Consider the following 122873-nt stretch of genomic DNA (forward strand, 5'->3'; position numbering starts at 1 on the left):
AGAAAGGAAGAAAAAAAAAGGTGTGGACAAAACCTGATGTGAGGCTTAAGGCGTCTCCTACCTCCTGTCTCACCTTGAGCAAGTCACTTCACTTCTGCCTCAGTTTCCCCTCTGGGGCGAGTTCACACCAGGCGCTTCCCACCTGCCGGTTGAACTGGGGACCGGAGAGCTCTTCATCTGCTGCCGCCGGCAGCGCTGCCTGGGGTCACAGCACCCAGCAGAGTGCCTGGGGGTGGGCAGCCCAGTGGCTGTGAACCCGTGGTGGGACGCTGAGGGGTGAGTCTGGAGCACAGAGCAAATCTTGCACCCTTGCCTGCAGCATACCCCTCCCGGGCAGGAGGAAAGGCTGGTGGATGCCCCTCGTTTTTTTCCCGAGGCAATTCTTCCCTGCGCAGCACCGGGGAGGCTGTGGAGTGCTGGCAGCTCTCTGCCTGTTAATGCACCTGCGGTGAAAATTGCCTGCCAGACGCCCAGGCAGGGGGCACAGAAATGTACTGGAGAGCAGCCTGGGGAGATGGAAATGGAGCGTTGTTTTAACCCTGCTGCCTTTTGCAGAAGGCCCCTTTCAAACGGGAACGCCAGCTCCTCTGTGCCGGCGTCCGTCAGTCTCAGCCTGACAAACGCCCTGCTCCCCAGGGAGGTGATGGGGTGCTGGCGCCAGCCGAGGCAGGGGAGGAGGAAGCTGCCGGCACTGCACAGCCAGCAGCACTGTGCACCCTCTGCCCCACGGGGCGAGACTGCTGCCGGTTTTGCTGTGAGGAAAAGCACTAATAAGGCTCCCCGGTGTCTGAGCACAAGTCGGGTTTCTGGCTCTGGAGAGCTCAGTAACATGATGCTAGCACTGGCCATCATCCGGTGCTCCAGAGGAGGTTTTGGGCACCCCAGAGCAGCTGATGGGGAAAATCTGCATCCAGCCTTAGCTCTCCTCTTGAGCTATGAGCAGCATAGGAATCAGTTACTAGAGGACAAGCACAAACACAACTCCAAATGGCAACCCCATTGGCAGGGAAAGCAGAGGGAGTAAGAACAACACTTGGCTTTTAAGAACAATTAAAACTTTCAAACACTTTAATGAACGCCACCTCATTAATCCAACCCTCTCAACAAGCAATTATATTCACTGTGATTTTGTGCACCGCCTTCAACATTGCAAAATTACCCCATTTGACTGCAAAATGAACATCTCGGTCTTCTAGTGTTTTACTCAGTTTCTGATTTAGGATAGAGTTCAACCAAAAAAGGCAAACCAAATCTGGTCCTTCCTTCCTTCCCCTTCATCGTCCTGCAGCTGGCATCAGCAGCACCCAGCACTGAGCACACCTCTCAAAACAGAGCGGCGCAGGTGTGTTTTGCAGAGCTGAAATGGCCCCTTTGCAGAGCGTTGCCACCCTGTGCCCTACAGGGTCACTGCCCCCTGTGTGGGACCACCGGCCTCACCCTGCAGAGAGGACAGCCCCTGGGGGGCATTTGCTGACCTGGGGTTAGGATAAAAGTTTCCCTGCGCATTGATTATTGTTCTTAGTGCACCCTGAATTGTCCAGCCCTCATATGGGGGGTTCCCTTCGATGTCGAGAGAGGTACCTGTTTCCTCCTGAGTTTGGGAGCCCCAAGGATGTAAAACGCATCAATTCCAGGCCGTTGGTTGTTGATTTTGACATTGGAGCTGTTTCTGCGCACAAGACACACTCTTCTTCCACAGCTTAATGGAGGCAATTAGCAAGCAAACTGTGATCTGTTATTTAGATTGATGGGATACTGTCAAAAGGAGTTAGTCTTCCATCTTGACCTGCTTGACTGCTTTGATCAGCTGTCTCCTTTTGGAGTGCAGCTGCGCGGGGCTCTTGGTGGCACCGGCTCAGCTCCTAGTGGCCTTGCGCAGGAGCGGTGGTTTATCACTGTGTCACCTCTCAAAGCCAGGGCTGGGTGAAGTGGCTTTGGTTGTGAACGTAGATGAAACTCCAGGCAAGCGAGAAGCAAGAGCCATGCTTTCAGGATTGTGCTGCTGAAATGGAGAACGCAACTTCACCTTGAGGATTCTTCCTTAGAAAAAGCCACTCCAGCACTTGGGGTCTGGAACTTCTGAGGTGACTGAAAATTACAGGCTTAGAACTGAGGAGAGGAATAAAAAAGTCCCCAGACTGCTCAGTTCAAAATAACTCATGTTTCCGAGGGCCTGGACACTGTCTTGGGAACCCTTGAAAGCTAGAAGCACTGCAAGCAGCCTTGTCCGGCCGTGAAAGCGGGTAGTTTTGCCAGAACTGGCTGAAGGCTCAGCCTGAGCTCGGGTGAACAGAAACACGCTCTCCTCGGGGTGCTGGGAGATCAGCCTCACCTTTAGCTCAGCCAGCCCTGGTGGGTGGTAGTTGCTGGGGTGCCCTGGCTGGGACCAGCCTGGCTGGCTGCCGGAGGACTTCGCTCAGGATGTCACTGAAAGCCGCCCGGGACTGGGAGGTGCCGTAACTTCCAAAACATCAGCTGGGTCCACACCACCAAAATCCCCAGGCTGCTGTGGAAGCTCCAGCAGCTGCCTGAGCTTGTTGGGCTGTGTCTGGGATGACATGGGGGAGACTGCTGGCCCTGGGTGGTGCTGCGAATACTTCCCCACCGTGCTGTAGCTGGGGAGCCCTGAAAGCCAACCCAAGTGAGGGCACCTGGGTACAAGGAGGGCATGCTCCTCCTGCAGTGAAACTGGGGTTAAGGCACTGCCACGTGCATGCTTGGAGCTGCACAGCCCCAAAGCTGTGCAGCACACCTCCGGCGAGAGGCAGCTGGAAGAGCAACAGCCCAGTAAACTCTGTAAGGATGTTAAAAACATGAATGTATGCTATGGTTCCTTGCTCTCTGGTGTCACAGCTGAACCCAAACCGTCACGCCCCGGGCAATAGGAGTGTGGGATCTCCCCAGTGCTGGGCTGGGAGCAACTACAGTGTGGTGGCCCTTGTCTGCGCAGGAGGGACCTTGACAGGGTGCAGGGCTCTGCAGGGAAGGATCATGCTAAATCGTCCCAAAGAGGTGGGAGGAGTTGAGCACCCCTGCCCTCCTTCCCTGACGGAGTTGGGAACAGCTGGCAGTCACTGCGTTGCTTTATTCATCATTCCATCCCTGTATTATCTAGCTGGTAACTCAGTGACAGAGGAAGAAATCAAGGTGCTTCTACCAAACCCCTGAGCACCACAGCCTTGCAGACAGTTCGCAGGAGATGAGGAATGACCTATGTTTGTACCAGCACCATTGCAAAGCATGCACAGCCTCTTGCTGTGCCTCACTTTCCCTGTGTGTAAAATAGATCGCTGTGTTGCTGCTCTGTTGTTGGTATACATTGCCATTGTGCTCAGGGATGGTGGGTACGCAGATCTCATTTACATGTAATGATTAATACTCCTGTATTAGCAGAAGTGAGATCAAAACAGGCCAAAGTTCCCTGGTTTTCTCATCAGTATTCCCGTTAATGACTGCAGTTAACCCCCTTTGCCCTCACTTAAGACGGATCTGGCTTTTGGATGTTCTTTTATAGGCCTTAATTACCTATACATTTCCTCTTCCCCCAGCCTGGAGGTCTGGCACATCTGAGCAGGCTTGACTCTCTCTTGTTTTTCTTCACTTCCATCCACACTGTCTGTGCTGTGTCAGCCAGAGCATCTGTCAGCTCACCTCCCTGCCAAGGGCCAGGGTTGCTCCCTAAGCCTCTCCCTGAAGCACAGAGCAGTTCCCCAGGGCCGACCTCTGCTTCAGCCTGGCGGTCCCTGCACTTCAGTGCACAGGCGGGCAACTGAGCCCCTTTCCCTCCTTGGTAGCCCTTGCCCCTGTTTCTCAGCTGACCTGCCTTTCTGAGAACAAAACCCCCTCCCTTCCACACACCCAGCTGCACTTGTGATTCGATTCAACACTTTCGCTGTTTTAATTCAACACAAGGTGCTTATATGACGTATCTGAGCTGGGCTCCCTGCACACCCCTTGAACCTTACTGGGGTGTTTTGGGGGCATTTTCAATCCAGACACATGGGCCATGGAGCAGGAAGATAAAAAGAAAACATTTTCAGAGCTGCTCAGCTGATGGCAGCCTAAAACCTTGCAACGAGCCTTTAGAAACCCTGCTGTCACTTGCACGCATGCAGAGGAGCAGTCGGAGCGGCATGTCGCAGGGAGGCTCCTCTGCCGCAGGAGTAGCGCTGCTGGAAAGATCTTCTGCATGTGTTCACAACATGGCTGAGCTGTGGGCTGTGCTGGCCACGGGACGTGTGTGCATCCCTCCGGGGGAGGCTGAAGTTGGGATCCTGCATACCACAGCTGCGTATCAGCAGAGCTGAAGGAACGGAGTCTGCAGCTGAAAACACCACCAGAGGAGTACGGTCTTTTCCCATATCGCAGAGAATCTGACAGCCCTTCCTTTATGCATCTGGTGTTGTTAAACAAATTACTTAGCAAAGACCCACAGAACTGCTGAGGTTGGAAGGCAATGCTGGAAGCGTCTCATTCAACTCCCTGATCAAAGCATGGTCAAGGGGAGCAGGTTGGTCAGGACCATGTCCAGCTGGGCTTTGTGCAGCTCCAGTGATGCAGACTCTACAACCTTTTTGGGCAACCTACTCCTGTGTTCAACCATCCTCACAGTAAAACAGCTTTTTCTTATGTTTAAGTAGAATTTTCTGTATTTCAGCTTGTGTCTGTTGCCTTTTGTCCTGGCACGGGGGTCCACTAGAAAGAGCCTGGCTCCTCTTTGTGCACTCAACTTCAGTTATTTATTTACGTTAATAAGATCCCTCACAAGCCTTCTCTTATCCAGGCTGAACAGCCCCAGCTCTCTCAGCCTTTCCTCATAGGAGAGATGCTCTAGTCCCTTTATCTCCTTCATGGCTGCTTGTGTACCTGTAGAAGCCTTTCCTGTTGCTCTTCGTGCCCCTTACCAGCCTCAACTCTAGGTGGACTTTGGCTTTCCTGGCCCCATCCCAGCACACCTGGACAGTGCCTTTGCGTTCCCCCGGCATTGTCCTCCCTGCTTCCACCTCTTACACACATCTTATTTATGCCTAGGTCTTGTCGGGAGTGCCTTCTTCAAGCCTCCTGTTGCCTTTGCTTGATTCCCTGCTTGTCAGGGTGGACAGGAGGAGCTGATCCTTAAAAATGAATCATGTTTCCTGGACACCTTTTCTTTCCAGGACCGCATCCTGTGGGACTCTTCCAAGCAGATCCCTCAAGAGGCCAAAATCTGCTCTCCTGACTCCAGGCTTGTGATCCTGCTTTTTGCTCCGCTCCCTTCTCTCAGGACTCTGAACTCCATTGTCTCATGCTCTCTGCAGCCAAGACTGCCCTCATCCTTCACACCCCTGAACAGTTCTTCTGTGTTTACAGGTATCAGACCCATCAGAGTGTCTTCCCTCCTTGGCTCTGTGATCACCTGTGTTAGGAAGTTGTTGCCAGAGCACCCCAGAAACCTCTTAGATTGCTTGTGCCCTGCTGTGCTGTCCCTCCAGCAGATATCGCAGGGGTGAAAGTCTCCCATGAGGACCATGGCCTGCAAACAGGAGACTTCTTCCAGTTGTTCTTCCTGATCAGGCAGTCTGTAGCAGAAACCTGCAACCACGTCACCCACACCGGTTTGCCTTCCTACCCAGGTGCTCTTGACTGGCTCGTTCTCCATCCCAGGGCAGAGCTCCATGCATTCCTGCTGCTCCCTCACACAAAGGGCAACTCCCTCTCCTTACTTTCTTCTTGGGGAGGAGACACCAGGAGAGTCCTCCTCATCCATGGGATGAGGCAGAGATTTATAGGAAAAAAGTTCCCGAGTATCACTAAAATTGTGGCAAAGTGCCAAGGGAGCAAAAGGACACCACTGACCTTCAGCCTGGTACTTCCCAGCTCCAGCACTGGCCCTTGCTACCTTACTGATAGTCTCCATTTGGGCATGCAATTGCATTTCGCACTGCAAAGGAATCAACTATGACAGCTGACATCTGGCTCTCAGTTTCTCTTGCATCTCCCTCTGCTTTCTCTCTTTCTCTGGACTCTCATTCATGTCTTATATTTAATTCTTCCCTTGTTTTCTGACAGTTTTGATAGCTGCTCAAATATGGCGGTATTCCAAATATCATGCCTGCTCATGTAGTGCCTGTATTTTCCTGCCAGCTTTTGCCTTCTCTAAGTAGGATGCAGCTTTATGCAGAGGATGCTGCGCTGCTCTGCTTCCAGTGTCACAGCTGGGGACGCGACCATTGCCCAGGCCGGCCTTCCTCAGGCAGGTACAGCACCTCTTTGGGTAACTGCCCTAGGAAGAGAAAGGGCCATATGTTTTTTTCCCCTTCAGGATATGGCCCATGAACATGCAATGGTTACACTGCTCAGACGAGCTGTTTTCCATTGGTATTTTAAAAGGAAGGCAGAGTTATGTGTCCTGTTTTCTTTTACTGGTGGAGAGACCAAGGTACAGCCTGGGGAAGCGATTTGGCTAAGCCACCCACCAGGTCAGTGCCTTCCAGCCCCAAGCAGACCCCATTCTAGCCTTATTTTCACAATGAGTAGATGCTACAGCATTAAGACTCTTGGCTGTAATAAAATGACCTTCATGCAGCCAGATTCTTCAGAGTGGCTGGGGATCTAAGAACAAATGTAATAAATGTGGTGTGGGGACAGCTGCTTCTAGCTGGAGACCATTTCTCTCTCATCCACCCAGACACAGCTGGTGCGGGGACCTGCACCTCCCACTCCGCCCAGCTCTCCCAAGGGTTCTGCTTCATATCAGCTTTCCTTGGCCAGATTGTGTGTTTTGCTGTTTCCCTCGTGCCATCTGCACTGCTGTCTCTTCCCTTGCTCTAACTGTGGCACAACGCTATGGTGAATGAGTGGACGGGGCAGGCTCCTGGATTTTCAGAAAAGGAGGGACAGCCAGTCAGGTACGCAGGGGCCCCTTGGCTCCTTGGCACATGTTTCCCTACAGCGTGAGCAGAAATGCAATCCTATCGGTATGGTGGGTTTGCATACCTCTTGACAGCAATGGAAGGGAGAAGAAATCATGCCGAGGTACCTTGGGCTGCACAGTGGTGTTTAGAAAGGCACCCAGGCAGGTACCCCTGTTGCATCTGGGACTCAGGAGCAGCCAAATCCTGCCTGTGTGCTGTAAGAACAGAGGTTCTAGGAAATGCTCATGTATTTATTTGCCAAGGACTCTGCAGCCCTGTGGGCATTTATAAACTTACTAACCACAACAAAGCAGGGAGTAATGCCCACCCCTGTTGCTCCGAGTGGCCGTATGAGCTGGGGCTTCTCACCAGGGCTTTGGGAAGGGTTGGAAGGTAGCAGCCAGGTTCCTAAAATTATAAACGTGATGTAGTAGCTATTTAAAGGGCATAGACTAAGTCACACCTTTGAAATGCTGTGCAGAGCAGCAGGCATCTGGAATACACGAGGCACAGTCACACAGTCCAGGTGCTTGGTCTAGAGCTCAGGAGCCAGGACCTGTCCCTGGCTGCGCTGCTGATGTGTGAGGAGATCCTGGGTTTCCTGTTTGGGATCCCTCTGTCAGATCCCAGCTGTGATGTCCCAGTTGTGATGTCATGACCATGCACTGATCAGACTTGTAGGGTCTGCTGGGCTGCATATGAGAAATAAAAATTACAGGCTGGTGTTTCCTGCAAGTTATTACAAGCTCTCATTCTGCTGGCAGTGTGAGGGGCCGATGGGGAGTGCAGGGTGGTCAGCGGGGCTGTGGCCCCTCTCCATCCTTGCCATTAGCTAAGGGCAGTGGGCTCTGAAAAGTTTCTTGCATTGAGCTGACAGCTTAAGGTGAGAAATTCAGCCCTGGAGATACAACCAGAATCTCCTTCTGCTATGGGCTGTGAAGGAGAAAACTGGAACCAGACTCAAGGCGGGGAGAGAGTGAGCCATGCTGAGGCCAGCCTGGGCTCCCAGGATCTGCACATTGGGCTATCCCTCATGACAAAGGTCACCTTGTCAAACTGAAGGACTATGGCCATCTTGTCCCTACTAATGAGCATCCTCTAGGGACAAGGGCGTGTTCAAGATGATTCACCTACCGGTGCTGTGCTGCTGCAGCACGCCAGGGACCACAGAGCAGAGTCTCTGAGTGATGTGCCACCCACTCTGCGCACTGGGCAGCCCACAAGCCTGGGCTCCCGTGGGCTGCCTGACTCACTGAGTGACTGCTGGTGCACCCTTGCCTCTCTCCCTGACCACTAGCAATATCTCCCCAGCTCACAGGAGATGAATACAGCTTTAATGAGTGCTAATGAAGTGCTTCGCAGTGCCTGGGTGGCACCTCCTCTGCGTGTGGGGCTGGTGACCCAAACTGGGCACCACTGAGCCACTGCTGAAACTGGGGGTGCTCACAGCCTGCAGCTCCCATCGCTCGGTGAAGGGGCCCTGGGACACTGCCTGGGGTTTCAGATGGCCCCTCTTCAGTCCTTCCTCCCCTGCCTGCCCTCAGCACCGATGAGCAATAGAGCATCATGGTGGCAGAGCTCCGAGGTTTCTACACGAGCTGTGATTTTCCTTAGCCCCACAGAGATGTCTCACTCCTTTAGTTGCTGTCTTTCTCCTGTCTCAGCCCAGTGCTGAGGGTGGAGTTCCATCCAAGGCACAGCAGTGCAAGGTCCAACCCAAAAGGAGGAAGAGCTGTGTTTCCCATGAAATTTGACGGGGGATGTCAAGATGAGCTGGTTTTGGGTGTTCCTCATCTGTCGCCATTCCAATACTTTTCTTGCTCTTTCTTACTGGTCAGGGTATCTCAAACAAGTTCTTGAGCATCCCAGAGAAACCACACCTTGCCGAACCTGCCTCAGATCCGGTAGGTACTTAGCCCAGCTTTTGCTGGAAGTCACAAAAGTCTGCTGCACATTTCTACCCTCACATACCATGACCTCTGTGACTCGGGAAAGCTTTAATTTCCTAAAAGCAGGCTCCACTAGTGCTGCTGCAGGGACCAGGAAAGAAAAGAAGGTGACAGTGAGAAGGCGGTGGTTCCTTCTTGCACAGGAGGAACTGTGGAGAGAAGCTCCTGCACCTGGGTCTGGAAAGAGTCCTGGGGGAGGGAATGGGACACACAGAGTGGGAATCAGAGGGCTCTCAGGGCGCCGGTATTTCCGAAAATCTGCAGTTCCCAGTCACTGTGGGCCAGAAAGGGCTCGTGGCTGCAGGTTGTCGGTCTTGCAGTGCCCGCGGGTGCTGAGCTCAGCCCCTGCAGCTGAGGTTCGGAGGGCCTGGTGGCGTTCGCTGGTTGCAGCGGTGGGAGCAGGAGCCAGCGGCGGGCAGGGGGACCTTGGTGCCTGTGGCTCTGGAAGGACAACAAGAGCTGGCAATTCCTGGGGGCATTGCAGCAAGGAGGAAGGATCCAGCTTTCTATGGAAATTGCCTTTGTTTGCTCTCAGTTTTAGGAAAACATGCTTTGGTTCAAGAACAAGGCTGTTATTTAGCATTTTTTCTCTGCCTTCAGCTATCAGCTCAGGCCAAAACTGGTGATATGAAAACCAGAAAACCACGGAGGAGAAGGGGTGAGGAGGAGACTGAGGCAGGCAATGAGGAGAGAGATGCTGGAGGATGGTAAAGAAGGAAAGCAGAATAGGAACTGAGCATTGAGGCCTCCAGCCAAGCTACCCAGCACTTCTCTCAGCCTGTCTTTCATGTATCGCAGTGTTTGGGTTTCTCTAAACCTAGAAAATTCCCACATAAAGAATTTTTTATCTTATCACCAAGACTGCGAAGTACAACCCAAACTAAGAGACACTACATAAGAACAAATGCTTAAACATTAAACCCACAGAAATCACAAGCAAATGCTGCATTTGTTATTTCTGTATCAGCCCCAGGAGCTCCGGTGACGATTGGAGGTAGCAGTGGGAAAGGAACCAGCAGAAATCAAGAAGAACCTGGTACACTTGGGAGGAAGCCAGGAAGGTACACCGCGTGGGTACAGGACTCACGAGAAAAGCAGATTCAGGTTCCTATAAGCAGAATCCTACATCACTAGAGAAACATGGACTTGCCAACTCTCACATAACCTGAATTCTGACTCTGCATCCCATTCACTGATTTTATTTCAATCTAGTAATAGCCTTCTTGTTTTTCTAGCCTAAAAAGTTCAGCGCTGTTTCGTCATTTGTTGTGTGCTAAGTAGAATCCCCAGTATTTACTGCTTTACTCCACTACAAGCTCTGCATTTCCTCATGAATTGCAGTTAGATACATGCAAAATCTGTTTTTATATGATGGATTTATTTTGCCAAGTGGGGAAGCATTGCTATTTTAAAGATATCTGGGCAACTGTCATCCTGAAGGTTAGAAACCTGTCTGACAGGCACAGGCGCCGGCTCCTGGGCTGGGCTTTGCAGGGGCTGTAAGCTGCCACTGGCTTTGCAGTCCCAGCCCGGTGGGAGCGGTACATTCTGGAAAATCTGGCCTCTGTTATAGGCACGGAAGCCTTGGCCATGACCTTTTTGAAAGTTTGACCCAAGATGTCTCAGTCTGAGCATTTGAACTTTGCAGCAGACAATCTTTTGGCCAGATTCTGCCATCTTTACCCATTTTTATAACACTGCTCAGCCCAGAAGCTGGCACAGCTCTTTGGCAAGGCTCTGCTGTGGCATATCTCCTGTTCCAGATCCTGCTGAGCCAGATGTGATGCACAGCAGATGATGGATCACCAGCCTGACCAGGCAGTCACATCTACCCATGGGAGCTCTCTTGGCTGGGAGGGGGCTGCAGTGTCAGTGTGGGGACACAGCCTCTGCATCCCTGGAGCTGGCGGCAAACTGGGAAGGTGAAGGGTGACAGATGACAGCAATGGGGTGAGCTGGGAAGGTCGGACATGCCTCCTAATATCTCTCATCCTGGCGATATCTGCACTGCCACCTCCCTCCAGGTGTCTCAGCTGCCCTAATGCCTGTCCCTGCTCCCTGTGCCCTGGATGTCACAGCTGCCTGCAGTGGATCTGGAGAGGAGCCTGCAGAAAGAATGACTCATCAGACATCCAACTGCAGAGCTAATTGCTTCCTGTCCTGACTCACTTGGCGGGGAAGCAGGCTGGAGCTGCACAGCTCAGGTGCACACCCAGCCTTGAGCGTCCCCAAAACTCAAGAGCCAAGACCTGAGGATGTGCAGCCCAGGCTGGACCAGTGAGCAGCTTTCTGGCATCACTAGCCTAGCACAGACTTCCCAAGGGCCAGATAGGGTCAGTGCCCTTCCCCACTTCCCAGGGGAGATCATCCCTCTCCCCCTCTGCCAGAGGCTCCACAGCTATCGGCCATCCATGGTACATAGCAAAGCTTAGCCCTCCAGAGAGCAGTGAGGGATGGGACCCACATTTTGCAGCCTGCAGGAGGCCAGCTGATGCGTGATGCAGTGGGAATGGGTTTGCTACTGCCCCATACCCTCCCCAGTCCTTTACTGGGGAGAAGGAAATACGTCCCACTCCATTTGGGCAGCATCCCCCGCTGTGCCCAGGTGCCAGAAGGTTTGTCCGTGGGAGATCAGTTCTCAGTGCTGCATTGCTGGGCTGGTGCCATGAGCAGAGCAGCCTTTGCTTACCTGCCTAATAGGCAGCAATGCTGCCCCTGGACCTCACATCCACCTTTTTCCCCAGCTGCTGGACCTCCTGTGCTTTGTGTTGCATTGGGGTGCCTCGATGGAACAGGCAGTGTCTGGGTATCCTGAGAGGAAGTTTAGCACCACTGGGGAAGCTCCTCTGTGCTGGGTTATTCCAGCACAGCCAGGCACGTGAACCGGGACCCAAAGCCATTTCAGCACGCAGATGTGGCAGTGCCAGCCAGCACCAGGACCTGGGCTGTGCAGCACCGCCAGGGAGCAGCAGGAAGAGAGAAGGACCAGGAGCTGAGACAGTTGGAGTAACAATATCGTCGTTCCTCTGGGTGTCAAGGACAAAAGGACCTGTAGAAATCTCTGCTGTGCCCTTGTGCTGGGAGCACAGAGACCATGTGGCCCAGCAAGGGCAGTCACTGAAGGTATAGGGCGTTGCAGGGTTGGGGCTGGCAGGCAGAGTGCAGCCCTTTCAGGGATTCCTCCCAAGCATTACGCTCATCTCATGCAGCCTAAACCCATCTGCAATGAGGGGGTGGAGAGCCTTAAGCACAAGCAGGAAGCACTGTCAAAAAAGCCTCTTCAGTGTTTGTTATGTCGGTGCAATCATATCAGAAAACCAAAAAGGCATCGCCACCTGCAAAAGAGCAGGCGCTAACTCCAACTGCCTTGGAACTCCCACCCACATCACCAGCCCTCAGAAAGACGGTCACAGAGCGCTCCTTCCTCAGGAGCTCCTTCCTGCACTCTGCACGACCCAGTCTCAAGCCCTGGGGTCAGTTGGACCCACCTCAGCCAACAGGGCAGCTCAGGGTCTCCTCCATTCCCCCCCGCTGCAGCGCTGCGCCAGCTCCCCAGGACCACCAGCAGCCCAGAGCCACCAACGCAGCCTGTGGTCCTGTCACCCTGCCTTGGCCCCAGCATAGACCCATTTCTGACACAGCCAGGGAGAAGATGTTCCTCCTGCTCCATTGGCTGAGCCACGGTGGGACCAGGCACTGATTCAGGCTCAAGTCCTTTCCCATGAGCCTTCCTTGTAGCTTCAGTCCAGGCAGAGGTGAGTGCTGTAGCCCAGGGGCAGGATTTCTGCATGTGCCAACTGCATCTGAAGAACATCACTACTTGATGCTACCTGCTCTCTGCCTTCCTTGCCTGCTTATCTGTACAAGCTCCTGCTGGTGTCTTGGGGAGATGGAGGGCCATACTGAGCAGTCCCATCCGGGTGCCAAGGGAAGGTCTTGCCTGAGCCCTGAATGGTCTGGAGGAAGGCAGACTTGCTCCCTAACACTGCCTTTTCCCCTGGTCCTGCCCAGCGACCCAAGCAGGCTGCAGGCAGCATGTTGGCATATGGGGGCTCCAGGATCAGATCCTTGAACAATGATCAGCGCTCCTTCCTCATCCTGCTGGCAAAGCACTGCCTACCGGTCTGAGTCACTGCCCAGCCACCCGTACGCTCAGCACGGTGGGTCTCCCAACAACACCAGCAGTCTGGGGGTCCTCAGGCACACAGGGAGTACGATGGGGTACTTACCTTCCTCTCTGCCAGCTAGATTTCAAAACATTTGTACAACATCACTTCAAACCTGGCCTGACAGCAACAGGAGCAATATGTGCTCCATACACAAATCCAAAGGGATAACGATCCCTGAGGATGAGCAAAACCCTGACAACAGCTGGCATGGCCTGGGGGAGCAATTCATGCCAAACTGCTTATCTCCCCAGGGGGGATTTTCAGTGGTGCTTTCTGGCATCCCTGACCTTGGGGCTACCTACCAAGGGCTGGTGAGCTGCCTGCAGAGCCTGGGTACTCACCTCTCCCCTCTGCCACAGCAGTCCTTGCCACATTCCTGGCCATTGCTAAGCCCTCTGCCCGGCGTCCCTGGCATGTCCCCTCTGCGCCATCAGGTGGACCCAGGAGAGGAAGTCCAGAAGATGACTTCAGGAATGAGCTGAGAATGCCTGGCTTCTGCAGCCCAGCACCAGTGAGGCAACACAGCACCAGAGAGAAACAGCACTGTCACATGGAACTGACCCATACTAAATGTCTTGGATCTGCTCATCAAACTACAACAGTTCTTTCCACCTTGGCAATACTTGCTGACTACATATCAAAAAAAGCCCCACCGACTTTCATTTTCCAGAAGCGACACTTTCATTTTGTTCCTTGCAGTGTTACACTTCATGAAAAAATTTGAGATTTCCCTTTCTGAAATCTGGATAAGCCGAGTATAGGAGGTTTTGCGCAGGAAGGATAATGTGGCTGCTGCTCAGCTCAAGCTTTGCTGGCTTGTGGACACTCCCAGCTGCCCTCCCTCCCCTGCTCCATGCAGTGTCATATCTGCAGTACTCCAAAAGGTTTTGTGCACCACTGTCTGGCCATCCTCTGAGCTCAAGGCACATCCCTGCAGGGGTAAATGCACCAGTCTGTGCAAGCAGTGCAGAAAGGAGGGCTTGGTTCCCTTCCAAACATGACTGGTCAGAGGTGGACCCTGCTTGATGAAGCACTCAAGGACCCTGATGTACCCGGCCAGTGAGGAGAGATTTATTTCCTGTTTGAAAGGACTAATGAGAAGAACCCAGGGGGAAGAAACAAGAAAGCTGGATAAAACCATCCAGGGAGAGTGGGAAGGTGCAGTGGAGCCTGAACAGGGCTGAAGGAGGGAGCATGGCGCGGACTCCCAATATCTGTGCAGGGCAGTCACAGATGCCAGCAGCAAGGGGGACAAAATGGAAGAGGTGAGAACATCCCCTGGGAGCTGAACATCACAGGGACCTGGTGGGACAAAAGACGCCAGGTATGTTAGTATGGAAGGCAGAACCTTGGAAGAGGGAATAGTGCAGCATTGCTATACATCAAGGATATATGTATAAAGATGAATATAGAGGAAACCACAAATATGGAGAGACAAAATCAAGCAGACTAAGGCAGAAAATTATTTCTGCCTAGATGTATAAGCCTAGGGAAAAAAAATTCTGTATGTCCAGGAAAGTCTAGATTAATGAAATGGGACAGATAAGCAAATATCAGGCGATATGTGAGATGGCTGAATTGTTCGATATCTTTTATGCTTTAAATATTTACAGAAGGGTTAACTGCGACCAGATTACTGTTAGCGCCAAGAGGCTAGGAACAAGAACAGAATAACAAGTTTGAAGAATATAGCACGTGGATATTCAAATTGTCGAGGTCTAGTAAATTTACCCCCGGGTACATAAGGAACCAGCCACAGTAATCTCTGACCCCATTACCAATTATCTCAGAAAACACATGGAGCATGGGTGAGGTCCTTGTGGACTGGAGCAGGACAAAACATAGTGTGTAGCATTAGAAAGGGAGAAGGGGAAATACACGAGTCAGACTTTGATGAAAAGATACAGAATAAAATTATTACGCAATCACATTAAGCATCTCAAGGATAATATGTGATAAGGAACCAACAACAAGGATTTGCCAATAACACAACATGTTGAACCAATCTAATTTCCACTGTTGATGGAGGAATAGCCCAGCCGATAACAGGAAGCAGTAGATATGGTATGTCTTAACTTTCATGGGTTATTGGCGCTGTCCCACGGGACATGCTCTTCAAGAAGCATAGGCGATGGAGTGCAATTGAAACATCACTGAGGTGGATGTCCAGCTGGTTAAAAAACATTGAGAGGAGGGGCTGCTCAGATGCTATCAGACGGGAAAGATACGTTAAGTGAGGTCCTGTGAGGTCGCTCCTGGGTCAGGTCCTGGTCAATATTTTCACTATTGACCAGGTTCATTATTTCACCAGGTTGATGAAATAGTGATTATGCTTATAAAATGCTGAAATAGTTGCAGCAAAGGGCTGCAACTGTTTTGAAGGACATAAATAAAACTCAATCACTTAGAAATTACTTGAAATTGATAAAATGCATTTCAGTAAAGACAAATGCAGAGCAGGCAGCCTGCAATGCACAAACACCATGCAGAAGCTCTCTGGCTGGAGAGCAGTACTGCTGCTGGGGAGTGTCGGTGGGTGACTGCTGATCAGGCTCCACAGCCTTTCTCTGCTGCGAGCGAGGCAAGCGCACGCTCGGCATCGCCAGCAAGGTGGCCCTCATAAGGCAGGGACTGCCACAATGCTGCTCTGCTTGGCCTGGGGGAATTTCAGCCAGAGATTTGGGCTAGTCATTGTAAGGAGGAGGTAGCAAACAGGAGAAAGTCCAGAGGAGATGCTTACAAGGTTGGTTAGAGGTTTGCAAAACATGAGCTCCAAGAAAAGGAAGCGCAAACTGAATCTGTCTAGGTCTGGCAGAGGGAAGTCTGAGCAGGGATATGAGAACAGCCTTCTAAAATGCTAAAAATTGCTAGAAAGAGATTAGAGATCATTTATTCTCAGGTCTACCAAGGATATTTCGTGCAGTAATTGGCTTAATTTGCAGCTAGAGAGATTTAGGATAGGTATTAAGATTGCAAGGATATTTTCCTCGGGACATAACATGATGTACCAAAAGCTGCCTGAGCCTAGCTGCTCCAAAACAGCATGCAGAGGAGCCGCTCCTTGCAGTCTCTCTTGCCCTTTGGGGCTGCAAAACACCCCGGAGTGACCCCACTGTGCCAGGCACCCTGGGGAGAGTTTTCTGGTATGTCAGGGCCAGGCAGGGAAAGGCTGGGCAGCGCCATCTCCAAGCATCCAGCACTGGGGGTCGAGGGAACAGGGGAGAGGGGAGGCAGCAGGGGCTCCTCCTGAGCACCCTGAGAAGCTGCCTGCCTCCTTGCCATGGGAACAGGAGGTCTTTGCCCAGTGGCAGAGGGTGGAAACTGTTTTTGGTGAGCTGTGCCACTGAAAAGGAAAACCACCTCCATAACTGTATCTCCAGTTCTTCCCTTTCGATCTGTCCCTCTGTCACATCATCCTGTCTCTCTGTGCCTCTGTTTTGCATCTCCTCCATCATCTTCCTTCTGCTGTGCCACTCCTGCTCTCCATCTTCCCCATCCCTCCAGCTGCACTCCTCCTCCTTTCTAGTCTCTCAGTCTTTATTCTCATTCCTTCTCACACCAGATTTTTAATTCAGCAGCATGACATTTCCATTTGAATCGCTTTTCTGACTCCATCCAGGACAGGAGCCGAGCCAGGGTGCTGCATCCTGTCCTAGCCCCACATTCATTAGCTCACGTGGATGGTGCTGGCTGTCACCAGCAAGACCATTCTGTATGCCTGGCAGCGTGCTCCCGCACCCTCCTCTCCGCCAGGCGAGCTGAGCTAAGAATGGATCACAGTGTGCGCAGAGCTCCAGTCGGTGTGCGGACAGGGAGCAACGGCGAGCCTCGCCTGGAGGCATCCCCAGAGGAGTAAACGGGCACTCTGCAGCCACCCATTTCCAGGGGATCAGGCTGTTTCTGAGGGTACAAGGCACACTCAGTGCACCATCTCTGCCTGGGGGCCCAAATCAGGCACCACAACAGCAAAGGCAAGAGAGGCATAAGTAAGTGTGGTGAGAAGGATCATCTGGAGAGGGTGGATGTCTGTAGGATCTGCTGGCTGGGAGTAGCCATCAGACGGTCTTTCCAGCAGGCACTAGTTTTGCCAGGAGCAAAGGTCTGGTCTCACCAGCATGGTGCAAGCTCGGGTGTTCGCCGTGTGGCTGGGTGGGGGTGCTGGGCTCAGCCCAGCCCCTCTGAAGCACTGTCAGTGCAGGGCCCTCCCCAGCTCTACACAGAACCTCACATTAGCCACTGGGGTCTGGCAAAGTCGTTCCTTCCCAAGGACCATCTCCACATGTTCCTGCTCATCTGGGTACTGAGGGTGGTGTTTTAGTGCAAACTGGCTCTTTTCTGCATTTTCCCAAGGCCCTGTGAGCACGATGCTGTGGTCTGTGTGAAGTGTCTGAGCTTCTCCTGGTTTTCACAGCCATTGTCTTGTCCAGGCTGAAGCAGAGGGTGTGCACGTGTTCCCCGAGGAGCATGTCACCAAGCTCCACGCTCCTAGAGCCACGCTCTGCCCTTCAGTCACCCACTGCAGCAGCTGTATTTCTACCAGAGGCAGAAGTTCAGCACAAGGGCTTTGGTGGAGCCATACCTGCCAAAACACCTGCCCAAACTGTCCCCACGGCACGCACAGGATGCGACAGCCACATGGGTTGGGCTTGCTCTGCTTCACTCAACTGCCAAAGGAGAGGCAAACTGTGCCTTGTTTCTCCATCCCCCAGCCTTCCCAGAGCCAGGCTTTTAGGCTGAGAGGTGCCCCCCTCGCTCTCAGCTGCCTGTGCGCATGTACCCCCAAATGCCTGCTCACACACACGTGACTTCACTTCTTGCACATCAGCACATGTGAACAGCCAGCAGAGACAAGACCACACCGTGCAGGGGCATTGAACTGGGCCTGGGACCCACTGGGGCAGCTCTTCTGCCTCCCCTGCCCCCCCTGGGGCTGCTGGCTGAGGTTCCCCAGCTCCTTCACCTGGAGGTCAGAGAGCCAAGAAATCCCATCCTGTGGGCTACCTCGCCATGTTTATGAGAGACCCTCCTGTGAAAGCGCCCAAGAGCAGGGCGCAGGTCTGTCCCGAGGTCCGTGTCCCCTCAGATCCCTTGGTCTGGAAGGCAGAGTTGGGGTGGAGCACACGGCCATGGGGCGCATGGCTGCCCACCCTCCCCACCTCCTCTCTTCTCTTGAGGCTCATTTGGGAACTCACCCTTGTGGAGCTCTACCTCTCTCCCCTGTAATCTTGCAGTCTGCCCAGGCTAAATAAGATTTATTATCTCCCCAGCACCAGGTGGACACACAGGCAAATAGCTCCCAACCTCACAGGGTATTTCTTTCCTTCTCTATCGGGTGCTGGTTAATGGTTAACTGTCAGGAGTTTTCCTCCTGGTAAACAGGGAGCCCTTCAATATTTTCTTTAACCTCTTGGTTAAAGAAAAACCAAGAGCCGGTTGGTATCTGGTGAACTTCTCTCCATGCCAGGTGGAACTGGTGCCCGCTTTGCAGATGCCTCCATGTGGGCGCAATGGCAGAAGGGCAGGGCAATGCTTCCAGACCAGTGCGGGCCGCGGGCAGCCAGCCACTGCTGCCAGCGGCACGATATGGGAGAGGGCCGGGGGAGGGTTTGGCTTCACTTAGGGGATGTAGAAGATCAGTCTGATGGAGGGCTACAGATACAGCTGAGGATGCGGGGGCCTGCAGTGACCCGGCTGTTTGCCATCAGGAAAAGGGCTATGGTCCTCATTCGGCTGTAAATCAAAATTCTGCCCATCTCTTTCTCCAGGGGCAGAGTGGGTAGGAACATGGTTGGCACTCTGATATACTAAGGGGAGCCTCAAGCCCTTTACCAGTAAATGACACCCTCGGCGTGCACGCTGTTGGCGCTAAGGCATCAGGTGCTGGCAGCTCCCCGACACCTGTGGCCGTTGGCTCCCTCGTCATGGAAGAAAAATGGGCGTGCAGGTTTCCATTTACTGTCTCTAAAAGTAGAGGGTCAGATTCTGCCAGTAACAGCACAAAGAGAATATTTTGCAGTCTTATTTGCATTTCACTGATGGCCGTTCACAAACCATCGACACGTGGTGACCCTCGGACCGTATGAGTAGCATGACTAGGGCTGCCCTTTGGCGGCAGCAGCATGGCACAGCGCCTCGTCCCTTCATTTTAGACTGGTGTGTTAAAATATCCTTGATTTTCATTCTCTCTGCCATGATGGAAGAAGCAAACAGGCAAAGAGGCTTTGCGCTTGGGTTGTTAAATTTTCATGGCAATTTAACAAGGCTGGTTGAAAGTAATTTTCCAGCTAATTTCAGTTCCTTTGCACTGCTCCTGGGCCGCAGGGCCTGGGCTGCAAATGTGACAGCAGGGAGCTGCTGGCTCGCTGCTCAGGGTCTTGTCATGGAAAAAAGCTGACCTGGGAAACACTGTTATCAGCATTTGATAAGTGATGATAATGCAAATTTTTGTCCTAAAATCTTTCCTTAATAGAAATGATCAGCTCATATTTATCCCAGAAATTACAGCTGCCAAGAGCTCATGCAGTTAGAGAATATCCACCTTCTGCAGGTGAGAGAGAGGACAGGCTTACATGGATCATGAGGACTAATGCTAACGTGGCTTTTTGAAGGAAATTCTCCCGTTGGAGGGCAAATCAGCACCTAGCTGTTAGAAACTGGGCCCTGTTCTCTGATGGGACAGATCCCACATCTGCCTGATGGATGGGTGTCCTGCCAGTCCCTGTGATGCATCTGGATTTTGTCCTTGCAGGAACCAGGACGCAGAGCTCTGCTCTGGTGCCCGGCGTAGGCTTCTGCTCAAGGTCTGACATTCTGAGTGGTATTTTTGAGGATGCCTGCAAGGTGCTTTTGCCAGAAAATGTCCCTCCCAGGGCATCAGGTCTAGGTGGCCATATGCATCCCAGCCTACGTTTGACCCCTGAAGCCTTCTGAAGTGCAGCTACGTGCAGTGTGACCTGCTGAGGTGTCACCATACATGTACCAGGGAGTGATCGTTGCTTGCAGATATTGGCAGCCCACATTTCTCATCTAGCATGTGTGGACTGAAGGCTCAGCAGGACACAAGGCAGAGCACGTATGGCTTTGCAGCGGGGATGCTGGAGCTCCTGCCAGGGAGGTTGTGTTTCAGGGGCACGGACAGACCTGCAGAGCCTTTGCAGGGCATATTCTTACATTTTGTTGCAACGAGGAGCGAATTTTCCAGCCCTTGCAGCACTGCAAAGCACAGTCCTTGACTCAACACAGTTCACAGACTGCTTTCCGTAGCACCAGCCATTAAACTTTCTCCTCTGCCCAAGTAAATCAACGTGTCTGCGGGGCTTTGGAGCTGGTGGGCGATGCCAGCCAGTGCTGGCGGGTGGACCGGGAAAGCAAGGAGCCAGGCGGTGCTGCAGAGGACTATGTCAGCCTGGTTTGTCTGAGTCTCATCTGGCCACTGGATGATTTGTCAGCCAGCAAGATCAGTGCACGCCAGCGGGCTGGTGCAGCTGCCTGCAGAGGTGCCCGGACACCCGGCCCTGGTTCACAGACAGGGCTGGCACTGGCGCTTCTGCCATGCAGGTGGACAAAAAGGCAAGCACTGAAAATGTGTATTATGTGCAAAGCACCAAAGAGAAGGGGGCAGGATGAATTCCCCAGTGCTCCCACAAGCCAGTGCTACTGGTTTATGCAAAGAGGCAATCACTGGCATTTCTGTGTTGGTGCTTATATACAGTCCAGGTCACATACATAACAGCCTCAAGTTTAGCATGTCAGAAATTTGACCCTTTGACTGACTCCAGTGACCTGGACTTGTTGTCCCTTGTTGTGTTGTTCAGCACAAAGCCTGCCAGCGCTGCCCACGCGTGAGGACCACTAGCTGTCATCTTCCTGTACCCAGTCCTGAAGAAAGGAAGCTGGCACCCACACTGGTCCCCTCCAGGAAAGGGAAAGGACAGCACATGTGTTGAGGATGACGAGGCCCTCAGCTGGGACCCTGCTAGGCTGAGTCACCTGCAGGGTACATCCCACGGGAAGAGGTGGGGACCTGCCATTTTGCCTGACCTGGCTGATGCCCCTCAAACGCCGGCTTTGCAGGGGAGATATGCAAGGGGTGGAGTACGTCCCCCTGGACCCAGCTGACTATTGGCACTGGGGATGCCCAGCCCTTCTTGTTCTGAAAGACGAGAGCGTGTCCCCAAAAACACCTAGCTGTCAGCATTGGCTGGTGGTCCCTGTGCACAGGTGGCACCTGTGTGCAGTGGCAGCTCTGCGACCCGTCTGGGTGCCTCGCCACACTCCAGCATCTCAGAACAGTGATCAGCAAGGGCCTGATCCAGACAAGTGCTGAATACCCACGTCCATCCCTCAAATTGGCCAACTGGACTGTGTCACTGAGCCCAGGGACTCTGCGGCCACCACCAGCACTGGGGTGCCCAGCCCCTCACTCAGGGCTTTTGGGGCAGGACCAGGGATCAGGAGAGGTTTCTCCTGCACCTCCTCACCTTGCCCAGCACACCCTGCACCATGGCCACGTGGCCCCTCTCCTCCCGCCAGCAGTGTGCTTTGGAGGGAAACCAGCCGGCAGTGTGAAGCCTCCATGGCTCCAGCCCTTCCCTGGCAGCCCCTGCTTTCGCCCCTGAGCCTGTGCTCAGCCCCTGTTCCATTGGGTTGGGGGAGCCTCAGGCAAGCCCCGTAACCATCTGCGAAGGGTTGAGAAGGACCCCTCAAGGAAGGAAGGGGCCTGCAGGGGCAGCTTGTCCCAGTAAACAGCTCTGCTCCCTGGCTGGGGCTCCCATGGTTGCCCTGGTCTTTCTGGACCCCTCATAGATGGTTCCCATTCTGGTCCCAATAACCAGCATCAGCTGAAGCTGGCAGAGGGCTGGAGATCTCATAAATGCAAATAAATACCCTGAAAAGAGGACCCTACCTTCAAGCCTGATCCTGTGCTGCTGGGAGAGGCTCCAGCTGGGTGCTGGACACCCCTGGCAGGGGCTGGCTGTGCACAGATCTTTATTTTCCAAATATTAGTCATGACTCTGTATGTGATGAGGAATAATAATGCTGGGATCTCACTCTGTGCTGCTGCCAGTGTGCCTAGGCCAGGGAAATTGGCTGTGAAGACGTTTGAAGTGCTTTTGCAGCAGGGTGGGGGGGAGAAGGCTGAGCCCTGGCAGCCCCACGGCCGCAGTGGGGAGGCTGCTTGCTGCTCTCTGTGCCCTTGCCCATGGGGTCAGGGGAAGCTCATGCCAGAAGCTGCAGTGGAGGTTGCTCGGAGTCCAGGGAGGCAGGAATCTGGGACAAAACAGGGTTTGTTTCCCCAGCCATGACTTCTCTCATCAGCTCAGCTGTGGGCTTGTATTTCCATGTCTCGGTGGGGTGGCATCTCCCAGGAGGATGCTCCTCTCGTCCAACAGCATTTATGGGGTGGAGGCCAAAGGCCCTGTGTCCTCACTGGAGCCTCGCTGAGGACCAGACAAACCCCTTCTTGTGCAGCTTGTGGGACTGGGCACCATGGGGAGAGCTACCACTGGTCAGGGCTGCAGGGTAGGAGAGCTCAGCAAGACCCTGGAGCAAGAACCACATCCTGCAAGGGGCAGGGGTGGACAGATGCAGGGTGAGGGAGAGTCAGTGCCTTTCTGGGGCCGACACTGCTGAGGGACAACAGTGGGGAGGTGATGGTGCTCTGCTGTACCAGCCCCAGGTGTCTGGGACCCCATGGCTCAGGGGCCCCGGAGGGGAGCAGAGCTCCCTGCCCATGGCACAGCCACAGGCAACGCAATGGTCCTTGCCGGGGGCTGTTGGACCGAGGCTGTGTGGAGGGCACAAGGCGCAGAGAGTCTCCCTTGCAACATGGGAAGGAGAGGAGCGCTGCTCCCTGGATTTTGGCAGTGGTTTGTCCCCAGCTGGGGCTGGGCTCCGGTCCAGTCCCTGCGCTGCCCTCCCACCCACGGGCACACCAGCATAGGTGGTACAGCCACAAGCCTATTGCTGGGGATTTGGCCGCTAATCCTCTCTGGAAGAGACGGCTGTAATCTAACAATATTGGCTCAGGCTTTTCTTATTAACTTCCCCCAGGCTGCCAGATGCTTCTGACCAGCACGTCTGGCGGCGAAGGACTGCCCTCTCCACATCTTCCCGGGCATTTGGAGTACGGCAGCGGGGTGAACTGCACAGCACTGGGTAGGTGTCAGGTTAGTGGCGCAATGCTGGGTCTCAGTTCAGAAGAGCCCCCCCCATCGGGGGTTAGACCATTTGGGAGCAAGCCCTGTACTCCAGGGCAGGGCAACTATGAGACAGAGCCACTTGGAGAGGGCTGCAAGGCTGCAGGTATGTCTCTGTTTAGGGAGGCTGGAGGGGGCCATGGCTTCTGACCCTACACCACTGCCTAAAACAGCAACGCTGGCCCAGCTTTTGCCCTGGCTCTCTGGAAATTTGCTGGCCGGTGGGTGGCCCTGGTGCCTGGGCAGGACACTTGCCACGCTGCAATGGGCCAGGGTTGGTGGGCTGCCCGTGGGCACCGGTGGCAGCCGGGACAGGCAGGAGGGTGGGCACAGCGAATGCTGCCAGGGGCTGGCAGGTCTCCCTCGCCTTTGGAGGAGCCGCCGCGCGGGCCCAGCCAGCCACCAGCAGCTGCCCTGCCTCCTCCAGCCGGAGCACGCAGATCTCCTGCTTCCAGCACCGGCAGGTTCCCACCTAGCAGTGCCAGTAAAACCTGTGATCCAGCCAGGTTTGGATCCGGCTGCTCGCAGACTCCCTGGTGTCCCTGACTCTCTCTCCCGCTGGTTAGTTGTCAGGGAGAGGCTCCCCCATCCCAAGAGCTGCAGAGCTGCAGTTTCTGTCAGAGGTGGACCAAAGGCTGATATTCCTGAGGGCTGGGACAAAGCAGCAGGAACTCAGCATCTTGGAGCCTGCCTGGGATCCAATGGGGAGTGAGTCAGGTGCCCACCAAGGACAGAACCTGCCCTGCCTGCCACCAACCCCCTGCCCTGATAAGACCTAGGTCACATGCCCAAGACAGGGCAAAGCCAGTCTCAACCCAAACTCTTGCCTGCGGAGCAAACTAAGCCCTTTCTGTGCCTTCAGCAGGTCCTGTGTCAGAACAGCAACCGGCACAGCACAGGCTGGCAGCTGACGAGCGAAGGAGGCTCCAGCTGCAGCAGCCCTCTCTCCATCACAAGCTCTGCTGCTGCTGAGGACCACCTCTCCTGCCTGATGGAAACTGCCACAAGCGCTCATTCTGCAGATCGTGCTGCCTAGGGCTAGGCAATCGAGTCTGTCCTAGTCGCTCCCTGCCTGCGAGACGGGCTGTGGACCAGCGGCCCTGCTCTCCTGGAGGTGGTCCTCGGGGGTGGTCACACAGGGTGTCTCCTCACTGAGGCCCAGAGATGCCAGTTCCTCCCTGTTCCTCAAGCACATCTGCTCCTGCCCAACTTCCCACTGGTCATGGCCAGGACCTGGCAGCGTCCACCCTGCCCACCCAGGTTCAGGATGAAGGAAGTTTGTAAGATACTGTTGGAGCACTCAGGACAGGAGTAGATCAATTTGAAATAAATCCCCTCCTTCTTCCCAAAAGAAACTTGGGCTCTAGATGACCTAATCCCACCTATGTAATCTTGTCAGGCTACGCCAGCCTCTGCAGCATGGGGGCTGTAAACAGTTTAGTGCCTCTCCTGGAAAAGAAGATGAGTCTCGGGGCTTCCCCATAGGGGTCAAGTAAGCAGAAAGGCCAAGATCCCCAGTAAAGTGCCTCCTGGTGAGGGGTCTCCTATGTCAGCAGGCTTCTGGCTGCCAGTGCCAGCCACATCACAGCTCTGCTCAGAGAACTCCTCCCAGGTGCCCTGCACAGGCTTCTCCAGTGCTTGCTCGTCTGCTGACGACTAGCAGCGTGACTGTGGCTGTTGGAAAAATACGGGAGACCATCTCTTTTTATTCAGGGAAGGTTGGAGCACTCGCCAGCTACACTTGGGGCACTGGGATTTTCTTCCAACCAGTGCGATGTCTCCAGGTGAGTTTCTAGCACACACTCTGGGATCTTTGGCGGGAGATGGAAACCATGTGAATCCTGCATCTGAACCCATGAGTACCTTGCCAACATCCAGACCACAGTCCAGAGTGTTTAGAACCAAATGTGGCTTTAGCGGAGGTTTTGCAAGCTGTTCAGCCCTCCCCACATGCTGATCGCAGGACCAGAGTCTTTTTACATTGTCCCTGGCAAATCCTTGCAGCACTGGCGTCACAATAACATCATTCAGCCCAGGTGGTTTTATGTCATTGTATCCAGGGGAAAAGTTTCCATAGATTCCCTTCATTCAGAAGACATCCCAGAAAGACACTGTCAGTAACCATGGGGTGTACTAATTGCTTTGAAGATACAGAAGGGAAGCCTCTGCTCCCTGTGACCCACATCCCTACAGCAACTTCCCCACCTCTCTGCACCAGCAGGGAAGGGAGTTGTGCCCACCTCTTAGCTAACTTCAGCCCAGATACGGAGCACAGACTCCTGGGAACCCTTGGTAAAGAAAGTGTTGTTCTTCCTACACCCATCCCAAAACCTTCCTGTGTGAAACTGAGTCTCAAATATGTCTTAAAACCAGAAACATTCACTGGCATCATGCATGAAGCTGAAGGGGTTCAAAGAGGGCTGCAAGCCCTGCCAGGGTCAGAAAAACCTGCCTGGCAGCAGCAGACCAAAGAACTTCAGCTCGTTGGGTTTCTCCAGGAGAATGCCCAGAGGTTCGCATGGGAGCCGTAAGCACCAGCATGGGGAGAGGCCTGTGCACACAGAGCACCCTGTAACCAGATATGTACTGCAAGACCTAGTGGCTGGTAACCGGAGATGCTTAAATTATGGCTGAGATGCTGCTCATACAGTGGAGGTCATTAACTTCCTTAGGACTGTGTCCCGTTCACCATCACTCCTCAGCTGGTTGTACCTCCCACGGACACGTGCCTACTCAGCCACCAGTCCTGGGCCTTGCAGGACGCTGTGGGGCCAGTTCTCCAGGCTTTGCTGTGCAAGGCACCAGGCCAGATGATTGTAGTAGTCCCACATGGCTTGGTGCCTTTTCCAGCTGAACAGATCCTTAGATCGTTCTTGACCGTCTCTTGATTTGTTTTCTGCCGTTCCAGCCTTTAGGTTTCATATTTTCCTGTCTTTGCTGTATCCATAAGTATTAGAAGCTGAGATTTTTCACACAGTCACCTGGCTCCACAAGCTGGGACACTCGGGGTTGTAACTGGTAATGAGATCCAGAAGAGATGACTTTTTCTGGGGGGGTGTTCCCTTCATATCTGTGATTCTTAATAGAAAAACCCATTCAGTCTCAAAATACTTGCACTGAGAAGTAATAGCTTGGGCAGCATGAAAGATTATATAGTACAATGTCCGGTTCTTGGGCAGAAATACCATTTTCTGCTGGTGCAGTCCCCCAGGTCAGCACTCCTGCTGCAACACTGTAATTAATATTGCACTCTCCTCTGTGGCTCCCCAAAGCAGCGCAGTTTAGGACGGTCTGCGTTACGGAGCATCCTTCTAACAAGGGCAGCTGAGGGATACAGGAGCCGTGTGAGAGTACAAGACGCTTCTTTGGGGGTTGCTGTGACATCAGCCTAATCTTTCCTTCCTCAGAGTGGTGACATTAGTGGAGTGGTTAACAGGATGCATTAAAGGAGCAAACGTGACCGCATCCACTCCCTGGTTTGACCTTGCTCTTCATCTTTCACTGCTTCCTCCCTCTTTGGTGCCACGGGTTTCTGCTGGGGGTCTCAGCTGTTCTCAGTGGGGCAGGCTGGTGCCAGACTCATCTTTGTTCAATCCCTGCCATCTTCAAGCTGGCAGTTAATTAAGCTGTTAAAGCCTTCCCTTTAATCAGAGCATGTCAGATCCGTGCCAGGGGCTCCCCTCAGGAGAACTGTACTTTCCTGGCAGCATCAGGATCGAACGACACAGGATATCCCATTGCTCTGCCTGTCATACAGTCTGGGGCAGAGCCTCAGCCTTGCTATGTTCCTAAACAGGATGGGACTGATGCTCTCCAGGACTCGCAGCCCAGGATTGCATCCAGCTGGTCCTGCAGAAAGCCCAGCTAAGGAAGGAGCAGCTCCCACGGGGCTCTTGCCTGCATGGGGCAGGACGTGCACAGAGGGCTGGGGCTGCCGCTGGGTGCGGGACCTGCCCAGCCCTTCCTCCTTCCCTTTGCAGCTCAGAGGAGAGGAGTACTCCATTGCCAATATCATCGCTCTCTTTGCTGGTGTCTCCTAACCCCATCTGCCCCACAGGTCTGCTGAGATGGCTGTTGCACAAGTGCTTTCTGTGCTTACTTTGCTCTGTTACAGCTCTGATGGGTGGCATCAGGCAACCCACATCCCACCCCAGGTCTCAGTTCCCTGTCTGTAAAGTGGGCGAGTATTCCGTCCTCCCTGTCTCCTGGTACTGCAGTGCTTTCCACCGCAATCCTCCTACTCCTGTAAGGTGTCAAGGTGGGGTGTGTCCTAACTGCTACACGGGTCCTTAATCTCTTTGAGTTAAATTAAAAAATGAATTTTCTGCCCCATTTATTCCTAGTTCTCCACAATATGCATAACTATCTGAAGTTACGCCCAACTGTCTGAAGGTCAGCAGGCATTGACAGCATTTGGGTAGTAGGTCCTGTTCCTTGGGAAGCAGAGGATGAAGGCAGTGCGAGGCTTGCTTGTCACCCAAGCCTTCAGGGCTCCAGACACACGGGGATAATAATCATGATCTGATGTCTCTCTGATGACATCTCAGACCCAGGGACTTCTTTGAGCTTTGGATCCCACTCAAACAGCCTGGAAGAAGATGGCATCGAGAGCTGGAAATCTTTTCTTTGGATGGAACCATTTGCCTGGAGCTCCTGGAGGTGAAGCAGCCCGAGCTCACCACTGTGTTCCCATCATCCAAAATGTGTGAGGGGCAGAAAGGCAGAAAAGGCACAGGAACCCAGAACGAGGAGGTGTGCTCCCTGTCTTGCAGGATGGCTATTCCTGCAAGCCATCCTCAGCCCGTGGGCACCCCGCGCCTCTCTGTGGACACAACTTTGCTGAGGGGGATGGAGCGGAGGAGCACGCAGGGAGCGTCTCACTAATCCCAGCTGGCAGCCAGCTCCCCGAGCTCCACAAAAGGCCTTTTCATGCCCTGCATAAACAAGCAAGAGGCATGAAAGGTTGTTATCGCAGAGCATCAGCACTAGCAGCAGCTCAGGCGGGGATTCCCAAAATAACCTCCTCCCAAAAACACACAGACATGAACACCCCTTTTTCCATGCTGCTGGGCTTTACGGAATAAAGGGTTCGGGTGCACCCAGCTCCTCTGCTGAGCCCCGTAGTCTGAGAGCTGGCTCACAGGCACGGCTTGACCCCTGTGCCTGCCAGCGCCTCCCGCCAGGAAAGGCAGAGCTGGCACTGCACCAGCACTCACACACCTGTGTGCGTATGCACACGTGTGCATCTCGCCTCGTGTTGGAAGTGAGGAAGAACACAACCACACTTCAGCTTCTGCTGCATGCTTGTAAGGCTAATGAAGGATACTTTGCAATGACTGTTAATAACTGGCGATGTGCATCCCTGACACTGGTATTGCAGGGGCTAATTAGCAGTTTCCTCTGTGCTTGGAAGGTGGAGCTCCAAGAGCTCCAAGGTGCTCTTCCTTGGAGGAGGTTTTCTCTTCAGAGCTGCGCCTATGAAGCTGGACCCCTAGCTGCACCCCCATCTCATCTATCTTCTCCAAGGAAGAGCAGGTTTCCATGTAGAAATACACTCAAAGGTCACTGCTGGAGGATGTGCTGATCCTCTTTGCTTTCTATCCCATAAAGCCAGGCCAGAGTCACTGCAGAGTTAGATTGTAAGGGGAAAACTTGCTGGAATAAAAGAGCTTGGAGGCTCTCAAGGAGATTTGGCAAGAGCCTGGTGACTGAACCTGTCCTAACACTGGACCGTGAAACGTCTGCAAGCCCTTGCAATTTACTCCACCCCTCGTTTATTTGCGCAGGCATTTCTGGATTTCTTATGTCACTGTTTCAAGTTGATTCTGCCGGACAATGGGAATCTGGCCAGGAGATCCTCACTTGGGCTGCAAAAATGAACCTGACTCCTGAGGGAGGGTTTCCCATGGAGCTGCTGGCCAGCAGTGAGCAGGGCTTGCGGGCTCCTCATTCTCATCGCTGCTGCGGCAGGATGAAAGGTTTCTCTTGTGCGCCACTGGGCAACAAGGCTCCCGTGTCCAACGGGCAGCCAGAGAGGCAGTTCCACCCAGCCGCATAATGGCTAGTTTTGGTGTTTATAACAGCTAACTTTTCTGGAAATGTATTTGATTTATCTGAAAAAATAATGGAACAAATGTCAGCTCCTTTAAATTTCTTTAAATTCTTTAAAATTTCAGTTTAGCTCCTAAAAACCTTGTAAAGTTTACACTTCCTCAATATGTTTTTTTGGGAAAAAAAAAGTCTTACTGTCCCCTCCCCACCACCCCGTCTGCGATGCGCGGCCAGAGCAGGTATCTCAGTCACTCCCGTCACTGCTGCAGGAATGTGACAGGGGTGCAGGAAAGCTTTCTCTATTACTGAATAACCAGAAGAGGGTGCAGCACGTGGTGGGGTGATCAACAGCTCACAGACGACTGTTTTGCAAATCAAGCCCTTTTCCTCATTTCAGCGGGCAGGGGCTGTGTGGCCAGCTATGCGCACAGATTGCATTTTCTGTGTCTTCAGGACTGTTGAAGGGCTCCTGGCTTTAGCCTGGTGGTAACTGGAAGGCAGTTCAGGCCGGGCTGTTTCCACCAGTGCGAGAAGGGGAGTGAAGGAATTTGTTCCACATATTCTTCTTCTGGGTCCTTGGCTTGGCAAGGGGAATGCTCCCTGTGGTGGGTGCTGGGGAACTATACCAAGGATACCTGTGCTCATAACTGCCGATTTGGTCACCCACAGACTTACTTGACCGAAATTTACTTAAAAGTGAATTTAAAATTTCCTAGCTTTTCTTTTAGAGTATGACAGAACCCAACCCACGGAGCAGAAATCGCTATATTTCTTTTGAATGACCTGAAAGATAAAACCAGACAGTAACAGTCCTCAAGATGCCGCACAGAGCTACACTTGCAATTATTTTTTGCAACAATCCGGTGCAACTTTTCTCCTGTACGAGTTCCCTACAAATTTAGCGCAGCATGACACACGAATGACGTCACTTGCAACACAGCCACCCCTGCAGCGAGGTAAAGCACCTATTCAGCATCGCCCCTTAAGGATGCACAGGACAGAATTGAAAATCATGCCTGCAAGGGGAATCTGAGCAGCCAGTTGAACTGTCTTTTATTTGGAAATGAATGCCCTCCCTCAAGCTTGGCTCCGATGCAGTGGTTTTTTTTTTTCCAGGAGGTTCCTGCTATTTACCCAACTTTCCAGCTGGGCTTCTCCGAGGCACAAAGAGGCAGGACCTGACGGAGTTTGTACAGTGAGTCAACAGCTCAGCAGGGGATTAGAGCCCACAATCCTGCTGGCATCGCTGCCTTGGCTCGAACCACCGGACCATGCAGCCTCATTTTGTTCCTGGTACTCTCTGCTGGTATGTGGTTTGTCAGGAAAAAAAGCTTCAGTGTGGCTAATAAAGGAGGCACTTTATAATGCAGCAAAAAAAACCCCCTCCTCGTTCCAGAGCTTTGTGCCAGACATGGTGGTATAGGGGTCAGGCTCCCCATGTGAGTGGGAATGGCAGGTTCCCGAAGGCTGGTGGGAAGGAAGCTGGGGAGCAGCACCCGGAGGCAGCAGGCGCAGAGCCCTGGCACCCACTGCTGCCAGACAGGCGACCGTGTGCCGACACACCGTGACGAGCTGCCACAGGCCAGCCCTGGATTGCAGAAGACAAGCAGAGGCAGCCAGGTCACACCTTCCCTGCCGGGAAGAGCCCCCAAGCCTCCCCCTCGCCGCTGGAGACCTGCCTTTCCTGGGGCCTGCGCAGAGCTGCGCCCTTCTGACTTCAGGGCACCGATACAGCGGCTGACAGCAGACGCGCTGCTAGATAACGGAGCTAAGCAAAGGTCCCGCGGGGAAGTCCAGGAGCACAACATGCTGCTTAATCATAGAATCACAGAATGGTTTGGGTTGGAAGGAACCCTCAGAGACCATCTAGTCCAACCCCCTGCAGACAGCAGGGGCATCTTCAACTAAACCAGGTTGCTCAGAGCCCCGTCCAGCCTCACCTTGAATGTCTCTAGGGATGGGGCATCGACCACCTCTCTGGGCAACCTGGGCCAGCACTTCACCACCCTCATTGTAAAAAACGTCTTCCTTATACCCACTCTAAATCTACCCTCCTTCAGTTTAAAACCATTACTCTTTGTGTTGTCACAACAGGCCTTGCTAAAGAGGTTGCCCCCATCCTTCCCATAGTCCCCCTTTAAGTACTGGAAGGCCGCAATAAGGTCTCCCCGCAGCCTTCTCTTCTCCAGGCTGAACAGCCCCAACTCTCTCAGCCTTTCTTCATAGCAGGGGTGCTCCAGCCCTCGGACCATTTTTGTGGCCCGTGTCTGGACCCGCTCCCACAGGTCCATGTCGTTCTTGTGCTGTGAGCCCCAGGGCTGGGCACCGCGCTGCATGGGGGTCTCCCCAGAGCGGAGGAGCCTGGAGCCCTGGTGACGCAGCGAGGGAGAGTGGGTGTTGGGTACCAGGTCAGGACTAGCCACAGGCTCTGGGAACGAGGAAACCAGCTCCGGCGCTAACCCGCGCCTGCCACATCCCCTCCGCGCTCCGCTCCCCGCATCGGCGAGGCGAGGGGGGCTGGGCGCGCAGCGCGCCCCCGGCCCCATCCCCCCGGCCATGAGTGCCGATGTCGCCTCCCCAGGGGTGTCACCCGTGGCCACCGCGGCCACCGCAGCCGCGCTAACGCCCCCCGCCAGCCGCGGCGCGGCCCGTGGGCGGCCCCCCGCAGCGCGGGGCGGGGCGGGGCGGGGCGCGGGGCGGCCTCTCCCCCTCCGCAGCGCCGCGCCCCGCCCCGCCCCGCCCCGCGCTGCCGCCGCACGGCGGGCAGGGAGGAGGCAGGCGGGAGGCAGGCGGGGGGCAGGCGCGGGGCAGGCGGGAGGCAGGGCGGGCAGCGGCCGCTGCGGCGTGGGGCCGCGCCCGGGAGGCGGCGGAGCGGGCTGAGCCGAGGTGAGCGCCCGGGGGATGCGGGGTTTGGGCGCGGGGCCGGGCAGCGCCGGCAGCCCCAGGTGCGCTGCCTGCGAGGGAGAGGCAGGCAGGGCTGCAGGCAGGCGCAGTCCCGCCGCTGGGAAGGCTTTTCCAAGCTGGGCCTCCCCGTCTCGGCAGCGGGGAGAGGGAGGGAGGGAGGGAGGGAGGCTGGGGGGGGCGGGCAGCGCATCCCGCATCGCGTCCTGCTTCCCTGCCCGCCGTGCGGAGCGGGATGCTGAGCGCGGGGCGCGGCTTCCCACGGGGGTCCAGCCGGGCACGGCGGGGGGGACACCGCGCTTCCTACCCGCGAGGGAGCAACACGGAGCGCGGGGGAGCGGCAGGGCGAGTCGGATCCTTGCACCGGGATGAGCCAGCCACGGGGATCCGTAGCCCCGAGCTGCGGGTTGCCGACATACCGCTTAACTGCCGGGCTGTGATTTCAGGGAGACGATTTACATTAGAGGGAGAATGTGGAGAGAGCCAGGAACAACTTGGAACGGGTCCTCGCATATTTCTGTGGTTATTTTTGGAGTATCGTCATATGGCAGGAGGTGGGCTTTGGAGGTATCCTTGAGCTCAGCATTTTCTCCATAGGCTGGTTACCCGGGAGATTGTACTAGAGGACCTGCGTGGCCCTCTTCTCTGTCAGTGGTTTCTGTATCAAACACTATTTATTTTGCTGTTCCTGCGGTGGTATTGTTTCCTTCCGGCATACCGAGCCTTCAGCGTGTTATGGTGGGGACCCTTCTGCGGACAATGGCCCAGGTATGCGTGGTTGAGTATTCACAATGTGCTGCAGGAGGAGGCGATGGCAAAGCTGTGTTTGATTCAGCTGTAGATGGTGTGAGGTGACTCCTGATCAGCCCCTCTCCACTGCCATGGATGAGGTGTGGCTTCGCCAGCATCCCTAGAGAGACCAGCCCACGCATCAGCCTCCTTCCTGCACTTAACTGTCGCTTTCCCTCCAGCTTTCTCACGCTGGACTTGTCCAAAGTGATTTTTGCTTCCAAACAGCCCGGGATGTGGGTAGCACGTCGTTACCAAGGTCTGTTCCCTGGGGCTGCCTTGCAGATCTCCTGCATCCCTTGCGGCCCACTGGAGGACTCTGCATGTGTCAGATCCCTCTGACCATGGCTGTGCAGGCTGGAGGGCTGTTCTGGTGGCTTTCAGTTGCATGCCCTTGTTGCCATTAAACAAGTCTGGTGCTGAGGGAAGGCTGGATTTGGGCAATGATCCTTGCAAGAAGGGAATTACTGTATATTTTTTAGTGTCTGGTTTGGTGGGCATGAAGCCTGTCTGTGGTGGTCTCCGCAGGGTGCTCAGAGCCGTGCTCTCGATGTGGGCCCCGGTCTCTGCTGCGTGCAGAGACGCAGGTCATGTTCTGGAAGCTGTGGCAGACCCTGGCTGTTGTAGCGGATGGCAGGTCCACAACCACCCTCTTTGTCCCAGCGCGTTCCCTCCTCACGCAAGGGTAACCGCCATGTTTGGTGTCAAAGGACCATGATGTCCCTGTTCCTTGGGGGGTGTGAGCTGCCTCCCTGCCCACAGCCCCTCCTGGGAGCTGAGTGTCTCCTCTCCTCTCCTCTTTGCGCCATCCTTGTGCTGTGTTGATTGCTTTAGCTGCAGCTTCAGATGGTAATGCAGTCATTAAACCAGGCGTTGCTGTAAAAAGCAGAGCCCTGGGTTGGATGGCCGGGGTACAGGGTGTCTCAAGGGTGTGATGCAGCTCTGGGTTAGCTGCAGAGCCTGTGTGGTTGTGCTGACGGTAGGCTGGCTTTGGCTGCAGGTGATGTGTTCTTCCCCTGCTGTTTTGGTTGCCTGTTGATGTTGTAGCTAGAACTGTCCAGAATTTTTATGTTTACCCATTTTTGAGAAATCAGCATTTTCCAAAACTCACAGGGGAGATGTTTTGTTTTGGAGGAAGCTTCTACACAAGGTTTCTGAAGCCAGTGTTGTATTTCTGGTCAAAATGCATGAGTGGAGAAGAGAGCTGTGTTGCTGGCGTGCAGAGGGTGAAGGTTTTGGTACCTTTCCTGTCCAGTGGAGCCACTGAGCTTGCTGGGTCCCCTTTCTGGGGCTGCTGCCTTGGTTGCCATCACCACAACAACCTTCCAGGGTAAATGTCTTCTGGCATGTCATTTATGGGTGGCCAGGAGGGGTGTCTGGGTCAGCTGAAGAAGTCACTGCAGTGTAGAATGGGGAAAATCTTAAAATTCAATTTTCTTCTCCCAGGCAGTTGAGCTCCCTGTTAAGCTCTGGGTGATGACCTTGGTCCTGGTGAGGAGCTGGATCTCCCATTGTTTTCTGCTGGCAGCAGGAGCCCTCGTCCCATGTATAACTCCAGGATCACTCGGTGCTGCCTGCATTCCACCTTGCTCTAGCACCTCTGATGACTTCTGCGTTACTAGAGGAGGTTTTCAGAGACAGACAGTCAGGTGCTGTGACTAATTTTGTCCCTAAAAAAAGAAATCTTTCCCATAGCTAATTAGGATTTCTAAATTAGGAAGTCACAGAGAGAATGACCTGTCGGTTAAAGGGCAGGGGCCGGGCTTGCCTGTTCCCGGGCTTGCTCTGAGTTTCCTGCCCAGTCTCGCAGACATCACTTGAGTGTCCTTTGCCTTAATTTTATTCAGCTATGGACTGGGCATATTTCCCTGCTGCCTTGGTCACAGCACTACGGCGCCTGAGTGACAGCTGGGATGCCAATGGGGAAGCAAGCATGCGAGATGGGCTGAGTACCGGCTTAAGCTTTGTGGCAGATCAGCGTGGGCGCCTGTAAGGCCTGTGTTTAGCTATATAGTAGACTTTCATGCGGTGCCTGTCACTTGGAGGTCTGAGCCGGCTCTGAAGCTCTGTTTTAAGCATAGTTGCAAAAGAAGAAATGCAAAACAGTAGAGGTTCCTGAGTCCCCAGTTGCTGGAAGCTCCTGTGCAGGAAGGCTTATGCAGCTACAGATACACAACTCTCTTACAGCATCTAAAAATGTGCTTGCACCGAGGCTGTGACAGTGACGGCTGTGTGGCTTATTGTTCTCATTAGAGCAGTTGGGTGGCTCTGAGTCAGCAGGTTTGGATTTGTCACAGCCGGGGTGATTGTGCCGGGGAGATCCATGCGGTTCTGTGGTGCTGAGTGGAGGGGCTGGCCCTGGCTGTCTCCCTGCATGGGGACATTGGGGTTTGAGCCTTGACTCACGCTCACTGTTGGCACCTGCTGTCACTTGAGCCTGGAAGGAGTTGTATGTATTTGTGGGAGCCAGAGGACAGTTTCCCTTGGGAGCTCCTTTCTAGCACCTGCCCTGTGCCATTTGAGTCTATAAAGTTGGGCATCACTACTGCCAGCGAGGCAGCTTGCCGAGTGGACTGGTCTTTCTCATGCACATCACCACCTCTGCATTACAGATGAGAAGCATGTTGAGAGGAGGCCGTCTTTGATGGGGACGTGTTGCTGTATTTCCTTGTGGCTGCAGATACATCTTTCCTTTCCTCCCAGACCTTGGTGGAAGCTTGTGGGTTGTCCAGGACCTAACTGTGCCTTAAAGGGAAGAGGAGGAGATCTGGGCAACCACATCTTCTACCGTGGAAGCAGCAGCTGCTTCCTGCAGTAGCTCTCCCATCCACACAGCACACCCCTGGTGCAGAGCGGGATGTTGTGCCTGGGCCCCATGGATGTCCCCTGCCTTGGAGGTGAACTCTTTAGGAGTGCATGGAGGCATCTGCACCAAGAGCTGTTGGGCTGAGCTTTTGTACAACCGGGACAGGAGCCAAGGTTTGCTCTCCTTGGGCTAGACAGGGAGCTGTGGGACTGTGTGGGAAGGGGCGGTCATCTCAGAGCCATGGGTGGGTGATTTGGTGCGAATACTTCATGTCTGCTTGTCCCAGTACACAGCTGAGGGTGCTCTGAATTAAAGTTGAGAATTAGCCAGTGCCCTGCCTATGGTGTGTGCATGTCCACTTGCATGCTCGTGCACACTGCCAGGTTTGCTGTCTGGGAGGGCAGGAGTAGCAGACAGAGCCTTAAAATCTACATGATAACGCTCTAGAAGAGGAATTTCTTTCCATCTTCTGCTGATGGTCTGTCTTTTTGCTCTCTGGAGGGCTCCCCTGGGGGCTTAGCAGTGCCCCAGGCTGGGTCTGCCCCATGCAGGAGCTGCTGTGTCCTGGGAGCAGCCGGGTCTGCATAAGCAGCACAGAAGAGGAGACTGGGCTGACCCTATTGTGCTCAAAACACGAGATAAATGAGGCTGAAGCTGCAGATCTGCAGTTGCCAGCAGGTCAGCAGTTTTATTCGGGCACTTGGCCTCTTTGTGGAGAGGAAGTATGGTAGCGGTTAGTATCTGCTCCATCCCCCTTTCAGAAGCCCACCCTCTGCCCACCAGCTATAACCGGACCCCGCAGCCACCCAGCTGGGCTTTGCTGTTCCTGCCCCCTTCTCAGTCCCAAAGACTGATGCTCCTTTGCGAGGTATTGGTGATGAGGTGGAGACCAGGACCAGGTGCTGCACTAGCGTAGAACGCATCCTGCGTTTGAGGCAATACTGAATGAGGATTCACAGCGCAGCCTTGCTGCCAGGTTCCACCCACCGGCTCCTTTCTCCCTCTGCTCCTACTCACCCACTGCTGGGGTCCTGCTTGCCGCCTGGCAGCAGAGTGGAGATGCATGCCGGTATCCTTCCCCAAGTATCAGATGGAGAGGAAAACACAGGGTGGAGTCATCTCTCGCACAAAGGAAACGTTGAGGTATCGTTTCTGCCTTCGCTGGATTTTTTAGGTGGCTGGAGAGAGATTAAACAGGATCTTAACACATTCACAGCCCCCTTCCCACCTCATTTTCCTGTGAATCTGTTGCTCTCGTGGTATCTTTCAGAAGATATTTTTAGCTTTGCCTTTTCTTTTTTTTCCTCCTCTCCTCGTATCAGGCTTTTGAAGGGAAACACATTTCTATGGGAGAGCAGAATAAGCCATTTCACGAGATGTTTTGTTACGGGCAGAAGGGACGGGAAATCTGATTGTGTCATTTAAAATGCACGTTCCCCTTTGCAATCAGCTAATCGTACTTGCTGGGGTGAGTGCCAGCAGAAAGCCATCCTGGCCGGGCCAGAGGCAGGCAGGTACACACCCTGGCAGACCATGGGGCAGAGTGGGGATGGGGCAACCCTTCGCATCCTCCTCCTGCCCATCCACGCAGGACCATTGCCCAGCTGGCCATAGGTGAAGAGCTGCCATGCTGGGAGGGGTCCTGCAGGTTTCTCTCCTTAATAATCCTATTGGGGAAGCAGTACCCCTGTGTATGGAAGAAGCAATTAAATGTTCTAATTAGGTGGTGCACTATTGATCTGGCAGTGTTTCTGCTGGCAGGAGCTCCTGCTGAGCATGGGGTGGCATGGCACCTGACAAAGCTTTGCATCTCTGCTTTGCCGGTGATGAGGGAGGCATGGCAAAGGCCTCCAAGTGGGAGAGTGGTGCTATGTTAAGGCCTAAGGGGTGATCATAGAGCTGGGTCTGCTGCTCGCTATGGGAAGGTGCAATTTTTGAGAAGGATACGAACCCAACGTTGATGGTGAACTTTGGGGTGGGAAACTTCCAGCCTGAATTGTCAGAAGTGTTGCCTTTTAGGAAATTTAGTGCAAGTCCTAATAGATGAAGGTCCTGCAGAGTGAACTGGCCAAGGGAACAGAAACCTCCTTTGAGGTCTGATCTAGCTCTGGGCAGACGCGCGCCTATGCGAGGCAGGGACGGTTACCTCTGCAAATTCACTGAGACTCTTCTTCAGGTAACCAAACAATGCTTTCTAGTAGTATGGCATGAGTAAATCCCTGTCGGTCACCTTGGGTCTTGTGTGCAATACATCTGTAAGAAACGCAGCTGACTTCAGGGTGACTGCTGGAAGTACTACAGGATGTATAGGAAACACAGCTGTCCATGGTGTGCTTTGGTGGCAACTTCCACTGTTGCTGTAAGCCCACCTGGCCATTTCTGTGCTGCTACAAGAGCTTGGAGCTCCGTCCCACGCCAGCACAGCGCCGCTGGCTGCGGCAGCCTGGTGCGTGTAGGCAGGGCATGGAAGGCCCATGGTGTTGTGGTCCATGGACATCTCCCGCTGAGCGCTGGCTGGACTGCTCCTTCTTGGCTCGCCAGAGCTGATGTGATCCCAGTGCAGGGTGGAGCCGTGCACAGCTGGACCTCTCTCCAGTCCTGCTTTGTGCTTGGCTAAGCTGCCCCGGGGCTGCTGCGCTGCCCTGCCCTGCCCTGTTTATGTTCCTGCTCTGGTGGACATGTTAAGGGGACAGTGTCAATCCTTGTTCCCTTCCTTGCCCATCATCGGACCCATCAGCATTTTTGCAAGGCACTGGCCTAGATTCAAGTGAGCTGGGCTCAGCATATGGCTCCTTCCTAACCCCCAGCCAGCAGTTGAGCCTGCCAGTGGTCCTGGCTGGGATCTGCCCTTTGCACGACCGTAGCCTTTATCTGTCTGCCGTTGGTGTCCCAGTGCCTGCTTCCACAGCCAGCACTTGCGCTCACCCCGTCAGGGTCAGGCTGGATGATTGCAATGATGATGTTGTGACAATGTGGGTCACTGTGGAATGTTTTCAAGCCCAGGGCACTGTCTGTGGCTGAGACAGTGTATGCACCAGCCCAGTGATGGGGAGAGCTGCATAGCAGGAGATCACGATGCAGTCTCGCATGGATTTTTGCTAGCAGAGTGTTATGGGGAGCTGCTTGTTTGCAGGCAGAAGTGAGCAGGGTTGGGGGAGGGTCTTGCTCACGCTGCCTGTATTCTCAGAACACTTCATTAATATGATGCTAATTGATGCAGTAGCTCAGATCCCAAAATGTCTATAGCTCAGAGCCTGCTGCGGTGCAGCCAGCCCCAGCGAATGCTGCTTCACGCAGCAGAAGACAGGAAGGGAGGACAGTCAGTGTCTGATGGAGAGCACAGGGGCTTTGTCTGGAAGTGTTAACACAGGCAGGTTGGGGAGCACAGAGCCTTTGGTGACTGCATCCTCCATCCTCCCGCGCAGGAAGAGCACTGCAGGCCTGGCAAGCCCTGGGCGCTGGAGCCACTGGTGTCATACCCCTTCTTCTGGGTCTATTGAAAGCTGGCTGCTCTTGTGCCTGGCTGCGCATCTGCCTGCCCGTCTCCGCTGTGCATCTCTTGACTCCCCGATGAGCTGGGTTGGGAGAAAGCCAAGCATGTGAACCCAGGAGCAGCATGGGGGCCCCACAAAAATCGCTGGGCTTGGCAGAATAGAAGCAGAGCCATGGAGGCCGTGCTGAAGAGGGGAGAGAGCCCCACAGATCTCCGTGGCTTTGTGTGACCGTCTGCAGGCGGGAGCAGGAGCTGCTGGTATTGGAGTCCATTCCCCAGACCAGCTTGGCCTGTTGGGGCATCCATGTGTCCTGCCGCTGGGAGACGGCAGAGCTCTTCTCCTGATGGGGCTCTTTCTCTCCTTTGGCTCGTTAGCCAGTTAGCCAGTGGCATCTGCACGAGGAAAGGAGGCAGGTGAAGGAGAGAGAGGTCTCTCATGGGCTCTGGGATTGAGGGGCGTGGGAATGGTGGTAATGGCATGGTACAGTAGCCTCCACACACCAGTGCCATCCCTTGCTCTGTGGGCAGCGCAGGCTCTGTGCATAATTGCGAGTGGGTTGGGAAAATGCCGTTTCCAGGTCTAGGAGAGCAGCAGGCTGTGCACCGGGGCGTGCATTCAGCTCCTGTGCTGGGCACTGGCATGGAGGTGTTCAGGCCTTGTGGCACTGGCCCCACGGTGCGTGTGGGTGGGGGGACTGGGGCTGCAGGTGCAGCCAGCACTGGTGCCGGCTGGCCAGGTACAGGGATGCCCCATGTAACGTCCCAGCCCTGCTCCCCACACAGCGAGGCAGCTGAGCGAGTGAAACCAGTGTACGAGGTGGCTGCGAAGGAATCTGTCCCTGGCGGGCAGGGTGGGAGTGCGTGTCCAGCACCAGCACACCATGACATCCCGCTTGTGCTTCCCTCGTGTGACAGCAGCAGAGAGCTGGGACAGGGCCATGCGTGTGGTGGTGGCTGTAACCCCCGCCGCTTCCTGTATCTCTCATGAAAATCATTTGGGGGTGTAATTTCTCCTGGCTCAAAGGTGATTTTGATTCCTTGGAGGTGCCGAAGCTCCCGGCCTTATTGCATCAGGTTTTGTGCTTTGGGGGCAGCAGCGGGTCCTGTCCTTGTCTGGCAGGGAATGGCCGGAGCCCCCCGCGGCAGCTGCCCAGCTGCGGATCAGTGACTGCGTGCCACCGTGCTGCTTGTGGACTCTGTCCGAACGGAAAGAGGAGCAGCTTTTTACGCCCCCAGCGAGCTGTTGGGAGAGCTGCTGTGGGTTGGTGTCACTCGGGGCAAACTGCGTCAGGCTACTCACAGCTGATGTTTGCTTGTGGAGAGTGAAAGGTTTTTGCTGAATCCGTGGGAGTGGTGGGTGCTTTGCATAGGTGGGTCACCCTGCCTGCTTTACTTCTGTGCTTATGGGAGGATGGTCCTTGCCTATTTGTTTGAAAATTAACACTTGGAAAAGGAGAAGGTATCCTTGCTGTGCTGCGAGACCGTACTTCCTCCTTGATGTAACTGTAGTGCCGGCTGGGCAGTTTTTCCTCCCCCATTAGATGCAGTCGTCATCTAAAAAGTGGCTCTGAAAATGCTGTTCCAGGGTTTGGGCTGTTCCTATTAAAACTACTGATTTTACTCCTGGTGTGCCAGAGCTGCTGGTCGCTCCATGGACGGATGAGTGGAGCTGGCTCCCAGGTGTCCTGCATCGCTGACCTGCATTGTTATCCGGGGTAAAAGCCCTGCCGACCAGATGTTGCCCTCGGGGTTATCGCAGGGGCCATGCCGGTGAGCTGGAGGGATGGGTGACAACGGGGTGGCACAGATGGCCCTGAAAGGACAACCTGGTTAGTGCCCAGCAGCGCGAGCCAGGAGGGTCTCTGTTTCATTTCTTGGAGGCGTGTTGGTTCTGCGGCACTGCCTGTAGTAAATATTTGCTTCTAGCACTCAAATGAGCAGCGCTGGCTCACAACGCACACAGCGGGCAGACTCGCTGCATGAGAAGGTGCTGTTTTCACATCACTCTTTTTGAGAGCAAAGCGGCATCTAACGTAATTTGGAGCTTACATTCTCCAGCAAGCAGATTTGTGTGGAGACTAAATGCAGCGCTCGAGCCGTGTGGGCACCATCTTGTGATGAAGTGCCTGGCTAACGTCCTTCCGTGCACTTGCCATCATCTCTGGGAAGGTTTTTTTTATTTTTTTTTTTCCTTTTTAACCAAATCTGATTTCTTCTTTGTAGGTTCTGAATTGTGCCTGAGCAGAGCGCTGAGAGCAGCCCTGGAAGCAGCGTGAGTTTATCCTGAAAGCTTTTATTCTCCTTTCCAGATCCCACATAAGGCTGAGTGGGTTTTGTAGTGTAGAAGGGGTTGCTCAGCACGGAGCCCGTGCTGCAGGGAAGTTCGTCTGCCAGAAACCCCCAGCAGGACTGGAAATCTGGCCTGCTACCACCAAAGCACAAAACTGCTGGGCTTGGGCTTATTCTGGCTTTCTTTATGTGTTGGGATTTCTCCCTGGTTTAGTTAGGTGTTGGGCAACAGCCCCTTTGCCAACAGAAAGACTCCTACCAGCTGCCCAAGTCTTGGCCCACTGACGGAGCAACTCCGGGACGCCACGCTTAACGCTGAATTTCCATGCTGTCTTTTGTGCAGAGGATTTGAGGAGGGTGGTGTGTTTGCAAACCAGCCGTTGTGTTTTGTTGGGTGTGGATCGAAGCCCAGGGCGTAGGTCCCCAGGATCGTGGGGCTGGGCATGGCTGGCCCGAGGCACGTCCCGGGGAGGCTGGCACCGCTAGGCAGTGAGAGCGAAGACTAGGACAGGACAGCGATAGGTGTGAGCTGCAGAATTAAGTTGCTGGGATGCCTGAAAGAGTCAAGGGCGTGTGGTGCAGGCCTTCCTGGAGACCCCTGGGTCATTCTGGCTGCGAGGGATGCTCCACTCCAGGGCCTGAGCACACAGTGTGTTTGCAGGGTGCCATCCCTATGAAACCAGACGTAAGTCGCGTCCGTGCTTCCTGCAGACGGTGTGTGGCCGGGGATAGCTGGGAGGACAAGGTCTCACTTCTGCTTTTGCTCCCTGACCTGCAAGGTGAGCCTGGGCAGAGAGCAGTGGAGCAGCGCTGCCCTCGGCGTGGGTCCAGGATGGGAGGAAGGTGTCATCATCTGCAAACTGGGGACAAGGAGCTCCGTGGCTGCACCCGCTGTCCTGGGTGACAGGAGCACACGGCAGCATGCACCGCGAGGCTCGCGGCACCGGCAGAGCCCCGCTGCCCGCCGGGGCTGGGCGCCTGCACCCACACAAGGCAAAGGGCGCAGAGGCAGACGGTGCCCTGGACGCGGGCGGGGAATCCGCGCCCTTGCTGAGGGCTGTGAAGGGCGGCTGCTGTGTGCTCCTTGGGGCTAGAGCTGACTCTGGCTCTGAACGGGGCAGCACGTTACGTTTTAAGAGGGGTTTCTTGCCAGCAGTGCTACAAGACCATCCCTTCAGGAGGGCCTTTTGTGGGTCCAGCAAGATGCCAGCTCCGCCTGCACGCGGGGGTGCGTGTCTGTAGGGAAAGCAAGGAGAATGACAGGGTTTCCTATCTTGTCTCTGTACGCTGAAGAGTTTGGGTGCTGGAAGACCGGTTTTGGAATCAGTGAGGGCAGAGGTGCAGGCCCAGCTTCAGTGGTGGACTGCATGTGATCCTGCATCGCCACAAGGCTCAGTTTCCCTGTGGCACGGGGTGGGATGCCTGTGTACTCCCGCTCTGGTCTCTGCAGGAGGAAAGCTGCCACCGCCCATGTGGGAGCGTCGGCTGCTGGGCGATGCCTGGCAGGAAGCTCTGCCCCTGCATGGGGGTGTGAGTCCCTGTCAGGGATCCCCACGCTGGGTGGCACGGGGGGCAGAAGGACACACACCACCTTGGCGGTGACCACCGGTACCCAGCCAACCCCTGGCTTTTGCTGGTGGCCTCGGTGTCCTGGGTGCAGCTGGGAGTCGGTGGCCCGGGTCTTGGGTGTCTTTGGTTTAATGTTTCCTTTTTTTGATTGCATCTTGTGAGCCAGCACTGGGGACTCGGGGAAGCATTTGCACAGCAGAACTGCATCACGGCTGTGTGCTCTGGGCAGTCTCACCGAGCTGTGTGCGGTCGCCTGCAGGTCCCAGCTCCCTGGCAAGTCCGGGCAAGCGTAGCCTTGCCAGCACAGCCCGGGCCAGTTGCTGCTTTGTGCCAAGGGAGGCATCCCCTTGCTTCCAGAAGGGTTGGTGACGCTCCCATCGTGGCACAGTGATCGTGCTGGTGATGAGCTTCTCATTTCTCTGTATTTCTACAGCTCCCTCACAGCTGGTGTAATATCCTACCTCCTGGATGGAAGGGCTTGCTGCTGGGATTTGGTGGGCAGGGTGAAGGGGAAAGACTGTCTCCTTGGGTGCTCACTCAAAGGAGGTGGTCATCCATCAGTTGGACTAGGGGATTGTTGTAGGTCCCTTCCAACTAACTACTCCATCCTTCTCAGAAGTGGTGCACAAGACATGACCATTACCTTGGGGAACATGGCATTTTGTAGCCAACAGGGCACTTCTGAGGACGATAACTACAGGCAGAGAGTTTGGGCCTTCCTTTGGAAGGAAAGAGAAGATGGGAGATGGCAGGGCCAAGCCTGTGCCTGAGCTGGACTCCCTTCAGTGGCTTCCGTTGCTTTATGTGCTCTTCACCTACTCAAGCTCCTCTCCTCCTCCAACACACTGCTTACAGGCTGGCCTTGTGGTTTCCAGGTGTCTGGTCCTGTGTTCTTCTTGCACATATGGCAGCTGATCTCCCCTGGCTGCTACATCCCAGCGCAAGACATCTGAACCCATGGTCTCTGCCTTCCTCTGCTTGCTTTTGCCTGCGTGTGGTGATTGCCATAGAGGCAGCAGGTGACCTGGAGTGGGGACGGGAGCTGCCCTCCACCATCACTGTGGAGGAAGAGTGTTCCCTGGTGGGTTCCACATGGTTTGCAACACCCCTGCCTGCTTCTGGTGTGTATCTGAGGTGCCTTGCTGGTGCTCTGCAGTGGTCAGCCAGGGAGCATATCTGCAGCTGGCCGAGCTGGGTTCGGCAGTGGTTACCATAACAGCCTTTGCTTCTGTCTCCCGTCCTCTGCTGCACCAGAACAGCCCCAGGCTCCACTCTGGTGCCCTCTGTGAGGGCTGGAGTAGGAGGGGAGGGACAGCTGTGGTCCCAGCGTCTCCCAGGAGAGCCTGCTCCCTGCCTGGGCTGACGGCTCCATTTGGCTGTGGCACCTCTTGGGCAGGTCCTTCCTCACCCAAAAAATGGTGCAGGCGCAAGTGGGGCACAGCCATCTCGGCAGCAGGGCAGCCCCATCCCCCAGGCCGAGCCCTCTGCGTTCTCCACGTGGGGCACTGAGATGGTTTAGCCCCGTAACTCTGCTTGCAGGCATTTTCTAATGGCTGCAAAGCACAGACGAGCACAGAGCAGCTGCTGAGGTCCCTCCCCAACTCCCTGGCCAGGATTAGCTCCTTATTGTAAGAATTGACCCAGGATGCTGCACGCATCACCTTTTGCCTGGGAAACGCTGTTGGTCTGTTTTGCAGAGCAGCTACGAAGATGAAGCTGTTCTTTCCTCCCCACCCTTCGCCCTGTGCAGCGGTGGGACCCTGGCACGGCCGGCGGGAGCTGGCAGCGCTGCTGCGGGGCGGGTGTTCGCTCGGTGGCAGTGCTGCCGGTGGTGGGTGCTGGGGCAGTGCTGTGCCTGCTCCCCCGCCCTGGCTCGGGGCTGCTGCTGCACTTTCCTCTTGATTTGGGGTCTGTCAGTGAGACATGCTGTTGTGGTTCAGCCCCAGTCGGCAACTAAACACCACGCAGCCGCTCACTCACCGCCCCCCACCCCCGTGGGATGGGGGAGAGAATCGGAAGAGCGAAAGCAAAAAAACCAAACTTGTGGGTTGAGATAAGAACAGTTTAATAATTAAAATAAAATTATAATTATAACAATGATTATAATAATAATAATATTGGTTGATGAAGCTTGCCTCAGTGCCATCCCAGCTGCTTTGGCCAGGGCTGAGCAAACAGGTTTGCGGTATGTGGCAATGTGCACCGTGAAGGCTGGTGAGAGCTGCCAGGTCCCTCAAACTCAGCTTAGGGAAGGCTGGCTTCTGGCCAAACGCCCGGCTTGCTTTGGCTGATACTTTTAACCTCTTCTGCCTCACGTCAGTTAGGAGCTGGGCTTCCCCTGTGCTGTTTTACAGCTGGGGTGAGCTAGGATGCCCACCTGTCTCTGACCGCTTCTGCCTGGCTATTGACGGCTTCTCTGCGTGAGAGCTGTGCTGGGGCTGGGGTCTTGCCCCACCTTTGACAAGCAGCGCTGTCTGCTCAGGTGGCAGAAGATGGGGCTTTCCTTGGAAGATGCGGCTTTGCTCTTCCGATGGCTGTGTGCTCACCCAAGACCTTGGCAGGTCTCAGCATGGCGGAGAGCTCGGTTCCCATGGGATGTACCACCCTCACTACTGTTTTTGGCCAAGGGTGCGGAGGGCTGGGGTCTCCTGCCTTGCTAAACTGGTGGTCCCACCGGGGCTTGGTGGAAAGGAAGAGCTGTCTGTTCTCAGATCCCTGTGGAGGAGGACTTGCCACCCGGGACTGGCGGTTCAGCAGCTGTTTTGGCACAGCAGGACCCGAGGGATGCGAAGCTGTAGGCAGGCGCAGTGTGGGGTGGGGATTTTCAGGACTCGCTCCCAAGGGTGGATGCGGAGGCTGGACCATGTGCAGGAGAGCCCCTGGCCCTGGCATGGGTATACTCAGGGGCATCACCTTCTAACATACGGGTGCTGGTAGTGGCACCTCTCTGGGCTTCTTCCAGCCTGGCTCCCCCACAGCCCTTGCTGCTTTCCGCCTTATTCTGGGACAGAGGCTTTTGATTTTCCATTTTTGGCTCTTTTCCCTGTTGCTGAAGGGGTTAAACAGTGTTTGGGCCACTTCCCATTCTCAGCAGTTACAAGAGCAGGTGCTGAGAGCTGCTCGGTGGGGCATGATCTGCTCCCCTCATTGCAGCTTGCCAGGCTCAGCCCCATCCAAGGTGCAGGTCTGGGGTGCCAGGGCTCGCCTGCCTCCCCAGGGCATGCCGCTTTGGTGGGGGCTGGGTGCTTGTCATGCCTCTGCGTACGGCGTCGCAGCCTGCTGAGAGCCTCCTCAGCATGGCTGGTATTTGCTCTGCTGTGGCATTGCTCAGGGGCCTCTGGGTTCTTCATGGAGCCACGTGCTGCCCTGGGACTCAGGTCTTGGCTTGTGTCCTTTCCCACCTGCAGAGAAGACGGGTGCTTGGTAGGGCGATGGGGAAGCTGGTGGGGCACCGGAGGGAGCTTTGCACTGCAGTGAGGGGCTTTTGGAGCCTCTGAGGCCACCGAACGTGCTGGCTGGAGAGTGAGGTTGGGTCTCCTTGCCACTGGTGTCACCTGGAGGATGCTCCCCCTGCTCCCATGGGCAAGTCAATGGCCCAGGCCGTTTGAGGTAGCCAGCATTCAGGTGGTCTGTCACTCCACATGTGGCTGCTGCACAGGTCCTGCTTTCCTCCAGCCAAAAGTCCAGCAGCACCCAGTAAGCCCCATGGCGGTGGTGGTTGGTGGGTGAGCGGGAGCGCTGCTGCTCCCCGTGACCCTGGCATGATGCTTCTTGTTCCTCACCTCAAGATTATGTTTTAATGACGAATTTTGGATGGAAAAGGCAGGAGGGCAAGGAAAGGAGAGGGCTGCCATAATCCTGCTACGGATTCAGCATGCCTTTTGCTGCACAAGACTGCTCAGCTGCAAGTAAGAAGGCACTGGTACCCAGGTTGCCGGGGAGACGGAGACATTCAGATGTGGCAGATGCTGTGGTCATGCCGGGCGGATTGCCATCCCACCCCTTCGCTGCCACCAGTGACAGCTCTCCCTGGTGCTGTTGCTGTGGCCGCACCAGTGCCCTGGACAGATGTCCCGAAGTTGGGGCAGGCTGGGGAGGGCCAGATGAACTTGGGTGCTTCTGGCATGGATCAGGGGCCTATGGTCCAGAGCCATCTCTAAGTGGGTCCCTTGTGCTGGCCCCAGTGGGGTGATGCTGGTGAGGGGTGGGAGGCTGTCTGGGGTGGCAGGTGGCCTTGCCACCGCTCAGCTCATCCACCTGGTGACTGAGACGGGAAGCCCCATCTCTTGGGAAGTCTTCTAGAAGGCACCCATCATGGGCTACCTTCAGGTCCCTGAGGAGTGACCAGGGACAGGTGAGCAGAGGCACGTGGTGCTGTGCCAGCCCAGGGGTGGTGCAGCGTGTTGATGCTCTGCCAGGGCTACAGCCCTCCCTGTGTCCCCACATGGCTGTCACCCATCCAATGCCTCTTCCAGGCAAGACCACCGTGCTGTCTTCCTGCACACCCAGCCCTGGGCATCTCCAGAAGCTGCCTGCGCTGTTGCCCTCACACACCTTCCTCCCAGCTGCAGGGCAGGTGTCCTGCCTACCGTCCGGAGGCCGCCGTGGGAAGCGGAAAACCCACCGGGGACAGCCGCCAGGTATAAGAGCCATCTCTGTCTTGTTCCCCTCATAGTGCGGTGAGAGCACTGGAGCCTCCTGCTTGCAGCAGCTGTGGTGTCACCGCTCCATGCCTGGCAGCCCCAATGCCAGGCTGGGCTGTGTGGGACAGAGGAGTCGGGCTGGGATGGACCTGGCTGAACCTGGATCTGCCTGGGAGCTGCTGCTGGCTTTGCATCCCCAGTCCTGGCCGAGGCTGTCCCGGTTTAGCTGGGAGGGCAGGAGCCATGCCAGCCTGTGCCCAGGTCTGCTTGGCACAAGTCACGTGCAGGCGAGTGCTGCCGCCTACGCTAACCACTTGTGTCCAGGACTTTGTGGACACATTTCTCCCCTGAGTTCTGCCGTGGTGGGGCCAGCTCGGCCGCAGCGATGGGGTCCCTACCTCCTGCGTTCAGGCTGGCTGCCGCACCCTCCTGTGCCAGGAACAGGGTTTTGTGGCCAGGGTGCCTGGTTTGGGACTTTCCTCTCCGAGCATGAAAGCTGGAGGCACTGGTCATTACCGTGGGCTCTGCCCACCTTGGGGCTCTCCCCTTGGGTGCAGTGGGGAGGAGAGGCTTGCTTTCCCCCCCCCCCCTTTTTTTTTATTTATGTATGTATTTTTAAAACCTCTCCTCCAGCAGTTCCTTCTGTTGTCATTTAATTGTCCAAGTTCCCTGAATACCTGTCACCTGCCTGGGGGCAGAATTTGAGACACATCAAAGCTAGATGAGCTTCTGCAGATGCTACGTGTTCATCATCTGGGAGCTGGAAAGAGATTAGACAGCTGAGAGAGAAACAAATGCTCAGGGTTGTCCATGAGGTAAAATGGAAGGGTTGGGGAGAGCAAGGGAAAACCAGCAATATTTGCTTAGAGAAAATGTCTGCCTCGTGCCCAGGAGGCTGGCTGGCTTGGTGGGCCCCCCCTGGGGTGAGGTCTGGAGGATGCTGGATGGGGGAACGCCAGGCTGGAGCAGTTCTGCAGTGGGAGCTGGGGGGTCTTCATGCATCTCTCCCAACTTTGACCCTGGCGTGGGTTTGTACAGCTGTTTGTCAGGTTTATATATGTCCATCATCTAAATGACTCTGATTCCTGCCACCCCTCTGGCAGGGTTGGCATCTGGTCACGTGAAATTGGAGGGGTGGTGCCAGGGATGGAAAGGGTTAAAATTAAGTGGCAGGCTTGGTGTTGTACCTGGGCTGGATTCCTGTGTGGGCACAGCATGGGCAGATGTGATTCCGGGCAGCGGGAGTGGACCTGCGCCCACCCAGCTGCCTGCGTGCAGCGGGGCGCTGCTGCCCGTCACTGCTGGAGACCTGCCTGCACCCGAGGGGTAACTCAGACTTCAGCTTTCAGTTGAAGAGGCAAAAAAATAAGTGAATTTTAAGCTTTGTATTTGGGAATTATACAAAGCAAATGGAGTAAATCCCCAGCGGTGCCATCGTGTGTAGTGTCAGGTCCGGATCAAGGCAGTGCTTGGAGAGGTGTCAGCGGCTCCGTCTCTAGCAGAAGCCACTGTGTCTGCATGCACATGGGAGCATGGCATGGGCCACAGCAGAGCAGCCTGCTGTGGCTCCTGGTTGCTGCTCTGGTCGTGCTGGTGCCTTTGACCAGTCCTCTGTGCATTCAAAGAAGAAAGGTGGGGTTGTTTTGGTTTTTTTTGTTTTAAAAAACCTATAGTAGTAGTCATTCTGTTGCATAAAGTATCTCCTTCCCATATCTTGGAAGAAAAAAACCCCAAACCCCTTCTAAGATATTCTGCTCAGCTTCACTGAAAAACCTTTGGTTTTGATGATGCTGGTGAGCGAGCTGGGCGTGGGGTGCCAGGCCATGCCAGCCAGTAGCATTTCCCTTGCATCCCCAGCATCTCCCCTGCCATCCAGCGTGGCCCTGGGTGGGGGTGCAGGGAAGGTGGGGACTTTTGGGAGAGTAGCTGCTGGAGACCCAACTGCAGGTATCTTGGGCTACTTCAGTACATGGGGCCTTTGCCTCCCGCTGTGCTGGCACCCAGTGCCAAGCTGCAAGGAGGCTGTTATTGCAGGGTTGAAAGCTTGTGGAAGCCTCTCAGCATTTTTAATGAGACTTTGGGACAATGTGCTTATGCTCACATTGGTTTCTTGCAGCACTGATGATTAATCAGATTTTCAGGTGCCAAGCTGAAGGAAAAGCTTGGTTTGCTCTCTAGCTGTGACCCGTGAGAGGTCAGACCTCTGTTAGAGACACCAGTGCTGGGGATAGTTTAAGGAAGCCCCAGAAGGTCTATTTTCTGGTCTTGATTCTCCATGTTTAATATAGCTGTCTGAAAAGAGGAGCAGGAAATTGCTAATCTATCTTCACTGAGAAGTGAGATGAACAGCAGCATAAATTGGAGGCAGTGTCCAAAAGACGTTTGCAAGAACAATTCTCTTCCTTGCGCTCCAGCTTCTGCCTGTTTCAGTTATTGATCTGCTGATTTTCTTCCTGTGAACTTGTAGCATTTTCTTCCCTGCAAAGGAATTTTGAGGTGTTTGGAGGGATTTTCCCAGGTACATTGGCCCCTATCAGTTGGGAAGCAACAGCGAGGCTGAGACTTGTGACTTGCCCTTTGCAGCTTGGGGACTTGCTAGGAGGGAGCCAAGCTGTGAAGGGTGATGCTGACCAGAGCATGGCAGGGGCTCAGGGGCTTTGGTGTCCCTGGGGAAGCAGGTTGTGTGGTGCTGTTGGAGATTTGTTCCCGGTCAGCTGGGTCGGCTGCCTGAGATGGGCTCAGGCAGCGCAAAGTGGTTTCCATTTGTCTTTTTCCTTTCCCCATTCAGCACTTATCAGCTTCTGGAGGCAGCAACTGGACTTGGCGTGGGAGGTCTGTCTCATCTAAAAGCGTTGCTCCCTTTCCTGTAGGCCTTGGGTCCGAGGCACGGCTGGGAGCTGAGACATGGGCGCCAATGGGGTGCGGAGGCAGACTGCAGCGAGCACGTCTCCGGCACAGCCAGGCTTTGGGGCTGCAGCAGGAAGAGGGAAGCTGGCAGATACCAGGTGGAGGCTCTGGTCTCACCGCCGCTGTCAGAGCCGTTGCAGCAGAGCTGGCGCTGCTGGCAGGGACAAGCGGGCGAGGTTGCTCCTGTGGGATGCTGGTCGCTAAGCAACCATCAGAGGTGGAGCTTTCTGGGTACCATCCCCAGCACCGCTGCCTGTGTCGCTGCCTGTCTGCTCTGGCACTGCCTGCATCCTCCCCGGGCAGCACAGAGGGAGGTCCTGCTGCCCTGCTGGCCGCAGCACACTGTCCCGGGGCAGAAGGGCACCCCAGGGTGTCTCTGGGCATTGCTGAACCCTGATTTGGGGTTCCTCTGCCCAAGATCACCCACAGCCTCACCCTGGGGAAGGAAGCTGTTTTGAAGCTCTCTTGACCCTTTTGCCTGGGGCTTCCACCTCAGTGCTGCTTCCCTGCCTGGTTCTGCCATTTTGAACCGAAGCGGGGCAAAAAGTGAGGAGCCCAAGGCTCCTGCACCCTGTGGCTCATGTGCAGCCCTCTGGCTGGGCTGGGGTCTGTGGATGCAGGGTGGGCTGGCTGTGAAATGCTGGGGGAGCATGTTTCCCCTCTGGGACAGCTGTGCCAATGGATCCTGGGTGCCTTCAGTCCTCCTTTAGGTGGTGGCTGTGTCAAGACAGGGGCGGTCAGGCTGCTATGGGAAGGCTGGGTGGTGCGGAAGGGTTTAGGGAGGTGTTGGTAGCTGCACTGCTCAAGTGTCCCTGCTCAGGGCTGTTCCTCAGGGCGGCTGCAACCCTGTCTGGGTAAGTTGTGGCCTTGGGTCCCTTTTCTTGATGACCTTCCCAAGGCCAGGTGTTTATAAGGCACTTGGAAAGTCTTTGGATCAAATGACATCCTGCAGCGTAGGAAGGAGCTGTGTAGATGACTGCCTGGGGGCTGGAGCATGGGGAAGATGCTCTGGGTGGTGGTTTAAACCCTTCAGTGCATCCACAGGGCTGGTTTGCCATGTGCCATCACACTGGAGGATGTTGTGTGCTGAATGTTATGTAATTGCTTTCTCCCCTGCCCTCTCCTGTATTATTTCTGCCTATAGCCAGTGCTTCTTGCTGGACCTTTGCTGGACGAGCTGAACACCCCAGGTGTACTGTTGTACCATAAATCTCCTGTCTCCTCACTCCTAGTGTGCTCCAAACTGCTGATAGAGCAAGCATGCCTTTTAAAAGGTATTGGTTTGCCTGGAAGAGGCATGTTCCTGGCTTTACAGGGCTGCCTGATGTGACAGAGAGGGCAAGCTGGGCAGGCTTTGGTTTTGCAAGAAGCCTTAATGAACTTCCACACCCCCCCGGGCTCTTTCCCGGAGCAGCAGGCAGGATGCGGGCAGCCAGCGGAGGGTGATGCAGGGCACGGTTGCTGGTGGCTGTGCGGTTTCTGGTGCAGGGGCTGCCTGGTTTGCTGCTGGACCCTGGTGTGAGGGTCTGTCCTCGCTGTGCCCTTTGCTTCTGAGTGGAGCTGCTGGTGGGAGCCTGTGCTCTGGGCCGGGTGTGGGCTGAGCTTTGGGGTCCCTGTGAGCCTGCAGACTGGTGTGGCTGTACTGGCATGAAGGTGCTGCATGGTGGTGTGGCTGTCCCTGGTCAGGGAGGGGACTGGCAAGCCATTCCCTGCCAAGACATGCCTGTAACCCTGAGAGCCAGCAATGGTGCTGGTGCGGTGCAGCATTGCCACCGGGCTCTCCTCCCAAGGAGGCAGCGAGGCGGCCATCACCATTGCCTGTTGACCTACTTTGGAGATGCTTTGGGGTGGGTGGCTGACGGGTGGCAGGGGTGGGTCTCAGGGAGCAGCAGCTGTGGCTCTGCCTGGGAGCAGGGGATGGTTTTCAGCTGGCTGGTGACAAGTAGGCATTTCTGCTTGTGCTACCGAGCAGCTGTCATCAGGGGGAGGGAGTTGAAGTGTGAGGGAGTCAGGCTGAAACCAGAGCGCTCTGGAAAGCATTGGCCTTCTGTCATCTCCAAAGGCTGCAGGACTGCGGAGCTGCTGCCCTGGCTTGGCTGGGCAGGTGTAGTCAGGGCCCTGGCATGGCTAAGGGCATCAGTTGGACCTGGCTTCTGGAGGGGAGAACGGGTGAGACTGGAGGGACCTATGGGTGCTGAGGAAAGCAAAGAAATCCCCAGAGCACTAAGCAGGCAGGTCATGGTCTGCCAAGAAGACAATGCTGTGGCGCGTGGGCTTAGCGATGGCACACGGCATCCGTGGCTGGTGCTGCTGCTTTCATCCCACATCCTCACCTGGGCCTGTGGGAGCAGGGAGAGCAAACCAGGGGACGAGGGGTGGCTGGGGGTTGCAGTCTGTGCTGGCTCTTGCATCTCGCAGATGGGCGGTGTCTGGGCTGCACTTTCATCTGGAGAAGCACAGGGTGTTTTTGAAAAGGCTGAATCACTGCTCTCCTGACCCAGAGGTTGAGAGATCTTCATTTGCATGGTAATGACGTTGTGTGAAGGTATTTCTTGGCTTCCCAAGCTGTGTGCTGTGAGGGCACAGCAATTTATTCCTGAGCTTATTTATTCAGGTGGGAGGTGACACTCGACAGGGTAGGAGCGAAACCTTGTTTAAAATGGCCCGGAATTGCCCAGGTCTTGCAAAACGACCGCATGCCGCTGTGCCTGGCAGGAGCAGGGCAGCAGGGAGGAGGACGTGATGCTTTTGCATCCTGGCAGGCTTGGAGGAGGAGGTGCCTGAGCCCTGTCCCAGTCCAGTCCCCCTGTCCCCCTCCCCCACTGGGGACACAGCAGAGGTCATGCTCTTCTTCCCTGATTTCTCATGGTGCCAAAAGGGCTGGGGCCAAAGCACGGAAGGAGCAAGCTGGAAGGAGGGTTTGGTCTCTCGGATTGGGCTCTACCCCGGCTGCTCTCAACGCTGGCAGCTGAGCTGGGGAGGCGGTGAGTTGCCGTCGCTGCCTAACTCAAGGCTGACCTGGGGGACGGCCCTGCCTTCTCCCTGTGAACTCGGTGGCTTCTTAACTTTGGTTTGCTTCCTCCCCCCCCCCCGCCTAACTTTCTCATGATTCATTTTTGACCCATGGCACAATGTCTTTGGAGCCACAGGGGAGCTGAGTCTGGCTTCCAGAGTGTAGTTTGCTGCTCAGGCTGCTTTATTATCTCTGGAGCAGGGGGATGCCACTGTGGGCAGCAGGTTGCTGCCCATCTCCTGAAGGTAATGGCAGTGGAGGACAGTGCGGTTTGTGGTGGGGGAGGCACGATTCTGCCTGTCAGCTGTGTTTGCAGATGCCCGGCATCTTGCTCTGGGGTCAAATGTCTCAGCATTGCCTGGCTCGTGCATGATGACCGAGCAGATGTCTGGGGTCTTGGCAACTGCTGACATAATATAAATACATAATTGCCCAAACACAGATTTAACACGTGTCAATTAAGTCTGAGCTTGCTGCAGGAGAGCAGCTTTGCCAGCCTTGTTCAGAGAGGTGCGAGTCCCCAGTCCTGTGGGTTCCTTCCAAACAGTGGATCCCAAAGCTTGTGGAGGTGTTACACAGGATCACCGCCCTCACGTGACTGTGTTGCCACAGGATCATCTAATCCTTGTGGCTTTTATTCTCATCTTTTTCCCCACTTGACCCAATTCATCGCTTGGCAGCTCTAGCCTGGCCATGGTGCACCCTGTCAAGGAAGAGCCGCCATCTCATCATGGTGCTTGGCAGCTGCTTCAGCCCTGGGTTTGACTCCTTTTTCCCAGCTCAGCATCCCTCAGGAGCTCCAGGTCAGGTCAGTGGTTGCAGATCACACCAACTCAACAGCCCAGGCTTGCTAGGCTTGCTTGGGGCTGGAAGGCAGCTGCCTCTCCTGACAAAGGTGTCTGTAGTAGCCATCAAAGCCCTACATTGATTTAAGGCCTGCTGATAGGGCAGGCTGGGCCTGTCTTCAGGAAGGGACTGGTCCAGACAGCCTTGATGAGACCTTTCTGCCTTCCATCGCCAGGCAGGCTCTGAGCTGGACCTGTCATCTCTGCTGGAAGGGCAGGAGCTGACGTGTCCCTGCAGTTTCATTGGGAGCAGCCTCTTGGGGTTAGTTGGCGGGGATCACCGCCACCAGCAGGTTCAAACCTCATTGCTCTTCCCTACCTGAAGGCAGGAGCCGCGGCAGGGTCAGGTCCTCCGGATGCTGTGCTGTTGTGTGGTGGGCCAGCCTTGGTCTGGTTAGCAGGACAAGGGAGCAGAGCTCAGCTGGGCCAGTGCGAGGCTTGCTGGCAGGCTGGTGAGAAACACTGAAGAGGGAATGTTCCTGGTGTGACCTACTTGAGCTCACACCATCCTGCTGGGCAGGAGAACTTCATGCTGTGTTGGTCTGATACCTGCTTTCCAAATGCTCCTGGCAAGTGGGTGGGAGGGAGCAGGCTTGGAAGTGATGGGAAAAGGGTGCGTTATGGGCAAGGTGGCTGCGAGACTACAAGCATATGCAGCGGCGTGGGTGGATGTGTGGTGCAAGGCTCATGGGTGGATGGAGGGACAACGCCTGCAAGCACCTCGTGGTTGCAGGGAGGACTGGATGAGGTGGACTGTTAGTGGCAGGGGATGGGTGAGCAATAAGGCTTCTCCCAGCACCCCAGTGCCTTGCCACTTCTGCAGTAATTGAGTCCTGCCGCGCAGGGCGCCTGTGGGATGCGGTGCCTGTGGTCTTGTGCATTAGTCCTGCTGTTGCGTACGCATCTAAGTGCTTGCTGGGCTGAGGGGCCAGGTCACTGGGGGTTGGAGGATGCCTTTGGTGTCAGGCGAAGGGGGAACTGCTTTACTGTAAATGGAGAACATCAGAAGAGATTGTGACTGTCTGGAAAAATACTTGGGTGCTAAAACATCCATCTGTGTGACTGCTCTGAGAAACAGAGGGAAAATAGTGGGACATGAGGAGGGAATGTAGAGAGGGGGCTTGAGATAAGTGTGTGGGCATGAGGGGTCTTAGAAAGCTGTGGTTACGCACCAGCCGGCAAATCTCAGTGCTGTGATCACAAAGCCTGGCTAACAGGGATCTCCAGGAGCCCCGCAGAGATCAGAGGCGAACCCCAAGGTCCGTCTGGATACAGGTGGCAAGGCCACATGGACTAGACCCTCATGGCACACCCAAGACCCTGATGGGAGGAGGAGGAACCAAATGCTCTCGGTCTGGACCCAGCAGCACTCAGTGCCCAACTGCTCATGCCTTTGCCAGCTGTTTTCTGCTTTCAGGGTTGAGCAGAGGGGGAGCTCCTGGGGCTGGTCCTGCAGGGACCTCCGGGGGCAGCAGTCTTTGCCGTGGTTCAGTGGCTCTGTAGACCTGCTGCTCTCTGAGGGCCTCCAGATCACCTCTGGGATGGACCAAGGCTGGAACCTGATGGGCCTGAGAAGGCACTTTCCCATGAGGGTGGACGCAGGTCCTGCTGGTTGAATGGTGGCTGCATGGGGTTGCGGTCCGTGGGCTGAATGAGCTACCATGGGTGTCGCTTTCTCCTCGTGCTGGGCTGAGCTGTTGCTGGCACGAGCTCTCTGCGGGGCAGCTCCTGTGGAAGGATCATGGTGGCCTGGGGACAGTGGGGAGCTGCAGAGCTTGAAATAGTGGCAAGGCAGAAGCAGCTTTGCCTGGCTCCTTGGGACAGGGACAACCACAGCTCAAAACTACTGGGAAGGAGGTTTGGTGAGATGCTGGAGAATATCTTTCTAATGTGATGAGGATAAAGCCCTGGCACAGGTGGTGGTGCACGGAGAGGATTTCCTACTGTAGGAGACTATTAAAGGCTTCTTGGGCTGGCAGAGATGGAGCTGCTCCCTCTGTTGAGCCGAGTGGGATTAAATGACCTCTTGAAGCATCGTCTCCCTGCTGCAGTGGAGGGCTGCTGCAGCCTCCCACTCACAGAGGCGGTGGGGGGACTTTAAGGAGGGTTGTCAGGAGTGAGCTTGCAGGAGGCTGCGGGGACCAGGGCTCCCACGTCAGCCGCATCCGGAGCCTCACCTCTGTGAGTCAGCGTTTCACTGCTGATGATTCACAGCAGCACTGCAAGACAGCCAGGGGCTGGTGCAGGGCTGGAATTAATTGTCTGGAAGGAGGGCAGTGCGAGAGGAGGGAGAGAAGATGTTTTCCCTCATCTTATCAGCCTTTCCCAAGCCTGGCTGCAAGGTACGCCGGCATTGGGCTGGAGAGAGGTGTGCGCAGCCTGCAAAGGGAGCTCCGTCTTCAGTCTCCTCCCTGACAGTGGCTGGGGCACAGGGTTTGATGCCCTGGCACCTTGGCGAGGTGGTGGTTGCATCCAGCCATCATTGTCCTAACCTGAGAGTACAGCCCCTGCCTTGGCTGGACCTCCTGTCATGCTGCTTCAGTCGCAGGTAGCGCCTGCCCCGCCGTGACCCAGCGGGGAGGATGAGACAGCGTCCCTCCTCCCCGTGCATGCATGGGGAGGCATCTCTGGTCCCTGCAAACAGCCCTGTGGGGCTCCTTGCAGAGCAGGTGTTTCTGTAATTCATACTAAAAGCGGGGGGGTCACCTGCCTCCCTTTTCCTGGTGGGAGGCAGGTGTCCCCCAGCCTGGCTGGCACAACTGTAAATCCTTTGAGCTATTCTGAATGAATTTGAGGATGACAGACAAGTACCATCGTTACGCTTCAGAAGTATTATTTGGGCATCTTTCTGTGTCTTTTCTGGGCTCAGATACCCTCAACCTGAGATGTAAGTTGTCAGAACTGCCCACAGGGGTAATCCTCTCGGGAGGCTTGGCCCTGTCCTCGATGCTGTAGCTCACAGCTGGGTTGGAGGCTGAAGGACCGTGTCCTCGGTGTACATGGGTCCAGGTTGGTGCACTCTGGTTTCCTCCTGACGGAATTTTGCAGACCAGGTGCCCTGCAGCAAGCTGAAGCCTGGTGGTGGGGGTTGGTTTTTTTTGTTGCATTTTGCAAGTAATTGAGGAGTTTTCCATTTGTTCCCGGTTTGGGTGTCTGAGGTGTCCGGGCACTTGGATGCCAAAGGACGGATTCTCCCCTGCTCTGCGGGGAGACAAATGCTGTTGCTTGCAAATATGTATTGAAGTGAGACTAGCACAGTATTTTCTTAGCAAAGTAGAATTGGAGCCAGGTAAGACAAGTTGTTCAAGGCCATGAACCTCTTGCCATTATCTCCACTGAGGCAATCATTTGAAGGTTGTTTTCTGTTGTGGGGCAGTCTGATAGGGGGTGTCTGGCCGCCCACGCCGTGGTCCTTTGCAGCACATGTAACCCAGGCTCCTGGTTGCTATTTCTGGCTCCTCCTCAGCCCTGTGACTTGTTCAAGCTCCTTTGACACCTTGTTGGTCCTTTTGTGTACCTGTGAAATGCTTCAGAGCATGGAAACTTCAGGTTACAGTTCTCCCAGCAGCAGCTGGAATCCAACTATGCCATACACATATTTTAGGACTTGAGTGTAGGAGTGGGCACGGCAGCGCCGCAGGCGCGGCTGGGACAGGTGTCACAGTGGCTTTGGGACTTGGACCTTCTGAAGTGATGGTGCATGGCGTGTTTGCACAGTGATGACGCTGCATTAATGTGCATAATACATACTTTATATATACATATTGAATATAAACAGGCAGGGCAAGCAGGCCAGACAGAGCTGATTTCGGCTGAAAGACAAACGGGACAGAGAAAGGGTGTCAAGCAGGAGGGAACCAGGGTAAATCTGTTCCCGAGCACTGGTTGTGCAGTGCACGGGCACTTCTCACGTTGTGCCGCAGTGAAGGTGGGGCAGGGCTGGGGGAGGCGGCGTCCCAGCTCCTGGGGGATGCGACCTGGTGGGGAGCTGATGGGAGAGGAGAGGGAGGCCGGGAGCATGTGGGACTTGTGAAGGTGGGTGTGTGGCAGCACAGGGGCTGGGGCAGCTCCACTTCTGCTCCTTCAGGCTTGGTGGCATGGCCTGTCCCCTGCCTGTCTCCTCTGTGGTGGGTGGGGACAGCTGGGGGCCCCTTTCCTCCTTGCCCTCGAGGCTTACTTACCCTGTGCATCTGAGCCCCGGTCCAGGGAAGTGGAGTGCTCCCCCAGCGTGTGCCTGCCAGAGCCCCAGGTCGGGCCAGCTCATCTCCTGGCAAACTCAGCATCGGGTCTGGGGTTGCCCAGGGGGCCCTTTGGGGACCCCAGGCACTGGGGCACCGTTCCAGACAAGCTGGAAAACGGGAGGATAGGTGGAGCAAGCAGTGTGGGAGGCCCCTGGAGACCTCCCTGGCAAGCGAGGCACCGTCCCATGGGACGCAGGGGCACAGCGCAGCATGTCCTGCCCTGTGGGTGGCAGGAGGCAGCAGGACTGGTGTGGGAGGCACTGGGGGGGATCTGGCTGAGGTGGGGTGCACCCTGCAGTGCAGTTGCAGTCTGAGGACAGGACCGAGGTACCTTCTTTTCAGCACCATTTTTTTTTCTCCGCAGTAGCCATCTGCCCACATGGCCCAAGTCTCCGCTGTGCCCCACAGTGTCCCGTGGTGTCTCTGTCCTCTGTGTGCAAGGTCAGAGCCGATGAAGGAAGCCCGTGCACTGCTCCCCACCCCACTGCAGCTCTGAGCTGACTTGCTTTTTCTTTTCCCCAGCCTCTGTTATCCGTCTTCTGTCCCTTCTGGCCTTTAAAGCATTTGTCTGTTATCTTTGATAATTGCCTGCAAGGCTTGAACATCTCCAAGGCCTCAGAGCTGTCTCTGCCTTGGAAAAAGCTGAAAAGCTTTTTTCTTCTGTGCGTGGGCACAGAGGGTGCGAGTCCGTCTCTGCAGCAGCCTGGGAAGTCACCGCGCTGTGGGGACAGGGAAGTGGGGGAGGATATTTCTGTGCAAAGGAGAGAGTTCCTCCTCCTTTGCCCTCCAGCTCCTCGCTGGAGCTGTGGTCTTCACCAGCGGACAGGCTGCTCCGTGGTTTGCTCCTGCCCTGGCTGCTCGTGCTGCCCGAGCAGAGCTGGCCTCATCCAGCGGGTCAGTGCCTCATTAGCATGATGTTGAACCCAGGGATGGGCGGGGGGGGCTGTGCTGGGCATCCTCTTCTTCTTTAGTCTTATTTGGTGGTGCTCTGGGGTTTCTTAGGGTCCTGATCCTGCTCCAACCTGATGTCACCGGTGGGGATGTGGTTCATGGCTGCACAGCCACAGGGGTGCCGTTGCTCCCCGCTCCCGAACATACGTTCCTTGTGGTTGGGAGGGGGTTGGATGGGGAGAAACCAGAGTGAAGCCTGTGCTGGTGTCTTTAGGCATTCAGAAAGCATGAGTCAGGCATCCCAAAAATAGGGGAATTGGGTTAAAACCCACAAATATTCTAATAACAGCCCCTCCAGTGCTTGCTTCAGCCTGTGCAAACCTCCGAGGTAGGTGCTGAACTCGTTTTTGCTGATGAGAGTACAGAACTGAACAGACAACGACAGGGACAGTGGTTCAAGTGGGGTGTTGTGGGCACGGGCCGGGCATGCTGTGCCGCAGGCCCTGGCCCCCCAGATCCTCTCTTCTGCTCCGGCCGTGGAGGGCAGCAGAGGCAGGCACGGGCACGGCGTCTGCAGGTGCCCCTGACGGCTGGAGGTTACAAGTAATGATTAACCCTTGCTTGGATTTAAAGAACTCTGATGATTAATAACACGTTTTCTCCTCTCGGCGGGGTGACAGGCCTGAGTTGGCGGCTGGGTGCAGGCTCTGGGCAGGGGAACGGTTGCAGGATGAGGCCCGTCCCAAACGCCTATATCCCCCACCAGGGCGGGGGGCAGGGAGAGAGCATTGCCGTGGTTGCTGTGTGACCAAGCCCCACGTGCCTCAGTTTCCCCAGCGGGGAGCCAGGCAAGCTCCCAGCTTGCAGAGGGCTCTGGCGGTGTGCGCACGAAGGCCCGCGGCAAGGCGCAGCCCTGCCACCCTTCCCCTCCTTGCCTGAGCTTCCCGGTGCGGTGGGCGCCACGTTGCCCCGCGGCTGGTGTGTGGGCTCAGGGTGGGGGGGGACGGACCCCGTGGCAGGGTAGCCCTGAGAGACACAGCACAGGGAGGAAGGTGCTTTCGCTCCAGCGCAAGGCAAAGGGCTGGTGCTGCAGAAGTGCTTGGCGAGTCTCGTCCCTGCAGCCTCTCGGCCCACAGTCCCCTTCCCAGGTGGGGAAAGCCGTTGTGCCCCCCTGGGCCGGAGAGCCAGCCATGAGCATGGGTTTGGTGCGGCCTGGGGCCCAGCACCCTGCTCTCACTGCTCTGGACAGCCCCTCGCAGCAGCCCCGAGCTGTGCTGCCCTTCTTCAACTCTGGGGCAGCCTCTTCCCAGGTGGGCTGGTTGTACAGTGGCCCTGGGGCACCCCAGCTACACGCCAGCTCTCCCCTCCATCGCTGCAGGCGCGTATATGCCAGAATACCGGGAGGGTCGTCCTCTGCAAGCCTTCCTTACGTGAGGGATGTGCCTGGTGCTAGTGGTTGTCAAAAGGTACTTTTTTTTTTATTAAATGCAAATTTGAGAAAAGTTTTTCTCCCTCCTCACCCCACCTCCCCAGTTTAGTTTCTACCACATTAATCAGAAACATTTTGATGCTCAACATCAGAGGCTGTATCTGGGATTGAAGGAAACCTTGAATCAGCGTGTAGATAGAACTGCTCCATGCAGCAGCCACCCCCCTGTCTTCCTCCAGGTTTGCGAATGTCTCCAAAATGATGGTTGGCAGCCAGCTTTGCTAGGCTGGTGGGGAGGGGAGGACAAGACTGGTGCCCTTCCGCCTCCACAGCATTCTCTGCTGGGATCTAAGGATTTACTGCAATGCTGAACCAAAACCTAAGCCCAGCTTAGCCCTGACTGGTTCTAAGAAAGAGTTGAGCTGTGTCCCACTGTGGTCAGAGGGAGCTGGCTCCACTTTGATGCCTGAGTCACCAAACTGCACTTCGGGTGGTGGTGAGGAATGCAAATGGTCACCTCCTGTGCTGGGTAGGTTCGCGAGGACGTGAGGAAACCACGTTGTGGGGTCAGCAAGGGTGGCAGGAGCAAATAGGGACTCACCACCAACCACCGCCTTTGCAGGAACATGGCTCGGTGCTCATCTGGGGGGCCACCTCTGGGGTGGGTGGGTCTCCCAAGGTGCTCCCTCCCCCAGGAGGGATCTTGGTGTGTTTTTTTGGTGGGTGAGGAGGTGCAGGATCAGGCCCAGCCCATGAGTGACATCTCTGTGGGACAACTTGGGCGTTAGTTGGGTCCTCACTGAGCCTGGTGGCACCACAGCAGTTAGGGCTGCTCTTCTGTAAGGTGGCACCATGGCTGACGTCTTTCTGCTGGCCCAAATCCTGTGCTGAAACACAGAGGTCTCTTGGGCTGTGCCAGGACTCTGCCATCCCCTCCTTTTTAAAGTGAAAAATGTGCTATGTGAGTTGGCCGGTGCCACCCCATGGGGTTCATATGCCTCTCCTTAGATTGAAAAGTGGAGGAGCTCGTCCATGGGACAACTTCCCCCTGCTCCCAGCAGCACGTGCCATCCTCGGCTGCTGCCAGGGCTTCCTGCCAAAAGGCCGGAGCCAGGCTCTTCTCGGTGGTGCCCAGGGACAGGACCAGAGGCCGTGGGCACAAACTGACACACAGGAGGGTCCCTCCGAACATCAGGAAACACTTTTCCACTGTCAGGGTGACCCAGCACTGGCACGGGTTGCCCAGGGAGGCGCTGGGGTCTCCATCTGTGGAGAGACTCAAAAGCTGCCTGGACACGGTCCTGGGCAACTGGCTCTGGGTGGCCCTGATGGAGCAGGGGGCTGGACGAGGTGACCACCTGCGGTGCCTCCAACCTCAACCATCCTGTGATTCTGTGATTCAGTCCTTGAGCCCAGTGTGGTGGCCTCTAGCGTGGGCAGCATGCAAGGGTTTCTGCAGAGTGCAGTGGGGTCCCCAGTGGGGTGGGCAGGCACCGGTGCCACAGGGACAAGGCACCAGCAGGACCCTGTTTGAAACCCATTCCTGTTCACGACTCCCCAATGCCTTGTGCACTCCCTGCATCTCACCAGTGGCAGATTTTGGAGCCAGGGAGAAGAGTGTTCCCACAGGCACCTCCGTCCCTGGTGCAGTGCAGTGGGTCCCTTCCAGCCTGGCACCCTGGGGCCTGAGTACCTCTGGCTGGGTGCATCTTTGCTTCTTGCCAGGGATAGAGGGAAGATCCTTTCTGATCTTGTTTCCCCTAGGCTACCGTATGGAGCCAGCACAGGGATGTTTCATGGGGTTCAGCACTGATCAGAGAGGGGGGGCACCCCATTGTTATTGCCTGTCCCACTCACCCCCAGGCTGGCTTGCTCGTTCCCCTGGGGCAAGCAGCCGTAGGACAGTGACAGCTCCTGCTGCCTCCTTCCTGCTTTGGGCAGCGTTCCCAGGGCTGGGGAGTTTGGCTGAGCACAGGGGGTTGTGCACGATGCGACAAATTAGGTCTTTCCCATCACATGTCAGGTCCAATCTGAGGCATGGCTCGGGTCCTGGGGTCTCTGTCTGCTGCGGTCTCCCCCTTTCCCCCTCCTTTTCCTGTCTGTTTCATCTCCTCTCCAGGCTCTGGGCTGACTCTTCCCTCCACTTTCTGTGTCTCCTCCTCCTCGTTCATGCGGCAGCTCTGGACAAGGAGGTTTTACAGCTGTGCGTGCTCGGAAATTGGTGACGCCAGCCCTGACCACAGGGGAGGGGTGCAGAGTGGCTGAGAACTGGTGGCCTGCAGCCCCACACCCCTGCAGCTGCAACCCCCTGGGGTGAGGGCGAGGTGGGGGTTCAAGGCTGGAAATGCCATTGAGGGTGCTGAGGCTGCCCAGGCTGAGACCCCCCTGCGTGGGGCTGCCTGAGCGCTGCTCCCGTGGGAGCTGCAGGGGCCTGTGCCTGTGCTGCTGCCCACCGGGACCCGGGGAAGATGTGAGCCACCTGGTCCCCAGCCCAGCTAAACTTGTGGGGGTTATGCTGCTGAGATTGGGGTGTCAGATTAGGGTGCAAACAGACTGGATAGGGATTTTGGAAGAGGGGGGCTTGCTGGCAAGTGTGGGATGACTGGTTCTCCCTTGCTGCAGGCTTCTGTGTTTCACTCAAGTGAGACCTCTCTGCAACAGCTCAGGAGTCCCCGTGCGAGGCCGAGCTCGCCACCTGCCAGCATGGCACACGCCAGCCTGGCTGAGCAGTGCCCAGCTCCGCAGGGGGCTCCTGGGAGGGGTGTCAGGGCTGTGACCTGGTCCCTGCCCTGCCAGTTCCATCAGGGGTGATGTTTGTGGGTGGGTGGGGTGGTCCGTGAGCATCCCAAGCAGTGGGTACCATTTGGAGAACCCATACTGGTGAGTGACTGGGCAGTTGGGGCTGAGTGGGGTTTTCTCCCTCCGCACCCAGCATGGTCAGGCTCTGCATGGCTGGAACACACAGGTGGATGCCTGCAGCCCACTAGCAGGAGCCTGCTGGGAGTCTGCCAGCAAGTTGCCAGACTTTGCCTGGCTTATGCTTCTTCCCTTGGGGCTCTTGACGGCTTGGCACACTCTGGAGCTTTCATCAGCATGAGTCCAAACTGGTGGGTGCTACCTGAGCACCGCTTCTCCCAGCAGACTGCCTACACCTGGTAAATATTACCTAGCCTCTGCGTGACCTACACCCTGTGCTGCCTGCCTTGTAGGGTGCTGGGCAGCACCCGCTGCCACCCTGCAGCTGCTCTGCCAGTGCCTCTCCCTGTGCCCTGGGGTTTCCCACTGCTCACTGAAGGCAGGATCCGTCCCTCTGCTGTGGCGGTGGCAGCGCTGTGCGTTACGGCCACTTCGTGCTGTTGTGTTACAGGGGTGCGAGGTACCTCTGCCATGCGGTAACAGCCCCGGTGTTTGCTCTGTGTCGTTGTCCCTCTCAGGGGACAACGGGGGACAAGGAGCCATGTGCCCTGTAGGCAGGGATGTGCTGGGTGTCACGCTCTGCACTTCACTATGGACAGGGGTGATGAAAGAGCTTCTGTTCAGGTCTCACTGCTGGTACATCTCCAAGCTGACTAGTGCAAGTGGGGTGCTTAGGTGTGTGTTTTGGAGGCGATGCAGTGTTTGCTGCCCTAGGACCCATGTAAGGGATGGGGGTGTAAACGCAGGAATGTGCCAGATTAACTGGGGATGAAGATGTATATTGGGTCCAGTTCCTTGCTGAGCAGCCAGTGCAGGAGCTGAGCTCTCCTTCCCTGCTGGTGCATGCACAGGGAAGGAATCTGGCAGGCTCACAGCCTGTGCCGGCTCTTTGGTGCCTGGTTTGGGATGAGTCAGGTGTTTGCAGGCAAGAGGGGCGGACAGGGCTGGCACCAGCATCCACGTGGGACCCTCCTGCCATGCCGAAGGGCTGTGATGCAGGCACAGAGCTCCTGGCGAGGGGGGGAGCCCAGCAGTGGGATGGGAAGGCAGCCCAGTTCCCAGCTCTGCTGTGGCTGCGGTACACATCAATCACTGCGCGGGGGTGTTGGGGTTGGGGAAGAGGCGGCTCTGCAGAAAGCACTGCCTCGGACGCAGCGGCAGCCTGGCAGCGATGAGCTGCGCTGGAGGCATGGGGAGCTGGCACCAAGGTAGGGCCAGCCCTGCCATGGAGAAGGCAGCTATGCAGGATGCTCTGCAGTGCTGCTGCCTGCCCGCGGGACGCTCTGGGCTTTAGCTGTCAGCGGGTGCCCGGCATGGGGAGCACAAGCCTGGGTGGGATGTGGGTCCTGGAGCCCAGGTTGGGGGGATAGGGCACTTTTCCAGCTGGGCAACACTTTGGGGCAGTACAGATCTCTGCCCCTGCCAGTCCTGCATGAGGAGGAGTGGTGTACAGTCTCCAGAAGCTGGGGATACCCTGCGTTTCTGATCTCCCCTTCCTCCACCATAAACAGGGCAGCTCTTATGATTGTTTGGCCTTGCTGCAGAGCAGCACAGGAGAGCTCTCCAGGCTGCCCATTGCACTGCTGCATGCCTGCCGGGATTTGCATGTCCCTCAGTGCCAGGAGGTGAGGGCTGGGTGACAGCGGGGCTCAGGGGTGCCGCACGTTGCTGGGGCTTCAGGCACTGCTTTCCTTGTTCACTTTTTATGTGTCCCTGGAGGATACCCAGGGCTCTCGGCTGTGGTTCCTCTCATGGTTCCAGGATGGCTGTGAGGCACTGCCTGTGCTGCCTGTGCTCTCATGCTGCCTGTCCCCTGCCAGCTCAGCCTCTGCCCCATGGCAGGGGTGCTGAGTGCCCAAGCCCTGGTGAGCTCTTCTGTTGGGGGCTGGCAAGTACCTGGACCTGCTGCCTGGTGTCATGCAGCCACTGCCACCCCTACAGGGTGTTCCCTGTGCCCAGCTTGCTCCCCATCTCTGGCTGGCTCTGTGGTGGCCATCTGCCCCACAGCATGGCAATGGCCTTTGCTGCCAGGATCAGCCCCACGGGGCCCTCAGCAGTCGCCCAGCGCAGTGGCAAGGGAGGAGCGTGCTTGGTTGTTGCCCAGCTCTGTGCACCCCAGTTGCCCTGGAGCCTGTGGAGACCTGTTCGGGCACTCAGCATGGGGCTTTGTGCAGAGACTTGTGCCTGCCTGTGTCCGTGATGCTTCAGAAGTAAAGTGTCATAGATGGGCAGCGTCCTCAGGAGCGAGGTGGGGGAAGCAGAGCCCAGGAGCAAAGGAGGATGCTCAGCGTTGAAAACCAGCCCAGCAGCAGGAGGTGAACGGGCAGAGGGAAGGGGAAGGCAGGCTCTGGTGAAACCCTGTTTGGAGATGGAAAGGCTCTGGGAGGGGAGTGCTGCGGAGGCTGGAGCTGGGATATGCTGGGGAAGTGTGGGGGCAGAGCGTCTGGGAAAGCCGTGAATCCACACTCCAGCTTGAAGGGGGTGAAGAGGAAAATACCAAGGGAAGGAGGAGCAGGCAGGAGATGATGGGAGGAAGTTACACGCATAACAAGTAGGTCTACCTCTGATCCTGCTAAGGCTTTCTTTGCAGTCACAGTTCCCACGTGCCTGTTTCGGTAGCCTGGCGCTCCGACTGGCTCCAGCAATTTCACCTGATGTTTTCCCTGAGGATAATATCCCCCAGCCCATTTTGGGTCCAGCTGCAGCAGAAATGAGCCAGCCCTTGGTGAAAACTGGGCTTGGCACGTGGCACCGGGGACTGTGGGTGTGGAGGAGTCCTTCAGCCAGCACCTTGCACAGAGAAAGCGTCTGGGGAGATGACACCCACCCGCTGTCTCCTGCCGCTGCCAGCCTCAGCGCAGGAGCTGCTCTGGCCCTGGCTTCGCTCCCAAGGGAACGTGCATGAGCAAGGCTAGGTGCTGGGAAGGGCCGCGGCAGCCTGGGTAAGATGCCTGCCCTGCCAACTTGGGTCCTGCTGTGGGTAATATTTAGAAACAAATTAAATGATTTAAGGACATGGGCCTGTTGGAGCTAGTCCAGAGGAGGGCCACGAAGAGGATCAGAGGGCTGGTGCTACCTCTTCTATGAGGACAGCCTGGGACACTTGGGGTTGTTCAGCCTGGAGAAGAAAAGTCTCTGGGGGAGACCTTATTGCTGCCTCCAGTGCCTGAAGGGGGCCTACAAGAAAGCTGAAGAGGGACTTTTTACAACGGCATGTAGTGATAGGACAAGGGGTAATGGTTTTAAACTGGAAGAGGGGCGATTTAGATTAGATGTAAGGAAGAAATTCTTTACCATGAGGGTGGTGAGGCACTGGAACGGATTTCCCAGAGAAGTTGTGGGTGCCGCATCCCTGGCAGTGTTCAAGGCCAGGTTGGACGGGGCTTTGAGCAGCCTGGACTAGTGGAAGGTGCCCCTGCCCATAGCAGGGGCTTGGAACTAGATGACTTTTAAGGTCCCTTCCAACCCAAACCATTCTATGATTTTGTGATTTGGGACAGCATTTCTGCTGGTCTCAATCAAGTTTGCTGCAGTTGTGGTCCAAACCTCTTCTAAAGGTTTGTGATGGCAAATACATCCGCTGAATTGTGCCTTCTTGACCCATGGTCCCCCACATCAGGGTTTTCTGGGAGACTGTCTTGTGAGGTGGGGTAGCAGGAACTGAGTTTTGTATCTGGAAAGTGCTATATGATGGCAAGCGCTTCACACAACCAGCTTCTCACTGTCTGAACGTGTGCTTTCCGTCTTTAAGTCAGAGGTGGTTCCTGCTTAAGGCACAGAGATGCTCCCATGATAAACATCATCTGCTTTTGAAGCTCTTAAGTGCCATAGGAAAGTCCGTGGGAAAAAGTCTAGCTCCCCGGAGGGGGAGGTCAGTGGCTGCCTCACTGTGAGTCCCTGGGGAGGTCCCTAGGGAGTCCTGCAGGTGCCCCCAGGGTGCTGAGCACCCTCAGCCTGGCGGAGGGAACAGTGGCATGACTGCCAGCGTCCTGAGCCTTGGTGGCTTACTCCCACAGCTGGGCCTGCAGCAGCCACGGGTGCAGGTGACCAGGCTGCAGTGGAGGACGGCAGCATCCCACTGCTGGCCCAGGCCCTGGGGACTGGCTGCCACGGTCCCCAGGGGCTTGGTGCTGCCAGGCTGAGGCTGATCCTCAGCGGCCAGCCAGCCCTGAGCCACCCAGCTTCACTGCCCATGCTGCTGTGAGCAGCACTGGGGCAAGTGCAGTGCCGCAGGCAGCCCTGGCTCTGTGCTCCCGGACTCTCTTCTCAGCTCCACTGCGGGCAGAGAACCCCAGTCATCAGCACTGCCCACATGGATGTGGCATCAATGCCCCACCAGCTCCTGAAGGCGGCTGTTGTGGCTGTGCCCAGGAGCACGGTGGTGCCAGCACGGCTTCCCCCTGACACCTGTGCCGGGACTGCGTGCAGCTGCAGAGCTCAGCTGCAGCCGTGCTGTGCCCCAGGCTCACTGGCTTCCCTGCCAGCCCCATCTCCCTTGGGGCCTCTCCCAGACCCTTTTACCCCAGCGCTGAGTTTGCAGCCCCAGGTGGGGGACGAGAGCCTTCCCAGCATGGCTGCAAGCAGCGAGGCCGAGGGGCTTTCTGCTCTTCCCCAAGCCCGTCCTGCCCTGGGAGCATGGCGGGGCTTGTTCCTTCCTCCTCTGTGTTCCCGATGGCTGGGGGGGGAGCAATGCTGCAGGGATGGGCTTGATGGGCCCTTGCTGGGAAGGGGCCCACTGGGGCTTGGGTTTCCTCTGTGCCCGTGCTGAGCCTTGTCTCCCTGCTGAGCTGTGGGGACGGGTGGTGCTGGGGAGCCTGTCGGCACCCGCAGCAGGTGGGGCGGGAGGGAGAGCGTCCGGCAGGGCTGAGTCATGTGGGGACCAGAGAAAGGGGGCGGTGGCTGGGATCCCAAAGCAGGGTGGCAGGAGAAGCCAGGCTGTGATGGGAGCAGGGAGATGGTCCCTGGGGGCTTGCCCTTTGCCACCCCAGCACTCCTGTGTCATTCTCTCGCTTGCTTCAGCTGAGTTAGGGTCCCTAGATCAGGCTCCTTGCCCATCCTCAGAGGGTTTGAACTCGAGCTTAATATGCAAAAGTTTGGATAGTGACTGAGAGAGGTGGAATGAGCTCCCAGCCTGCCACCCTTAAGCAACCCCCATCATTTCTTCCCAGTGCAGGGAAAAAGTAGTTTGGAAGAAAGTTTAGAAACCTCAAGCAGAAAACTCAGCATGTTTTTGGCCCAAAGTGATGGTTGTCATTCCAGAGATTTCATGTTAATTAAAAAATTCACACACTGAGATTCAAATGGAAGTGGTTGGGGATGATCCACACAGGGACTGGAGCTGGGAGTGTGCAGTGAATTTGCAGTGGAAAAACAGCAGCCCTGTTTCCTCTGCAGAAAAAATAAACCACTGGTGACCTCTGAAATCTTCTCGTGCCCTTGGCCAAGGACTGGGCTCTGTTAGGAAAAGCTGAGCTGACGTTTCTCAGGGGCCGGTGGCAGGCTGTCCTGCCTGTTCTGGCCAGCAGAATATGGCCCTGGGGCAGGGGGGTGAAATCCTGGCTCTTTTGGTGACCGACAGCATTTGCACAGCCAGCGCAGCCAGCAGCAGTGTTACTGCCCACCGGGCTGCTCCTGGGCAGGCTGAGCCCGGCTGTGCGAGGCACAGGCTGACTCGCTCTGCCTTCTCTGCCTGTCCCTTCCCTTGCCCCTGTCTGTTCCCTCCCACCCCTGGGAGCCAGTTTTAGCAGTTTTTCTGGGTAAGGTTTCACATCTTGCCATAGTGCTGAGGACACCTGAAAGGCAGAGGTGGGACGTGAGCTGTGGTGTGAGATGTGTTTTCCTTGTAAAAGAAAGTCAGCGAGTTTGCGGGCGATGCCGGGCTGAGTGGTGCGTTGATGCACCAGAGGGAAGGGATGCCGTCCAGAGGGACCTCGGCACGCTGGAGAAGGGGGCCCATGTGAACCTCATGAAGCTCAACCAGGTCCTGCAATCCCAGTACCAGCACGGACTGGGGGATGGATGGGTTGAGAGCAGCCCTGCGGAGGACTTGGGGATACTGGTGGGTGACAAACTGGATGTGAGCCGCAATGAGTGCTCGCAGCCCAGAAGGCCAAGCATCTCCTGGGCTGCATCGCTGGCACCGTGGCGAGCAGATCCAGGGAAGTGATGCTGCCCCCCTGCTCCGCCCTGGTGAGGCCCCACCTGGAGCACTGTGCCCAGCTCCGGGGTCCCCAGTGCAAGACAGACACGGACCTGTTGGAGTGGGTCCAGAGGCGGCCACAGAAATGGTCAGAGGGCTGGAGCACCTCTTTCCTGTGAAGAAAGGCTGAGAGTTGGGGTTGTTCAGCCTGGGGAAGAGAAGAGAAGACACTGGAGAGACCTTACTGCGGCCTTTTGCTATATAAAGGGGGCTTACAAGACAGAGAGAGACTTTTTACCAGGGCCTGTGGTGACAAGACAAGGGGCGATGGTTTTAAAATGAAAGAGGGTAGGGTTAGACTGGACATAAGAAATGTTTTGCGATGAGGGTGGTGAGACACTGGACCAGGATGTGCCATCATTGGAAATGTTCAAGGCCAGGTTGGATGGGGCTTTGAGCAACCTCCTCTAGTGAAAGATGTCCCTGCCTGCGGCAGCGGGGTTGGACTAGATGGTCTTTGAAAGTCCCATTCAAGCCAATCCATTTTGTCATTCTAAAAGCGGTCTTTCCCTGCTTGCCTTAGGTCATGGTCCTGACCAGGCTCTTCCTCTCTCATACCTACTAGAACAGCATTTAGGTAGTTGGGACTTACAAGAGGTGATGGTGGTGGGATGTCATGTCACCAAGCAACTCCTCCAGCCCCAGGGTGGCCAGGTCCATGGTCGCGAGCTGCGCTGGGACCTCATTGCTGTGTCAGTACTGCCGGGGCTGGGGCAAAGCCTGGGGTTTGACAGCTCAGGGAGAAGCCGGCTCCCTGCCTATGCCACGTGGGCTGTCATTCCAGAAACGGAGATCAGAAATATCCTGTATGGGCTTCCACACTCCAAAAAAGTGCAGTTTTTCTGGTGTTGCAGGCATTACTCAGGGCTGCCCGTGTGGCTGCTCTGTGGGCAAGGTCAGTGATGCAACCGCAGGCAGATGCCAACTGAGCCAGCTCATCCAGCCACAGCCCTCAGGCACTCTGGTGGCGGCAATCCCAGCTGGTGTTGCATGGTTGGACACAGCTCAGGGAGCCCGAGGGGCCTGAACAGCCCAAGTGACAGATGAGTGATGGTCACAAAGGGTACTCAATGACCTGTGCGTGCGTGGACCAGCCCAGGAGGCCTCGCCAGCCCCACACTGCATTTGCGTAAAGGTTTCAAAAACATAAAGGTTGCAAAAACATGTTACTGAGCACCCCAGCATGGAAAGTGTCTTCCCCTCCCCTGTCCCTGGCCCCGGTTTTCTTTTTGCATCTTACATGAGACAGGCAGCTGGAGCTGGAGGCAGGTTTTGTCTCGCCACCACACAGGGTCCAGCCACGCTGGCCGTGGGAACACAGCATGCTGCGGCTGCTGCTGGGGAGTCCAGGGGGGAAAAAACCAGCCATCCCGGATGCAATATGTGGCGTTGTCCATGTCTGCAATTTGCTGTGTTAGTGCAGCCTTTAACCTGACTCACAGTCTGGTTTTTCCTTCCCAAATAAGCCCTTCCACTCATAAAAAATACGAGTGAAGGTATCTAAAGCCCCAGGGCTGGGAGGAGCAGGGGGTTGTGCCCAGCCCTGCTCCCCGCTCTGAGTGCGGGGATGGGGTGTGAGCTCTGTGCCCTGATCACGGTGAGTCCCTGACACCCGTGTCCCTCCCCACACCGCTGGCTCTTCTCCTCCGGCTCAGCTGAGTATGAAACCCCGACGTCCTGTGCTGCTGCTGTCGGCCCTTTGCAAAGGCACCTCCCGGTGCAGTCAGGGAGCCGGGTGTCCGGCAGTGGGTCTGTGCATGCAGGCAGCGGGGCAGAGATGGGCAGGTCCCACCCCTGCCCATGTGGCTGGGGCATCCCAGGCTGCTGGCTGCCTGGCTGGCATCCTCCATCCCTGGGCACCCCAGTGACACCTCCTATCTTTCCTTGTGGGTGGCGGTGGCAGAGCAGGGTGACCAGCGGCCATGACGACAGAGACGGGCCCCGGTTCGGAGGTCAAGAACACGCAGGAGGAGGCTCCGCAGCAGCAGCCGGAGGCGGCAGCGCACGGCCCCACCGCTGCAGCCGCCAACCCTGCCGGCCGGGACGCTGAGTCTAATGAGAAGCCCAGCACACAGTCTGATGCCCGAAACACCGAGCCAGTGAGTGGGTGATGGCTGGGTGCCATGAGATATGCAGCAGCAGGGGAAGGGGATGCAGCAGGGGCTGCAGGGAGCCCAGTGAGGTGGGCGTCTTCCCTGTGCCGTTGGTCCCTGGGGAGCACCCTGGAGGGGGGGCCCCTGCAGCCAGGGCAGTGGATGGGCTCTGCCCGCTGCCTCTCAGCTGCCGGCATGGGTCCTTGCAGGCAGCACCGGCAGAAGGAGCAGTGCGGCAGCCCGAAGTGCTGACTGCGCTGGAAATGGCACTGCTGCGGCTGCCGTGGCTGGGGGGAGGGATTGGGTGGCCCCGTGTCCCAGGACTGAGCTGCCCCTGGCAGGGTTGGGAGCAGCGGCTGCACCCCGATGTCAGCCTTGGAGACGCCGGGGAGCTGCGCTGCTGCCAGCAGGCGTGGTGCTGCCCTGGCCCTGCCTGCTGCACCAGGCAGTTGGGCAGCGAGGTTTTGGGCGCTGAACTGACCCCAGACTCATGGGCATCCATTTTCCAGGGACCCTGGTTGTGCTGGCAGTGCAGGGTGGGGGAACTGGGCTTGGCTGTGGACTCCCAAGAGGTCACCAGCCTCCTCCCCATCAGCTGCCCTCTTCTGCCTGCTGTTGGAGGGCTTTCCCCATCTGTCTGTCCATCCATCCTGGCAGTAGTGCTGGGTAACCCTGTGTGTCTCCCCGCTCCAGAGCACAGAAATGGAGGAGAAGGACTACAGTGAGACGGATGGGCTCTCTGACAAAACAACCCCTAGCAAGACCCAGAAGTCACCCCAGAAAACCACCAAGAAAGTGAAGAGTGCCCTGTGCAGAGTGACCCTGCTCGATGCCTCTGAGTATGAATGCGAGGTGGAGGTGAGTCCCAGCTTCAGGGGGCTGTGCTGGCACCAAGGAGGGGAAACATCTCAGCCCAGGGACCCTGCCCAGCCCAGTGAGTCCCCAGTGTCAGAGCTCTTCCAATGACAGCGTTGTTGTACCTCTCACCTAGGGAAAAGGATCCACAGAAATAACCGTTTTAGTTGAAATTTCAAAGCAAGGAAAAAATCTGGGAAGACAGGCCCTAGCAGGGAATTTCAGCCCAGTGATTCTAAATTTGGCAGCTACTCACATTAGAAAACAGCATCTAAAAAGCAGAAGCTTAATAGATGGGAGACAGAGCTCTGCCTGGCAATCTGTGCACAACACATTCATACGCCAGCCTGTCTGCTGACACCTCAAGAGCGCAGCGTGTTGGCTGTCCTGCGTGCTAAGGCAAAGGATGTGTGTGCACACGTTGGTGTGAAGAGGCCGACACGCATGGACCCTCACGGCTGCCCCAGGTGGGTTTGCATCCATCCTCTCTGAGTTCATCTTCCTACCCCTTGCTGTCCCTCCCCATGAAGCTGGCAGGCCAGGGAGCGCATGGGGAGGGGTGGCAGCACCACGCGTGTGTGTGCGCATGCCTACGTAAGGGTTACACACGTGCACATCCTTGCAGCTGCATCCTCGTGTGTGCAGGCAGGGCGGCATGCCCGGGCCAGCGGTCCAGCAGCCTGCTCTGGGTGTGTGGGCCGTCCGCTGTTCGTGCAGCGCCGCAAGCGTGTGGCATGGCCGTGCGGGAGTGCATGCGGGTGCCGCCAGGGAGTGCCTTCCCCTGGTGGTGACTGTCACTGCAGGGAGGGACAGGGGGGGCTGGTGCCTGCCAGCAGCTGCCTTGGCATTGGGAGACCTCTTCCTCTGGGACAGGCTGGGGGACACCCAGGATTAAATCAGGAGCTGAGGCTGGGTTTTGTGGAAGGGTCCTGTGGCCCTGCCGCAGGGGCAGAAGCGGCTGGGAGAAATACTTGCTGGGAATGCCTGTTTCTGTCCGGAGCACTCACTGCTGTCTTCTGCCTGCAGGTTGGGGAAGGCAGCGCTGCTCTGGCCTGCGGCATTGTCGTGGTGGGGGGGGACATTTTTAGGACGGGCAACTTTGCTTAAAAATGCAAAAACTGAGGTTGTTGAGGAGTAGAAATCCCAGAGCCTTTGCCAGGGAGACCTTTGCACTTGCTGCTGGTGAGTGGGCAGACGGGTTTTTCTTGGCAGCAGCTCGGAGCTGGCTGCGCAGAGCGGACCTGCATCTGTATGCAGGTCTTGCCTCCTCTGGGTCTCAGCTGTGCAGGGTTGATGAATGCAAAGAGCGTGGCCGCCTGCTCGCTGTGGCTGCCTGGGACAAGTGAGCAGCGCGAGGCAGCCGGCGGTGGGGGCGTCTGGCCCTCTGCCCATGGCACAGGCAGCAGGGCCTTTGATCTCCGCGATCCAGCAGCCCTGATTGTCAGTTTAGCCGTAAAATTTGTCACAAAGCTGTGCAAAGATGGGTTGTCATGAAGATGAAAGCCCTCCCGAAGGAGGAAAGGAGCAGACTACTTCAGGGATTGCGGGGGGCTAACGGCACACAGGAGTGGCTTGCGCAAGCCCCAGCGAGGTGTCCTCCCCGTGGCTCTCCCTGTAGCATTGGCCAAGCAAAACTGGCATGCAGGGAGATACCCAGGTTGCAGTCTTGCTGGCGGCTTCACGAGTAGAGCAAAGCCCCTCGCCGGGCACGGGTAAGGACGAGCCCTCTCTGGTGAAGAGGATGGGGTTGACTTTTAAAGAGCTGCTGCTTTCTGAAAAATCCACCTGGGACACAGAGGAGAGGGTTTAGCATAGAAAGGCTGGTGCTGCATTTCTTCTTCCTTTCTCGTGGGCCCCATGGGAATAGTTGTGCCTTGCCCATGTGCTTAATTAAGGCTTAATTCAGTAAAAATCAAAAAGAGGAGTCAAACCATTCAGTGTGACGCACCCCAGTACTTGCCACAGGTGAGCCCCTGCCTTCAAAACCCAGGTCAGCAGAGAGGAGGAGACTCAGAAAGGGTGACTGCAACTGCTGGAAAAGCTTTGCAAGGTGACAGGAGCCCAGGGGTGCAGCTGGGGGCAGTGAGTGCCAGGGCTGTGCCGCTTGGTGCCCTGGGCTGCCTGGGGTGCGTGGTGAAGGTGCTCCGGTAAATGGATGCCTTGGAGAGGGGAGCTGGCGGCTGGAAGGCTGTAGATAGGGGAGAAACACACATGGGAGGAATTGTTATTCCATATCCATGAGCGAGCCTGAGCCTCGCTGCCACTAGTAAGGAAGGGAAATTCAGGAGAACTCAAAGGGCCAGGTGACAAGGGTGCCCTCCGGCCCTGTGCATGGCTTGGGCTCTTTGTGGCTCTGGTTTGCCGTGCCGTGCTTCAGGACCCAGCTGCCACCGCCACCAGCGGGGAGGGTGTTGGGAAGGAGCTTGTCCCATGGGCAGCACCGGCCACCGTGAGCTCTGGGGTACATTTGTCCCAGCTTGCTGGTCTGGAGTGCAGGAGTCCAGCCTGGGCTGGCTGAACCCCTCTCTGGTTTGGCATCACTGTCTCCTGGTGTGACGGGCGATGAGCCGGCGGGGGGCACCAGGTCCCCCTGGCCTGTGGGACCTGTTGCCTGCACTGCACTGGTTGGGCTTGACCATGCCCAGTCCCCACAGCCCCAGAGCTGCCTGGGTGTCCCAGAGCGGTGCTGCCAGGTGAGAGGGCTGCTCTCAAAGGCAGCCCAGCACCCTCTGTTGGTTGCCTGGAAAACCAGGGCTGCCCGGACCCTCCCCCATGTTCCCTGCCTGCACCCAGCGGTGCTGCCTGTGCCTGCCGGGTCTGCAGGAGCACAAGGGAGCCAGCTTACCATCAGCCTCTCCGTGTCTCCAACAGAAGCATGCCCGAGGCCAGATCCTCTTCGACATGGTGTGCGAGCACCTCAACCTCCTGGAGAAGGACTACTTCGGCCTCACCTTCTGTGACTCGGACAGCCAGAAGGTGAGCACAGGGGGTTCCTCTGCGGCTGCCCACTCTCTGGTGGGGGACCACCCTGACCTGCTGTCTCCTCATTGCAGAACTGGCTGGACCCCTCCAAGGAGATCAAGAAGCAGATCCGCAGTAAGTGCCTGGGGAGGATCCATCCTCCCCAGCCCTGGGCGTCCTGTGGGGCTCCTGGATGGCTCAGCTGTGGCTGTCCTCCGGCAGGTCCCCTCCCCACCTGCCCTGGAGGGAACCTTTGGCAGCTGGCCTGGGGACATGGATGCTGTTTCTCGTTCAGCTGCCTGTTACCCACCTCTCCTCTTACTCATGACAGGCGTGGGGGGCAAAGGACCCCATCGATGCCACCAGAGCGCTGGCTGAGACCTGGTCCCTCTCTGGGTGCCATCCCCTGAGCCACCTGCCCTGAGCAGGGAGCACGGGGATGGGGGGAAGAGTGGGGGGCTTGCTGGGACAGGTCCTGGGGTGCCTTTGCCTGTGATGTTGCCTTGCTGGGACCGCAGAAGGGCTGTTGCTCAGGCTGTCACCTTCTGGGACATGTGACATTAGTAGTCATGCTGAGCTGATGGCTCCTGAAGTTGTGATGCTTTTCTCTCCCCAGCTGTTGGGGGAAGAATAACCAAGTCGTGCTGGTGTCCCCATGGCTGTTCTTCCAGCAGCTTCTGGAACCCCCTTGTCCCTGCCCTGTGCTGGGCTTGCGGGGAACCATGGGACCCTTAGCGGATGCTCCTGCACATCTGCGTGCATCCAGCGTGGGTGCTGCCCTTACTGCTCTCTCCCCTCCCTAGGTGGGCCCTGGAACTTCGCCTTCACTGTGAAGTTCTACCCTCCAGACCCTGCCCAGCTCACGGAGGACATCACAAGGTGAGGAACACCGCTTCATGGCACAGCTGCCAGGGCAGCTCCCAGGGGACTGGCTGGTTGCCTGTGGAGGGGCAGGGCTTAGGCAAGAGGTGGGCAACTGGGGGATGTCTGGGGGCTCACAGTCCTCCTGCTGCATGTGGCATGTCTAAATCACGCAGAGTGGGGCCAGGAAGGTGGCTGTGGGAGGTGGCAGTCCTTGTGGAGAGCAGTGCAAAGTGGGGTGCAAGCTGCCACTTCCTGGGGAGCCCCAGCCTGCTCCGGAGGGCACGTGCCTCCACCCTGCTCTCACCCTCTGCCCGCTCCTGCAGATACTACCTGTGCCTGCAGCTCCGTGCAGACATCATCACGGGGCGCCTGCCCTGCTCCTTTGTCACACACGCCCTGCTGGGCTCCTACGCCGTGCAGGCTGAGCTGGGTGACTATGATGCCGAGGAACACATGGGCAACTACGTCAGTGAGCTCCGCTTCGCCCCCAACCAGACACGGGAGCTGGAGGAGCGCATCATGGAGTTGCACAAGACCTACCGGTGAGCCCAGGAGAGGACGGGCTGGTGGCGAGGAAGGCACCAGACAGCTGGCCCATGCCCAGTGGGACACCCGGCCATGTGTCCCCCTCTCTGTCTCCCTGCAGGGGAATGACCCCCGGGGAAGCAGAGATCCACTTCCTTGAGAACGCCAAGAAGCTCTCCATGTACGGGGTGGACCTGCACCATGCCAAGGTACAGGGCCTCGGGGCTGCCAGAGCGATGGCCAGTGCCACTCCATCCTGCCCTGCTGCCTGCACACGTCTCCCTGCCCAGCCCCCTCCTCCCATAATGAAGGTTCAACAAGGACACTGTCCTGGGCAGCCAGCTCTGGGTGGCCCTGCGCTGGAGCAGAGGACCTCCAGAGATCCAACCTCAACCAGGCTGTGATTCAGTGACCTCTCTGTCCAACGGTCCCCTGTAGCAGAGCACCAAGCAGGAGGGAGCGTGGCACTGCCGGCCAGACTGGTTCTTACTGGGCAGCTGAGCATTCCCCTCTTGTCCCTCTTGCCTCCTCCAGGACTCAGAGGGCATTGACATCATGCTGGGCGTCTGTGCCAACGGCCTCCTCATCTACAGGGACCGGCTGAGGATCAACCGCTTCGCCTGGCCCAAGATCCTCAAAATTTCCTACAAAAGGAGCAACTTCTACATCAAGATCCGCCCGGGTGAGGTGGGTGCCATGCACCAGTGCAGCCCCAGGGCGCGGCAGGGCGCCTGCTCTGCTGGACTGGGGCTACCTGGCGGGGAGGTCCTCACCCGGCTCCAGTCTCTGCCCCAAGGGTCCCAAGTTAATGACCACCCTGGCACATCTCCTGTGGCATGTGGAGGCTTTCTGCAAGTGCTTTTTAGTTCTTGCTCTCGTTTTCTTGCTGGCAAAGTGACTTCAGCAGGCTGAGATCACCCCAGGCTCCTCTCCCCATGAGCCAGGCGCCGTGACCCCGCTGGTGTAGGGAGGTCACCCAGGAAGTGGGGTTGAGGGCCATTTTTGATGTGTTTCCATGCTTCATAAAAAAGCATCAGGAGGCTTCTTCATTCATTTTCTGACATTATTTTCACTCTTTTCACTTTTATGTGCACTGATGGGAGAATACATTTCCACCCACGTTTTCCAGCAGACAGGAGGGCAAGGACAGTGCATCTAAAATGGAGAGTGACGCCCTCTCGCCAAAATGAGCTGTAAAAGGTTTTTGTTCCTTGAGGGAATTTATCTTGCACTGAAAAGCCATTTACAGTTGAGGAAAGTGCTTAGGCTGAAAGTGTGAGGGCCTGATCCCACCACCCAGTGGGGCTCTGCATGGATCTTTCCAGCACTGCTTTGAAGAAGACTTTTTTTTTTGCATGATCATGGCTCCTGCCAGGGGAACCTGAGAGCCTTAGCAAGGCAGGTCTCATCCCATCATCTCCTCTAGGGCAGGATCTACCTGTAATGGTATGTCTCTATCTCCCCCAAGTACGAACAGTTTGAGAGTACCATTGGCTTCAAGCTGCCCAACCACCGCTCTGCCAAGCGTCTCTGGAAGGTCTGCATAGAGCATCACACCTTCTTCAGGTGAGAAGACCTTCTCCAGACCTTCTCCAAGCCTCCCTTCTCAAGGCGGACACGCTCCTGCCTCTGCCGGAAGCAGCGCCAGGGGGGCGCAGCTGGGGCTCGCTGACAGCATCTCACCGCTCTCACCCCTAGGCTGGTATCGCCAGAGCCACCCCCCAAGGGCTTCCTGGTGATGGGCTCCAAGTTTCGCTACAGCGGGCGGACGCAGGCGCAGACACGGCAGGCCAGCGCCCTCATTGACCGCCCGGCTCCCTTCTTTGAGCGCTCCTCCAGCAAACGGTACACCATGTCTCGCAGCCTTGACGGAGGTATGCCCCAAATTGGGGAGGGGGAGGGAGATTGGTCCGCTGGCGGGAGCGAGGGGGATGCTGTTCAGCTCATCTCTGCGAGCTGTTTGGCTCATTTGACAGGGTTACAGCAGCCATCAGGCTTCCTTCTGGAGGCCGTCCCCAAACCCATCCCCATGGCAGAGGGTCTGTCCCCACCCCAAGTGATAGTTCAGACTGCGCATGAGCAGGGGAATGTGGCAAAGCTGGGGTTGGGCAGCTTGGGGATGGGGCTCCCCCCAGCTCCCTGTGTCCTGGGACCCCTGGGGCTGCCAGGAAGCCCTGGGACCAGCCCTCCCTGCTGCAGGGCATTCGGGGCTCCTCAGCCCCCAGGTCTGAACTGGCTGGACTGGGGACAGGGGACGGGGGGCTGGAGTGGGGGTTGGGGGTGGCAGGGCTGGGGTGACCCGGGCTCTCCCCCACGGGCAGAATTCTCGCGCCCAGCCTCCGTCAGTGAGAACCACGACGCCGGGGCAGAGGGCGAGAAGCAGGATGAGGACGGTGAGTTTGGCAGCAGGAGGCGGTCCGAGACAGAGGACGAGGAGGTGACCACCCCAACGAAAATCAAGGAGCTGAAGGTACAGACGAGGCGGGCAGAGGAGGGTGGAGGTGGAAGGGTTAGGCTGGCTCACCCCTGGAGAAAACAGGCAGGGGACTGGGCACGGGCAGCAGGGCTGGGCTGCAGGCAGGTAGGGTCGTGTCGCAGCACAGTCCCCTGCAGCCCTTTCCTCGCCAGCTGTGCCCCAGGCTGGTGAGGCCCTTGGGCATGGCTTTGCCTCACAGTGGAAATGGGGCTGTCACAGGGGCTCGGCTCAACTCTGATTCCCCAGCACCTGCCAGGTGGTCTCAAGACTTGTCCCCAGGCAGGGTTGGACCTGGGAGTAGCCCTGCTCCGGGACAGGGATGAGAACGGGGATGGAGACAGGCCAGGCACACCAGTGCCCACTCGTGCCTGCCACTGCCTGTGCACAGACCACCCACTCCCTGCCCCAGCCCCCAGACTTGGCCCAGCCCATTTCAGCCCCATGCTGCAAGGGGAGGGGGGGTCCAGTGCTTCTGTGCCCTGCCAACCCATCAACTTAACTGTGATGTTTGTGACAAGTTCCCTCAACTGACCCTGCTGGTTACTTTTAACCCTCTCTTTGCTGCCAGCCGGAGCACGAAACAACCCCCAGGCACAAGCAGGAGGTATTCTCTCTCTGGAGTATCTTAGTCCTCATCGGTGCATCATATTGTCCATCCTTTTCAAAGCAACACTGTGTGTCACCCTATTTACTGGAATACAAGATGCACCAGGGCGGGGGGGTTGGATGCTAGAGAAGCCCGATGAGCAGACAGCTGGGGATCTGCCCCAGCACGCACACAGCATCTTCTATCCCACTAAGTAAGGGAGTCCTTAATTGTACATGTGAGCAAGAGCCCTCCCAAGGCGCAACGGCCGGGCCCCCGTGCCGAGTCCTTGGCCCGTTGGGAAGACCCGGCTTCTGCTCGTGTTACTGACTCCGCCATGTCCTCGCCTCATGTCTCCTCCCCGTCCAGCCCTGCGGCCCTGGCTCTCCTGTGGAGGCCGGTCCTGCTGACACCCCGACCCGCATTCTGCTTTTGCCTGACCCTGACTGCCTCCGTCACCTGCCCTACCCGGCGGCTCTGCTCTCCCGCAGCGTGGCTCCCCTCCGTGGAGAGCCGGGCTGGAGCTCCTCGCAGCGCTGTGGCTGCCATCCCACCCCGCTGGGGGCAAATGAATTTCTGAGCTGCCTTCAGCGCCCGCTCAGCTGCCTGTGGGCGCAGGCACTGGCACCCACCCCCCGTGCCAGCGGGCAGCTGCCTGCATCTGCCCGGCCTGAGAGCGGGCTGTCGCAGAGCAGAGAGAGGCTGTGCCCGCCCCTGCACAAGCTCCTGTGTCTGTGATGGCCCCCCATGAGGAACAATTCCTCCCAGCCTAAAATCCCCAGGGGTTTCCCCTCTGCTCGCAGTGGGATGTAGAGCCTCGCTGGAGCTGTCGACAGGGGCAAAATCAGCCAGGCAATGGGGTTTGACGCACTGGCACCACACAGCTCTCACCGTCCTGCTGAGCACCACAAGGCAGGCCCCCCCAGGGCGGTGGGCACCAGTCCCGGTCCCTCCCCTGCCCACCTCATTGCTTACCCCACTGCATGTGCATGTGCTGCTCCCCCAGCCCCCAGTGCACCCCGAGCCCAGAGGTGGGCAAACCATGAAGCACTTCTCCACGGCTCAAACACATGGGTCCACAGGGGGAGTCTTTTCATGAGCTGTGCTGAGCCTTCAGGATCTGCAAAATTTGGTAGGGTTTTTCATGGGACTCTCTTGTGTCTCTGGGATGTTGCTGAAGAGAAATATAGGGGAGGTATTTTAGGTGACTCCTTTTGAACCTTGAAAGAGGTTTGAGTTCCAGTTTGAAGCAGAAGCCAGGGTTCTTGCACTTGCTGGTTCCTGCTCTGAGCCAGTTTGCCCACCTCTGCAGCAGGACAAGGGGAGCTGCCCTGGTGCCTGTACTGTCACGAAACGACGCTCTAACACCTAAACCCCACTTTGCACTTCGCTCTGAGCTGTCCTCTCTCCACAGCAGGCCAGACCCCATCCCTACCCCAGGCTGCCGTTGGGCCCAGGCTGGTCCATGGTGGTCCAGGCTGGGATCCACGCTGGACACCTCTGACCAGCCCTTGACCTCGTGCCCTTTGGCAGAAGCCCACTTTGAAGGAGCTCTGTTGGAAACGCTGGTTTCCTGCCCTGCTGAGGCAGAGGCTTGGGCTCCCTGTGTGCGGGGCACGAGGGAGCAGCAGAGGAGGCTGCTGGTATTTCCCGTAGGGCCCTGTCCCTTTCTGATCCCAAGGGAGAGCCCACTCTTTTCCTCTGGGTGGCTTAGCTTGTCCTCAGCAGGCCGTGCTGGAGATGCCGAAGGGGCTTGCTGTGCCCTTCCTGGAGGGAAGCCTGCCACCCGTGTTTTGCCACGTGCTGCCTTTCTGCTGCTCTCTGCAGCGGCCTTAGTGAGAACTCCAGACCAGGGTGCTCTGAAATGCTGTTCATTTGGCTCTTGAGACCCTAAATTCAAGCCTGGTGTGAAGCAAACCCTCCCAGTGCCCCTGCTCATCTCTTTTGCCTTGGCTGGTGATTTAATCGTAGTTATCTTCCTCTCTCCCTCCCCAAGTTTTTAGACAAGCCAGAAGATGTTTTGCTGAAGCATCAGGCCAGCATCAATGAGCTGAAACGGACCCTGAAGGAGCCCAACAGCAAGCTGGTTCACAGGGATCGGGACAGGAGGCTGCCTTCCTCACCAGCATCTTCCTCACCCAAGCATGAGGATGAAACACCAAAGGGAACCCCAGAAAAGGCCAGCGAGGTTTGTTCCGCTGCTTCTCTTATGGAGGGGATCAGGTTGTTCACAAGGAGATGTTCCTCAGCTGTTGGGCTCTGGGTCTCTGCCTCCTGTGCTACCCTGGGGGAGCCCAGTGGAAATTACATGGTGGAAATTACACTGTGGGGACATGGGGTGGAGGGAAGGGGCCTTTGGCCAGGCTGTTGTCTCTGAGTTTTGTAACGAGCTAACAGTTTTCACACTGCTGTTAGTGATCTCCCCTTGTGCCCTGGCACCGCATGGGGTTGAACTTCTCATCCTTCTCCGGAGGGCTGTGTTTTGGGGGTACCTGGGAGTTGAGCTGTGGCTTTGTTGGCCCATGAGATGGGGCTTTCCTCACCGTTCATACCAGCAGTGCTGCTGCATGGCAGTGCCCGCTGCAGCTTTTGCCTGAGGGGTGTCCTCAGCGGAACGGGACCAGGTGCCTGCACAGAGGTGCCCCACGGTGCTCTCAGCAGCCGGGACCTGGGTGGTGGGAGTAGGCAGAGGGGTGAGCAGTGCTGCACTGGCATCCTGTACGCACGTCCTTCCCTTCAGGCATTTTTGCCTGCTGGCTTTGCAGTGGGACCGCAAGTGTGAAAGGAAGGTACCTGGGGAGCTGGAATCGGGGGGCTCCAGGACATGCAGAGCCCTTGGTGCTCTGTGAGGGGCATGGATGTGGCGCAGCTGGGTGTCCTGTGGCGCTGGGTTCCTGCTTGGCTCGGTACAGGCAGCATGTGGTAAGGGCATCCCTGCTGCCAGCCTGGGTGCCCTCTCCCTGCCAGGGACCCTCCCTGCTTGCTCTCCCCCCCGCAGTGTTCTCTGCCCACAGGGACTCTGGAGCCAGTCTCGTGCCCGCACTGGTTGGCATGGCTCCAGGCGAGGTGGACGCCACACAGGGGGCCCCCCTTGCCCTAGCTCCCTCCCAGGACAGTCTTGCAGAGCAAGTGAGGATGTGGGGCTGGGCTGCAAGGATGGTGTGGGGCGCTGTGGGGTGGCTGGGCCAGGGGCTGTCTGTGGGGGATTTGTGGTGTGCACGTGCGCCTGCTGGTCCCCAGCGCTGACCAGAGACGTGGGGCTGCAGGGTGACCCAGCCAGAGGTGAGCTTACAGCCCATCATCAAAGCACTCAGCTGGGAAGAGGAAGAGGGACTTCACCCCGCATCTCTTACAAACAAATATATAAAGTGCAGAGATGTAAATGGAGCATCTAGAGCTAGCGTACAAGAACCTCTGTTATTCCATCCACCCATCCATCTACCCACCTACCCACTCACCATTTGTTCCTTCATTCCTTCTCATATGCTCTCTCTCTCTCTCTGTCTCTCTGTCTGTCTCTCTCTCTCTTTCCCTGTGGGTGCTGGGGTTTCCATGCTGGCACAGACGATGGAAGAGGACACCCTAGACGATTTTGCATCTGAGCACGGAGCTTCCCTAAGCATGGAGTCTTTCACGCAGAAAAGCCTTGTCTCCTCTCCTGAGGTGGTCATCATCCTCCTTTTCTCCCCACACCTCACTCTTACAGTCTGCCCGCCATGGGGCCCTCCAGCTTGCCAAGGTGGCTCCAGCCCTCTGAGCAGAGCTTGAGCCATTTGCTGGCCCCCCTGGGTGGGTCCCCTCTCCAGTGATGGGCAGGATCCCTCGTGAGGACAGGGCTGTTGGTGAAATCTTCTCTCCCGACTGTTTCTTCTGGGCTGTGAGATGGGGTCTTGGGAGAGACCTTCCAGTGGAAGCCTGCTGTGCTCCCCCAGGGCTGGCTGTGTGGGTGAGGGAGCCATGCTGTAGGCCAGTGCTAGGGTTCCCAGGGAAGTGCTGACCCTATGGCACAGGCGCTCTGTGGGTCTCCACTCCAGGAGCAAGCAGGCAGGCAGCTACAAGCTGTCTTTAGCAATCCCTTGTGCTTTCCTTTCACTTCGGCTACAGTTACAGTTCCCCAGGCCCAGACACCCTGAAACAGGGCATCTCTGGAGGCATCAGAAATGTTGGACTTATGCCTGTGCAAAGCAGGGTCATGCTGCCTTTGGTGTCCTTGCGCAGCGCCCATGGGTGAGGAATGTGGGCTCTTGACCCTGCTTGTATGCAGGGTTTATCTCACATGATGGTGGCTGTTTCCCAGAACAGCCAAGAGAAGACACCACTGAGCAGAAGAGAACTGGTCTTTGAGGCTTGTTTCTGGTGTGGTTGGACCCAGCCATGCTGCAGCGTGGTGCCCAGCGGTGCTGGGGTGCACCTCCTGTCTGAGTGCCTCCAGGGAAGACAGCGGAGCAGGAGCAGCGTCACGTCCCCCTGCAGACAAGGCAGGGGCAGGGGCAAGGCTGGTCCCACTCTCACTCCCTGTCATCTCCCTTAGTGCAGCAGTTGCCGGCATTGGCAGGCTATGACCTACCAGCACAGCTGGAGCCTGAACTGGGGCTGGCTGGAGCATGTGTCCCCAGGAGGCATTATGGGTGTGAGTGAGGGCTTGGGCACAAACTTGAGCTTCAGCAGGGATACAAGCACCTTCAGTGAAGTCTGGGCTCTGCAGCAGCATCTTCTGGTCCATGCTAGGGCCCTCTACGTGCCAGTATTTAGGAGCTGGTGGACAGAAACAGCATAAGTGAGGTGCACGCATATCTCTTGATTCAGAGTCTTCCCTTCTGCCCTCCGGAGACCCTCGGGGTGCCAGGGCTGCACTGGGGTGCAGGTGCTGAGGTGGCCTCACCAGTAATTTCTCTCCAGGTGTTAGTGGCTGGGACTCAGCAGTTGATATGTGGGAACTTGTCCTTCCCTGGCCTATGATCACCATGAGTAATTCATGGCCCCAAGATGGTGGTGACATGAGGACAGCACATCTACAGATCTTGGAGCTCTCATCATGCTCAGCCAGAATGTCCCTCGATGCCTATGGGCTTCATACCCACTGATGTTGGGTTATCTGTCGCCCCCAGCTACAGACATCTCCACCCTCCCCTCCATCCCTCAGTCCTCACTCCTGCTGGAGGACCAGAATGCTGGGCTGGGAGGTGCCAGGAGACTCTTCAGCTTTGGGAGACGAAGCCAACCCAGTGTGTTGTCTCAACATCTCAGATCCACTCATTCTCCCTTCCTTGTTGTGGGGCTTGTGCTGTCCTCTCAGGTAGGCTGGGTCTCTCTGAGGAGCAAAGAAAGATGGCAGGGACACTGAAGAATGCCAAAGGGAGAAGCCTCCTGCCTGCCTGGGCTCTGCCGAGGTTATGGGCCTTGTTGGCAGGGGCAAAAAGCTGTCTCTGCTCCATGCTGTTGTTTCTTTCCTTTCTACCAGCTTGCTCTCTGTTGTGTTCTGTAGGCTACAGTGAGAATGGCCTTCCCAGATGCTCCTGTTCCTAGAACAGATGTTGGCGGAGGGTGGGGTATGAACGTAAATTATCCCTCGGGAGGTCAAGGTTGCTCTATGGATAGACCCTTCCCAGCACCATCACTTCTTAGACTCAGCTCCTGCCTTGGCACATGCTCTGTCTGCAAGCCTACTGACCTCCAAAACTTCTGAAGTTCTTGTCTTTCCTGGAGGACGTACCCAAGTATCCAGGTATTTGCTCCAAAGATCCCTGAGAGTCTTCAAGCTCTGGAGACACAATAGCTGCCGTGAGCTGTGGAACCAGAGCTGTGACCGGAGCTGGCATTGAGCCCTCCGGAGCAGAGTTCAGATCACAGTAGTTTTCTGTTCCCTTGGAGTGGGTTGTGCTCATCCCAACGAAGTTTGAGGAGAAGAACGCTAGTTTTGAAATCAATCTGGAGCTTTTGGGTTTTCTTTTCTGGTGAAGAGATGTGGCTATGGATGAACACATTGTTCCAGGCTTCACAAGACTGGTCTTAAGGCTTTTTTATGGACAACATATATCTCAAGCCTCAACTCAGAGAAGGAGCCTGAAGAAACTCATCATCTTTGTCCAGAGAAGGTCTTCTCCAAAGGACTCTGGCTTGCAGCCAGAGACAGGGGATGGCAGGGCTTCACTGAAGAGACTTGTACATGTGCTCACAGTCTGTCCATCCTTGCCCTGGCTGCAGAAAGGGCTCAGCAATGAGACCGCAGCGCAGGAGCAGAAAAGAAGCTGTTGTACCCTCAGGGTAAGCAGTCTTCTGATTGAATCGCCCATGAGCATCGCTGCTGAATATGAGGATTGGTGTTGAGGGAATGCCAGAGACCACCCTGGGCTTCCCAGCAGGCCCAAAGCAGCCGCTAAGTTAGAGATAATGTTGCTTTCACAGGTCAAACCCAACTGTGAAAGACCTACATACAACCTGGTGCTCCTGGCAGTCACCAACTACCTCTGTTGCAATTTCCATGGACTAGGAAGAAATACAACCTGTATCGGAGGCAAGAGTGGAGGAAGGGGCCTGGAGAGCAGACGGTGCTTGGGAGCGCGGAGTAAAGGGATATTGGAGAGGCTTGTGCGAGCCATGCTGTAGGGAGCTGGTGTGAGACGGGTCCCACGAAGACCTGGCTCCTCCAGCACAGGTGCGCAGGACTGCCTGGCTGTGGCAGGGTGCAGGTGCCATGGCAGAGTCCCTGGCAAGGATCCATCTTCCATCTGTGGAGGAGGGTGCGCTTACTGCCCTGTGTGTTGTATGGCTTGCAATGCACGTGTGCCATCCCAGCGGCTGTCCTGGCAGTGCGAAGAGCCTTCGCTTGCCTCTGCCCTCAGGTGGCTCGGTGTTTTCACGGGGCCAGCAGCAGGCCACCTGGCACGCAGCCCCCGTGGTGTCTCCCACCCAGGCACAGCCCTGCTGGCACTCGCTGGGGGATTTTCAGGGGCCAGCCATGCTCTTGCCAGAGCCCGGGGCAGGGGGGCAGGTGTGAGGGCTGCTGCTTGCCCAGGTGCTGCCAGGGCAAGGCCTGGAGCACTGTGCCTGGGGAGCTTTGCTTTCTTTGGCACCTGGTAATGAAGGTGGGAGCCGGGAGGTGGCATTTTTCTGTTGGGCGCTTTCACCAATTTCTGATTTGCCTCCTTGTGGAAACCCTTCCACTAATGATTGGTTTTCCTCCTTTCTCTCTCTTCTCCTATCTCACCTTCTTTTCTCTTCCCTCTTGTTCTGCTTCCCTCTGCCCCTCTGTTTCACCTTATTCAATATCAGTTATTAGGTTTCCATTTTGGGTACAACTGCTACAAACATTCACCCTGACACTCCTGCATGGGGCATGGCTCGTGTTTTCACTCATTATTTTCCCTAGATCGGGCAGGGAGCAGGCAGCCAGCCCCCCCACTCACTGGGGCTGGGGTGCGTCCTGGTGCCAGAGGGTCGCTCTTGCCCTGCCTGCAGAAGTGACACTGGCTGATGCCCAGACAGCCTGTGTCATGGGCAGAGCCAGCCCCATGGTGACCTCCACAGGACCTTGCCTGCAGCACTGCCCTTTGCACGTGTGCTGCCGACAGTAGGATGGCTGGGGAGGCTGCTGGCCTTCCTCATCGGTGCAAACATTTTCCTGCAGCTGTCTTCTCGTGGGTTATTTTCTACTTTCTGTTCCAGAAGTGGTTGAATTTTACCAGTGCTTTGTTCCTGGCACTTGTGAAGTCTTTAGCTGTCTCGCAGGACAAACAGATCAATGTACCGAGTGTATGTAGTACCAGTAATCTAGTATCCTCCCCTGCACAGCAGCACAGATACACTCTGTGGTCTATCACATACCCACTGTGTCCTTGCTGCAGGATGCTCCACAACCTTTGCGTGGGCCTTGCTGCAGTACCTGTAGCCGTCTCAGCTGCCAAGCCTGTGGTCTTCTTTTACGTTTCACGGGTAGCCTTTTACAGGTTACATTTTCTGAACCGCCTGGTTTCAGCATTGCTAGAAACCTCTGCCAAATAATTGATTCGGATGAGATTTCCCTGGAGAGCTGGAAAGGAAGGATGGACTTTGGAGTGAATCTCAGCTGCAGCATCTAGTAGGAAGAGGAAAGGGCCTTTCTGACACCTAAAGGTGGTTTCTTTTCTTGCTCATGCTCCTGGCAGCCTGACATAGTCTTAGGGCACGTGGATGAAGCTGAGAATGAAGCTACTCAAAACACAGACCGTTGCCTGCAATGAAATCTCACCCTTTGCTCGTGGAGATTGCTAGAGCCAGCTGAAAAGAGGAGTCAGATGGGGAGTCTAAGTTGGGTTTAACCAGCTGCATACCCCTGCCTCATGCAAGATGCTCTGATGGCTGTTAATGTGTCTGCTGGGAGCATTGCTCCCACTTCTGTACATCCAACAAAGCTGCAGATATTGCAGGTATGTTAGTGAGCCACCGCCCAGAGCAAAACATGGTCCCTTGAGAGGACAGAGGGGCTTAGACCCGTCATGGCATCAGCCCCCTTATTTTCAGTCCCTTCTCTCCATCAGCGACTTGCCAGGCTCTTTGTATAGACCCTGCCTCAGCTCTTGCATGAATAATAATAATGATTTAGTCAGCCCTGTCCGAGGCAGATCAGTTTTCTGTTAGTCATGACAGCAGTCATCAGCAGTTAGGTAAAGTATGTTTGATGCTAACTCTTCTTGCTCCAATTGCAATGCAGGGCTCGGAGCATTGGGTATTTATAGAGAGAGAAACTCCTAGGCTGGAAGCGGTAGCTCTAAAGAAAGCTCTGGGAGTCAAGAAAGAAGAAGCACATGCAGGTACCTCAGAAGTGAAAATGGGCACGAGCATATCAAAAGCGGAGATGGCAGTAGGGAAAGCCAAGGAAATGGCAGGCCAGGAAGAGCCAGCAGATGCAGCCCTGGATACCCGGACAAGAGCAAAAATGATCGCTAGTCCAGAGGATTTTGAGTCTGTCTGGGAGGATGAGATCTATGAGAAGGAAACCAGGGGGGAGCCCAGCCAGGAGGCAGAGCGCCTGACAGCTGGGAGCGCAGAGGAGCCCCAAGAGCAGGGCGAGGAAGCAACCACCATTGAGCCAGGTCTGCCCAAGCCGTGTCAGCAGCCTGAAGAGAAGCAAAGGGTCAGGATTTTGGGACCAGACCCTCCCCAGGGAGAAAGTGAGGTGGTCTCCAAGGAGCGTGCTTCTGCAGCCTCCAGGAAGCAGGAGCCCAGAGTGCTGGCCACAGCCACGGAGCTTGTTAAAATTAAAGTGAAGGCTAGTGACGACAGCTCGGAGACTTCTGCAACCCAGAGGATCATCTACTTAGGAGATCCAGAGGGAGAGGCAAAGGTCAGTAAAACACACCCGCTCTTCGAGACTAGTGGACGGCTTGGCTTGGAGGAGAGACCAGAAGCCACTGTGACCACAGCTGGAGAGGGACCTGGGCATGTGGCACCTGCTGCAGAAGGGTTCCAACCCCCTTCCTCAGCAAATCAGCAACACAGGGCAGTGTCTGGAAAACCTGCTGAAGCACCAGAGCAGCCCGGGACAGGCTGTGATGGGACCAGCCTGGTGGAATGTCCCACCTCGGGGTGGGAGGAAGGGCTGCCCCTACAGCAAGAGAAAGCATCTGCTGGGCTGACAGGCTGCAAAGCGTCCGAGGGAGGTGAAGCTCTACCATGTTCCCAAGAGGTGGGGCCAGAGGAGATGGATCTGCGAAGCCCAGTGGGAAGCTTGAAGCCATGTGGCCTGACAGGGGATGGCCGCAGGGCTGAGGAGCACAGAGGGAGCCCAATTCAGAGTCCAGACCTCTGCACAGCAGCGGAGGGGCTCTCGGGAAGGACTGGAGCAGACGTCGGCAAGGAGGAAAGTGCCAGAGTGGTTCTTCAGATGGAAGAGTTAGAGACCAAGTTGCTTCTGTCAGCTGTGTCTCAGCAGTGCCACCCCCACACCACCGCAGGGTCCGAGGGGGATAAGCCCAGCGCTCCTGCCCCAACGCCCTTTCCCCAGCAATCCAGCCCTGTCCCTGAAGAGCCAGCCCCAGGCGCTGAGCCTGAGGGCAGAGACCTGGCCCAGAGTACCAGCCCTGAAATAGGTGTGGGCATGCCCAAAGATGTGAAGCCCTCAGTGGAGGTGGTACGCAAGGAGGCAAGCCCTGTAGTAGACAAAGGGACACCCAAGGATGTGAGCCCTGTAGCAGAGGTGGCCATACACAGGGGCACCAATCATGATTCTGAAGAACAATCCCAAGACATGGGCTTTGCTACATGGAAACCACACCAAGGTGCAAGTCCTGTTGCAGGAGGACCACCCCAAAGCACAGATGCTGCAGCAGAGCCGATACAGGTCAGAGACCCAGCCACAGGGGAGGTGGCCCAGGACATGGACCCCATCGCAGCGAGGGCAACCCAGAGCAAAGTCCCTGACACAGAAGAGGAGAAGCCCATGATAAAAGAGCTCTCCCAGGACGTAGGGCCCACATCAGGGAAGCTGACCAGAGATGAAGGCTGTGGGATGGAAGAATTGCACCATGACAAAAGCCCTTGCATGGAAGAGCTGCCTCCCAAGGCAGAAGAACCAGGACAGTCTGAGGCCATAATAAGAGACCTGCCCCATGAGGGACCTGTGGCTGGAGGGCTGCTGCACACTGCAGATCCCAAAGCACAAGAGCCACCCTGGGACTTGGAGTTTAATGTGGGGCAAGACCTGCAGGGCAGGAGTCCTACAGTAGGAGAAACAGCCAGAGACAGTGGCCTTGTGCCAGGGCAGCCACCGCAGGATAAATCTCCTCCCAAAGAAGCTGCTGATGTCCCGCACTCCCACTCCCCTGTAGCAGGATTATGTCAAGGAAGCAAGACATACCGGCTCTCCGCCTTGATCTATGAAGGCGGGGGAGAGCCGCAAGTAAGCAGTGGGACACATCAAACAGAGTCCGCGTCACTGATGTGCATGGCTAGGAGGACGGGAGCAGTGTCTCAGGAGCGTGGGGAGGTCGCTGTGGCCCCAGGCAGCTGGCAGGACAGCGAGAGCTACAGGAAAACCTCAGTGGCCTCTAAGATCAAGATGTTCGAGCAAAGTGAAGCAGAGCGAAGGGCAGCCCGGGAGGGACAAGAGTGCGTGCCTGAAGCTGAGACGTTGGCAAAAGCAAAGGGGAAGATGGGTCTGGCACAGGACATGCTTTTGAACACAGGCCTCACCTCACTGCTGGCAGTGTCGGTCCCTCCAGTGGGGGCCGTGTCCAGTGTGGGCTCCTTGGCCCTCGGGCGAGAGGCCGGTTCAGGAGACGCCTCCCAGCCTCTCTCTCTGAAGGAAGATGTTTCTGTTGACCTGGAGCATGGAGAAGACAGTGCTGACCTGGTCTCCCCTGACTCTGGCTGCGAACTCACACTGGCAGAAGCTGTGGTAACTCTTCCAATGAACTGTCCGGACGGAAAGTTCATGCGCATGTTGTGTGGCTCTTTATTACCATGTTCAGTGGCTCCTCACACATCCATTGACTGACAGCAGTCGCTTTGCATCCCCTGTCCTTTTATGTATGTGTGTGTGGTCAGGCTTATTTGCTGAATGCAGACCCGCTGGCCAGTTGGTTCATCAGCTTTTGTTTTGTGACCCCACCCCGACATTTTGGCTCCCTGGAGAATGCCGCTCGCTACACCCGAGAGCGGGCACCCAAGCTTCATGTTCAGGAGCCAGAAAGGGAGACGGGGGGTGGCTGAAGGAGCTGTGACTCTGTCACAGACACGCACACACACCTAGCAGCAGCGTGCCCACGCTTCCAGCTTCACCCTCGCATTTCTTATGTTGATATCCCTTTTTGCTTAGCTCACCAGCCTCACCCACCCTCCCCTGTCTTCAGCAAGCTGGTGGCTGGATGATGAAATAGCTTTCTTCGCTCTTGTAAGTGCTAGATCAGCTCCCGTAGAGTTCATTTCCTTACAACTAACCGTTTTCTCTAATCCAGAGCAAAACTCAGGAACCAAGTGGGGAAGAAAAGGATTTATCTGACCCGTCAGTAAAATCCAGCCTGAAAGAAGAGAATTTAAAGACTGCTGTTCCAGTGGTCTTCCAGGTCTCAGTGCTGTTTTACTAACTGCTTCTTACCGTAGTATGAAAGCTCACCTTAACCAGCTGAGGGCTGTGTGCTTCCAGCTCCTCTCCCCATTGCAGAGCTGCTATGTATATATTTATACATACACACACACAAAAACATGTATGCAGGTGTGTTCCTCTTGAGTTTGTTTGATATGCTGTTTCTCATACCTCTCAACCTCCCAGCAGTGCCAAGGGAAGGTTGTGCTGGCACAGCCTGGCCCATTGCGGGGATGGCTCTGGCTGCAAATGTTTGGACCAGAGTCCAGGAGGTGGGTTTCCTCAGGCATCAGTGGGCTTAGAGCTGTTCCTAAAGGAGAACTGCCTAGAGTGAGATGCAAAGTCCAGCGTGGGTCTAGATTCCCCATGGTTTCATGGCAAAGCGTGGCGAGGGGAAATGTACCCTCTGATGGCGGAGTTGAGAGGTATGTTCATGTCTGGAGAAGAGCTAATGAAGGGAGGTCATCCCCTGGCTCTGATCGTGCTGTCAATTACACTGACCAAACACTCAACCAGGTCATCCCAAAGACTCGCCCCGGCTGCGTGAGGCCTCTGGAGGGGGACCGTTGCGTTGCTGGGGCAGATTCACCCCCCGGCACAGGCAGTCGCCCCGGCGTGCAGGGCTGGTGGGGGGCCCTGGCGGGGCTGGTCCTCCTCCCCCTGGGGCGATGCTCCGCAGGGCTCATGCGGATGCTCAGTGGAATTGGCACACTCCTTTGCTTCTCCTTCACTGTGCGTGGCTGATGGGGCCCTTTTCTTTCAAACTCTTCTCTCTTTCTTTCCCTTTGTTTGTTTTTTTTTTTGAGTGCCCAACCTTACTGACATATGATAGCACTGGCAACTGAGCTGTTTCTGAATGTCTCTTAATAGACCTGTTGTTCTGTATACATCTGCTTCCACCGGGTGCACTGATGTGCCTCCAAGCTGGCCAAGCTTTTCTGTGTGGCGGACCCTTTTTTGAGACGATTAACTACCATTAGACTTTTGGCAAAATCAGATTGAATAACCCTTCTCCCCCCCGTCCCACCCCTGCAAAATCGCTGCTGTCAGAAAGGTTTCAGTCTCCATGCTTGAGTTGTGTTTGACTCTACTTTGTGATGTTCGCTGCAGCCTTCTTTCTCCTCCTCCTCCTCCTCCCCTCTCCCCCGTCGGCACTGCCAGCGCTGCTGCACCATGCGGTGCTCACTGTCTCCGTCTCTCTCCGCCATTGTGTCTCATTCAGAGAGCGGGCTTGAGGGAGGGCACCGAGGAGAAAGCTAAGCCACCTCGGCACAAGGCTCCTGAGAGCGACACCGGCGATGAGGAGCAGGACCAGGAGAAGGACTCGGTCTTTCTGAAGGACAACCATCTGGCCATCGAGCGCAAGTGCTCCAGCATCACAGTCAGTTCAACCTCCAGCCTGGAAGCAGAAGTGGACTTCACAGTGATCGGTGACTTCCATGGCACAGCCTTTGAGGACATCTCCCGGAGCCTGCCTGAGCTGGACAAGGACAAGAGTGAAATGGAAGACGAAGGCCTGGTTTCCTTCCAGCATACTGACAAAGTAGTTCCCAGACTGGAAGACGATGTCAAAGGCGGGGAGAAGGTCTCCCAGCCCAGCCCAGATGTCTCCCAGCTAGAGGTACACAGGGACGCCATTCCACCAAGACTGTCTCAGTGCCATCGTGTCTCCATGTTCCTTGTCCTGGTGCCCAGTATTGCCTCGCTGATGTGCACTCCCACATTGGTTTGGAAAAGCATGCTAGCTTTCAGACATCCCCAGGTTCCTGTCCGGTGCAGCTGTTTTCCCCCGATGCACACTGTCATCTGTGTTGCATGGTTCTGTTGTGTGTTTTGTGCATCTGCTAACCAGGAGAAGTCAGCATCATCTCTTAATCCCTGCGTTTGGCTGCCTACCCTGTCCCTCCCACCACTACAGCATGTCAGCAGCTGGGAAGGGCCCGTGTCACTAACCAACAGCTCTGTCCGTGTGTTTTGCATGAAGTCAGTGACCAGTTTGTGTAGTGAAATGTGCTACCAGCTAACCTCTCTGGTCATGCAGGGGCTGGGAGGGATTTACAGAGTAGCTTGTGGGAGCTGCTCCAAAGCTCGTGGAGGGTCATTCCTATGCCAGGAGTGATTATAACAGGGCTAAGAAAAATGCATGCAGCATGTGTGTGGAAGGTGAGTGTACACCACAGGGAGAGGACGGTAGAGCCAGCCCCAGCTCGGATGAAACATAGCCTTGCCTCTGCGCCGGGCCAGGGCCATCTCCTGCCCAGTCAGCGCCGGGGCAGCCCTCCAGCCCTGGCAGGTAAGTCCCCATCGCTGCCTGGAGCTGCCGGGGTGAGTCCAGACCCGGAGCCAGGAAAAGGCTGCAGAATTAGAGGGAGCTTTCACTGAGCCAGTCTGGAAACCCTTGTGTGGAGCATCTGACGCCGTGGGCTCCAGGGTCACAGTGGGGCCGGGGCGTGGGTGATCAGCTCCACAGTGACCCACAGCTGGCGCTGGGCAGGGAAGGCCTTTAGCTCAGGAACGCCGAGCACTGGCTAAGCATCCCCTGTGCAGGAACCCTTGGCAGCTCCAGTTTCCTGTAGGGGAGTGCTGGGAACCTGTCTCCATTCCCCCGAGGTTCTGACACCCCAGGTGTAGGCACAGCTGCTGGGAGCTGATGCAGATCATAAACCTGCTGCAGGGCGCAAGTGAAGTGCTTTTGGTGGGTCTTACCCACCTTTTGAAGACCAGTTTGACGTAACCCATAGTGTCTATAAATCTACCCAAAAAATCCCTGAAAACCCCAGGGACAGAGCATGTCTGATTTGGAGTATGTCGGTGACATGGGGCACTTTACTCCTTGCCCAGGTAGGGCTCGGCGTGATGCTTGCAGGACATCACATGTCTGGCACTTGCAGAGAAGCAGGGCAGGGATGCTCTGCACAAGATGCACGCAGGGCTGTTGGCATCGTGCCCCAGTGCCTGACTTACTGTGTTTCTTCTGCAGTCACCAGCCCCAAAAACGGATGCGGTGACTCTGGGCCTGCGGCCGGGCATGAAGAAGCCTGAAGCAGACAGCTCTGCTCCCCAGCGGGTCGCCACCACAGATGCAGTGCAGGTGATGTGGTGGCTCCATCCTCCTGTGGCTCTGCTCCCCGCTGGCTCTGCCGAGCCACGGTCCAGCAAAACCTGTCCCCAGGCAGCAGCGCTGGGAAGGCAGTTGGCAGAGTGGGGTGGTTGGGGGCCTCTGTCACGCTGGAGTCCCCAGAACATCAAACCAAAGCCCACCCAGAGATAATCTGTGTACATCCCTGGCCCCATCTGCAGTGCTGCTGGGCAGCTCTGGCACATGGGGACATCTCCAGAGGGTGACAGCCACCATGCATGCCGCACTGCGTGTCTGTGGCCTCATGGCCCTCCCCGGCTTCCTTTGTCCCTGCGAGTGTCACCCCCTCCCTGGCACCTCCAGGCTCACCAGGTTTCCTTTGCCCTGGCAGGTGGAAGGAGGCACCCCGGGCAGCAGGGACACCACAGCCACTGCTCACGCTGGCACCACAGAGACAGCACTGGCGACCTCAGTAAGCAGGGCTAGCCCCTCGAGAGGTGGGGCAGCCGCTGTCCCCTGCGGTCCCTCTGCTCTGGGGAGGGTGACCAGAGCCGGCTGTACTGGGGGGGGACCCTGCCCCACCAGGGATGTCTGTGGAGGGTGACCTGCCATGTTTGCCCCTGTGTTACATCCAAGCCAACATGCCCGTCTGCTCTTCTTTCAGGATCACAGCACCAAGGCTGGGAAAGGGGCCATTCCCACGACAGACTTTCGCTCCCTCTCACCGGTGAGGGGGGGACATGGCACCAGCAGCCAGGCCAAGTAGTGGGGAGGGAGGGAGGGAGCCCTGTGGGGCTGGGGGTGGGCTGGGGTTGGTCCCACAGGGCCCCCACCCTGTTCCCAGCACTGGCATCCTTGGCTGTTGTGCTGGTACTGGGAAGAACAGAAGGATGCTCAGAAGGTTCAGGGAGCAGGATGGCAGGGGACCCCCTGCCTGTGGCCTTTCTCCTGTGCCAGATGCACGTGAGCATCTGCTGGAAGAGGGTAATTCCTTAAAAATAGCCCAGTCCCTGGTGAAGTCTCATAGCGGGCTGAGATATCTTTAGCTCTGGGTGTCCTACCTGGCCACCCAAGGCCACATTCAAAGTCTCCTGACTCTCAGTGAAAGTGATGGCCATCAGCAACCCTGCCCAGCAGCAGCCCTTCCTGTGTAAAATGTTTTCTTACTTGATTGCCTCATTTCAATGGATTGAAGCCTGGCCAAATGCCTCATGCTGCCCCAGGCTCATCACTTCTTGCAGCAGGGAGGACGTGCCTGGCACTGGGTGGCTGGGGCACCAGCGCAGCCTTCCCAGCCCTCCCCACGCAAAGTCGGATGGACAAAGCTAGAGGTAGCCTGAGAGCTCTGTACTTAGGGTGGCACTGAGAATGGATGAGGAAGAGCACAGTGCAGCCATGAAATCACCTCCATGCTGCAGAGGCCCTTTCCTTCTGCTCTGGTCTTGGGATAGCTGTGGAAACCTCTCCCTGGCCCCCACAAAAAACTAGGTCCAGTTGGATGTACAGTGCAATGTGGTTTTTTTCCCTTGCCATGCTCTGCCCTCCTGTGCTCGGCTGAGTGGGTGCATCCCACTGGGAAGGTCCCAGCTCCTCGGGAGCCAGCACTGGGGGCTGTCCTGTGGCGGCCCCGCTGACACCGCTGCTCTCTGTCCTGCAGATCACCAGCAGCTCTGCTGGGAAGGAAGTGCTCACCAGCATATTCAGTGCCACTGCGGAAACCCTCTCCACTTCCACCACTACCCACGTTACCAAGGTAAGAGCAGCTCCAAAGGGGGCAGCCGGGGAGTTCCTAATGCAAGCCACTGGAACATGAGGATGGGTGGATTTATGCTGCGGTTGATACAGCAGAAAATGCCCCTTTCCTCTTTACAAGCCAAAAACGCATGCGCTGTCCATGGGGGCTGGCGAGCCAGCGCAGGGCCCCATGGCTGGCTCTGGGCGCCCCGTGCCCGGTTCAGCCCTGCTGCGCTGCCTGTCCCATCCAGCCAGGCGTGACCATGTTGGACGGCAGACAAGGACAGCCAGGCATTGGGTGTTTGTCACCTGCGCAGCACCCACGGGGACTGTGAACCCATGCTGTGCCCACCCCTACTCATTGGTAGATTGGGAGGGCAGGGACTGGGGCAAGCCGGGAGAGCGGTGTGTGGCGTTGCTGACCTCGTGAAGCCAGCTGCAGTTGTGGAATGGACTCTGAATTAGGCTGCCAGCAGCATGCATGCGAGTCCCTGCCCATGCAGCTAGGGTGAGTGTTCCCAGACGCACCTGGAGCCAGGCCCCAGGTCCCCCTGGCCCAAGAAGCCCACAGCACCAGTGCTGGAGTTATCTCGCCTTGTGTCAGCTATGGGACCTGTGTTTGCATGGGGTGTATTGGCTTTATTAGAGCTGGAGTTAAGGAAACAAAGGACACGAGGCTGCTTTGGAGCAGCAGTGGGGAGTTCCTAAGGTGATGCTGGCATTGTCTCTCCTGTGGGCAGAGCTATGACTGCCAGGAGCTGGCTTGTCAGATGGCTGTGGGTGAGTGCTTTCCTTCTTGTTGTACAGACTGTGAAAGGAGGGTTTTCAGAGACCCGAATAGAGAAGCGCATCATTATCACAGGAGATGAAGACGTGGACCAGGACCAGGTAGGACCAGGGTGCACTCGCTTTGCCAGGCTCTGGCTGCCCCCGGCTGCAGCGTCACATGCTTCTGGTTCTGGCTTGTACCCAAAGTTTACTCCTTCTTTCTAAAAACTGACCCCTTAGACCCCAAACCTACCAGCTCTGTCCGGCAGTGCAGGTCCCTGTGGGGTACAGCCCCAGCCCAGCTCCCATCAGTGCCCACTACGGCACTGAAATAGCAGTAAAAGTTACATCCCAGCACAGAGCCCAGTGATGGGATCACCTTTTTATTTTCTTAAAATGTGTTTCCAGTTGCCCTTTCTCTGTTGAAACACTCCAGTGACCCAGGTTCTTCCTTTCTTTCCTGCACAGTTTCACTACAGTCTGACTCACTCCAAGTGATGGTGTTTTGCATCTGCCTCCATGATAGAGGAACAAAAAGTGACAACCTTTCATGCTGAAATAACAGATTGACAGAAATTTCTAGGGCTGCGGGGTCATTTTCCTGTGGCCTAACCCTTTGGGATTTGTTGCTTAAAAAGAAAAAATAAAGAGTTAAAGTATTTAAAAGGCTCTAACATAATTTTTAGACTTTTTTAGAATTATATAATTATGTTATTATTGTAGATTTTTCTAGGGTTTTGCGCAAAGAGAATTGCTGCTGCCCCTTTGGGTTTCAGTAGGCAGCCTGGGACATACATAGCACATCTCTACAGAATAAAAACAGCAAGAGAAAGGCAGTGTGTGAGGCACCCCAATGGCGTACAAATCCCTGATCAGTGGTGGGCTCCAGCCCCTTCCGCTAGGCTGCTGTGGGTTCAGCTTTGAACCTCTCTATCCGTGTCCCCCTGGAATCCCACCCGGCTCCAGCTGCTTCCTCTCTGCCGGTTCTGTCTGTCTGAGTGAAATGTGCCGGATTTCAGGGAAGTGACGATAAATGCCTTCATCCTTCTGACTTCTAGGCACTGGCTTTAGCAATCAAAGAGGCAAAACTACAGCATCCCGACATGCTGGTAACCAAAGCTGTGGTATACAGAGAAACAGAACCTTCTCCAGAGGAAAGGGACAAGAAACCTCAGGTAGGTGGAGGAGTTACCAGGTATGATTTATACCTGCTGCCTTAAGGGGTGGATGTAACTGGGCGAGTGTCTCTGATCCCCACCAGCTGCAGGCGCCGGTAGGTGTTGCTGCTCCTTGGCACTAAGAGTGGCAGCTCTCGGCCAGTAGTTCCAGTGTGATGGTGGGTCCGGGCATGGCCACCTGGTTATGGTTAGAAAGCCAGTGCCACGCCACCAAAAGCAGTTCTGCAGATGTCACCTTGCTGTCCCGCTCAGCAGAGGGGTTAGAGTCATTTGCATGTAAAGGAGAAAGGATCTGCTTGTCCCCCTGAGGCAGGGAGGGGAAGAGGTAATACTGGCTTTGTGGATGGGCTAAGAAACTTGGCTACGGGTTCTGCAAAGCCAGTCCGAAATATCAGACCGCTGTGTGCAAAAAAACAAAAAGAGGTTTCTTGAGTCCCACTCAGATCCCCAGGCTGTCGTTTCATGCACACGCAGGTGCAGGCAGCAGCAGCACACAAGGTTTGCACCTCCTTGCAGAGGCCCCAAAGCAGTCACAGCCCCAGATATTTTCCTTCAGAGCAAAGCTGGCTTGAGGAGTCCTGCCCCTCTGACCCCATTGCTCCCCCATCAGCTGGGGGCGGTGGCACAGCCCAACAGACCTCTGTGCCAGAGCAGCGGAGGGGCAGAGGAGCGTGGTGGAAAGCAGAGGGGGAGCTTTTGAAGGCAGCTTCACTGCTGAAAAATGTATGAGGAGCGCTGTCATCAGCCAGGCTGCAGGTGCGTTTCGAGAGGCCTCTTTGGAAATGTCATTTATCATATGAAGATTTGATTGGCAGCTTTTAAGCTTGGAAACGCAGCCAGCTCTGTTGCAGCCTGGGAGGTCAGAAGAGGCTCTTGCATCTGCCTAATCTTACCTCCTATTGCGCAGTACGAACAAGCAAGCCCAGACACTTCTGCATCACTTAGGGAGCCACCCAATTTTAACTGAATGGCTTAAAGTAAGGGAGCAATGACTCCCCCGTACACCAACACCAGCCCAGTGAATTAAAAGTTCCTGCTGATTACCAGAGGTCCTGGTAATTAAGTGCAAAATGTGGCCCCAAGTGTTTGCAAACTTACTGTATGGTGCCCTCATACAAAGAGGAGCCCCTTTTATAGTCAAAGGAATCAACACCCCGTGACTGGTCATTTCCATCTGCCTTGTACAGGAATCTTGACCAACATGTTCATGGAAGTTGGCGTCTATATTCAAACCTGGAGAACAGTGGAGAAGGAGCCTTCATGCTGGATTTGCCAGCAAGACATAGACATCCTGGCTGCAATGTTCATGGCGAGAGACAAAAATTTTTAAAAAAAGGAATAGCAAATATATTATATATATATATACATACATACATATATATATATATAAAAGCAGGAAACAAAATGCATCCTTGCACTGCTGCTATATGCTGGAAATGAATAGCAAACACCACCAACAACAAACAAAGCCAACCCTCTTTGCAGATAAATTGAAGAATTTACTGGATTGGTGATAAAATAAGATTTAAAAAAAATCATAACAACAGTAATATGGTTAACAATACAATAAGCCACCATCTTGCATGTTACATTAAAGGATACACAATCATGAGTTCATTTGTTGTACACTGAATGGAAAGGAAAACTGCTTTGCAACAAAGCAAGAAATAAGCAAACTTAAATAAAAAACCACAAGCAGAAGCAAAACCATTCCCCACCTCTGGAAAGAAGAGAGAAAAACATTGACTTTGTTACCTTAGAGTTATTTTCCGATTTGCAGGTGTGGTTTCGCCCTTCTTTTCATTCCATGCTGGTTCTTTTGCATCTTTTGGGGTTCTGTTAACTCTTCCCCTTCCGTTCCTTATCTTCTTCTCTGTGCACTTGTCCAACCTCTTGTTCTCTGAAGGTATTTAAGAATGGATTTAATTTCAAACAAAACAAATCATATGTATATGGTTTCTCATTTATAAAAAAGCAGCCTGTAGGGGTTTCATATGGATGTGCATTTAAGTTATGTATATTATTATATATAACGAGGGGGGAGGGAGGGAACAATACTGAAATAATTTGACAGTGCTGGTAAATATGATGACAACATTTTTAAATTATTAACTCTTTGATTGACTGTGGTTGGTGTATTTTGAGACTCTTAGATCACATGTGGGACTCTCAGTCCTGCAAGAAGAGAATGGGGAAGGTTGCAGCCGTTGCTGTTTTGGGGGGAAGGGGAGAGGGCGAGAGACGGGAGACGTCCTGCCGGCTGGTCTGCAGTGTATGGTGGTTGGATTTGGAGGGTCAGTGGTGACTTGGAGGGGCAGGGAAGGAGCTTGAGGCTGCGGCTCCAGCAGCTGTAGGCAGGATTGTCTCCCCGGCCCCCACCCAGAGCCACGGGAGTCAGCCGGGAGCAAGGTGGCAGCCGCAGGACTGCGTTCATCGCTCCTCTCCAGCCCACTGAGCCGTGCTGGTGGTTGGGGTGGTTTTGCTTTGTTTCTGGATCCCAGTAATGAAGTTACTCGAGCTTTGTAGTAGGGTTGAAGGCAGAGGGGTTGTTTCTGCCTTGCCTCCTCCGCTGCCCAGGGTGCGATGGCAAGGGCTGCCCGAGGCACTGCGAACTGGTGACAGTGATAGCGGAGCGATAGCAGTCCTTCCCCTGACCTGCCATGGGATGGGCAGTGGAGAGACCATGCTGCCTCCACACTGCAGAGCATCCCCAGCATCCCAGGCTGGACGAGAGCCCAAGCCCTCTGCGTAAGAAGGTGCGTGTCGAGGAGATGTCAGTGGAGCTGCCTTCCCCCAACTCATCGCAGCTCGGCCTTTAGCCACAGGCTTCCTCTGTGGCTGCCTTTGGAAGGGGATCATGGGCCAAGCGCAGGGCCTCATACACTGTGAACGAGGCAGTTAGGGTAGACTTGGAACCAAAATCAGGAAGGAAAGGAAATAAATGGGTTTCCTACTTGGAATTGTCTCTAGCTCCTGTGGAAACAGAAGGGCCCACGATTCTGCACCATTTTGCCTTTAGTCTCCCACCCCTCACACAGACTGTGCCCAGAACTAGGTGCGTTTTGCCAGGTCGTGCAATGGTGCAGAGGATGACAGTGAGCAGGAGAGCCTGTGCCGTGAGGACCTTGTGGGCAGACTCCGCTCACCGCCTTTGCTGTCCTAGGAGAGAGCCTGCTGTCTGGCAGCTGCGGTTCACCAGTCACTTGCTAGTATGTCCCTGTGAAGTCTGTTCTTCTGGCAGAGAGGTTTCTCCTGCAAGCGTGAAAGGCGTGAGCACAGGCTGCTTGGGAAGCAGAGCGAGCTGCTGGCTGGCACCAGTGCTGCCAGGTTGTGAGCTTCCATCCAAGCGCCTCCAGCTACCTTTTAGAGAGCAGAACCCCAAGCAAAAAAGAGTTAAGGCAGTTGCAAAGAGGCTACTTTTCTCTCTTTTCTTTTTTTAATACACCCAAACCAGCTGTAATCAGCAGTGGAATTTTCGGAGGGAGGCAGGCTGGGGGAGGACCTGTGGTCTGCACACAGCGCTGGTGTTCATTAACACACTGCGTTTCATACTCAGAGGAGCCCACCTGGCTTTGACACCTTTACAACCCACCAGAGGCTAGTGTGAAACTAGATACTTGCTTTTGACGTTTTGTACAGTTATAAAATCGATTTTACTGTTAAAATTAGTGGCCTTACAGAGTTAGGCTTGATGTGCGCTTGGACTGAGATGAGTTATGTTTGGAGTGAGCAGATCCAGTCCATGGCTTCCGTAGCGTGTTTAATGGGTGATGGTGTTTAAAAACTTAACAAAAAAAAAAAAAAAGGAAAAAAAAAAGAAAGAAAAAACCTCACTGCTTGTTTGCCTGGTGAGACGTGGGTTTCTGCTGCTCAGCAACAACTGAGGCCCCCGTGGGCTCAGCTCCCCCAGCCTGCCCATTGCCTTGCTCCATTTCAGATAGTGGATCACTGCTTGTTTTCTTCCAGGGGCCTTTCTGTTGAAAGGGGTGGGAGACATGAGTGCCTGTTTTTACCTGATCCCACAAATTCATTCCAAACCTGGCCTGCGATTGCATGAGTAATAATAACAGTAACAATAATATTTATTTTTATTTGAGAAGCACCTTACCAACCAACTGCAACGCTCTGTTGTTCCTTCACTAACTCTCCTTTTCTCTTCCCTTGTTCTCCCTCTCCCCTCTTTGGTCATACTCATTTTCAGTGCTCGGTGGTGTATGCGTGTGTGCTCACTGTTCTTGTATTCAATAAAAGTGAAATAAATGTGTTTGATGCTAAACCAGCTTGGGCCTCAGCAGACTCCTTCCTACCAAGAGGATCGAGAAGCAAAGGGGGGACCCTGTGACCCAGGTCTGCACATGGGAACACTGGGCTCCACTCCGGCTAAAGCAGAGATGCCGCCGGGTTGGGTGCTGGGCTGGTGGAGCTGCCACCGGCCTCAGAGGCAGCTGCTGGCCCCGATAAGCGCGCGGGGGGCGGCGAAGGTGGTGCCGAGGATGCTCTGCATGCAGGGAGAGGAGGCGGCAGCTGTGCCCGAGGAGCCCAGAGCGCTCGTGGGCGGGAGAATGGGGTGCTGTGAGGGCACCTGTCCCGCCGCGGGGTCTTGTACGTCCATCTATCAAGGTCTGTGTGTCTGTCCCACCGCACGGGGCCCTACCCGGCCGGACTGGGGGCCCAGGGGAATGGCAGCCTGCTGCGGGGCTCTTGTCCGCCTGTCCTGCTGCGGGGCTCTTGTCCGCCTGTCCCGCTGCGGGGCTCTTGTCCGCCTGTCCCGCTGCGGGGCCCCTGTAGGCCTGTCCCGCTGCGGGGGCCCTGTCCGCCTGTCCCGCTGCGGGGGCCCTGTCCGCCTGTCCCGCTGCGGGGCCCCTGTAGGCCTGTCCCGCTGCGGGGACCCTGTCCGCCTGTCCCGCTGCGGAGCCCCTGTCCGCCTGTCCCGCTGCGGGGCCCCTGTCCGCCTGTCCCGCTGCGGGGCCCCTGTCCGCCTGTCCCGCTGCGGGGCTCTTGTCCGCCTGTCCCGCTGCGGGGCCCCTGGTCCGCCTGTCCCGCTGCGGGGCCCCTGTCCGCCTGTCCCGCTGCGGGGCTCTTGTCCGCCTGTCCCGCTGCGGGGCCCCTGGTCCGCCTGTCCCGCTGCGGGGGCCCTGTCCGCCTGTCCCGCTGCGGGGCCGTCCTGCCGCGCTCAGGGGAATGGCAGCCTGCTGCGGGGGTCGCGGGAAGTGAGACCGGCTTTGGGGGAGGGTGGCTCTGAGCGGAGCAACCGCCAGTCATGGAGGGCAAAGGGGAGCCGCTGCCGAGTCTGGGGTCTGGAGAGGCAGGGGCCACGGGCGGGGAGGCCGTGGGCCAGCGAGGGCCCGGGGGGCCGCCCGCGGAACCCACCGCGGGCAGGAAGCGGCTGCGGCCGGAACCGCCGTGCCCGGAACCGCCGTGCCCGGAACGGCGGTGCCGCCCGGCCGCTTTTCGGGGAGGACCGGCCGGGCCCGGCGGCGGCGTGGGGCCGTGGCCGGCGGCTATGGCGGTAACGGCCGGCCCTGCCATGGCGAGCCGGCAGCTGGAGCCCGAGCTGGCCAGGCAGCTCTTCTTCGAGGGTGCTGCCGTCGTGGTGCTGGGCGTGCCCGAGGGCACCGAGTTCGGCATCGACTACAGCACCTGGGCCGTGGGGCCCCGGTTCCGCGGCGTGAAGATGATCCCGCCGGGAGTCCATTTCCTGCACTGCAGCGCGGGACGGGCGGGCGGCGGCCGGGAGACCGGCCCCCGCACCGGCTTCTTCCTCAGCTTGCAGCGGCGGGAGGTGCGGGTGCTGCGGTGGGACGCCGCCAGCGAGGCGGTGGGCCCGGGGCCGCCGGCGCCGGGGGAGGCCGCGGCCTTCAGGGAGAACTTGCGGGAGATGGACCGGTTCCTCGGGCCCTACCCCTACGAGAGCCTCAAAAAGTGGGTCTCCCTCACCAGCTTCATCAGCGAAGCGGCGATGCAGAAGCTGCAGCCGGAGAGCGGGCAGATCTGCGCCTTCTCGGAGGTGCTGCCGGTGGCGGCCGGGCGGCACACCAGGGACCGGGCGGAGCAGCGCCTGCCCCCCTTCGACACCGAGTGCCGGAGCTACGCCGAAGGCATGGCGCGGCTGCCCCAGATGAAGCCGAAAGCCGGCACCCAGATCAGGTTCACGGAGCTGCCGAAGCAGACGTACCCCAGTGGTGCCACTCCGGAGGAGATCACCAGGCACAGCATGGACCTCAGCTACGCCCTAGAGAAGGTGATTAACCAGCGATACGCCAGCCAGCCTCTGGATCTGCTCGGTGAGTATCGCCCGGTAGAGTCCTCGGGTGCTTTGGGAGAGTGAAGTCCTTTCTCCATCAAACGAGAGCCCCGGGACGAAACCTGCGCTCGTTCCGTGGGCCTGTTCCCTGGTGCCCTGAGGCATCTCTCTTAACGGCGTCACTCGACAGGAGAGAAGCTTGTGGAGTTTTTAGCAGCTCCGGGGCCTGTTCCAGTTGCGCTGGTCTGAGGCCGTGGTGTTTGGTGTCCGGAGCTGCCAGCCTGCCACGTTTGCCTCTCTCGCTCCTCCTGGGTGCTGTGCTTGGTGCCCAGATTGCCTCAAATTCAGTCAAAAGCAGCGATTGCAGGTGGCCGCGAGCTGCATCTCGTGCAAAGGGGGCCTGGCAATTTGCCTGTTAAGCGAACCTCTGAGGACAGAGCTTACAGAGGCCTGGGAGCACTGAACGGGGCCGAACATCGTAATTTTCAGGTCCTCGTTCCCGTTTCGGTGGTGAGGTGGTGCCAGGTCTCCCAGCAGGCCGTTCCCGGGGCAGGAGCTGGTCACCTCCCTGGCTGGAGCGGTGGCAGCTCTGCTGTGTGCTGCTGGCGACTCTCTGTGGCAGCGTTTGGGGTTTGCCAGCCCTGCTGCAGGAGCCATCCACAGCGAGGGCTGCAGCTCCCGGTCACAGGGGCTCAGTTACTTGCCAGCTTTTTTTGGCAACTTGTGATACGAATGAATAAATAGCAAATCTGTGGAGGTCCTGGAGCAGGATTTTGTTTTGTGGCAGGGTAGACGGAGGGCTTGGGAACCCAGCTGAGCTGGAGCCTTGAGGCTACTGAGGTTTGGAATAAGCCTTTGTTTTTCCCTTCTTCCATTTTTCCTGTGTTAGTGTTACACAGTTTATTCCTTATCAAAATAACCAAAGGCAACTCTAGGATATACAAAGAACAAATTATCTTAGGAAATGGTGATGCCATCATTCTAACAAAACAGCTGATGCAAAGCGTCCAGGGAGGCAAACCCTGGCTCTTAATTCCATGAGGAAAAAACATCTGTTAATGTACTGCTCACCTCTCTCAGGGTTCCTAGAGCCCGTGCATTCAAGGGCAGCAGCACTTTTCACTCCTGTGTGGCTCTGGACACCCAGGCACAGGCAGAGTGAATGCTTGCAGAATAACAGCAATGTCTGACCTCTTGTTTGGCTCCCATTTTGAGAACACGGATGACCGTGGAAGTCCTTAGGTGGCTGTTTACTCTGATTGCCTGTAAAGGCACTCTCCGAAGATGATAATTACAGTTACGGGTGGACCTGCCCGACTATGCTTTGCTTTTTTTCCAGCTGAGCAGAGCATTAGGAAATAGTGTCTGGAGTATTGATTGCTATTAGCAGAATTGCTGGAAGGGCAGAATGCACGTGCAAAAGGCAAACCCAGAGTTTTATGCAATCATTTAGAGTTTTTGAGAGGACGCGCACCTTGGATATGTTTTTATTCTTATGTGTGTTTTGTTTTGTTTTCCTTTGCTGAATATGCGCAGCTGAGTTGCAGTTTGCTTTCGTCTGCTTCCTGATCGGGAATGTGTATGATGCCTTTGAGCACTGGAAAAGACTCTTAAACATCCTGTGCCGATCTGAAAATGCCATAGGGAAGTATCGAGACCTTTACATCAATCTCATTTCTGTGCTGTATCACCAACTCAGTGAAATCCCGGCTGATTTTTTTGTGGACATTGTCTCCCAGGACAACTTTTTAACCAGCACCTTACAGGTAAGTTTGCGACTATCTCTTGAAAAATGGGAGTGGGAGGAGAGGGTATACAAGACATTAGAGCAAATGCGGGGAGAAGCTGCAAAAGGAATTAGGCTGCTGTTGAGCTGCGTGGGAGATAGTGAGCCTATCTAAGCACGTGCATATTTTCTTTTTCCTTGTGTTATCGACAAAGACAAGCCACTTGCTTGTCATCTCAGAGTTTGATCTGCTCAAGCTATGCTTAGAAAAGTCTAATACAGTGAAAGTTGAGTTAGTCCACAGGCAGAGAGGCTAGCAAAGTGAGGCAGAGGGAGGAAAGGCTAATGAAGACAGCTGCAACAGTAAATCAGGACTTTGTTTTCCTTGCAAACAGAGCTGGAGGTAGCCTGCTACATCGGCATGGTTTTAGAGGTCTGGCGTGGCGCATCCAAGGCGACCAGACTGTACCAGCATGCCTTTTTCTAAAATTTTTTTAAGGCCTTTGACTAGATTAAGCTGAACAGCTCTGAAAGAGGCTGAGCAAGTGCAAGATGATGTCTGTCTGGTTTTTTTTATCAAATGCCGCTCATTCTTAACAAAACAAAACAAAAGCCCACCACACAAAGCTTTGGTGTGAAAGGCTAACGATGCTGAGTTTTGGTCAGCTTGAATGGTATGCTTAGTATGCAGAGAAGTTGTTGTAAAACCTATTGTGCCCAGGGCATTGATAGTATTTAAGAAGCTTTTCCATTCCTGTTGGCCTTAAAGCAAAGCTGAAGATTTCCTATAATCGAGTTTTTCCCAGAGGGAATTTACGGTTAGTCCAAAATGCAGAAAGCGCTGCTTCTGCTGAGACAGGCGTGGGCAAACCTGTAATTCAGCTCTCGTAAACCCAGTTACTCTCAGTGATTGTAACCATGATGACAGCTCAGCAAACAGACTGAGCAAAACGGTTGGAAAAAAAAAAAAGCCCAAACCAGACCCACTGGTGAAGCTCAGCAACGGAAACTTAATCCCAGCAGAAACAGGAGTAAGTTATGTTGCAGGTGCCTGGTGCCTTCTCCTTTCTCAGGGAGAGGTTATGTTTCTCTGCTTGTAACTCCAAGATCTTGCTGTAGGTTTGGGGTGGGGAGAGGTGTGTGTTTGTTTTTAATTTTCTGGATAAAATGCTACAGGAAGCATTGCTTTAATCAAGTGACATCACTTTTTCAGAACTTGGATTCATGAAAGTGTTGGGGTTTTTTTAATTTTTATTTTGTTGGTGTGGTTTTTTCCCATCCCGTTATGGGACTGGAAAACGTAGCTCTGTTTGCAGCACGCTCGCAGAGCAACATTTTGCAGTACAATGTGTTTTTTCCATCTGATGGGAATTTTGGAAGCACCGTGTCGTGCTGCTTATCTTTCCTTTTCGGATACCCGAGTCTTGTATGTCCTTGCATTTCATCAGTCTGTGTTTTCTACTGAAGCAGTAGAAGCTGATGCCTTTAGGTGGCTATGCTGGCTTCAGCCATCACTGTTAAACCCTAGTAGGAGTCACCACATTCCTAGTAACAAAGAAGAAATTGGCCACACAGTTGAACTGAGCCTCTCCTTGCTCAAAGTTCTCCGTTTCTCTGCTCCCATGGGATTTCTCTGATGCACTGAAATAGTGCCAGGGAATCTCTGGCACTTGCCTTACCCAGTCACTTCACATGCACAGCCGTCAGAATTGATAGTCTTAACTGGATGTGGGCAGATGGATTGGAAGAAGTGCAGAATGGTCCGTGTCGGGGGAGTGTATTATCTGAGTTAGCTTTTGCTCAGCTTTGAATACAGCGACTTTATTTTTAGAGCTTGATCTAAGGCAAGAAGAGTACAGCATAACCTCCACTGAATATGCAGCCCTAACAAAGTTTAAAGAAAAAAAATGGTGAAATAACTGATTTAATGTGCAGTTCATTGAGAACTGGGAAGTATAATCTTTAAATTTTTTTTAATAGCAGCCTTGCTGTCTAAGAGAGTTCTGTTATAAAGAGGCAGTTTCGTGGTAGAATGAACAAGCAAAAGGCAAATTATCAAAAATAAAGCAACGAACTTTGCTGTTCATTGTCAGTGTTTTATCCAGCTGTCAGTAGGTCTCGCCCAAATAAGAGCCTGCTTTCTCCCCAGAGGGCTTTCCCTTCGCTTCCATCACATCATGATTTTTTTTTTTCTTTGGCTTTGAAACACAAGTTTCTTCCTGTGTAAATGAATTCTGGATCACAAGTTGTGAAGAGGAGCAGAAGCAGGCTGATGAGAGATGGGCTCTGAGGCTAAATGTCATCTTTAATCATACACAGGTGCTTTAATTCTCAAAAATGCTAACAGAAGCTGTGAGTTTGTGAAAAGTTAACAGATTTATGTGTGTGTGGATGGTGGAGGGGAGCCACCCTTAGAGGTTAGGCCAGATTTCAGTGCCCTGTGCTCAAGGGAATGGCTGTGCTGGGGATAACTGGAGTTTTTCCAGAGAGCTCCCATTCCCCTCTTGCCTTCAAGGTAATTTTATTAAGTTTCCTCTGTATCCTAAAATGTTGTATTACAAAAATACTTCGGGGCACCACCTGGTCCATCCAGCCATGAGAAAGATGGGTGTAATTACCTGTTGGCCATTTGGACACATGCTGTAAAATTGGCTGTGTGGCAAATGAAAACTGATAGTTTTGGGTTTTGTTTTGGGTTTTTTTCCCCCCTTGTGCTCACTTTTCTTTGCTCTCATTTAAGCGTATTTCAGAATTCCATAGTAGATATTTGATTACATATATACTCCTGCTTGAAACAAAGTTATTACCTTAGCGCAAATTTTTCCAGCGCTGACTCAGCGGAGTGAGGGCAGGATGTCTGTCTTGGCTGTGGGATGAAAGGGGAAGTGTAGGCTTTGTTTAGGTAGCCCCAAAGCCGGGGTGGTAGATCCCTCGCAGTGGACTAACCTGAAGCTTCCCCTAGTGCACCCTGTTGATGATGCCTTTGTAGGAAAGAGGTGCAGAGCTTGTGCCGTGGCTGAGTTCTTACTGACCTCTGCTCTGTTTTTTTTCAGGTGTTTTTTTCCTACACGTGCAGTGCTGCTGTTGATGGGACCCTACGAAAAAAGGCTGAAAAATTCAAGGCTCACCTAACAAAGAAATTTAAATGGGACTTTGAGGCAGAGCCTGATGACTGCGCTCCTGTAGTGGTAGAACTTCCTGAGGGCGTGCAGGTGGACTAAGCAAAATGCTTGCTTAGAACCAAACAGCTTTTTAAAAATAACACTTTTCCCACATCTTCTCCAACCTTGTCAGCTTCCTAAAGTCTGTTTCTGAAGCAGACTCTTCTTATGCAGATGTGGAAGACCCAGGAGGATTCCAAACTTTGTGAGGAGACCAGAATTATTGGAGAAGTTTGAGTATTGTCACATGGCTACTTTGGACACCTTGGTTTTTTCCCTAGCTCTTCTGCAGCATGTCCTCATTCTGCACTCAGCTGACCTCTAGATCCCTGGTCCCATCCATCCTCCTGGGCTGGAGGTGACACCCTGTTTGGAGAGCATTTGTGGTTTACACTTGAAGCCTTTGCTGCTCCAATTTGGTGCCTCCTGAGTGAGGCGTGTAAGGCCATATAACTGGTCACTGCAGCTTTGACAGCCTGAACTCAGGCTGTGAACCGGGACTTTCTGCTCTTCCTAGGCTTGCATTACATGGATGTAACCACAACTTTCAAAACTGTGTTGGATGCTTATGCTACTTACTGTGATTTATTGCAATAATCTGTTGTGGAGGAGGATTCAAAGCCACAGCAAAATTCCTCCCGTTTCATACCCCTAATTCTGAGGTATCTTATTCCTCCCGTTCTGTTAAAGCCTTTTGTATTTACTGCTGACACCCTGCTTAGCCCGATATAAAAGACAGTTAACAGTTTGGTAGCTAGAAATAGTTATTGGGCAGTAGTCGCACAGATCTTGAAGAAGAGAGCCAGCATGAGATAAAGGGTCAGGCTTCCACATGAACTGGGTGCTCTGTTTTGCTGCAATTGCAAATCTTACATATTTTCACTGGTGACAGCCTCTTCTTTCTCCCATTTCCCACAGGTCAGCTGTAAGAAAACTGGTGGTGCTCACTCAGAGCTGCACAGAGACTTAGTCCTACCGCTCACTTGTTACATCCTCGGCTGTTAGGCTCCTTCTGGAATTTGTCTGTTTGCATGTCTGACCAGATAACGCTGTTTGTTAGTGTTTTATAGTTGAAAATAAATCTCAGAGGAGCCCTACCTACAGTAAACATCTGTATGAATAGTTTTTTAGTTCTATAGCCAATACTGATACGGTGACACTGCCCTCTCTCTCTCATCGGGATGTCCAGTGTCCCCAGAAGTGACACCACAGTGGTGTTTGTGACATCCAAGGACAACTGGTAGTAAAACAGTATGGGGCATGGTGCAAAGCGCAGCATGTTCTGGGGAGGAGGTGCGTGATGAGCTGTTTCCAGGTAATCAGGAACTTACCACAGGATTCAGCTGTCAGAAGCCCTCGTCTGCTGCTCGGTGCTGTTTCCTCCCTTTCCTCTCCTCAAGGGCTCTGCATTCCGTTACTCTGGTGTCTTGAGTTGTCTGTTTGAAATACACTCCATATTGCTCACAGGCCCGTAGGGGAGGTTACTCTGATTTGCAAGTGTTTTGTTCTTACATCTTTCTTTCCGTGCTTTATTGTCCTTAACATCCTTGAGATCTTTCGTACAGTAGTTTGTGCTTTCTCGTTGTTTGCTCTTTGTATCCACAGGCAGTGCTGTCTTTGCAGCTGCCAGTTGGACAAATCATTTGTAACGAAGGATCCCAGCTTTGATGAAAGATGCCTCTTTGGTTTGTTGGCTCTTTGCACCAGCCTGATGACTGGTTCTGTTGCTTTGGAGCAGAACACCGGTCACTGGTGTAAGTAGTAAGCAGTGAAAGTAGCGCGGAGCCTGGGGGCCTGCCTGTCTAGAAGGGAGAGGGGAGCAGTGCTCTGTGGCTGCAGACCAGGCTGTGTCAGTGCTTTGCAGGCTGTCATGGCAATCCTCCCACTTGTTTGATGGATAGGTTGATTTGAGTGGGTCTTGTTAAATCTCAGAAACAATAACTGAAAATTGACTTCCAAAGTGTGTAATAGTCAGGCTCCCATAATGAACTACATTTCTAGCAAGTGTAATCTTCTCTAAGAGAAAAGAGAATATAATTGTACCTCCATTGTGCTTTTTTTCTTTTTGTGAGGTTGTAATGAGGAGAGGTAATACTCTTATTAGACCCACAAAACAGGTGGGGAAGAAACAGGCCTTTAGGGACACAGTCCCTTTGTTAGATATGAAACAGAAGCAGCGAACTTTCAGCTAAATACATGTTGAGGTGTTCAGAATTCAACTCTGTTATACAACTCACTTGCGCGCTTTGAGGGGAAAAAGGAAGTTGGCACAGGTGAAGCAACATATGTTGGATGTTTGAAAGGTCGGGTTGTAAATTTGGGAGGGAGGGGAGAGCTGTTATTGCCGTTGAAGTCAACGGGAAGGAGGGTATAAAAGGAAAGTGGTAACACAGAATAGAAGGAATATTTTCTTGCCCTTACATAGCCTTAGGCCAGCTATGGTAACACTGCCCCTCTTCCAGCTAAGACGAATATAATGATCTGAAAGCAAAAGAGGGATTGTGTGTGTGGGTAAATACGCATTACTGCAGGCTAATGAAGTGTAATATGTGATGTGTTTGCAACACCGGTTCAGCAGTGAATTAGGGTCAGGACAAGCAGCTTTCAGCGCGTTGTGAAGTGGCACTGAAGCATGAGGTACATTGGCTTCCTGCTTATGTGGCGAGTTGTCCAGCTGCCAGAGTTGTGCAACTGAGGCAAACTGGCATCACTCCTGCCCTGTGACATGTGCTTTCACTGTAAATTGTGTTGGAGCATGGGCCCTGCTTAGCCCTAGGTGAGGCTGATCACTAGTGGATCAGCAGTGGCATGAGCCGACCACTGGATAGCCCCAAAGATGTACCGCACACTGCATTTACAACGCAGAGCCCAGTGTGAATGTATTCAACCCTGAAAGCTGCTATTCCACGTTTTCTTTCCCCGTACTTTCCCCATAGGCTCAGTAATGTTGGCCAAACCAGAGTTTTGAGACTCAGTGATATTTATCCTGTGTGGGGCCTCCGTGTTGTCCGGCACCACACCACACCACGGTTGCTTCTTGTTTCATCAGCCCTGCAAGTTTGAAGATGTGGAATGTGCCACCTGAGGATGTATAAAGCTGCCTTCTTGTACCAGTGGTGTAGTACCTCCTCTTTTTATTGGGAAGAGAAACGGCACGCCTTGCTCTGCCGGTTCCTGCGGCTTGCTTTGCGACTTCCACCACCTCCTCCCCAGCCGCCAAAAAAGCAGACCGACCACTTCTCTCTTCTTTCGGGTGGATTGCTGCTGACTTCATCATGTCACTGGTGAACAGCCACAGTGCACTTTTTCAGTTGAAATTAGTTTTGTGTGGCAGCTCAGTAATGCTTTTAACTCCTGTGACAGCAGCGCTTGCAGACCTTGAACAGCACCAAGTTCGTGCAGTGCTAGATGCTACCCAGACATGTAGAGGTGGTGATTTTGTCCCATAGCTCCTGTCCTCTAAACGCAAACTAAAGATGAAAGGGAGCAGGTGGGGAAGCTGTAGGAAACGATCGATGCCTCTGTGGAGCTTGTTAGTGCTGTGATTTAAATCTGAAGTGAGCTCAGGGTTAATTACTGTTTGAACCAGCAACTCTTCCTTGGTCCTTTCACTTCTACGGCTTACCCAAAAATTCAACTTACGGTTATTTGCTCAGTGTTTTCTTATGGCAGCCCTAGTCTTTCTGTGTACATCTTGTTTCAGTTCTAGTCTTTTTTCTATTTCTATCAGGATTTTGTAGTGTTAGTATTGTACCCTTATTTTTCTAATCCAGAAATGACAAATGGTAAATATTTGCCATTTGTGCCTCTAACAACTAACAGCAGTGAGAGATTTTTCAGGGTCTCTTAGCTATACATCACCTTTGTTTGGAGCGATGTTTATTTCTGCTGCTGCTTTGGCAGCTGGACATAGACTGTGCCAGCTGCCGCAGATGGAGCGGCTGGCACCGAGCTCCTGGAACATGGAAAAAGATGAAATGGAACATCTTGATCCCTTTCTCTGAAAAAGGAAATAATCTTCCCCTGATATCGCTGTTCAGTGTCCAACAAAGCTATGACAGTGGCTCATTCTGCAGACCCGTTACTATAAAAGGGATGTACTCTGAATGGTCGTTCCTTCCTAATGTGGTCAGCTATTTCGCAGCTGTGTCTGCTCCCCCTCCAAGAATGTGCACCTCCTGTCCCGCTGCGGGCGGTGGGGCTGCAGTTTGCTGGGCACCAGGGCTGGGATTTGGCAGTGCAGGAGCCTGTCCCACGGAGGCAAGTGCACAAACCACAGAGTGGAGCTGCAGCATGGGTGGAAGGATGCTTCTTAAAGCATGAGCTGTGCTAGAACCTGTAATTAACGCACAGGAGGCGCTGACTGTGCAGGGCCCTCCTTAAGAGAGCGTAAATGAGCTGCAAAGCAGCCGTACTACAAATAAACCCCAAACGGGTTCATCAATAGGAGCAAAAATCCATATACACAGAGTCTCAGAACCGCTTTGGATGTGCTGGTCCAAGCCGTTGCCCCGCCTGCCTCGGTAGGTGTGTTTCAGCTTGCTTGGAGGGCTTTGTGTTTTCACGAGGAAGGAGCTGCTGTTGGGGCACAGCAGAAACAGGTCACGCAGCTGCAGCCTGGCGGGTGGGGTACCAGGTCTGTACCTTGCCAGCTCCCAGCAGAGCTGAGCTCGTGCCCAGCAGCGCGTGTCCACCTCAGCTTGAGGGGGCTCCATGGATGCGAAACAAGGCTGTGCTCATGCTTGTCACGGTGTGGTTGCAAGCTGAGGCAGCCCCTGCTGGGTCTCAACGTTGGGCAGGTGAGAAGTGGCAGAAAGAAAGAACAAGAGGGTTAACTTCTCGTCCTGTGCAGCCGTCGGGAGGGTTGTGTCAGTGGCCTGGCTGGCAGGAGGTAACTCCCATGTACTGCACTGGATCAAAGGGGGTGCTTAGCTGAAGTGCAGAGAAGCTTTCAAGGCTTCAGATCCCCGAAGTCGTAACACTTGAACGTTTTCCTCCTCTGTGAGGGAGTTTGCAGCTCGGTCACTGTCGCAGCCACGCGTGGCTGACCTGGTGAGAGAAAGGCGCCAGCAGCCAGGAGTGCTCCTGCGTCCCTTTGCAATTTACTTATTGTCTCCCGGCCTGTAAAAATTACGCCTCTTCCCAGCATAGTCATTAAAGAGTTCAGGAAATGAACTGGTATTTGTAAAGGAGGAGTGGTGAAAAGTGCAAGCGCTGAGCAGTGAGTGGGGAGGTGCCTGCCTGGGCAAGCGGCTCTCCGCTGCGCCGGCTGCTGGAGCTGCTCCGAGCCCCTGGGCTGGGCTGGAGGCCAGGGGCCAGCGTTTGCCTGGGGCATGTGCGGCCATGCCAGCAGGGCAGTTAGGGGTTTTTTTTCCCCAAAGGCAGGTTTAGGCACATCTGATTTATTTTGGAATAATTTGATTCTTAAAAGCAAAAGTTGTTTCTCTTCCCCAGCTCTGATCACTGATTCATTAGGATAGGGGGCAGCATAAAGATAATTACTATAATTTTTATACATTACAGTAAATTTAAACCCTCATACAGATGGCGAGTTTCAAGTTTAAAGGTATTTCTAAAAAAAAAATAAAAAGGAAGTGGTCATTGTTTTATATTTTAAAAATCCATAATTTCTCCCTCAGCTGGGGAACAGCTGGAAGTGTGACAAGAGCAGGTGACATCCAGGAAGGCTTAACCCAGGGACAGCTGTGGTCTCACGGGAGGCTGCTGAGGTTTGGAAATGGGGGACATCAAGGAGGTTATTCCTGAAAAAGCTAGGTTTGGAAAAGACATTCCCTCTCAGCGTTGAAGTAGGCACGGTTTTGTCCATGCTTTGGAGGTATCAGATGGAGACTCCCTTTTTACACGGAGTCCCATGGAGAGGACAAGGGGGATGGACACAAGTTGCTTTTGGGGAGATTCCAACAGGACACCAGAGGGAAATTTTTCACAGTGAGGACAGTCACTGTTGGAATAATCTCCCCAGGGAAGGGGGTGACTCGGCCACGTTGGACACCTTTAAGAGTCGGCTGGACAGGGTGCTGGGCCATCGTGTCTAGGCTGGGCTCTTCCCAGAAAGGTTGGACTAGATGGTCCCTGAGGTCCCTTCCAACCTGGGATTCCGTGTGAGACGTTGCATGAAACAAGAGTTGTTTCTTTCGACTGGGCAGGATTTGGGATTCTTCTTGCACTTGGGCAAGCAAAGAGGTAGCCACATCTGTTGGGAAAGGATCTCCAAGGGCCATGAGTTTCCTTGAGAATCTGACCTGTTTCATCCTGTGGGTTTGGGGGTTTTTTAGGTTTTGGGTTGGGTATTTTTTGTTTGTTTTTTTTTTTTTAATTGAAGCTCTCTATGTTGGAACAGCGGGAGTTCCTGTTCATTGTTTTGCAGGAGCCTGTGTTGGGAAGCCCAAGCTAATTCTGTAGCTGGAAGATTAGCAGTGGCACAAGTTACCTTCAGGACTGTTCCCTTACTGTGAAAGTTGCTCATAACTTTACTGACTGGTAAGAAGCTTCCAAATTCATATTCCAGGTGCAGTCCTGTTCATGATGTGAGTTTTTACAGCTTCCCAAAAATATTTTCACCTGTGTTCTGGGAGGGAGGGGCCACTTGCTCTGCCGTTTCTGTGAAGGTTCCTGTGAGGAGAGCATCACCGGCAGGAGCACGGGCTTCATCCTGTTTTTTAAAACAAACTTCACGTTTAAAATTTGTTTGGCTCGAGAAAGCTAATCCTTTGTAGAGAAGGGGTTTTCAGTGAAGGAGAAGAACCTCTGGGTGGCTCCATCTTCACAGGTTTGGCATTGGATATTGTGATTTCTGCGTGCGTGCATGCTACATGAACAACTTTTTTTCCCCAATCCATCCTTACATTTTAAGTACTCGGCAGCAGTGAGTATCCATGCCTGGCCAATGCAGCTAGCTGGAGACAGTCTTACTCCAGTCAGTCCAAGGAACTGTTTCTAGCAGGTGGTTATCCCTGGTAGTGCTGCCTCATCACTGAATGCTGGTGACATATCCCAAGTCGGTACTGGACGTCCCAGTGGGGAAGGTGATGTTTCATGTGTGTGCTGAGGCCCTAAAGTCACGTGTTGGTCTGGAAAGGGGCTGGCTGCTTCAGCGCACAGCATTGCCTACTCACCGAGCCACAAAAGAGGCTTTGCGCCACGTAGTTCTGCAATAACCTGCATTTCAGGGACAGTTGTTCCCTCCAAGCAGAGGTCAACTGTTCCCAGTAACAGGAAGGCAAATTGTTCCTTTAATAAGGCTTGCTGGAGGATTTTATGTAGCCACGCTAACAAGTATTCACCCAATGTTCCTTCTCTACGTAAGTTCTTGTGCCTTCAGGCGGCTGTGGGCGGCGCGGATGAGCCGAGCCGCGTGTGGGCCGAGGGGACCCTGAGCCAGCCGCAGCTGGCCCCTCGGCCGCGGGGGACGGCGGCGCATAGCGGGCCCCGAGCCGGGCAGCGCGCGGCAGGACTGCCTCTCCGCACCGTGCACGCCTGAGCGCCTCTGTGAGATTCGCAGATCTCGCTGAAGTGAATTCCTGGTGTCTGGGCGGGAGGTGATGGAGCAGGGATGAGCTGCCAGACCTTGCAGCAACTGGGAGAGGAGACGATTCAGGCAGAAGTGCTGGGTGGCCCCGTGGGCTCAGTTCTTCCATGTGTGCTAAGCACGGCCTCTTGTCTCGGGGTATTTTTGTTTTGTTTTTCAAACAGCCGCTTAAGGATTTAAAAAGCATCACTTGAGAGTCTGGTGATTGTTGCTGTGAGCTTCACAGACCTCTGAGAGACCTTCCGTGTGCAATCCAGCAGGGACCTGTTGAAGACATCACCCAGCTGTGGTGTGTGGTCACTCAGGGCCGCCGATGGCTTTATTGCATTAGCAAGAGTTCACTGGGGAGGGCTGCGAATGTTCGTTGCTGCTGGAATTTCACACTGCCCAAGTGTGTTCATTTAATGGACTTGTTAAGAAAATAAGACCCATAACCAGTGTGATCTAATGTTCCTCTGGGGCTCTCATTCACTTTATCCCTCAGCAGAAGCAGGCAGGTCAAGAGCCCTCCTGCATTAGCAAGATGTTCCACCTTCCTTATTATCCACCGTTCCCTGCAAAGATTCTTTTAAACTCCTGAAGAAAATGTTACCTTTGATTTACAATTTTTTTTCTCCCTCTTCCTTTGCTTCTTCAGTGACAAAACATTTATTGCTTCTTCAAAAGACCAGGCAACTTCTCTTGTTGTGTCAGGGGTCCTAGTCCAATTCTAATGTGACTTAATTCCATCAGTCTTCCCGTGCTTCAGTGCTGAAAGGAAACAGGAGTTTTTGTCTTGTGCCAGCAGTAAACCATTTTTTTCTTCCATGTTCCTTTCAGGTCACCACTCGGTAAAAGCATCTTTTGGCTGGCTTTTCCAGTGGCACCAGGTAGGCTCCCTCCAAGCTGGCTGACCAGCTTGTGCACACGAGGTTGTAGCTGTGTGGATGCACGCGGAGCTGAGCTGTCTGTGTGTGGATCGTGCAGCTGAAGTTACCGAGCAGCTGGGTGGGTTTGGGCCCTCAAGTAGTAGCTCTGCTTCTTCCCCTGGTTACTGCCAGTGCCTCTCAAAACCTTCTCGCTCCCTCTTGTCACAGGGCGGGTGGTGAGAGGGCTCAAGCACTGTGTTGTTTCTGCTCTTGCAGTGCAGGACGGGAGGTACTGAAAAGAGGCGTGCATAGGAAAGGGCTCCAAGTCTGCCGCCAGCCCCCCATCCTCTGAACGCACACCAAACATGCTGAGCGGGCACTGCTGCAAAGCAGGTGTGGAGTGCTTAGTGGAGTGAGGAGCAAGTGAGACTTGGGATGTCCTGAGGATGTCTTGGTAATCCAGGCGCTGTTGCAAGGCAATGGAATTGGTTTGTTTGGCTTGTGAGCAGAGGGCTTGGCTGCTGGAGCAGGACCCATACAGCCTTGAGTGTGGTGCCCATGTCAAAGGCGTGTCTGCAGCAAGCAGCACCTACACGTGTTCTGCAGTTAGTGGAGGTGCAGGAGGAGCCAAGGAATAGGATCTGCTCAGCTGCTGCCTGACGACTGCTGTTCGCCAGTGGTCCTGTGTCTGGGCCTGAAGGAGTAGGGATGAGTGCCCAAGGCACCTGCTTGATGTGGTGGCTGTCCAGACCTGCAATGTGAGATTTCACAGGAACCAGTCCTGTATGACTGGACATCAGCTCTGTAAGCAAAGTGCCCAGGATGGTGGGGTGGTCCTACAATGACACAGCGTATGGTAGAAGAGCTCTTTACCCTGAAGAGCCAGCAGGCTCAAAGGCAGGAATGGAGGCTGTGCCTGAGCTGGTTCACTAGTGATGAGGGCACCTATTAGATGTGGCAAAATGTGGCTCACTGGAGGTGTGAAGAAGGTGTGGAGATGCTGAGCAGTCTGCTGGTCAGGCGAGGTGCATGGGGCTGAGTACTAGAGGGGCCACTGGCTGGGTTGAGACAGTGCTGGAAGTATCCCGCTCCCTCCCAGCTTTGGAGTCCCTGTGTGGCACCAGCAGCCCTGCTGGATCCAAGAAAACACGTGGTGGGATCTCCATGAGAGCACTGTGTTGGTTGAACCCCTGCAGATTTAGGGAGGAGAGCAGTGGTTTGCTCTGATGACCTTCCCATCTGGATGGTGGCCTGTGTCATCAGGACATAAGTTAGTAGTGGGTTTTAGGAGATGGAAATGTGAATGCTTGCTTGGATTTGGCAGGAGGACACTAGGAACGCAGTTTTGGGAGGCATTTGAACAATGCGAGGGGCGCTGCAGGTAGGATGGATGGTTGACCACGTGATCTGGGAGAAGTGAGACAGGTTGTGTCTGGTATGATGAGGAAGGACGGCAAAATTAGAGCTGGATGGTTGGGGACACGGGGGGACAGAGGAAGAAGACCTCTGCCACCCACACCCACAGCTCTTCCTCCCTGTGATGTGCTGGGCCAGGAGTCCAAGCAGCAAAGAGCTCAGCCCCAGGGCTGCAAGGGCTCCTTGGCTCCTTGGCTGGCGCGTGGCTGTGCGGACAGGCTGCCGGCCCGCTTGCTGCGGAGAAGTGCAGGCAGATGGCAGCACACCTCGGCGATGGGCACCATCCCCGGGAGCTGGGCATTGCCGGCAGTGCTGGCTCCTCGGCCTCTGGCAGGGCCCCGGCAGCAGGACTTCCCTCGGGGGACCTCGGCGGGGACCAGACCCAGGGAAAGGGCTCTGCAACTTACAGCAGGGATGGAGACAGGTCCCAGTTCTACAATAGTTGATCCGGCCAGCATCTGGCAGTCACTGCTTGACATGGGTTGGAAATGTGCTGGTGGGAAGATGGCTTGGAGTAGCAGGATTTCCCCCTGAAGGACAGCAGGATGAGTGGTGGCTGGGAACCTGTGCTGTGTGTGCAGCTCTGCCCAGGGCTAGGGCAGAACCGCAGGGACATCCCTTGTCCAGCCCCCGCAGCTCGATGCGCTCCTGAGCGGCCTGGCTGGAGAGTAACGTGTGTAAGGAGCGACCTGCCCAAGGGGCAGCACCAGGCACCTTGGTATTGGCCTGAAGTCCACTGTATACTGCAGAGGAGAAAGATGTAAAAGCAAGAACGCTCCATCTGATCTGCAGGCTGATGGCTGTGCTGGGTTTGAGGTGTGCAGTCTTCCATGGGGTGAGCACCTCCTGTTAGCATATGGGGGGCATCGATGCTTCCCTCTGCCCTTCTGCCACTCGAATCACCCTTTTGCTGAGTAGCAAAGTCCCCTGGGCAGTGCTCTGCCCATCAGCTCTCCATGTAGCTGACGTGCTATGAAGGCTTTGGGAAATAATCCTTCTCCCTGTGTCCTTCCAAGCAAGGAGAGCTGGTATGGAGGACAACAGGAGGAGTTTTTCCTTGAGGTCACCTTTCCTGGAACGGTTCTGCTTTCCTTCTGATCCTGCCTGGACATCTGTCAGATTTCCTGTTCTCTCGCAGCAGAGACAGGGCCTGAAGATGCTCGCTGGAGGAGGGCTGCACTCTCTCGTCATGATGCTGATCAAAGCCAGCTCTAATATTATAGTGCGGAGTGAGGCACAGCGTGGGTTGGGTGCTGTCCTCAGCCTGTTCCCCTTCCCAGAGGACCGCGCAGCTTGTGAACAGTGCCACTTCTGAGAGCCTCTTCAGCAAGTGCCTTCACGACATGTTCATTTGTTTACCTGTCCCTGAACCCTGGTACCAGGCAAGGCAGCCTCCAGCACACGGAGGGCTAGCAGAGCTGGAAGGGGATGGTGGCCACATCTGCGTGGGTAGGACTGAGGCCCTGCAGAGCCTGGTGAGGGCTGCTCCCCTTTACAGGCCACAGGTAGATCCAGTGAGCTGGCACCAGCTGTGCTGGGCTCTGCGAAGTGGATGGAGTTCGAAGCTGTCCCTGGAAAGTGTTCTGAAGTGGCCCAAGCACTAAAAGTACTATTCGTAGCTGGCAGAGAGTTACGCTTGCATTTCACCCAGGGAAACTGAGTGGCATGATCTCAGCTTGCACGACGAGAGTGTGACAGAGCTGGGAGGAGACCCAAGGCTTCTTCAGACATCTCCTGAATGGCTTCTCCTGCTTCTCTACCACCATACGCCCCAGCCAAGGCTGCATCTGACTATTGGGGCAGTACCAGTACCCAGCCGTCCATCACAGCCACTGCGGTGGTTCACAGTGCCGAGGCAGGCAGCACAGGCGTGGTGAGAGCACCGACGTGCGCTGTCATGGCATCGGGGGTGCAGATGGGAGCAGCTTCTGGCCAAGGGGTGAGGCTGGGTGGTCGAGCCCTGACCCCTCTGTGTCACATAGGTCCCAGGAGGAGCTCCCGGCCTGGCTGCCTGTTGTGCTGCGCGCTGTGCCTGCCCGCCTGGCACAGCAGGAGGAGCGGCAGTTGTCCCCTTCCCACATGTAGCAGCCCCAGGTGCGGAGGAGTTGAGGAGCAGCTGATTGCTGTGCTCCATAAGAAGGAATAAATAAAAAGGACTTCTGCGAAGAATATAATCTCCTGGGGAAGAAATTGCTGCTCTGCTCCACCCACACTGTGCATGAGTGGCCTTTGTGCACTGACTCATCCCTTCCTTTCCAGTGATGGTGGGCAAAGCTGGCTGAGCCTGCTGCTGGGGGAGCTCTGCTGGCCTTTCCGCTGTGGGGCAGGACCAGCGTGCTCTGCCGCTCTTATCCCTGTGCTGGCCTGCTCGGGCTGGGCAGCTCGGACAGCTGTCCTTCAGGGGGTCTCCAAGAGACCTCAGTGCTTGGAGGATTTCAGCTCTGGGTGACAGAGGCCCTCCAGGAGCTCTCATGACTCTGCCTGGCCACCCAACGCCCACAGCCCTGCCAATGCTTCCCCTTCTCTCTGTGCTCTCAGTCTGTCTTTATCCTGCCCA

The 122873-nt window shown here is 55.4% G+C and overlaps 2 protein-coding genes across 13 annotated transcripts; both read left to right on the forward strand.

Annotated features, from left to right (window-relative positions):
• The first annotated feature begins 32040 nt into the window (after positions 1-32040).
• On the forward strand, positions 32041-103651 carry EPB41L1 (erythrocyte membrane protein band 4.1 like 1). 11 transcript variants are annotated; one of them, XM_064465042.1, is made up of 26 exons: positions 32041-32147; positions 41474-41522; positions 72096-72291; positions 72979-73143; positions 76012-76116; positions 76194-76236; positions 76905-76980; positions 77289-77507; positions 77612-77699; positions 78025-78177; positions 78959-79056; positions 79189-79364; positions 79812-79960; positions 80535-80570; positions 82549-82740; positions 84117-84215; positions 89242-91926; positions 92486-92593; positions 93836-94234; positions 95594-95704; positions 96084-96164; positions 96357-96419; positions 97350-97445; positions 98234-98314; positions 99253-99369; positions 100560-103651. In XM_064465042.1, the coding sequence occupies exons 3-26, from the start codon at positions 72115-72117 to the stop codon at positions 100566-100568; spliced, it is 5526 nt and encodes a 1841-aa protein (XP_064321112.1). In that variant the 5' UTR covers positions 32041-32147; positions 41474-41522; positions 72096-72114; the 3' UTR covers positions 100569-103651. The 11 variants fall into 11 exon arrangements, with proteins under 11 accessions (XP_064321112.1, XP_064321116.1, XP_064321113.1 ...); XM_064465046.1 differs by having other exon boundaries at positions 79827-79960; XM_064465043.1 differs by having other exon boundaries at positions 72101-72291.
• Positions 103652-104689: 1038 nt separating this feature from the next.
• On the forward strand, positions 104690-111611 carry AAR2 (AAR2 splicing factor). 2 transcript variants are annotated; one of them, XM_064465054.1, is made up of 3 exons: positions 104690-105656; positions 107153-107398; positions 110411-110563. In XM_064465054.1, the coding sequence occupies exons 1-3, from the start codon at positions 104876-104878 to the stop codon at positions 110428-110430; spliced, it is 1047 nt and encodes a 348-aa protein (XP_064321124.1). In that variant the 5' UTR covers positions 104690-104875; the 3' UTR covers positions 110431-110563. The 2 variants fall into 2 exon arrangements, with proteins under 2 accessions (XP_064321124.1, XP_009512910.2); XM_009514615.2 differs by having other exon boundaries at positions 104784-105656; positions 107153-107382; positions 110396-111611.
• The last annotated feature ends 11262 nt before the right edge of the window (positions 111612-122873 follow it).

Source organism: Phalacrocorax carbo, chromosome 14, assembly GCF_963921805.1.
Source record: "Phalacrocorax carbo chromosome 14, bPhaCar2.1, whole genome shotgun sequence".
Classification (NCBI taxonomy): domain Eukaryota; kingdom Metazoa; phylum Chordata; class Aves; order Suliformes; family Phalacrocoracidae; genus Phalacrocorax; species Phalacrocorax carbo.

Bases quoted from the DNA above. Each gene is read 5' to 3' on its own strand.
- EPB41L1 (XM_064465042.1), top strand. From the start codon at position 72,115: ATGACGACAGAGACGGGCCCCGGTTCGGAGGTCAAGAACACGCAGGAG. The intron at 80,571-82,548 runs GTATTCTCTCTC...TCCCTCCCCAAG, and splicing joins CCCCCAGGCACAAGCAGGAG to TTTTTAGACAAGCCAGAAGA. The intron at 84,216-89,241 runs GTGGTCATCATC...ATTGCAATGCAG, and splicing joins GCCTTGTCTCCTCTCCTGAG to GGCTCGGAGCATTGGGTATT.
- AAR2 (XM_009514615.2), top strand. From the start codon at position 104,876: ATGGCGGTAACGGCCGGCCCTGCCATGGCGAGCCGGCAGCTGGAGCCC. The intron at 105,657-107,152 runs GTGAGTATCGCC...GAATATGCGCAG, and splicing joins CCAGCCTCTGGATCTGCTCG to CTGAGTTGCAGTTTGCTTTC. The intron at 107,383-110,395 runs GTAAGTTTGCGA...GTTTTTTTTCAG, and splicing joins TTTTAACCAGCACCTTACAG to GTGTTTTTTTCCTACACGTG.